This window comes from Cupressus sempervirens, chromosome 5, assembly GCF_028749045.1.
Source record: "Cupressus sempervirens isolate cs-2001-9-10 chromosome 5, ASM2874904v1, whole genome shotgun sequence".
In the NCBI taxonomy this organism is placed as follows: Eukaryota; Viridiplantae; Streptophyta; class Pinopsida; order Cupressales; family Cupressaceae; genus Cupressus; species Cupressus sempervirens.
In genome coordinates, this window is record NC_143122.1 from 315,357,033 (window position 1) to 315,501,211 (window position 144,179).

Sequence of the window (144,179 nt, forward strand, 5' to 3'; positions counted from 1 at the left end):
GATCATGCCTTGCATGCTCATTGTTCGCATTTTTCGCAGCAGAGTGCTTTGAGAATCTCAGCCGTATGCAATGCACTCATATTCCTCCAAATGCATATGTCTCCTCCTCCAATCAGAACTTATGCACAAAACAATTGCTCCTTGGCAGAAATGACTACTTTTTAGCTCGCCAAAATTTGAATACATGACTTGTTATCATAGATAACATGTCATGATTCTATGTACATATTCCATAGCATATGTAATTTGTATACACCTCTAACCTTGCTAGAAAAATGAATTCTACTGCTTTGTAAAATCATTGCTATAAATAGTAAACTGTTATATTTTGGACTAGTCTTTAACTATGTCATTTTTTAAATAAAAACCAATGATCATCAAATTTAATGCATATACATTAGATAGGAAATTATTATTTGATTAAGAATAGTATTGAAAATGCTCTTTAAATTCTGAACATTTGATGTCGATAAATTAATTGACATGTTTCTTGTGTGGTAAATGTTGTATCCATAGTTAGTAATATGTCTTTTTGTTTTCCATATTGCAAAGTGTGATTTTTTTTACGAAGACTTGTTGTACTGAAGTAGTTTGTACATTAAGTATTACATGTATTAGTAGAAATGGAGAAATTTGAACATAGATTGAAAATCATTACACCAATTAAACAATGGGTATGTAGCATGATAAATAATGCCTAATTGCCTCATAAATTATGTTTTCCTTTGCATATTGTCATACTTCATTGTAAAAAAATGTATTCTGATAAGGTGAAAAAAAATTATTTATGGATTATATGTCTTATATTGGTGACTTTTGAATTTTGTAGATTTCACAGATGTTTGAACTGTGCTAGGAGTTTTGGAATTTGTTCAGACAGTTGACATTGCTAGCTACAAGTAATCGGTATGTTTCAATTCACAGTTTTCAAACTAAAAGTCCAAATTTTATTTGTAATTGTAATCATCAAGTAGTTGTAATTATGACAATAATTTATAGAATACTAATATTTCATTAGTATTGATATTTTGGCAAATTTATCTACTTGGTTTTCCATATTCTCTTCTAAATTATTGATTGAGGGATGTTTGTATCAATTGTCACTTAGAGAAAAGAATTGATGTTTCAAATTCACATTGTTTAGATACCATGAAACATAGTTTGAACATATTTTCTATCATGTGTAGTCAAAAAAATTATGTATATAAATCCTACCCATAAAACAATGTTTATTTACTTAGATTTGATATATATTTAAGATACAAAATAGCTTCTAATAATTAATAAATGAACTGAAAACTAACTAAAACCCAAAAAAAATCATAGATTATAAACTGGTTAGAGATATTGAAATTTTAGATAAACAAATATTCAATTATTTGAAGAAATCAATTCATTATCATTTTGTACTATGTAATGAAGTTAAGCTATATCTTAGAATTCATTGACGCTTAGCAAAATCTAAGAATTATTGGCCATTGTTGACAGGTTTCCTATACTTCTATTGCATGAATATGAACACTCTAAATGCATCAAATACAATAAACTACCCAAGAGATCATGAAAATCCAGAATCTGAGGTCCTTGAAAGAATCCAACAACTTCCAAGTGAATGTCAAAGGAATATATTGGAAAAATATTTTTATGAAAACCATGATGCAATGTTTCAATACAATGGATGGGGAAACATTCAAACAATACCAGAGACCAATCAAATTCATGTCTTATCTCCATTCATGACAAATGGAGAATTGATTTACTTGAAATATCTTGTGCGAGTATATACTGAAGCTCATATCATAGTTCACTGTCAAGATATTCTAATCCATTTTCCTTATGAGAATCATAGTATAGAACAATTCATACATATTTTTAATCTAGCATGCAAAACACTATTCTGTCAACTATCACCATTTAAAACCCCTGTTGAAAGTGAGACAGTTGTATGCATAATAAACCTTCTCATATCATATCCAACTCTCTCGCTTGAATGGATTATAACATATGACAGTATACAACTTCTAGGAGAATGGTATGATGGTACTATAGGAGCTATAGCTACTAAAATCATAAAGCACCACTACTCATACCATTATTTGTTTGTATTTCCAAATAACGAGATGCCACCTGACATTCATCTTGTAGCAGATATTGGAAGATGGCGCATCCTCTATGGATGAATTAATTTTTACAACATGGTTGTTGCCAAAAGTAAATACTTATAATGTATAAGTATATGCTCCATTGTGCTATAGAAATAGATTATTCGATAATTTGTACAATGGCAACCAATGATAAAAGAATCAATTTCATGTAATATTTTGATTCCATGAGAACAAAGTTGTATTCACATTTCTTTGTTGTTGAAATTCCAAGTTTGCAAAGCACATCAAATTTGCATATGATTTGTTATGCTTGCTTTCAAGCATCATAGGATACTTCAACTATAATTACTACAATTTCTTCATGAAAAATTTATGGAAATTGAAAATTCATTACAGCAATTATAGCTTTTCGATTTGCGAAAGCATCAACAACATCTGTACGTAATACCTAATTTTTTACACTACAATGTCACTTCAATGTAATTTTTTACAATTTTCCACTAATAGCTATAGATGTAGTTGCATTGGAGGACGAACATAGCATAATGATAGAAGACCCAACCATCCATTAGTTAGTAGAAACAGTTAGTATTTATTATTTTAAGTTGTCATATTATTCAATATTTGGCATTACAACATTGACACAATTTTTTGAGAAAATGCTAGAATTAGCATTACATATTAAAAAGACATTAGAACTAAGGACATTCATGGGTCTCCACTAAGAAAAAACCAAATTTTGAATATTGCACTCCACATGAAACTGTGCGACAAATTTATGTGACTTTTAATCGGAGACAAAAAATAGCAATGTCAATCAATAGGCCTTTCAATTTATTAATTATAATACTATTTGAAGATAATGTTAAATGATTTATAATTACATGGTCTACTAGACAAATAGCAATAGGCATGTAACAAAAGGTTTCAATATTCATATGACAGGTAGACAAGCTTTGAAGACATAATTGTGGTATATAAAGTTCAAGGTTCCACATACAAACAAGTTCCCCAAAGCAAATTGTTGTGGTGATTCCTGAAGGCACCATGCCTTTACCCGAATTTTTCGCGGTACTTAACATATGCATTCTCTTAATGCTATATTTTACTGTCAAGGAAACACCTTTGTTCATATTTGTAATGATCCCATCTTTTGGCCTTCACATTCTCCAAAGTCTAAGTGGAGGATAAGAAGAAATTAAATTAATTTCTTATAAAGTCATTCAATTAAAATTAAAAGGTGGCTTTATATTTAATTAATTTAATTAATTATTGTATTACAAAGGAGATGCATCTAGAGTGTGTATTAATTATTGGAAAGGTGGAAGCCTCTAGAAGCACAATTAATTATTGCAAGAGAGGAGTTTCTAGAGAGTGCATTAATTATTGGAAGGGAGAAGCTTCTAGCACTTGCAATTAATTAATGTTTTAGTTCTTTCTACAAGGGTGAAGGAATAGGATAAATAGGGGTGAGAGTCTCATTGTTTAGCATGGGATTATTGTATCGGATGATTATGACTTGCATTTGATAAGAGCTTGGATGTGTGAATCACACTCTTTTTTGGCAATAGAGGACGTTCATTCTCTGTTGTAACATTCTAGACGCCATTCCCTTAGGGTTTGGCCTTTGGAATACATCTCTTTGTACTTGATTGCAACATTTTTAGAATTAATATAATTTCAGCAGTTGATTCAGCTTTTGGGCATTCTTGGGTGTCCATTACAGTGGTATCAGAGCTGTTAGTCCTGCCATCCTGTGGAGATCTTATAGATAGCCGGATATAGGGAAAAGTGTTTGACAAAATGTATATCAATCCAGATCAAGAAAATGTAATATTTAGATTACTGGGTACATTAGAGAAGGGGCGTCGTATGCAACAGGAGCAAAATAGGCGAATGGATATGATGTTGCAACTTATGGCAAAAAAGATGGGCATCAACATTGATGATTTGTATGTTGCTCCAAAGCAGAAGGTAGTTGATTCTTCAGATGGGATCGAGACACCACCGGGCTATGCTATTGGTGATAGTCAGGAGTCCACATATGAAGCTTTGTCAGGGGATGGCGATGCAACAATGATGGGATTAGGAGAATGCGAGGATACTGTCATATCAGCAGCCACTTCTGTGTCCGTTGAACCATCCAACAAGGAGTTTAGTAGTATGCATGCAGTTGTAGATATGTGCTTTGATGATCATTGTACACCTATTATTGCTAATGAGGTGAGTAATATAGTGACAGAGTCATATTATACTATTGATCAACAAAGTGTTGATGTTCACTTCTGCAATAGTACTATGTTCAACATGGATGCCACATTGTCTTATGATAATTTGATGTTTGCGGTCGATATTGATCACTCTCCTGAGTGGAGTTGGGCTTTGTTTTCACCATCTACAAAGATTCAGTTTTGTGTTGTAGCAGTTGGGAAGAAGAGATTTCATAGATCTTCTATGGAGCCGCCTTCTGGTGACATCCAAACTTATACTTCATCAGCACAAGTTTTGGGAGCTAACTTGCAGGACATGTGGTTGGTCCTAATGATGTTCATTTTTAGTTTGTTTAATGTCCATATGGATATCACATATTACTTCAATTGGGATCCAGGTGGAGGTTGGCGTTCATTATGTTACTTAATTGCTTGAGGACAAGCAATTTCAAGGAGGGCGGATTTGTAATGATCCCATCTTTTGGCCTTCACATTCTCCAAAGTCTAAGTGGAGGATAAGAAGAAATTAAATTAATTTCTTATAAAGTCATTCAATTAAAATTAAAAGGTGGCTTTATATTTAATTAATTATTGTATTACAAAGGAGATGCGTCTAGAGTGTGTATTAATTATTGGAAAGGTGGAAGCCTCTAGAAGCACAATTAATTATTGCAAGAGAGGAGTTTCTAGAGAGTGCATTAATTATTGGAAGGGGGAAGCTTCTAGCACTTGCAATTAATTAATGTTTTAGTTCTTTCTACAAGGGTGAAGGAATAGGATAAATAGGGGTGAGAGTCTCATTGTTTAGCATGGGATTATTGTATCGGATGATTATGACTTGCATTTGATAAGAGCTTGGATGTGTGAATCACACTCTTTTTTGGCAATAGAGGATGTTCATTCTCTGTTGTAACATTCTAGACGTCATTCCCTTAGGGTTTGGCCTTTGGAATACATCTCTTTGTACTTGATTGCAACATTTTTAGAATTAATATAATTTCAGCAGTTGATTCAGCTTTTGGGCATTCTTGGGTGTCCATTACAATATTCCTATTAGCATTTGACGTAATAGTTTTTTATGTCACTTTGTACATAATGGAGAAATATATGTAGTCTTTAGGAGCTCAAAGGACATAACATAGAGACAAGTATACATTTGGAGTGTCAATTTTTTATAATCATGTAATTTAATCAATGCGAACATATATCATTTAAAGGAAGTGTCTGGCTACAAAATACTTGTTGCACCAAGAACATAACATCAAGTCATGTTAGCTCTTTGTTTTCTTGGACCCACTTTTTGAATTCTTATGCAACTTTTATTTCATAATGGATCTGGACCCTTACATGATCTGCATTAATTTATCTAAAGAAGTGTTAGACCTTAAACATCATCTAGTCTTATTGATTCACAGGATCAACTCATGTTACCTGTTTCTTTTGTTGCATCCATTTTCTGAATTCTTATGTAAGTTTATTTTTATACTGGATCTAGACCCTTACATGATGTACATTAATCTGTCAAAAGAACTATTAGAATTTAAACATTGTCTACTCTTACTATTTGGTAAAATAATAATAAAGGATTGCAAATTGAAAAAATTAGATAATTAGATATCATTACTTGTAATGAGATCTAAATTACTATATTCAAAATAACAAAATCATGGTAAACATTTTGAATTTTTCTACATAGCATTTTAGTAAAAAGATACTATATCGATATCTTTGTTTCTTTCATCTATTCAATTGGTCTACTTTGTCTAAATTGTGCACCATCTTTACAGAACCAAGAATATAGATGACTTGTTTCAAGGCAAAAAGAATTATAGATTTGGAGAATGAAGACACGTCCACCTTTAAAGAAAGCAAAAACTTGTCTTCCAGGTCCAAAAAATGTCCAAAGCATAGGAAATACAAGGGTATCAGGAGACGTCCTTGGGGTCGATACGCTGCAGAGATAAGGGATCCAGAAACTAAGCGACGCCAATGGCTTGGAACATTTGAATCGCTAGAAGAAGCTGAAAATGCATATGATGAAGCAACACTTTCTATGAGAGGAGTGATAGACTGTGTAGACTGCTATAAGAAAAGTGCAATAGAAACCAATGATACATTAGTGCATATTAACCCATTAATAACAGAAAATTCGATCTACCAGACCACAACCCATCAAGAGGAAAACATAAAGCTTCACTGTGCACCATTGTCTAATATACATGATGGTACACTATCACAAAGACCATCCTTAGATGACATCCCATTTGATAGCACAGTAGTACCTGATGTCCATTGTGTAATGACACCTACAAATTACAATTTTGATCCAGTCCAACAAAGTAAAGATTGTCAATCATCAACAATTTTTCCTAATCAATATCAAACTAGTTATCTCCCACCATATACACATACATCATCGGGATTACTAGGAAACATAGTTGCCCATAATTGTGTTGGAAATGATAGCATCAACGATGCATACAAATTGGACAATACTTTGAACATGCATTCAAGCTTTCAAGGAAAACCATCGTCAACCTACGATTCCAATGTTGCAGGTTTAGATTTATTGCAAAATGCTATTGAAATTTTGAAATCTGAGCACTTTCAATATAAAGGAGTACAACAACAAAATGGTATTTCCTTTTATCGTTTTTGATGCATTTTCTAATTATAGTCAATGAAAAATATTAGATAGTGTAGCCAAGTAATTAGAATCATTTGCACAAATAAACATGAATCAAATACATTTGAACATGAAAGATATCTAATTATATTTTTTCAGAAATTTTAGGGTACGACAACATGAACAACCGCAAGCTTAAACCAATGCCCCCATGGAACACAAAAAGTGGACCTAAAGAACTAGATTCAAGCACATATGATATGAGTCTCTATAGTATGAATGAAACAGTGGACTACAAAAGCAATTTTGTGGATGCAGCAGAACATAATACAGGTTGCAGAGCATATGGAACTCTTCTCTTGACAAATAATGTCGATAAGAAAGTTTTGTCAATTAATGACAAGATAATTTTGGAGATTGGTATTCTAAAAAGCAAGTTATCTGAAATTGAGGGTGTGATAAATAATATGGAAAGCACACTCCTCAAACATATACCTGCATCTGTGCATCCACTATAAGATCTTTGTGAATATACAAAAGTTTTTGCACATAGAGATTAATGTTGAAGATGCTTGCACACATAAGAAAAAATCTTGAAACATTTCATTGAATTCTCTATAGTCAGTTTTTACAGCTATATTGTAATGCTTGCGCATATATATTTATATCTTGGTGATTATAAACAGTATAGTATCTATGATTTGTTCTAAGACAATCGTTCTTTTCTTGTATACTAGGATAGATTACGAATAGTACATATTCAAATGTGGCAAACATAAATTACTAAGTATTGTTAATTAGTAAGAAATATTTTCTTCCAAATTTGTCTAATGTCTCTTGCAACATGATCATGTACATATTCGTGTCTATATGTTGGAAGAGTCTAAACAAAATTATTCATCACAAAGTTGAAAAGTGTAATTAAACAAAACTAACAAAGTATCTGTCTTGCATGCGCAGGCTAAGACACGACAGCTAACAATTAACCAAGGAATCCAAAATTCATAGAGAAGTTGACTAGTTTCATACAGTGCATTCCACCCACTTCCTATGAAGATCATTATCATATGTTAGAAGTTACTATGTCTTAAATGCATTAAGTACAAGTGTGCATTGCCAACAAATACTCATCAATTGCAACTTTTGATCATCAAATATTCACATTGTCAAGATGACTAATAAAAATCAATCATGCAACATTGATATAGAGTTGGCAAACCAAGGACTTTGTAGACTACAAAAATTCAAATACAATGTTGGCGACTGCTTGTTTGACTCTATTGAATACTTACTTCAGTTTACAAAAACTGTCAAAGAGCTACGAAATGGTACAATAGACTATTTTTCAATGTGCCTTGCAAAAGCAGATCCATATGCATTACATGCATATAATCATGAGTTGCATCCTCTTCTCATCAAAGACCTCCATAATGTAAACGACCAGAACACTTACTTGCGACGAATGCGTCTATCTGCAAAATAAGTAAACAATAGTAATGAAACTGGTTTATGGGGAGACATATTTTGCATTCACTGGCTTTCCAAGTGGTTAAATATTCGTATTTGTGTCTTTTCACTGAAAACAGGAAAACAATACCTAGACTTCAATAAAACATTGAACACAGAACCATATCGTATACTATTTCATGATACGAATCCTCAAAGTGGCCATTTTGAACCTTTGGTGCAATTGCAACCAGTCCAACACATAAACCATACAATCAATTTTCATAAGTTTAAAGAATTGCCTGGTCAGAATATTGACATTTTAAAAAATCGCAATATTAGAGAACAAAAAATGCAAAAAGGTCCTAAAAACAATAAAGAGCAACAGAATATGCATTCTGCTAAGGAAATTATTTCGCAATCTCTCAAAAACACAAAAAAATTCATTAGATCTAAAATGATAAGCAATGAAAGTAGTCTACTCTGCAATAAACCTAGTTTGAATAGTCATAAACAACAATTCAATATTAATGTTGTACCTATATCACCAACAACTAATAGCTTAAAAAGAAAGCAAACAAGATCAAAGAAGACACCAGTAGAAATATATGAATTTGAAATACAAGACACTCTGAAATATACCTGCCCGATTTGTCAGACTTTGCATTTCAAAAAAAATATCAAACATGTAAGAGCAAAGGAAAAAGATATATACAAAATGTTGACCCAACGTAATTACCCAAATGATAATGCAAACATATGCAAAATATGTGACAAATCTCTTAAACAATCAAAGCTTCCAAAATTTGCAACACCAAAAAACATTGGAACAAATAATCCTTTACAACATGTAAAATGTCTGAGTCAACTAGAGGAAAGACTAGTGTCCTTGAGAATTGCTTTTGCTCAAATATGGGAACTAGGACATAGAAGATCACAAATTGGTCTAACCGGTTCTATCATAAATGTGCCTGTCAATTTGAACATTGTCCAAAACGCTTTGCCCCTATCATTCAATAACACATCAACTGTTGCAGTCTCTCTTAAGCAACGACTTGAATATAAAAGTGCCTTTCAAAAAGGAATGGTAAGGCCTAATCTTATTATGCAATCTCTTCATGAATTGGCAGACACAACATTATACAAATTAGAAAATGTTCAAATCAATGATGCATGGTTGCAATTACTAGAGGAAGAGAAACAAGAGAAAATATTACGTCAATCTATGTCATCTGAGTCTAATTCAGAAAGTAATAGTGACAATGCTAACCCATCAGAAACACTGATACATGGATTTACAGATTCAAGAAGCATACGAAACATGGATGACAAAATTATTGAAGTAGCACCTGCTGACGAATCTTATCCAATAGGAATATTCAAAGATAAACATGCAGAGGAAATGAATTTTCCTACACTATTTTTTGGAGAACCACGGAAAAATCATGTTTTAGAAAAATTAAGTTATCAAAAAGTAGCACAATGGAAAGTCTTAAACAGTCACCATAATTTTGCACTGCATACAACAAATCTTTTGTTCAAAGCAATCAAGATACTAATACATCAAGTATTGTCAACAATGTGGGTCAGAATAAGAAAAGGTCAACTTAAAGGAAGGAAACTCATTGCAAAAGACGTCAAAAACAAGCCAAACTTAGAGAAGATATTGAAATCAGACATTGGCTATGTTGACTTCAAAAGGATAGGAATATCTCCAGACTACTACCAACAACTCAAAAAAAATGCCTTTGCTATGATACGTCAATTGGGACCACCAACTTTTTTCCTTACTTTTACAAGTGCAGAACAAAATTGGGAACCATTAACAAAAACTTTACACTCTTTGCACAAAATAAATGAATCAAAACCAGAGAACAATGAAATAACTTGTGAAAGTAATACTGACATAAACACCCTCATTTGCAAAGACCCAGTTACATGTGCACGTTATTATCGACATCGAACAAAAGCTATCCAAAAATTAATAATGACTGATGTCTCCTTCGTTGGTAAAGTTTCTGACTTTTTCTCTGTAACAGAATTTCAAAATAGAGGTAATGAACATGACCATCTTCTGATTTGGGTACATAATGCCCCAATCTATGGGAGAGAAAGCAACATGGACATAGTTAATTTTGTCAATAACTACATAACTTGTAGTACAGAGCACTTACAACAATCTTTAGCAAAACTGCAAATACATAACCATACAAAACGATGTAAAAGATCACGAAGAAGAACATGCCGATACAACTTTCCCATCCCTCCTTTTCCAAAAACAATGATACTTGAACCTTTAGCAGAAAGCTCTAATACAACATCAACAAATGCAACAAACATATTCTCAACACTAGAAAAAGCAAACTATGATAGTTCATTCACATATGATATGTTTCTAGATGAACTGCAATTGACAGAGTACGACTATGTCAACTCAATCAGGTCAACATTAGATAGGCCTACTCTATTTCTCAAACGAAAACCTTGTCAAATATGGAATAACAGTTTCTCAAAGAAAATGCCATTGTTATGGAGAGCAAATACAGATGCACAATTTGTACTAAATGCATATGTCGCAGCTATGTATTGCAGCTCATATATGGCAAAAGTAGACAAATCAATGACAAATGCATTCAAACAGATTCGAAAAGACCACCAAAGAAATAATATAGATGCACTTCACATGATACAAAAACTAGGAAATTCTTTACTAAACTTGCAACAGATGTCAACACAACAAGTTGCACATTTAGTCCTCTCAATGCCACTCAATCAAAGTTCCCGAAGATGTATATTCATTGACACAAGACCTGATGATGACCATATTTTTGTTCTTAAATCTTCAAAAGAGTTGAGAGAAGAGCCAGATGAATCTAAGAATATAATGGCAAAATCTTCACTACATTACTATGTTAACCGTTCAGAAACTCTAAACCACATATGCTTTGCCAAATTTGTTTCAGAATATAATGGAACTAAACATTTTACTAGAAAGAAAGAAAAACTTGCTATAATATGTTTTATGAATTACAACATCCACATTGATCCAGAAAACTACTATAGAGAACAAGTCCTATTATATGTTCCATTTATAATAAGTATTCAAACAATCTTTGAAAATTTCAGCTCTTGGCAATTAGCATATGCATACCATGAAGAAACAATTATAAGAAATCATGCAAAATTTTGTTATAATATGAATAGCAAATGGGGAAACATTGAAGAAGAGGAAAATGAACTACAGCTCAAAGACTCCAGTAAACAAAACAAGGAAAAAGGAAAAAATGACATAATACATGAAGCTTATGACATATCAACAGACATTCCAACAAATTCATATAAAAACTTGTATACATCATCAAATGTTGGATTTGACATAGCCAAACACCCACAGATAATGAATATCATTGACTACTTCAACTTGCGTCGAACACTCAATATTGAGCAACAAATGATAGTTAAAGACATCATAACCAAGAAACAAAAAGATAGGGTCACACCAATACACCTTTTCCTGACAGGTGGTGCCGGCACTGGCAAAACATTTACAGCTAAAGCTATTTAACATGCACTGCTACATCTATATACTAATGACATCAATGACGACCCTGAAAAGCCAAAGGGATTGATAGTTGCATATACAGGAAAAGCTGCCTACAACATTGGCGGTGTTACAATACATTCTGCATTACACATACCATTCAATAAGTCCGAATTTATCCGTCTAAATAGTGATACACTTGACAAAATGTCTAAGCATTACTGCCAACTTCGAATCCTACTCATAGATGAGATATCCTTAGTGGGATCCTCTTTCTTGAGATACATTGACTTACGTTTGCGTGACATCATGCAAAAACCTACTATTTATTTTGGAGGATTAGACACAATCTTCTGTGGTGACCTATACCAGGCATTACCAGTTCTAGATTCAAATGTCTTTGAAAGCAAACCAACAGGCAAAGACTTGATGCCTTACGATTTCTGGAACGACAATATAAAGTGTTTCTCTTTGAGAAATACAATGCGTCAAAAAGACACCACATTTGTTCACATTCTAAATAGAATCCGTATAGGTGAACAAACAATAGAAGACATAGAATACCTTAATGACCACTGCATAAAACCCATACCAACTGACCCCACTCTTCCTTTCCTATACTTTAGGAGATCGAGTGTGGATAAACACAACAAGAATATGTTATCAAGTATGCCTGGAAATACAATTACACTAAGAGCAATTGATGATTTTGAGGAAAACTACAATGCATTACGACTTTATGCTCATACAACATGCCTTCCTACTGAAATAAATGTGAAGGAAGGAGTGCTCATAGAAATTTATTCAGGAAACTACAACACACAAGATGGTATTGTCAATGGCTTTGACGGAATTTTCAAATTATACACTAGAAATAACGAGCACGACATTGTATGGATGAAATTTAATGATGCAAACATAGGCCACTAACAAAAAACAAAGTATATTACATACTACAATGATGAAATTGAACAATATTGGGTACCAATTCTACGCATTGCAAGACCAATCCTTAAAACGACTGCAAATAAAAAAAAAACCATACAAAAACAATTTCCAATTCAACTCGCATGTGCTCGTACTATCCATCGATCTCAAGGACTAACAATGGACGCGCTTGCTTTTGACCCAACAGGAGTGAAAAATCACGGGCTCACATATACAGCACTTTCACGAACAAGAACAATTGATCACTTATACTTCGTGAAGCCTCTTACAACCAAAAATTTCAAAGTCAAGCAAAAAATAATTAGAGAAATGGAAAGGCTAAGTACAATCGCACAGTGGAAACTTCAAAATCATGACATATGCTTGGAATCATTACAACATTTGACCATTTTCTCACTAAACACTCATGGATACCATGCACATTTACTTGACCTCTCAACTGACTATGACATCGTCTCTTCTGACATCTTATGCCTATAGGAAGCCAATAGCAAAATTGATGCCTCGAAACTTTTTACTGACACATACAACTACTTTTCTATTCATGGTATCCATGGTTTACTAACTTTAACAAGAAAAGGATTATTAGCAACGAAGATCAGTGAACACATTACAGAAAATGTAGAAATACAAAGAATAATAATAACAAGCTTCAAGAATAAAATTAATATAATCAACTTATACGCAAGGCCAAACTCCGATATAGATGAGATACAAAGAGCTCTAAATTATGTACTAAACATTATAGAGCAAAATAACATATTGTACATATTAGGAGATTTCAATATAAATATGCAAACAACAAACAACCGAGCTAAAACTCTTAACAATTACATGAAACACCACAAACTTAAATTTCTCTTACAAGATATAGACAATATGAACACTCCACTTATTGATCATATTTGGTCCAACATAACTACAAATATATGCAATATTTACAAATCAGAAGCATACTGGACTGATCACCTATCAACAATATTAAAAATCCATCCGACAAATGACAACTTTTCCCAACATGACCAAAATTACTGAAAATTCACCCAACAACATCCTACATTTCTCCAAATACATTTATCACCAACAACTATCTACTCCACATAATTACATCAAACTCACATAACTAGACAACATAACAATTCCTTTTCTCATTTCTTGTTGCCAAAAAAACAATGTAGTACAACAAACAAAATATGCAATATTACAATGTTTAAAACGAAAACAAGTTAGAATATTCCATGGTAAACAATTTAAGACAAAGTAGTTTAGTAATTACTGTATTAACATGAAACTTTGAGATTCAATAACCACATTATACAAATTACAAAATATCTACATAGTAACAAAGAATTTGATGCACTAAACAAATTTTTTCTACCCACAATTTGTGCAGACAAATCAATGGATGCAAACAAAAGAGCAGGAAAGGCTACACAAATTAGACAAGAACAATCTACAAAAAGGTAACCTATATTTTCTTTTAACAATTTTTTAGTTTCATATTCAGACGAAAAATACACTAACATACGTACCAATGCAGGACAAAACTGAAAACAGCTGGCTACATTTCTATAGAAGACTTGAATGCAAGAAAAGGAGGCAACACATTCAAAGGAGATGTCTTAGTTGTCTACAAAGTCAACCTTGACAAAGTCAACAAAACATGAGAAGTGCTACGGGCAGACCTAACAGATCCTAAAGCAGAGATGACAATAACAGTGACTGTTACTGAAAACTTAATCCACCAATATGAGGACAAAATAATCCCGGGCATGGGTGTCTCTATAAGTGGATTTGAAATTCAATCAAAATCAGACTATGATAGAGGTGATTGTGATTGCATTCTTGTACTAAATGAAACAAGCATTGTTGAAACAATCAATCGCATATGCAATGACTACAATTTCATCCCCAACACTACAATAAGGAACCTGTTAAATAGCACAAGCAACTACCCTATTGGAACAGTAGGTGCATTGGTCGTTGCAGCACAAAAGCAAGGCAACCTCAACATTCTAGAAATAAAGGATGGTCATTCTGAGGAAGACAGAGCACATGTAACAATTAATACAAATTACTTCTCCAATTGTACTTTTTCAAATTAGCGCACTATTTATTATGGAAATATTCAATTCAATATTTTAAAGTCTATCTGTATATTCTACGCAGTTGGAAATCCATCCAAATTTTATTCAGCACTACATCTCAGCAGAAGAACATCTTGCTCGAAATGAAACACCAACATGGCTTTTTAGAAACATTGTAGGAAGGACAGACCGAAAACAAACACTTCGAACAGGCCTATCCACATTTATTTGCAAGCTAAATGACAAAATGACATTGCAAATGTTACATGACATAATGCAGAAAACTAGAGAGGTAAAAGAAAATCATTGTTGAAATGTAAACAATTGTTGCTATAAAATGTAATTGACACTTAGAAACTGTACTTTGAAACAGGTCAATGGGAAATTGAAGATTGCAAATCCATTCTCCAATCCATTTGGAGCATTTTGTCCACACTGCCAGCACAAATTTGAAGGATATGGAATCCTCGAAGAAGAAACTGCACACTGTATTGGATGCAAGCAAGATGTCAACTATGTGCACAAGTTACACCTCAAGACATTGCTTTTTAGTGAAAATAAACAACCAATCCAGTGCTTCATTGACAACATGATGGTTGACCAATTAATCCCAGCACTCCACAACATCAAGTATCATGAATATATGCAGCAAAAATCCAAAGTTGTATTCATGCTGATGACAACAAAAAAAAGTGTTAATTAGCATCCAATGAAAAAAAATGATAGCGGAGAATTGTTTGGGACCTACTCAATAAACCAGCCTGTGTGTTGTTGTTGCACCGACATATTAAGTCTAAACAAAACTGCATGCTTTCAAATCTATCCCCTTTGCTCATGTCACATGCATGAAAATGGCATTCACAAACATGCTCGGCAGAATTCGCATGGACAGCCTTTTCCTTAACTCTCCATTCAAACCGATGTTATTTTGTTTAATGAGTTGTTAATATAAACTCAACTATTGTCAAATAAAACTTAGCCTTTCATAACAGAAGCATTAATTCCAGATCAATATCAGATAAGGTGAAATTGCTTATGAATTGACATCCTTGGAGTACTTTTGGAACTAATTTATCTCCAGTAATTTTTGGAGTGTCATTTAGAAGTGGTAACCAAACATGAGTAAGCTAGTGCATCTACAGTTGCAATGCCTCTTCTTCTTGTTCGTAGATCTATCTCACCCTCTGACTTCACGCTAAATCCTCTGACATCGTGTCAGGAGGCATCATTCCTTTTAGGCGCTTGGCAGAGGGATTTTATTTTTACTTTGTCTAAACTTGACGGTTCAACCACTCTGCCAATGTGGAGACCAATGAATTAAAGGAGAACAAAAATTATCTCAGCCTAATTTAACTTGCAGATGCTTTTGGATGAAAAGATTTATGCCACCTTGCTACTTTACTAATAATAGTCTGACTAGCAATCAATATAGGTGGAGAAACTCTAGTACCCACTTTAAAAAGCTATTAAACCAAGACCCCCATCGAAGCAAGATTTGAAAAGATGCGTGCACCTTTGGGAAAAGAGCAAGAGGGCTAAAAATATTCACTGTTTTTTAGTCTTAACAGAATTCACTGTTTTTTAGTCTTAAATACCTTTTGTAAGTTTCCGCTTACTCACAATCGCGCTCAAACATAATTTCTTTGTATTCTACAAAGAGTCATCCAAGCGCATGAAGCAATATTCAAGCTTATTCTACCACCAGAATTTGTTAATTGTAAGTTGTCGTGTCTTAGCCTGCGCATGCAAGACAGATACTTTGTTAGTTTTGTTTAATTACACTTTTCAACTTTGTGATGAATAATTATGTTTAGACTCTTCCAACATATAGACACGAATATGTACATGATCATGTTGCAAGAGACATTAGACAAATTTGGAAGAAAATATTTCTTACCAATTAACAATACTTAGTAATTTATGTTTGCCACATTTGAATATGTACTATTCGTAATCTATCCTAGTATACAAGAAAAGAACGATTGTCTTAGAACAAATCATAGATACTATACTGTTTATAATCACTAAGATATAAATATATATGCGCAAGCATTACAATATAGCTGTAAAAACTGACTATAGAGAATTCAATGAAATGTTTCAAGATTTTTGCTTATGCGTGCAAGCATCTTCAACATTAATCTCTATGTGCAAAAACTTTTGTATATTCACAAAGATCTTATAGTGGATGCAAAGATGCAGGTATATGTTTGAGGAGTGTGCTTTCCATATTATTTATCACACCCTCAATTTCAGATAACTTGCTTTTTAGAATACCAATCTCCAAAATTATCTTGTCATTAATTGACAAAACTTTCTTATCGACATTATTTGTCAAGAGAAGAGTTCCATATGCTCTGCAACCTGTATTATGTTCTGCTGCATCCACAAAATTGCTTTTGTAGTCCACTGTTTCATTCATACTATAGAGACTCATATCATAGGTGCTTGAATCTAGTTCTTTAGGTCCACTTTTTGTGTTCCATGGGAGCATTGGTTTAAGCTTGTGGTTGTTCATGTTGTTGTACCCTACAATTTCTGAAAAAATATAATTAGATATCTTTCATGTTCAAATGTATTTGATTCACGTTTATTTGTGCAAATGATTCTAATTACTTGGCTACACTATCTAATATTTTTCATTGACTATGATTAGAAAATGCATCAAAAACGGTAAAAGGAAATACCATTTTGTTGTTGTAGTTCCTGCCGTCATGTATTTTGAATTTTAGCTTAGTGTTGAGTTGAGAGAACTTGCTAATTTTGGTAATTATTACTATTCGATTTTCTTGCATTTTTTTTTATTTGAGTAGGTAAATAAAGCACTAAGAAGGTAGAATTAAGTTGTTGTGCAATAGAATACAATTGTCGATTTTTTGTATATATTTTTTTCACCTAATTTGAAGATATGAATTCTTTGATTTTGTATTGGTTAGGGCAATTAAAAGAATCAATCTTCTAAACAATAGTTTTGAATTGAACATGTTAATTGTAGCTTAACCTTGGAGAAATTATTAAGAGATGTTTTAAATCATGATTCATTACTATTGTTTCTAGTATTTGAGTAGTGCTTGTTATCATAAAAATATCCAACAAAATGTAAATATGGCAAATCTTGTTTCCGTAGTTTAGATATGTAATCTTTTGTGCATTATCTGAAAATGAAACTGACCATTGATTCTGTTTCAAATTACATAATTTATATCGAAACAATCATAAAAGCATTGTGCAAAGTTAACAAAGAAGCATTTGCATGATATCCATTCACATGCATCATAACAGTAGAATTTCTATTGATATATCATATGCATGATGTATGCATGAGAATAGTAAAATTTATGCATATGTATCACATATGACAGTAACAAATAGTTGTTTCATTTTTTTATTTACTTCATGCCATCTAGACTAATTTTATAGATACAATGCTATAGAGGGTTACAAAGAAATGATCCCTGATTAACAATTTACAAATATGTCTGAGAATAAGATACATAGTTACAGTCATATTTGGTATAGTATTCAAGCTAAGCTATCAGTGGAATATTGTCTGTAAGCATATCTACAATATAACAATGTGGTTTATTATAGTTTGATGCACTTTGTAACAAAGCTTCTTCTAAAATAGTGTTCTGTAGTTTTTTTATTCTTCTTTGTCCTGCAATGTCAACAAAAAAATCAAGTTACATATTTGTTATTGGCATATGAAAAATTTGTGCAATAATTTATGTTTTTAGTGTTTTGCTTAAAGTATTTGTAGGCTTACCTTTTCAGTTGCTTGATTGGTCTGAAGCAGATTGACATGCATAATTGCATTGGCTTGGGTCAATGTGAAAGTTCCTTCAATGCAAAGCTCTCTTAGGATGAATACAACTCTGGATTTCTGCTGCATATATTCCTCATACTTGATGTTGCAGAGTGCTGGGATTAATTGTTCAACCATTGTGTTGTCAATGAAGCATTGGATTGGTTGTTTGTTTTGACTGAAAAGCAATGTCTTTAGCTGTAACTTGTGGACATAGTTGACATTTTGCTTGCATCAAATATAGTGTGCAGTTTCTTCTTCAAGGATTCCATATCCTTCAAATTTGTGTTGGCAGTGTGGGCAAAATGCTCCAAATGGATTGGAGAATGGATTTGCAATCTTTAATTTGCCATTGACCTATTTCAAAGTACAATCTCTAAGTGTCAATTACATTTAATAGCAGCAATTGTTTACAATTTAACAGTGGTTTTTGATTACCTCTCTAGTTTTCTACATTATGTCATGTAATATTTGCAATGTCATTTTGTCATTTAACTTGCAGATAAATGTCGACAGGCCTGTACGAAGTGTTTGTTTTCTGTCTTTCCTTGTTATAATATTTCTAAAAAGCAATGTTGGTGTTTCATTTTGAGCAAGATGTTCTTTTGTTGAGATGTAGTGTTGAATGAAATTTGGATGGATTTCCAACTGCATAAAATATGTAGAGTTTAAGATTTTGGATTCAGTATTTGTATAGTAAATGCTCCAATAATTTGAAAAAGTATGATTGAAGAGGTGATTGGTAGTAATTGTTACCTGTGCTCTATCTTCGTCAGAATGACCATCCTTTATTTCTAGAATGTTGATGTTGCCTTGTTTTTGAGCTGCAATGACCAATGCACCTACTGTTCCAATAGGGTAATTGCTTGTGCTATTTAATAGATTCCTTATTGTAGTGCTGGGGATGAAATTGTAGTCATTGCATATGTGATTGATTGTTTCGACAGTGCTTGTTTCCTTTAGTACAAGAATGCAATCATAATCACCTCTATCATAGTCTGATTTTGATTGAATTTCAAATCCACGTATGGAAACACCCATACCTGGGATTATTTTGTCCTCATATTGGGGAATTAAGTTTTCATTGACACTCACTGTTACTGTCATCTCTACTTTGATATCTGTCAAGTCTGCTCGTAGAACTTCTCGTGTTTTGTTGACTTTGTACACAACTAAGACATCTCCTTCAAATGTGTTGCCTTGTTTTCTTGCATTTATGTCTTCTATAGAAATGCAGTCAACAGCTTTGACTTTTTTCTTGCATTAGCATATATGTTAGTGCATTTTCGATGTGTATATGAAATTGAAATTTTTTTGAGAAGAAACAAAGATTACCCTTTTGTAGACAGTTCTTGCCTCATTTGTGTAGCCTTTCCTGCTCTTTTGTTTGCATCCATTGATTCCTGTACATAAATTGTGGGTAGGAGAAATTGTCTTAGTGCATTATATTTTTTGTTAGGATGCAAATATTTTGTAATTTGTCTAAAGCGGTTATTGAGTTTTAAAATTTGATGTTAATACAATAATTAGTACAATATTGTTAATACAATTGTTTGCCATGGACTATTCTAAATATTTTTATTTTGAACATTGTAATATTGGATATTTTGTTTGTTGTAGTATGTAATTTTGTCAGTGTCAAGAAATGGAAAAAGGAGTTGTTATCTGATTTGCTTATTTAAATTGGATGGATTGTTAGTAATTTTAGTAATGTTGGTTGAAATTATCATTTGTTGGATGGATTTTGAGCACTGTTGTTAGGTGATCAGACCAGTATGCTTCTGATTTGTAGATGTTGCATATGTTTGTAGTTGTATTGGACCAAATGTGGTCAATAAGTGAGGTATTAATATTGTCTATATGTTGTAATAGAAATTTGAGTTCGTGGTGTTGCATGTAATTGTTAAAAGTTTTAGCTCGAATGCTGCTTGTTTGCATATTTATATTGAAATCTCCCACTATGTACAATATGTTATTTTGGTCTGTGCTATTCAATATATAATTTAGAGCTATTTGTATTTCGGCTATAGTGGTGTTTGGCCTTGCATATAAGTTGGTAATATTAATTTGATTGTTGAAGCTTGTTATTCTAATTGTCAGTATTTCTACGTTTTCTGTAACGTGTTCTTTGACCTTGGTTGCCAATAATTCTTTTCTTGTTAAAGTTAGTAAACCATGAATACCATGAATAGAAAAGCCATTGTATTTGTCACTAAAAGATATGGAGTCATTAATTTTGTCATTGACTTCCTGTAGGCATAAGATGTCAGAAGAGATGATGTCATAGTCATTTGAGAGGTCAAGTAAATGTGCACAGTATCCGCAAGTGTTTAATGAGAAAATGGTCAAATGTTGTGATGATTTGAAGCATATGTCACCATGTTTAAGCTTCCATTGTGCAATTGTAGTTAGTCATTCCATCTCTTTAATTATTTTTTGCTTTACTTTGAAATTTTTCATTGTAAGTGGCTTGAGCAAGTATAATTGATTAATTGTTCTTGTTTGTGAAAGTGATGTATATGTGAGGCCGTGATTTTTGACTCCTGTTGGATCAAAAGCAAGTGCCCCCATTGTTAGTCTTTGAGATCGATGGATAGTACGAGCACATGCAAGTTGAATTGGAAATTGTTTTCGTATTGTTATTTTTTTATTTGAAGTCATTTTAAGGATTGGTCTTGCAATGCATAGAATTGGTACCCAATCTTGTTCAATTTTGTCATTGTAATATGTAATATACTTTGCTTTTTGTTGTTGGCCTATGTTTGTATCATTGAATTTGATCCATACAATATCATGGTTATTATTTCTAGTATATAATTTGAAAATTATGTCAGAGCCATTGACAATACCATCTTGCGTGTTATAGTTTCTTGAATAGATTTCTATGAGAACTCCTTCCTTTACATTTATTTTAGTAGGGAGGGATGTTGTATGAGCATAAAGTCGCAATGCATTGTAGTTTTCCTCAAAGTGATCAATTGCTCTTAATGTAATTGTGCTTCCAGGCATATTTGATAATGTCTTGTTGTTATGTTTATCTACATCTGATCTCCTGAAGAATAGGAAAGGAAGACTAGGGTCAGTTGGTATTGGTTTTATGCAATGCTCATTAAGGTATTCTATGTCTTCTATTGTTTGTTTATCTATACGGATTCTATTTAGAATGTCAACAAACACAGGGTCTTTTTGACGCGTTGTATCTTTTAAAGAGAAACATTTTATATTGTCACTCCAAAAATTGTAGGGCATCAATTCTTTACCTGTTGGTTTGCTTTCAAAAACATTTGAATCTAGAACTGGTAATGCTTGGTATAGGTCACTACAGAAGACTGTGTCTAATCCTCCAAAATAAGTTGTCAGTTTTTGCATGATGTCACACAAACGTAAGTTGATGTATCTCAAGAAAGAGGATCCCACTAAGGATATTTCGTCTATGAGTAGGATTTTAAGGTGGCAGTAGTGCTTACACATCTTGTCAAGTGTGTCACTATTTAAAGGGATGAATTCAAACTTATTGAATGGTATGTGTAATGCAGAATGTATGGTGACACCACCAATGTTATAGGCATCTTTTCCTGTATATGCAATTATCAATCCTTTTGGTTTGTCAGGATCATCATTAATGTCATTACTGTATAGACGTAGAAGTGCATGGTAAATAGCTTTAGTTGTAAATGTTTTTCCAGTGCCAGCACCACCTGTCAAGAAAAGGTGTATTGGTGTGGCTCTATCTTTTTGTTTCTTGATTATGATGTCTTTAACTATCATTTGTTGCTCGATATTCAATGTTCGACATAAGTTGAAATAGTCAGTATTATTCATTATTTGAGGGTGTTTGACAATCTCAAATCCAACATATGATGATGTACACATGTTTTTATATGAATTTATTGGAATATCTATTGATATGTCATAATTTTCATGTATTGTGTCATTTTTTTCCTGTTCATTTGAGTTTTGTCTGTTGGACTCTTTGAAATGTAGTTCATTATCCTCTTGTTCAATGTTTCCCCATTTGCTATTGATATTGTGGCAGAACTTTGTACGGTTACTTATAATAGTTGTTTCATGATGTGCATATGCTAGTTGCCAACAGCTGAAGTTGTTAAAGATTCTTTGAATACTTATTATAAATGGAACATATAGTAGGACCTGTTCTCTATAGTAGTTTTCTAGATCAATATGGATGTTGTAATTCATAAAATGTATAATAGCAGGTTTTAATTTTTTTCTAGTACAATGTTTACTTGTATAGTATTATGAAACAAATTCAACAAAGCATATGTGCTTTAGAGTTTCTGAATGATTAACATAGTAATGTAGTGTAGATTTTGCCATTATATTCTCAGATTCATCTGGCTCTTCTCTCAACTCTTTCGAAGATCTAAGGACAAAAATGTGGTCATCATCAGGTCTTGTGTCAATAGATATACACCTTCGAGAACTTTGATTGAGTGGCATTGAAAGGACTAAATGTGCAGCTTGTTGTGCTGACATTTGTTGCAAGTTAAGTAAGGCATTTCCTAGTTTTCTTATCATGTGAAGTGCATCTATATTATTTCTTTGGTGGTCTTTTCAAATGCGTTTGAATGCATTTGTCATTGATTTGTCTACTTTTTCCATATATGAGCTGCAATACATAGCTGCAGCATATGCATTCAACACAAATTGTGCATCTGTATTTGCTGTCCACAACATTGGCATTTTCTTTGAAAAATTGTTGTTCCATATTTCACAAGGTTTTCATTTCAAAAATAGAGTAGGCCTATCTAATGTTGACCTAATTGAGTTGACATAGTCGTAATTTGTCAATTGCAGCTCATTTAAAAACATATCATATGTGAATGAACTATCATACTTTGCTTTTTGTAATGTTGAGAATATGTTTATTGCATTTGTTGATATTGTATCAGAGCTTTCTGCTAAAGGTTCAAGTATCATTATTTGTGGAAAGGGAGGGATAGGAAAGTTGTATCAACATGTTCTTTTTGTTGATCTTTTGCATTGTTTTGTATGATGATGTATTTGCAAATTTGCTAGACATTGTTCTAAATGCTTTGTACTACAGCTTATGTACTTATTGACAAAATTAACTAGGTCCATATTGCTTTCTCTCCCATAGATTGGTGCACTATCTACCCAAATCAAAAGATGATCATGTTCATTACCTCTGTTCTAAAATTTTGTTACAGAGAAGAAATCAGAAACTCTACCAAAGAACGACATGTCACTCATTATTAATTTTTGCATAGCTTTTATTCGATGTCGATAATAACATGCACATGTTACTGGGTCTTTGCGAATGAGTGTATTTATGTCAATATTACTTTCACAAGTTCCTTCGTTGTTGTCTCTTTTCAATTTATCTATTTTGTGCAAAGAGTGTAGAGTTTTTGTTAATGGTTCCCAATTTTGTTCTGCACTTGTAAAGGTAAGGAAAAAAGTTGGTGGTCCCAATTGACATATCATAGCAAAGGCATTTTTCTTAAGATGTTGGCAATAGTCTAGAGATATTCGTATTCTTTTGAAGTCAACATATCCAATGTCTGATTTCAATATCTTTTCCAAATTTGGCTTGTTTTTAATGTCTCTTGCAATGAGTTTCCTTCCTTTAAGTTGACCTTTTCTAATTCTGATCCACATCGTTGACAATACTTGGTGTATTAGTATCTTCACTGCTTTGAAAAAAAGATTTGTTGTATGGAGTGCAAAATTATGATGATAGTTTAGGACTTCCCATTGTGCACATTTTTGATAACTTAATTTTTCTAAGAGATGACTATTGCATGGTTCTCCAAAAAATAATGTAGGAAAATTCATTTCCTCTGCATATTTGTCTTTGAATATTCCTATTGGGTAAGATTATTCAGCAAGTGCTATTTCAATAATTTTTTCGTCCATGTTTTGTATGCTTCTTGAATCTGTAAATCCATGTATTAATGTCTCTGATGGGTTAGCATTGTTGCTATCACTTTTTGAATCGGAATCAAATGACACAGATTGACTTAATGTTTTATCTTGTTGTTCTTCCTCCAATAATTGTAACCATGCATCATTGATTTCAACACTTTCTGATTTGTACAATGTTGTGTTTTCCAATTCATGAAGAGCTTGCATAATAATATTAGGTCTTACCATTCCTTTTTGAAAGGCACTTTTATATTCAAGTCATCGCTTGAGTGACACTGCAATAGTTGACGTATTATTCAGTGATAGGGGCAAAGCATTTTGTACAATGTTCAAATTGACAGGCACATTTATGATAGATCCGATTAGGCCCATTTGTGATCTTTTGTGTCCTAGTTCCCATATTTGAGCAAAAGCAATTCTTAAGGACACTAGTCTTTCTTCTAATTGACTTAGACATTTTACATGTGGTAAAGGATTATTTGTTCCAATGTTTTCTAGTGTTGCAAACTTTGGAAGCTTTGACTGTTTGAGAGATTTGTGACACATTTTGCATATGTTTGCATTTTCATCTGGGTAATTATGTTTGGTCAAAATTTTGTATATGTCTTTTTCCGTTGGTCTTATATGTTTGATATTTGTTTTAAAATGCAAAGTGTGACAAATTCCGCAAGTATATTTCGGAGTGTCTTGTATTTCAAGTTCATATATTTCTATTGTTGTTCTCTTTGATCTTCTTTGCTTTCTTTTCAAGTCATTAGCTACTAGTGATATAGGTGTTCATGATATAGGCAAAACATTGATATTGGATTGTTGTTGACAATTGTTCAAACTAGCTTTATTGAATATTGGACTACTTTTGTTGCTTAGCATTTTAGCTCTAATGAATTTTTTTGTGTTTCTGAGTGATTGTGGAATGATTTTATTGGCAAAATGTATATCTTGTTGCTTTGTACTATTTTTATGGCTTGCGTTCATTTCTTGTTCTGTAATATTATGTTTGTTCAAGGTGTCCATATTCTTACTAGGCAATTCTCTAAAGTTATGAAAATTGATCATATGGTTTATGCGTTGGACCGATTGTAGTTGTAGAAAAGGTTCAAACTGGCCATTTTTAGGATTTGTGTCATGAAATAGTATACAATAAGGTTCTGTGTTCAGCGTTTTATTAAAGTCTATGTATTGCTTTCCTGTTTTTAATGAAAAGATACAGATACGAATGTTTAACCACTTGGAAAGCCAGTGAATGCAAAATATGTCTCCCCATAAACTAGTTTCGTTACTATTGTTTACTTCTTTTGCAGACAAACACATTCGTCGCAAGTAAGTGTTCTTGTCATTTACGTTATGGAGGTCTTTGATGAGTAGAGGGTGCAACTCATGATTATATGCATGTAATGCTTTTGGATATGCTTTTGCAAGGCACATGGAAAAATAGTCTATTGTACCATTTCGTAGTTCTTTGGAGGTTTTTGTAAAGTCAAGTAAGTATTCAATAGAATCAAATAAGTAGTCACGGACATTGTATTTGAATTTTTGCAGTCTACAAAGTCCTTGGTTTCCCAATTCTATATCAATGTTCCATGATCGATTTTTATCAGTCATCTTGACAATGTGAACATTTGATCATCACAAGTTGCAGTTAACAAATATTTGTTGATAATGTGCACTTGTACTTAATGCATTTCAGACATAGTAACTTCTAACATATGATAATGCTCTTCATAAGAAGTTGAATAAATGCATTCTATGAAAGTAGTCACATTTGTTATGAATTTTTAACACCTCGGTTAATTTCTAGTTTCAATGTCTCACCCTGTACATCAGACACATATACTTTGTTAGTTTTGTTTAATTAGCCTTTGCAATTTTTTGACTAATAATTTTGTATACATTTTTGCAACATAGAGATAGGACTATGTAGATGTTCATATTTTAAGAGACATTAGAAAAATTTAGAAGCAAATATTTTCAACTAATTAACAATACTTGGTAACTTATGTTTGCCACATTTCAACATGTACTACTCATAATCTATCCTAGTACAATTGAAATCCTAGATTTTGACACCAAGGTTGTACATAGTTCGCAAAGGGAAATTGTTTGACAACAAATGATACACACTATACTTTTTGTAGTCAGTAACATATAAATATATCTATGTAACCATTACAATATAGCTATAGAAATTTAATATAGAGAATTCAATAGAATGCTTGAAGATTTTTGCTTATGTGTGCAAGTATCTTTAGCATTATTCTCTATGTGCAAAAACTTTTGTGTATTCACAAGCATCCTATGGTGGATGCACAGATCCAGCTATATCTTTGAGGAATGTGTCTTCCATATTATTTATCACATCCTCAATTTCAGATAACTTGGACTTTAGAATACCAATTTCCAAAATTATGTTCTCATTGATCGACAAATGTTTCTTATCAATATTATTTGTTGGGAGGAGAGTTCCATATGCTTTGCAACCTGTATTTTGTTCCCTTGCATCTACAAAATTGCTTTTATAGTTGACTATCTCATTTATACTACGGAAGCTCATATCATAGGTGCTTGAATCTAATTCCTTGAATCCACTTTTTGGGTTCCATGGGAGAATTGGTTTTAGATTTCCGCTATTCATGTTGTCAAACCCTACAATTTCTAAAAAAAATACAATTAGATATCTTTCATATTCAAATGTATTTGACCAAAGTTTATTTGTGCAAATGATTCTAATTACTTGACTAGACTATCTCATATTTTGCATTGACTATGATTAGAAAATGCACAAAAAATGGTAAAAGGAAATACCACTCTCTTGTTGTAGTCCTTTATATTGAAAGTGCTCATATTTCCAAATTCCAATAGCATTTTTCAATAAATCTGAACCTCCAACATTGGAATTGTACATTGAGGCTTGTTTCCCTTGAAAGCTTGAATGCACATTGGGAGTATTGTCCAGTTTGTATACATCATTGATGCCATCATTTCCAACAGAGTTATGGGCAACTATGTTTGGCACTAATCCTGATGTTGCATGTATATATGATGGTAGATAACTAGCTTGATGTTCATTAGGAAAAATTGTTGATGATTGACAATGTTTACTTTGTTCGGCTGAATCAAAATTATAATTTGTAGGTGTCATTAGACAATGCAGATTGGGTACTAGCATGCCATCAAATGGGATCTGATCTAAGGACGGTCTTTGTGATACTATGCCATCTTCTATCTTAGAAAATGTTGCATAATGAGGCTTTATGTTTTCCTCTTCATGGATTGGGGTTTGGTAGATTGGATTTTCCATTTTCAGTGGCTTAATATGCAATAATGCATCATTGGTTTCTATCGTTGTTTTCCTATAGCAATCTACACAGTCTGTTACTCCTCTCATAGAGAGTGCAGCTTTATCATATGCATCTGCAGCTTCTTCTAGTGATTCAAATGTTCCAAGCCAGTGGTGATGCTTAGTTTGTGGATCCCTTATCTCCGCAGCATATGTACCCCAAGGACGTCTCTTGACACCCTTGTATTTCCTATGCCTTGGACATTTTTTGCACCTGGTAGACAAGTTTTTTCTTTCTTTAAAAGTGGACGTGTCTTCATTCTCCAAATCTATAATTGTTTTTTCCTTGGAACAAGCCATCTATATTCTTGGTTCTGTAAAAAGAATTCACCATTTAGACAAAGGACATGAATTGAGTGGATGAAAGAAGCAAAGATAATAGAGTAGAATCTTCCTACTCTAATGCTATGTAGAAGAATACAAAATGTATAGCACAATTTGGTTATTTTGAATATAGTAGTATAGATTTTATTAAAAGTAATGAAATCTATTAATTACATCGGTAATATCCAAACCAACTACATTGGACAACGAATCAGAGCAATAAAAATAGTTTTTTGCAAATGAAAAGAAATTGCAAATGGCTGATTATCATTGCCCAATAGTTCAATTAGTAGAAGAAATCAAATCTAAATTAGGCAATGATATAGATTGATAAATGCAAAATAAGTTCTAGTATAGTAATTGCTTGATTAATCATGTGAAGCATCTAATTCTAAGGTGGATTAAATCATATCGCACATATTTCAGATAATGTATGTGCTTAGAATTCAAAATTTGAAACTGGCATTTCAAATGTATAGTTATTTGTATCTTGTCTCCTTTGAGCTTCTACATATTACATATATTTCTCCATTATGTACAAAGTGGCATAAAAAATTATTACGTCAAATGCCAATATGAATATGAACAAAGGTGTTTCCTTGACAGTAAAATATAACATTAAGAGAATGCATATGTTAAGTAGTGTGAGCAATTCAGGTAAAGACATGGTGCTCTCAGAAATCAATAGAACAATTTCCATTGGAGAAATTGTTTGTATATGTGACCTTGAACTTTATGTAGCTTGATTATGTTTGCAAAGCTTGTGCACCCTGCCATATAGAATAAAATAGATCACAACTATATAAAATAAAATGAAAAACTATGAGATCAAAACAGGTTGATGCTATATCAAGTTATTATATGGCACATGCTGCACCTTAGTCCAATTCCTAGCATTTCTTGCCAAGCTCAAATTAGTCCTATAATCAAAATCAGGTCTGCAACTTGAGCTAAATTGTGAATATCAAGCCAAATGATCAAGAAATGTCAAACACCCAATTAGTTGCATTCCCCTATCAAAATATCAAGTACCTGAGGGTATCCAATTGACATTTGGTTGAATCTAAGCATATAAATGTAGAGAAACATACCAATTCTCAAGATGGAATTTGACAATGATCATACAGAATTATTAAGGGTTCTAAGTTAGCTTGACTTAATTTAATTGCTTTTCACCGATTTAAACTATGGAGGAATGTAACCAGTTCAACAATCTATGTTAATGGGTTTTCTACAGTTGCTTGGAGCACCAAGTAGCCAGATTTGCAGGGGAGAATGATTAATATGCGCTGAAACCTAAATTTTCCTATCATGTGTTCAAGTGTTCTGTAGAGCTATTTTTTTAACACTGAGAAGAAAGGATTTTGAAATATAGAATAGGCAATTGGTATCTACCTGATGCATAAGCAATACAATCATGGTGCAATTCAGGGTCACAGGAGTCACCTGATGTGCTACAATAGGCATATTCTGTAGCGAACTTTGAACTTGGGCAATGCCTTAGTTGGTCTTAGCCACATACTTCATATAATCATGTTTATGATGTTTTCGTGCTACTTTTGCACATTTTCGAGCGCACTGCAATGCATGTTAGCAAAGTTATAAATAATATCAAACACAAGTATAGTATTCTTTTTTAACTAAAACAACTTTCAACACATCAAAATGATCTAATGGTTGAAATCAAATTTTAATTTAATAAAACCCATACCACTTTAATTGCTTAAGTTTTCGTATTAATACTAACAATCACAAGGTAAATTATGCCTTACAGGGATTCAAATCTTGCTAGAAAGGATGGAAATGAAGATATCAGCAACAAAAATTATATAAATAGCACACAAATAACAAATAGTTAGAGCGGATAAATTCTTGTCTTTCATTGGTTACAAAGAAAGTTATGAACGTTTGAAAAACAAATCCAAATGCAGTTGGCAAGAATAAAGCCACCATTTGCAACCATGCTTGCATTCAGTGTTCTTTCAACTTCAACCAAGGTTTGAAGATGGATAATGAGGAAAGCTTTTTCTTCAAAATGAATACACAGTATATGCCAAAGAAACCAAAAGAAATTGATAAGGAAAGTTTGAATGATGCTTACGTAAATAATACAGTGATGTCTACAGAAGCGCACTCATTGGACTAAACAATATAATTGTGTACTGTACTGAATTTTGTTTATATATTTGCAATTCATATACACTAAGCACAAAATGAATTTTTAAGAAGAACATAGTTTGAAAAGAGGAAGTGATGTATTCTTTGAATATTACATTTCAAAGGAGAAAACATAACATTCCATTTTGCAGAATATAAGGCAAGCATTTTGACTCTTGTTTCAAAATACTTCTTGCTTGCCAATGCAAGGGGTTCTAAAGTAGATATGTATGGAACGAGGTATCTGAGAATGACATCATACTCCCAATGGAGGGAGTTGAACGTGTGGTCAAGGCTTCAGAGCTCTTTAAGGAGTGCTCTGGTACATATAATGCATAAACTTTTCCTTTTACCAAATGAACTCTTTTGCTCTAAATTTATTGATAATTGTGTCTATGTCATCAGAAAAGAATCTATATTCCATAAAAAATGTGAGTGCAACAAGTACAACACAAGGATAGAACAATGTTTATAACAAAATCTGAGAGTGGGACACCAAAAAGAAAGAATGATTGTAAAGCAGAAAATCCAATGCACAATGAGTTACAATTTGCCAATATCAAAGTTGCTCATAAAGTGTGTGCATTATGCACCAGAGTTATGAATAGAAATGAAGACATGGGTAACATGAAAACAAGATCTAAGCCTACTCAGTATCACATCACAGCAAAAAACAAATCACCCAACTTAGTAATAAGTACCAACAGAAAGAAAATGGCTTTTAAGCCCAAGTTCATTGATTCCACAGTTCTTGGTGACTTTAAAAAAAAAAAAAAACAAAGAAGAAGAAAAAGAAAAATTGTCAAAAGAAAGCGAAGCTGCATAGAATTCTACAGAGTCTCATTGATGATGAACATTCCCTTGCTCAACAAAAGCACAAGATGACACGAGTCAGAGCAAACAAAGCAAAAAGACAGTGAGAGCAAAGGAGCCAAATATCAATGAATCCTTGAGCATGTTTAGTTTGTTGCACTTCATCTCTTATGGGCCTCTATCAGTAGAAAGTGATAATATTCTAAGCATTACATCTCTGAAAGATGGTCAATTTGCAGAGGCCAAGAAATAGTCTTTATTTACTAATTCAAAGAACAAAAGTCAATGTTGTAATAAGGTTGTTGATTGAACTCTTGGAGAGGAATTGGATTGTATTCTTGAGGATCTACACATCATGAATACACAAAGAGTAGAAAAGGAGTATTTCAGTGGGAATATTGTCGAAATAAAAGCTCATGCTGAAGAGATGGATCCTGTTCTCACTAGGTTGGCTTCCTTCGATGCACAAAGGTATGTTGTATGTCATAAGAAGGTTTTAAAAGTGAAGTTAGCAATCTTGTGAATAGTTCCCCATTATGTTAGAAGTTGGATTAGATTAAAAAGGAACCCAATTGGAATCATTTGAAGGTTTTCTTAAATTGGTGAGTGTTTTCTTTGCAAAGAGTCAAATGTAGACGTGGATGTTGTTATTGAGAAGGGCAATTGTGGCAGGGGTAATATGAACAATTGCGTTGGAAGATTGAAGCATTGAAGAAAGATGTCCATGAAAGCTGAAAGCTCACTGAAAATTGTAACTATGCAGCTGAGTTCGAAGAGTCACTATCAGTCAATTAACTAGTATTGAAAATATCAAAAAACATTCAAAACAACCCAGAAGAATAAATATTTATCCAATTAGAAGATAAAACTTGACAATACTCTTGTTTGCAACTATGGTCCCAGAACATCCCAAACAAAAAAATAGCCCTTGAACTGCATTTTGGCTCTTTAATACATTTAACTATGCAACTTAAATCGTAATTGATGTAGTTAATTGCCAGCATGAAACAATGACCCATGAACTCAATGTCAAGAGGTGTCATGGTTTTACAGTTCTTTTACCCCCAAATTAAACTACAATTGCTGAGGAGATAAGAATAAAATAACAAAGTAAGGATTCTTTTGCAACTTTTGCTGATGATTTCACAATATCACAGCTGTGAATCTATTGTACAATAGCAGGGTGGAAACACGAATGTTGTAGACATTGACTCTCTCTATTAACCAATGGATTACTTGGTTTTGTATCATGATCCTATATTCCTCTTCTGTTGTAGCTTAATCTCAAGCTATTAGTACACAAGTATAAAAGATTATGTTCAAGTTCCCTTATGGTCCAAAAGATCTAGCTATTGTGTACAATTGCCATTGAGGCTTTGAGACAGAGGAAAACTATAATTGCCCAAACCAATTTTCAATTTGCATGAATTTGTCATAAAGTAATTGGAATTATTATTGTTGAAGTATCGTATGATACTTGAAACCAATCATTATAGATCATATGCAAACTTGACATGCTTCGCAAACTAGGACAATAATTATGTCTAACAAAGACATTGTTCAAATTTGTATCACTTGCTCTAAAAGTTGGTTGACCTAGTCTATTGTGTACTATTTGGTATTTTTTACATATTGCAAATGGCAACATAAACTTATGGATATGGAAATCTTGTGGAGTGGAAATGAAAATCTCAGAGAGAAATAAACATTAATACAACTTTCATTGCATGGAATCAAAACACTACATGAAATTGGTTATTTGATCACTAGTTTTCATTGTACAAATTATAGAACAATGTATCTTTGTACCACAATGCAGCATACTCTTATACATCACATGTACATACTTTTTGCAATTATCATAATATAACAATCAATTTATCCATAGAGGATGTGCCATCTTCCAATATTTGGTACAAGATAAATGCCAGATGGGATGTCATTATTTGAAAATACAAACAAATAATGGTACGAGTAGTGGTGCTTTATGGTTTTAGTACATATGGCTCCTGTATCATTACTATACCATTCCCCTAAAAGTTGTATATTCTCATGTCTTATAATCCATTCAAGTGAAAGATTTGGGTATGATGTGAGAAGATTTATTATGCATACAAGTGTGTCGCTTTCAATAGGGGCTTTAAATGGTGATAGCTCACAAAACAATGGTTTGCATGCTGGAGTAAAAATAGCTGTTAATTCTTCTATGGTATGATTTCCACGAGGAAAATGGATTAGAATATCTTGACAGTGAACTATGAAATGAGCTTCCCTATATACTTGCACAAGATATTTCAAGTAAGCCAATTCTGCATTTGTCATGAATGGAGATAGAACACGAATTTGATTTGTCTCTGGTATTGTTTGAATGTTTGCCCATCCATTGTATTGAAACATTGTATCATGATTTTCATAAAAATATTTCTCCAATATATTCCTTTGACATTCACTTGGAAGTTGTTGGATTCTTTCAAGGAGTCCAGATTGTGGATTTTCATGATCTGTTGGGCAGTTTATTGTGCCAAATACATTCAAAGAATTCATGGGCATGCAATTGAAGTAGACAAAACCTGTAAAAAATGGCCAAGAATTCTTAGATTTTGGTAGATGTGAATGAATTCTAAGGTATACCTTAACTTCATTGTAGAGTACAAAGTACTAATCAATTTAATTTTTCAAATAATTATGTATCTATTTATCTTAAATTTTGACACCTCTAAGCAGGTATGATTTATGCTTCTTTTTTCCAATTAGTTTTCATTTGATTTATTAATCAACACAAGGTATTTAGTATCCTAAATACATATCAAAACTAAGTAAAATAGACATTGTTTTTTATGGATATGGACGTGCATATGATTTATATATATAATTTTATTCACACATGATGGAAAATATTTTGCAACTATGTTTCATGATGTCTAAAGAATGCAAATTTGACATAGGGATTCTTTTCTTTATTTGAGAATCAAAATAAATATTGCTCAATCAATAATTTAGAATAGAATAACCAAGACCAAATAGGGAAATTTGCAAAAAGATCCACAGTAATGAAATATCACTGCTTCATAAATTACTATAATAATTACCACTACTTGATGATTACAATTTGAATTAAAATCTAGAGTTCTAGTTTCAAAAACCAAGATCAAAACATACCGATTCCTCGCAATTAGCAATGTCAATTGTATCCACAAATCTCAAAGCTCTTACCACAGTTCAAGCACTTGTGAAATTTAGGCCAAAAAAATCAGTAGTATAGAACATAGAACTTGTAAATAATTCATTTTCACCTTATGAGAATGCATCTTCTTGAACAAAGTATGACAATATACAACAAAAGTGTGATTTATCGTGCACTTAGACATCATTTATAAAGTCAATGAAAACATTGCATGTTCTTTTGGTTTCTATGAGAATAGTTTATTGTACTTGAAGTTCTTTAACCACTATTCATGAATATTACTAACTACGCACATAACATTTATCACACAAGAAACATGTGAATTAATTTATCTATTTCAAATGTTCATAATTTAAAATGCATTGTCTATACTATTCTTAATCAAATAATAAATCCCTATGTAACGTATATGCACTTAATTTAATGATCATTGATTTTTACTTAAAACATGACATAGTTAAACATCAGTGCAAACATAACAGTTCACTATATATAGCAAGGTTTTTACAAAGTTGTAGAATTCATTCATCTAACAATGTTACAAAATTGCATACAAATTATTCGATACAAATTACATATGCTATGGACTATGTACATAGAGTCATGACAACTGATCTATGATAACCAGTAATGTATTGAGATTTTAGTAGACTAAGAAGTACTCATTCATGCCAAGGGGTAATTGTTTTGTGCATAAGTTGTCATTGGAGGAGGAGACATGCATCTGGAAGAATATGATTGCATTGCATACAACTGAAATTCTCAGAGCACTCTAGTCCAAAAATTGTGAACAATGCGCATGCAAGGCATGATCTATAATCGCTTTGTATTTACTACGAATTGCAATTTTTGCAAAATTATTCACACAGGTTGTGATAGCACATGAACTTAAAGATTCTAGGGAGAACAATCCACCTATAAGGTCATTACTCATCTCTATAACATATGCATCAATGTATCGATCATAGTCTTCTTCAGGCTTGAAGTAATCCTTCACATATGCATTTGCTAATTGCTTCACAATTTGTATATCTTCTACAAGGTCCATGCAATTGGTCAAGAATTTAGAAACAATGTCTGCATAGTATGTTGAACCAGATTTATTCTGCAAGAATTCTTCACTGAGAACTATGCGCAAAGATCTGTCAACATTTGGGCATTCAATAACAAACACATTCTCCAAATGTGTTGAGTCAATTGGACCAACAATTGGAGAATTCCACCGAGGACTTGGGCATGGAATAAAAATTCGATCACACATTCTGAAACTCCAAATCTGTGACAAATGACTACAAAATTAGATAAAAAATTTAGTTATAGACAATAATAAATATATTTGTAGACATGGAATAATGTATTCTTACTTGATCTAGTTTGAATCCTAATCATAATGTAATTTTTTTTTAACTCTTTGCCTTGTTAGAATGCATTGTAGTAGTTACTCGTTAAAAATGGCTGGCTATAGCAAATGCAAGTAGGTTGTTGGCTCCGTATGTATCCTATGTATATGGTCTTTAGTGATCAGCAACATGACTAAAGTTTTTGCATTAAATAATGTTTATATACCATGCTAGGAAGATAAACCCAAGACTTGCTATAATCTGCTTCTTTGGAAACAAAGTTATTGGTGTCCTAGGCATAAAATTTGGGAGATTGTCCATCATACAAATAAAAATGAAAATAGTTTCCATGTGTTACTAAAATTGTCCCTAAGTTTAGTGATGGGCAACATAACAAATTAGTGGCTAAAGTGGGAGTAACATTTACTTTATTCGCAAAAACGGCAAATAGAAAATTTGGATACTACATGCTAGACCCAATCATAAGTCATATTTGACTCCAATATACATTACAAAATCAAATTTAAAAATAATTAATTTCAACATATGTTACAAAATCAAATTTCAAAATAATTAATTTCAATATATGTTACAAAATCAAATTGGAAAACAATTTCTAGAATTCTCTGAAAATTAAAATATTTATAATATTATTTAAATTCAAATACAAATCAAATAATATAATTATGTTATAATAACTAAAACTTCAATAATCTAAAATAATAAATTGAAATAATTTTAATGAGTTCCTCTATTATTTATCAGACTAATTTTCTTCAATAATTTCTATGAAAAACGAGATAAAGATTAACAACTTCTAGAGAACCAATCTAGTTAAGCATTGCATGTAACAATGAATAATAAATAAACATACGTGGAATGGAAATTTGCAAAAACCTAAAAATCTTTCTTAAGGTTTTGATATACTGTGATGTCTAATGTAGCCATTTGAAAAATATAACACAATTATAAACTCAAGTGTCTTTAAAATGTTATTTTCTGCAAATTCAATACAAGAACCTAAGCTTTTCAAAGCTCCCTAATCAAGAGTGAATATCTGATATAAACTTTGAACAATAGAAACAATGACCAACAATCAATTCTTAAAGCTAAAAACCAGTAGAGTTTATGTTAATAGCAGGAGAAAGAGAGCAGTAGCCTCATATGACTTAATAAAAATCACCCTGATTAATTAGGACTCAATTTCGCAAGCACAAATTCCCAATGTTTAGGCATTGATCATTCCATATTTCAAACAAGCAACTCAAGTCGGTATTCTAAATCACATTTTTCTAGAAGTTTGCATGATATATATGGAGGGCAGACAAGGCTACAAATCTATATAAGCTCTGGCATATCCTATTATTCACACAAATATAATTAGAAGAAAGTCACGAGACAAGATGCATTAGAAATAAAGGTCTCTACACTGTGACCTCCTCTTCTCAAAATCGAAGCAAGTCAGGGGATGTATTTTTACTTATAGAAATTGCAAATCCCAATCCCTAGAAATTTTTTAGCACCACTAAGGCAGCCACTAGACATCAAAATATGATTTCTAAGATTTGACCCATTATTGGCATACTAAAGAACATGCCTGGCATCTCAATATAGCTCATTAATTAAAAATTTAAAACAAGAAATCACATTTAGATTTGATCCTTCATTGTAAGAGGTAAAATGGATAAATACAAATGGGATAGCATATACAAGTCAATAACTCAATTGTACAGTTTGACATGTGATTTTTTTTATTTAAATGAAACAATTGTGGCTCAAATGCAATTATTGCTCACTCTTTCTGAATCTTCCTACCCACCTTGGGTACCCTCCAGACCAAATTCTCTGTGTATGCTTCATTACTGATGTGTTCTTAGTGACAACCATTCTTGTGAATTTCGTTCACATTTCAGTACTTAAACAACTAAAAATAGTACACAGAAAGGCTGTTTTCATTATGTAATTTGCATATAAACATCAAGCAATTTTATGGGAGCAAGTTCTCTAGTTTTGTGTTTGAGTAATGAAATATCTATTCTAATTAATCATCAAAGCTGAAAAAACACTTATTTAGTCACCTTTGCCAAATTACCCTAGCAATATATTCATATGGTATTGCAAATACAAATGTAGATCCCATCTAAAATAGGGATTTAGAACCCAACTAAAAGTTAATGCATCATTCACTTGTCATCACAAGTTCAACTACCTCCATGCGTAGACAGAAGATAAATGGGGAAATTTAGATATATGCATCAATTTGGTAACTTGCAAACAATGTATGTAAATTATGGATATTTAATATTTATTATTAACCCACAAAATTATTTTGTTTTTGTTATAGGGAAAACACAAGTTCTGGATTGCATGCTGCTTTACAACTTTATAACATTGTTCTTGTAAGGAGAGGAAAGAAGCTTTTACACTCCATGATAGAAAGCAAGCTTTTGGGTCTATATACACTCCTTGCAGAAGGCATGCCAAATTACATCAGGGGTATATTCATATGACATTGCAAATGCAAACGTATGTTGTATTTCATACATAACTATCTATAATTCCTTTGGAGTTGAAACAAATTACAGCCTACACTTTAATCTCTCGCTATAGCCCCTTAGGGTAATAGTCGGTGTTGTGTAGGGAGAGGCAGAGTAAAACCATACAAGGTAGGTAAATCCCAAAGATGGAATAGGGATGGGATCCTGAAGCCTTGAGCGAACCTGATCATAGATCTGGTGTCAATTGCCTACGACAAGTAAATCCACAACCTTGCAGGATTGAGTTTAGGAGAGAAGTAAGGAAATGGGGCTTAAATATGCTAACTACTGATGTATTACGAACTATTCATTGTTCTCTGGAATTGAATTGATTTAGATGAATAGTAGTGTATGCTAATAATTGGAAATTGATAGCCACCTAGTAGGGCACATTACAGCCACAAGTCATGATAGATGTACAAACATCCATGAAAAATAGACAATAAATACAATATAGTAGAATACGCTACTTTTTATACAATAATGAAAAGAGAAGTTTTGAACAAAAGGGCAGATAAATGCTAATGAGTTATGAGACAAATGTTAGGGTAGGCATGCTAAACACCTTGTAATCCTATGATGGATTTAATATTTATTTTTTAGTTGTGTAATTTTTTTTTGGAAAAAGGTGTTCCATACTGTTTTAACATTATTTACTGTGTATTAAATTGTATGATCTAAGATACTGTAAGAGTATTTAATATTTTTTGATACCTTATTACATTGTATGATGTGCCAGAAATCAAATGATGATTTTATGACATGTAAGTGCATGTAAGGAGGGACTTATGTTTGTTATATTGACCAATTTATGACCATAAGAGTAAAGGCACTACTCTGTTAAGGAAGAATATCACACATTGGTACATGGAATTTTTGCTACAAGCGTTAACAGATTTATTGCAAGAATGGCGTAAGATCTGAATCAATGCAATATTTTATTTTATTTAGCTGTATCTGAATATTGGACTATACATGTACTGCGCAAAGATACTATACTATACTCCCACTAAAATTTAGAGCATATGCATTTGAACAAATTGGATTGCCAGTGGCATGTAAAGTCTCCCCCATATTAATCAATTGAGATTTTGACTAGATACATAGAACTAGGCCTCTAAGGTTTTCACAAGAATAGATTACAGTGATATTTTCTAATTATTGCTAGAGATTTTTTCAGTATATTTCAAAATATATGATTTGTGAACATTGACTTATCAACATCTGCACCTCATTTTCCACTGTATGACAAATTGAATCAAAATTGAACAAAATCTCACATAACATTTAGGTTAATTCTACACCAATATTTCTAGAAAGACAAAGCCAGGCGCTTTAATAAAGCTTAAAGAAGTCTTCTTTGTGAATATTCTTGTGACATAACTTTTAATGGCTTTACCAAACAGATACCAACTTCTTAAAATGGCCAATTCAAAACCGACAAAAGAATCTACTCTCCAAATGAGATCTTTTGAGTGGAAACAAAATTCTTCCTTTTCTATTTTCTCCCAAGGAAGGTTTGTTGCATATCAAGAGTATTGCCAATTAGTTTTGAGAATTGAATTGTAGCAATGCCAATAAACCAAAAAAGTTGTATTCATCAAAGCACAAATTTAGCCAAAAAGAAGCAGAAGACTCCGCCACTTCAAATGACCGTTTTGTTTTCTGTTTCTTTAGAGAACTCTCGAACAAAAAGAGTCTTGTCAAAATCCACACTCCTCAGAACTCAGAGAGCCGAAAGACAAACCATTTCAGATTGGTAATTACTCAGAATAAAGGATTCTATAATTATGACTCGCTCAGAATCTCACAACTATGATACAAGAAAAAACATAAATTCAAAAATCCTTAATTATAGTGGAAAGAAGCAAAGTTGCTTAACTCAAAAACAAGCCTCATCCGTTATGGTGAGGCACACCAATAACAATCAAATGCATAATCTACCATTAGAAGCAGAAACTTAAATGAAATCAGAAAAATAATATAAGAAAAACACATGCTGTGATGAACAAATAGAAGTGAACAATTCTAAGAATGTAAACCAAGTATCAAAAACAAGGAAAGGCCTACTTTGCAGATAGCTTTAATTGAAAACATGCCTCAACCACAAAAAAACAAGTGAAGTTTAGCAAAACGAACACACCGGCTTACCCTTCTTGCAAAGACCTTGTGAAAAGTTTTATTGTTTTGGCAACCAATCCTATCAGGTAAAAACTATTTGACTCAACTATCCATCTCATCAGTTTCTACGTCCAGCAGAAACTAAGCAGAGGCTACTACATGGTATTTACTGCCAGCCTAGGTGCATAAAATGAAGAAGATCAAAATATTTGCTGAACCATCGCCTACACCTCTATACCAGCAATCATAAATTTGTAAGTATTGCACAACCTACTACGAAAGGTTCCAAAGTCTGAGAAAACTATCTAAAAGCTATCAGCTAAGGGACTGATTTATTTGTGGCTCTGCTAAAGAGAAAGGGATACCAATCCTTGTATTAAAACACTTCAAGAAACACAAAAAATTCTTTATTTATATTTGGTCCTTCATTTTTATCTGAAGATAGAATGCCCAAACACAAAAACAACCAAATCAACTAACTTAGATAGCATAGTATCCATCAATCGAAATCTAAGTCTCAAAAGCAAAACATGCTTACTTGAGAAGAAAGAAACCCTGTATAACGTCTCGTCTTTGGTTTGCATAACCATAAAATCTGCTCAACCCTGTATTTGTAACCTGTGGGCACCGACATCCACAAAGAACAATGAAAAATCACCCGTCGATTAAGGGATTTGCAGATTCAGAAATTTATTCATTAAACTGTTTACTTAGAACAATGAAGTCAGATGTACGCAACTCCATCAACTCAACTAAAGACTCGCCTAAAAAATTGTCATCCATTAATTGTTTTGGGTTTTCTATGAACTATGCCCATGACTTCTAGGCGCTCTCAAGTAGACCAGGCTAGCTAATCAAAACATTAAATATCGTAGCAGCTATTTTGTCGTACATTATAGTTAATTAGGATTAAAAAGTTGTATCAAATGATGGAAAACATCTTATAATAGTAAACAATACTGCTAAAAGACTTAAGGCTTTGTCTGGAACTGCGAATGGAAAAGCAATACGAATGCAAGGAAGATGCTCTATGCATGTAGAAAGAGTTGAATGGGGCTCAGTCATACAGTTTGGTTTATACAATTTAAAAAACAGAAAAATATACCATACAAGAAGTGAACACAAATTTATGAACAGATTTTCTAAAATTCTGAAAGCTATGCCCGTAATTTCATCTTCATTGCTAATAAGGAAAATAAAAGCATGTTAAATATTTTACAGGCAATAATAAGGTTGCTTGCTGGAAGTTCATAATGTATTTGCTCTCTTTACTCGAAAAGGGAGCCCGAGATTTTTATACGGACTATTTTTTACTCCGATACGTAATGGAAAAGCAGTACAAGAAAATGACATAAATGACATGGTTCAATGGGAGAGGCTGCCATTGACGATTGAAAACTGTGCTATCCGTCATATGACTTTTTAATGGGGGACTATCTTACATTTTCTGCTGTGAAAGACTTCATCTTGATCTACTCATGATCTGCTCATGTATGGTGCCTAGAATACAACAACTCCATTTGTCAAAGTATTTTTTGATCGTACCAATATGATCAGCACGGGTGACTTGAATTATGTGTTGAAATTAATGTTGAAGTCCTTTCATGCTTTTTAGTCACAATCCATAGAGTTACCTACTTTCTAAAACTTAAAGCAACAACTTTTGATTTTTTTAAAAAAACTATAAAAAATTGGTGGAAAATCCCATAACACTAACTGTTCAATGTACAATCATATGTCAAAAATGCTTTACAAATTTTTAAAAAAGTCAGAAAATGAAACAGCAATATAAAAACATTTTTGAAAAAGCAATTGCCAAAAAATCAAATGACTTCATTGGCCACCAACAAAAGCCAAAAAGAACATGCACTGGATGCTATAGTATCCTGCCTACGGCAGGAACTAACAAATAAAAAAATCAATAGCTTATGTTGTCTAATACTAAAAGAAAATAGAGTAATTATTGCCGCCTTGTTGTCAATGACTACATATAGCACAACGCAATCATTTGACAAATGTTTTCAACAACTTGAGTTTACACAACTGGTCAACGGATATTTTTTATGGTACACTAAATGTATATGTTAATAGAATATTTTTTATGGTACACTAAATGTGTATGTTAATAGATGGCTCCTCTCATATCAACTGCTCCACCATTAATAAATTTGTACAATGCCAAACATAAATGGTGAAGGAACGGGACAACTAGGAGTGTGAATGACAAGTATTAAATATGACAATGTCAACTCATTTTTTTTCCCATTTTTTGAAGTGGAAAAACAACATAAATCCTAGCAAAATTGCAAAACAACAATAAATGAATATAAATTAATTTAAACATAAAAAGTTTAATAAACTTTTCGAATTTGATTTTTTAGATATTGCACAAATTAATTGTAAAAATGTACTCAAAATATTAGTTCCCTACTTATAAATAGGGAGTAACAAAAACATACATTAAATTAGCTTACTCTCTACAGAAATAATCAAAATCGGTCACATAAAAAAATATTAAAAAGTCAAAACTGAGCTCTTAAATTAATAATAAAACATTACCGTCAAGATAATCTTATTTTCCTCCAATATATTTGAGAAGACTCTGAAATATTTTTTTTTTTTGGAAAAAATGATAGGATAGCCTCGAAAGCTTGCGTAGGACCCTCATGACCGCGCTGACGCTTTTTCACTTTACATCTAATGCACATTAACTGTGTGGCGGAGAGGATTTATCCTCAAAACAATTAAAATGTATATTAAAAATATTGCTTTCCTGGCTTATACGATTCCACATTTTCGTAGATGGAATCAATGGGTGGCAAGTTGGTGACCATTAATCATCGGTGATTTCCAGAATTTTTGTTTGCAGGCATATAAAAATGTTAATCCGTACAGACTTACTTGGGCGATTTATAACATTTTTACAATGAGTCTTGTCTGTGAACTTCCTCGCCCTTCTGTTAGTTTAGGCAATAAGATTCTTGTACGGGGCTTCGCTAGCACGAGGATTCGAAAGCAAGGAAGGAAATTTAATGCAGGCTTTTCGGGAGGCCATGTTAAATTTTGGAGTCCTCTTGTGATCAAAGCAGCTGCTTCTACAGTTGATGTGCCGGTATTGTTTCTCTTTGTTCGATCTCTTATATTGGAAAAAAATATATGTGTTCATTATAACAAAAAAGAGTAATGAATGTATGTTTGACACGGAATCTTGTAAACAATTTATTAGAAAACCGGGTTTGGAATACATTTTCCTCGTTGGGGTTGAAAAGGAGTTCTTCCCTTTAGTAAATTGGATTCGAAAATAATTCCATTAATTCCATTTTGGGAATTGGTTCTAAGGCCCGGTTTGGTTGCTGGAAGATGAGGGCCAAAACCGGGTTATCAGGGGCAAAACCAGGTTTTGCAAAAAAACTTTGGTGTTTGGTTGGTTAAAATTATAACCCGGTTTTCAATTTCATCTTCCAATTTTGGTCAAAAATTGGAAGAAGTTTCTTTAAATAAAAAGGTGGAATTCGAAATTAAAACTAGGTTTTGAATTTTATGACAGTTTTTTTAATAATATTGTGGGTCCACAGTATATTCATCTTCCGTGTCAACCAAACGGACCACTGGCTTTCCAAACCACAAAACCAGGTTTTCGAAAACCTGGTTATAAAATAACCTGGTTATGTCAAAAATTCATCTTCCCCAACCAAACGGGGCCTAAAGGAATGTCCTTTTAAGTAAGTTAGGCTTGTGACAATACGGTCAATAAGTGCAGAAACTTATGATTTAAAGCTAAAACGAGCAATAGTTATATTTCTGTTTAGTATGGGTGGTCTTGTTGAAAGAAAAGTGGGAGAATTTTCATGTTTGTTTTGAAAGCTGGGGTAAAATATAGTAGAATTTAAGGGCTTTGGATTTTTGTTGGCATTAATGTCGGTCTAGGTTATGAGTTGTATTTAACATTGGTATTGGATAAGCTTGGACTGGGTCACATCTAAACTCTTAAAATGTCCATTGAAAAGTTATGCGCCACCATTTTTGTATGGAGGGAATTTTGAACAGACTTATGCAACTTAGTAGTTTGCTCCATTATTATTACACCACTATCCACTGATAGTTTCTATTTGTACATAATGTTGCGTCTGGTTTAAATTGTGTGCAAATTTTCAAAATAATGATTCAGATCACACTCCATGTCTTGAAGAGACCTAACAGAACAATAGATAAGTTGTAGCCCAAGACTAGAAAGATCATATGGACTGAGTGTCGGAAAAGGACACATGCAGTTCACAAGATGAATATAGAAAAGACTAGCCAGTCAAATAAGTAACTAAGAAGCAACCATATGAGAAAACCAAAAATTCTTAACCATCTCTTTTTTCTAGTCTTAGCTGCAACTTAAAAGCTCTTGTTTCATTTGGCTCTTTATCATCCTACTGATGGATATGTAGTGTGATAATGTTGATTCAAAAATTTGAACACACTATAAACCAGAAGCAACATTATCTACAATGTAGATTGTGGAAATCTCTTTTCATTAGTTTTCTATTTGTTCTAGAAATTGGTGCCAAGTAATTTAGAAAGAGTTTTTGAATCTTAAATTTGCCATTTTGTGTTATTCAACTTTGAGAATCTAGTTCTTACAGAACAGGGACAGAAAAATGTTTCTTTTTCATTTTCCTGGGAGGCAGAGGGATGGAACTTTTGGCCGGAATGGTTCAACAGACATTCTTATTGTTAATTCTATAACTTCAAAATCATCCTGCTCTGATGATGTAGATCATTCGGATCTGATTGTGCTTAGTCTTCAGTCAAGATCGACGACTCACTTAGGAAATTTGTTTAAGTTTGATCTTGAACAAGTTTAGTTAGTTAATCACTAACTAAATCTTTTCCTATACTAGGTGCCAATTTTTGAAGACAATCAAGGGCCGACCTAGATAGGGTCATGTCCCTTTGGTTCTCTATCCTCATAACCCTAAAGTTTTTGTTTACAGACTTAAGAAAGCTCTATATGGGCTTAAACAGGCTCCAAGGGCTTGGTATGAAAGAATTGATAAGTATTTCACCAACTTAGGATTCTCCAAGAATGAAGCCGATCCAAATCTATATTATAATCGTGATAAAGATGATATGGTAATTTTGATACTATATGTCGATGATTTACTAATAACAGGTGATGATCATCTTATAGGTCAATGCAAGAAAGATCTAATAAGAGAATTCGAATGAAAGATTTAGGACTCCTTCATTACTTCCTAGGACTTGAAGTATGGCAGAATTCTGACAGCATCATACTTAATCAAGGAAAGGTAACCAAAGGTCATGTCCCTCTAGGTCAGCCCTTGATTGTCTTCAAAAATTGGCGTCTAGTATAGGAACAGATTTAATTAGTGATTAACTAACTAAACTTGTTCAAGATCAAACTTTAAACAAATTTCCTAAGCGAGTCGTCGATCTTGACTGAAGACTAAGCACAATCAAATCCGAATGATCTGTATCATCAGACCAGGATGATTTCGAAGTTATAGAATTAACACTCCCTCTTAACTTGATAATCAGACCGAGAGATAATATATCTAGCACTATCAATGGAAGATGAATAAACATAGATTGATACTCTATATCTATCTGAATCTTTTAAGTATGTGGTATCATTAGAACATATGATACTATATCATATTACTATACCTGTGATATGAATTATCACTGATACTAGAGATAACAGTATTGCAAAGAATACAATATACAGGATAAAATCCAGAGAATACTTAAATTCTTCATTTATCCAGGTTGTGACTCATAGGTACTGGCATTCCTATATCACAACGTTATCCTGAGTTAAGGTCTACCAGAACACAAGATAAACTGCGGAGAATAATAAAATTCTTCCTTTATCCAAGTTGTGACTCATAGGCATAGAAATGTATACATCACAAATGATCTTGTACTCATCTAGATTTGACAGTAGTTCTCTACTGTTCAACACATTATCTAAGAGATCATCATCTCTCATAATGTCTTTTATACAAGTGTTCATTATCTTAGAGATCGTCAGCTCTTAAATAATGAATAGAAATGGTGAAGTCCATAATAGTCAATAGCCTGACAATTAAAATTATTAATAATAGTTTAAAGAATACAAAATGTTTCATAATTCAACCATACCAAGTCTTTTCCTGAAGTGATCTATCTTCACACGAGAGAGGTTTGGTAAGAATATTTGTTGTCTAATTTATAGTACAAATGTATTCTAATTTTACAGTATTCCTGTCTACTGTATCTCTAACATAATGGTAAGGAATTTCAATATGCTTGGACCTGTCATGAAAAACTGGATTCACAGAAAGCTTGATGGTACTTTGATTATCACAATGAGTAATCGTAGGACTCATGGCTTGACCAAATAATCCCACAAGTAACTTTCTAAGCCAAATTTCTTCACGAGAGACCATTGCTGCTGCAATGTATTTGGCTTCTGTGGAACTTTGTGCTACTGATGACTGCTTTCTGCATATCCTCATAACCCTAAAGTTTTTGTTCGCAGGCTTAAGAAAGCTCTATACAGGCTTAAACAGGCTTCAAGGGTTTGGTATGAAAGAATTGATAAGTATCTCACCAACTTAGGATTCTCCAAGAATAAAGGCGATCCAAATCTATATTATAAATGTGATAAAGATGATATGGTAATTTTGATACTGTATGTTGATGATTTACTAATAACAGGTGATGATCACCTTATAGATCAATGCAAGAAAGATCTAATAAGAGAATTCGAAATGAAAGATTTAGGACTCCTTCATTACTTCTTAGGACTGGAAGTATTGCAGAATTTTGACAACATCATACTTAATCAAGGAAAGTATACATTAGATATCTTGAATAGATTTGGAACGTGGAACTGCAGGTCTATGTCTTCTCCAGTGGAGACTAATCTACATAAACTTAAGGAAGTAGTAGTAGAATCACCTTCTGTAGATTCTACTCTCTACAGATAGATGATTGGGTCCCTTATGTACTTGGTAAATACAAGACTTAATATTTGTTATGTTGTGAATTCCTTAAGTCAGTTTATGTATGAGCCAAAGGAGATTCACCTAGTTGTAGTCAAATACATTATGAGATATTTACAAGGCACTCTTAACCTTGGGCTTAAATATGAGAAAGTTGACTTGGATTTACATGGATTCTCAGACTCAGATTGGGGTGGAAGTGTTAAGGATAGAAAAAGTACTTCAAGATGTTGTTTCAGTTTAGGATCAGCGATGATATCATAGATATGTAGAAAGCAGTCATCAGTAGCACAAAGTTCCACAGAAGCCAAATACATTGCAACAACAATGACCTCTTGGGAAGCAGTTTGGCTTAGAAAGTTACTTGTGGGATTATTTGGTCAAGCCATGAGTCTTACGATTATTCATTGTGATAATCAGAGTTCCATCAAGCTTTATGTGAATCCAATTTTTCATGACAGGTCCAAGCATATTGAAATTCCTTACCATTATGTTAGAGATATAGTAGATGGGAATACTATAAAATTAGAATACATTTGTACTATAGATTAGACAACAAATATTCTTACCAAACCTCTCTCTTGTGCGAAGATAGATCACTTCAGGAAAAGACTTGGTATGGTTGAATTATGAAACATTTTGTATTCTTTAAATTATTATTAATAATTTTAATTGTCAGGCTATTGACTGTTATGGGCTTCACCATTTCTATCCATTATTTAAGAGGTGATGATCTCTAAGATAATGAACACTTGTATAAAAGATATTATGAGAGATGACGATCTCTTAGATAATGTGTTGAACAATAGAGAACTACTCTTAGATCTAGATGAGTTGAAGATCATTTGTGATGTATACATTTCTATGCCTATGAGTCACAACTTGGATAAATGAAGAATTTAATCATTCTCCGGAGTTTATCCTGTGTTCTGGTAGATCTTAACTTAAGATCATGTTGTGATATAGGAATGCCAGTACCTTTGAGTCACAACCTAGATAAATGAAGAATTTAAGTATTATTTGGATTTTATCCTGGACATTGTATTCTTTGCAATACCTGTTATCTCTAGTATCAGTGATAAGTCATATCACAAGTATAGTAATATGACATAGTATCATGTGTCCTAATGATACCACATACTTAAAAGATTCAGATAGATATAGAGTATCAATCTATGCTTATTCATCTTCCATTGATGGTGCTAGATATGTTATCTCTCAATCTGATTATCAAGTTAAGAGGGAGTGTTAATTCTATAACTTCGAAATCATCCTGGTCTGATTATACAGATCATTCGGATCTGATTGTGCGTAGTCTTCAGTCAAGATTGACGACTCGCTTAGGAAATTTGTTTAAAGTTTGATCTTGAACAAGTTTAGTTAGTTAATCACTAACTAAATCTTTTCCTATACTAGGCGCCAATATTTGAAGACAATCAAGGGCCGACCTAGATAGGGTCATGTCCCTTGAAGGGACATGCCCTTTGGTTACCTTATAAATATAAGACAAGTGTGAAGATAGAGAACACGCAAAAATTGATAAGTCTACTTCTCTATAACACTGCCTTATGCGAGTTGCTTGGACATACAGAAATTCAGAATATAATAATATTTATTATTATCAATATATTAAGATTCATCTTCAGCATTACTACAAGAAGTAATTGTCTGATTTTTACAGAATCTGCAGAAACTTTACGCTTATATACAAATTTATATGGAGAAGTGAATGAATATCTGTCATTGTGCGTAGGGAATGGGGAGTTCTTGGATGTGGAACGTTATCTGATGAGAAGTTTTTCAATACCCCACTTCTAATCTATTTTTTTGTTATCATGGGGGTAAGCATCTAAAACTAGGTTGAAAGCTCTTTGTCTCTTACATTAAAAAAGCTGATTATATCAATCCTGACTATGAGAATAAAATCATTCTGTAAAAAGCACTATGCGTAACAAAGTTATCCATTGGTCAAAGTCACAAGGAAATCATTATTACATATATAATAACTATAGGCTCATGGATATGTGCTTATGGTGGCAATTTAGAATCTGAAGAGGATTCTACAAATATAGAAAAGGATTTGAAAATCTAAGGCCAACAAAGACTCCCTCAAGGTAGAACCTTGGGATTTTCATCCGTGTCTTTTCTAGGCCTTGATTACCAGTCTCAATTCCATTATCTATGATAAATTCATTGCCATCTTTTCTAAGCCTTGATTGCCATTTTTAATTCCATTTTATATAACTCACTCATCACCATCTCTTGCAGGTCTCATTACCTGTCTTAATTCCATGTGTTTTATCCCACTTTTGAATTTTTCTTGTCAATGTGAACCACATTCTTGATCATGTTGATTATGTCACTATATGGACCCTCAAAAGCCTATATCATATTTCATATCAATAATAGGATTTGCAAGTGCAACCAAAAATTAAATTCTTCCCCACCAGTTTTCATCAATAACAAATTAATGAACTTTGCCACCTTAATTTGATAGAGATTGTGCCCAAGGTTCATCTAAAATACAGTTCATTGATTTTTTGTAACCAGGTTACCAGGAGCCCAGCTAATGTTTAAGCTGCATTATAATGCTATATTTGGAGGTGAATTTTGTTTCAACTACATTGTACAATTCAAACCTTGTGAATTTTTGCAAAATGGGAGGAAACTGTGAAGGATAACTTGACATCTTTATAAGACCTCTATGATTTCCTCCATCTATTGAATTTCATTGGTTTTGATCCTTTAGAAAGCAAGTTTAATACCAGGACATAACGTGGAGGGAAAAAGATGTTTCTTGTTAGACTTCTCAGTTTCAAACCTCCATAGTGCCAGATGCAGCTCTTAGATTGGGTAATATTCTTATTGGTGATAACAAAAAAAATTGACAATGATAGGACTCACTAGGATTTTGAAAATGAAAGCCATCATCCAGTCTTTACAATTAATCCTTGGGATTTGGCTTTGAAAGACACATGACAAGTTTTTAATGGATCAATGATAAGAACCAAGCTTACATCTCAATTTAGGCCTCCTTATAGAGATAATGTAAATATTTTTACAAATACACATGGCATTAATTCTAGATTATTCTAAGCATATGATATGGGATCCAAGTGCTTAGCATTTGGTATTATTTCTTTGAAAAGTAGAGTGGTTCAATTCTTCTCATAACCAAGCATTGTATAATTCCCCAAAACAGATCAATTTTGTGTGGAAGTGAAACCAAACATTAACTGACATTCGACATTGATATGGGTAGTTCTCCAAATAACTTACTTCAATGTCTTCTCCGTCAATTAATTTCTCCAAAGAGATGCCTTTTTCTTTTATTTTTCTTGTCTGCAGATCTTGATTCTGTGGTACTTTATGAAGGAGTAGTAACCTTCTACTTTTCGCCCTTTCCTTAATGCTATCACTTACTCCCTCTCATAGGGCATATGATCTTTTATTTTGATTTTTGTTGTATACATCTCCATTTAACAAATAATCCAGAAAATATCCAATTTCTCACTGAATGATGGAACCATACCAAAACTTATCATATTTATTGCAGCTCTTCTATTGAGAATATCCATTTCTCGAGGGGAAAACTTTCTGATGTGCTTTAAAATTGGTAGTTCCTGTCCACACCAATAATGTTTTTGCAGATGAAATTTCTTAAATGCTGCGACACTTAATGCAGAATGAAGCAAAAGAATGGAGGAAATATTGTTTGACTGTTTGAGATTTGCTCTCAAACAATATATTGTACCTTAAAGCTATAACATTTTCTCACATAAAGAAAACATCACACACTGTTCAAGGAAGAAATATATATTTTACAAAGAATACGATCCATCTGTGATGTTACAGAATCTGGTTTTAATATTTAGTATTTATGGTCTCATTAATATGAAGAAGGGTATATGAGCATCAACAACTTGTAATTTTTTTGTGTTATTACTGTGTACACACATTTGCTCTCAAACAATTTACTATACCATAAAGCTATAACTTGTTCTCACATAAAGAAAACATCACACACTGTTCAAGGAAGAAATATATATTATACAAAGAATCCATCTGTGATGTTACAGAATCTGGTTTTAATATTTAGTAATTATGGTCTCATCAATATGAAGAGGGGTGTTTTATATGAGCATCAAGAAATTTTAAATATTTTGTGTTATTACTGTGTACATGATTTCAATTTGACAGTTATTCACATGTCAAATAGTTAGTGTTTAATATCAAACGTGATATAATTGATGTTATTTAGTAAAATGTAGCAAATTATTCAACATAAATCAAAATAAGTTTCGCATGGAATCACAAAATTGGTATCATCGGACCTTTTTAATTGTGCACTATAACATTGCACGTGTTTTCATTTTTTAGGTTACAAGATTAATGTTTTTCTTTTATATTAGACTGTGATCTAAATTTGAAACTCCTGATGTATTCTGTAAATAATTTTGCAATTCATTTTCAGGAAGTAAAGGTAGACAGTGGTGAGGACACGTCAGTAGACTTGCTTGCATGTCCTATTTGTTATAAGCCTTTGATCAGGAAAGGTCCTCTGGGTCTAAATTTGTAAGTCAGGAGTGACAGGTTTCTCAAGATAATTTCTACTCTAAGGACTCTTGGCACTGTGTGGAAATCGAAGTAGTGATTAACAATTGCTTTTATTTTCCTGTCCAATATTGGCCTTGATGATTGACATCACAGCACCTAGAGTACTGAATATTTTTAAATTTCAGCTCTGCATTAAGAATAGTCTATTCGGATCTAAATATCTTTTTGGTTTTTAGGTCAGCTATATCAGGCTCTGGATTTCAGTGCAAAGAGTGCAAGAAAGCATACTCAAGTAGAGATGTTTATATAGACCTCACTGTAACAGGCAGTTCGAGTGAGTATGATGAATACAGGCCAATTAGTACAGAAATGTTCAGGTATGGTTATGGCTAATTCTTGTTTGTCCTAGAACATTTCTTTCATTAAAACTGTCTGTAATATTGTTATTTAGTAATTTAGTCTTTTTATAGTAAATCCAATATCATAACAGATATTAATCATGTCACGAACTTAGGACAGTTGACTGCAGTACTCATATACACTTAACTGCTCAGATGTACACAATGCCCGTTGATAATTCCACATGTATTTTCTTTTCAACATTACTTACACAAGGAGCATCATTTGCCTCTGCATCTGCATCTCCCCTAGCTTACTCTGGATAGTGTTGTTATACAGTTGACCATAAAGTAATAGTTTAATTCCAATCTTCTTGTGTTCCATTCTCATTAAGCACTTTAATCCTGTCTCATATATAGTTTTAAACTTCTACCACCTGGAATTGGGGTTCATAAAGTGGATGATGACAATGTGATGAGTAGTGTCCTTTTATCACCTTGAATTGGGGATTATGAAGTGGACATGGATAATTTAATGAGTAGTGTCTGAAAAATATAGCCATTGTCTTTTTGGTTCAAGGAGAGTTGAACAGCTAAGGCCAAAGGCACACCCAACTACCCAACCACTTGGCTGAGTAAACAGAAACAAAATACAACGAACAACACCAAGGAGAGAGAGAAAACAACACTTTATTGATTCATCAAGTTATCAACATACATGCCCAGCTGTAAGGCCTTTTGGGTTACGACTAGATACAAAATATAACTTCAAATTCGCAACAGCTGCTCTGGACTCTATAAGTCCCTCCTCCTAAATTCCCTCGTTCATTCTCTACTCTAGACTAAACCAAATACCTCTACTTATACTTGCCAAAACGGCTTACTGGAGATTCTAGAACATTACATAAAAAAAGGTCGACCTCAAAACAGTCAACACTCATCCCTAGACAACATCCTATCATTAAATTCACGATCTAAATTAAATACAAGAGTCGGCTCCAACCAAGAACCAAAACACAGACAACTTGGTCAAAGAAGGACACGAGCATCAGCAACATAGGTTCACTCGGTGAACGAAGAAATGCTTGGTCAGCATAGGGAGAGCTTGGATCCGACTGAAGGAACTCAGTTGACACTGAAGAGCTCAGTTCACACTGAACCACTCGGTCAACACTGCAACTTGGCATGGTTTGAAGAATTCAGTCAGAACTGCAACTTGACAAGGTTTGAAAGAACTTGGTTAGAACCGCAACTTGGCAAGTACATATGAACTCGGTTAAACTGCCAGAATGAACAAAAGTGCAGGACTACCAAGCAACCTAGGATGCTCCTGCATCAGACAACCAGGGTTGAAAGAAATGATTCTCCTGAATCATGCAAGTGTCACAACCTGAGCTGAATCCAACTCAGATTGAGAAATCCATGTAGCATCCTCAACTGGTTTATTCTTCCACTTCACCAATACTCATAGTAATCTTTTCCTCTTGTGCTCTTACTAACTCTCTAATCCAATACATGTTCAACGTCTTCAATCTGCTTCTTAGGATAATCATCTGATACAACAACTTCATCATCTGACTCATGATACTTATACAAATCAACAACATTGAATATAGGAGATATATCCATTTCATTAGGTAACTCAACTTCATAAGCATTTCCACTGTCAAACTTTCTCAAGATCTTACAAGGTCCAAACTTCATCATCTTCAGCTTGCTATATGTTCCAATAGTAGATCTACTTTTCTTCAAATGAACCATCATCTAATCACCGACTTCAAAAACATGATGTCTTCTAGACTTATCAACATTCTCCTTATACTTCTGATTACTTTGTTCCAACAACAACTTCACTTCCTCATGTAAAGACTTCATAAAACGAACAAATTCTTCCCCTGGAACACTTCTCTTCTCTTCACCAGCAACATCCCTCAAATCTGATATTCCTCTAGGCTACATTCCAGTAATAATCTCAAAAGGTATTTTTCCTGTACTATTTACATAATTATTATATGCAAATTCAGCTTGTGCCAATACCAACTCCCAATTACTTGGTTTATCTTCAACCAAACCTCTCAACAAATTACCCAAGCTTCTATTCACAACCTCTTTCTGTCCATCTGTCTGTGGATGGAATGTAGAACTTAATCTCAACTCAGTACCCATCTTCTTCCACAAAGTCCTTCAAAAATAACCAACCAAATTACTGTCTCTGTCAGAAATAATACTTCTTGGTAATTTATGCAATCTAACAATCTCTTTAAAGAAAATCTCAGCAACATGCTCAGCATTTGATGTCTTCTTACATGGTATTAAATGTGCCATCTTAGAAAATCTATCCACAACAACAAATATAGAATCATACCCCATTATTGTCCTAGGTAATCCAAGAATAAAATCCATATTGATGTCACTCTAAGGTTTCTCAGGAACACAAATAGGTGTATACAATCCAGTATTTTGACTTACTTTTTTTGCAACTTGACAAACTCTATAAATCCTTACAAACTTCTGAACATCCTTATACATTTGTGGCCAATATTACTTATCCTTCAACAAACTCAATGTCTTATCAATTCCAAAATGTCTAGCCAATCCACCACAATGCTTTTCCTTAATCAACTTAACTCTCATAGCACTTCTTGGTATACACAACTGAATTCCTTTGAACAACATACCTTCTTGAATGAAATACTCATCATACTTACTCATGTTGATCTTATAGATTTCGTGCTTTGCACTCTCTCTACGCCTCAGAAAAATCAAGGTCAATATCATACAACACTTCCATTTCATCAAAATCAAGAACTTCAACCTTCATCTTGGTCAACAAAGAACGTCTTTTGCTCAATGCATCAATAACTCGGTTAGTAATTCCACTCTTATACTTAATCAGAAATGTAAAACTTTGCAAGTACTCAACCCACTTCATATGTTTCTGATTCAATTTATGTTGACTTCCCAAGTACTGTAAAACTTTATGATCAGTATACAACACAAACTCCTTAGGAATCAAATAATGTCTCCACTTCTTCAAGGCTTGAACAATAGCATAAAACTCTTGATCATATACATAATACTTCCTTTTAGCATCATTCAACTTCTCACTAAAGAAAGCAACATGTTTACCTTCTTGACTCAATAGAACTCCTATTGCATTGCCACTTGCATCACGTTCAACTTGAAATACCTTATTGAAATTAGGCAAAGCCAATATAGGTAACTCATCAACCTTTTGTTTCAAAGTCTCAAAACTCTTATCAGCTTCATGTGTCTACTTAAAATCCTTTTTATCTCCTCTCATACTCAAATAGAACTGAAATTCTTGATAAATTTTCTTTAAAAACTAGCCAAACCATGAAATGATCTTACCTCATCCACATTCTTAGGTGCAGGCCATTCCAAAATTGCTTTAACCTTCTCAGGGTCCATTCTCGAACCATCAGCTGAAATCACAAATCCCAAATACACAATCTCCTCTTGCATAAAGGAACACTTTTTCAGGTTACTCATCAACTTCTCCTCTTTCAATCTCTGCAATACTTGTCTAACATGCTCAAGATGTTCTTTCTTAGTCTTACTGAATATCAAAATATCATCCAAGTAAACAATCACAAATTTACCCAAAAATCTCTTGAGAACTTCATTCATCAACCTCATGAAAGTACTAGGTGCATTAGTCAAACCAAAAGACATTACCAACCATTCATACAAACCATCTTTTGTCTTGAAAATAGTCTTCCATTCATCACCTTTTCTGATTCCTGATCTGATTGTAACCACTCTTCAAATCAATCTTGGTAAAATACTTTGCCCCACTCAAACAATCCATTATGTCATCCATCCTTGGCATAGTACACCTATATTTTATTGTGATCTTGTTAATAGCTCTGGAATCAATACACATTCTCCATTCTCCATTCTTTTTAGCGGCTAATACAACAGGTACATCACATGGACTCAAACTCTGTCTAATCAAACCACTCATGCACTTGTCTATTAAGTTAATTATTCTCTGTAGGTGTCAATCTATATGGTTCTTTATTTGGAAAACTAGCTCTAGGAATCGGGTCCATACAGTGACATACTTCTTGTTGGTGGTAAACCATTAGGTATATCTTCTGCAACAATGCCTTTATATTCCTTCAACAAACTTGCAATTTCCATTGGCATTCGGTCAATACTACCAGTTTTTGCTGTCACTCGGTCGTCACTAACTTCTGTCACTCGGTCACTACTAATTAGCACTCGGTTATTACTTCCTAGCACTCAGTTATCATTGTTTTCTGTCACTTGGTTATAACTAGCATAACTCGGTCTCCTAAGAAGTATGCTAAAACAGATTTGATTCTCCTTTATTTCCTTTTCAAATTGCATAGCATTTCTGTTACCTTGTTCATTTTTAGATGATCTACACTCAAAGGATCTATGCCCTTCTTTGCCACATCTAATACAATTACCACGAAAACCACCTCTAGAATAAGAATTACTTCTTCCTCGGTAAGAACTAGTATCTCCTCGGTAAGAATTACCACCTTTCCACTCGGTCTTGCTTTTGTCATCATTTTGCCATTCAGATTTGCCCTTATCTTGCACAATATTGTCAAATCTGCCACCTTCTCCTTAAGATCTACCTCTACTTCTCCAGAATCTACCACCTCTACCTCTTTGTCATTGTTCATGCTTCTTTGTCAAGATCTCCTCAGCGTTCAAGGCATATTGATATGCTTCCTCTACATTTTCCAATTTCACAAAGCTTATTTCATCTTGAATTCCTAATCTCAATACATTTAGGTACCTGATAACTTTCTCAACATCATCACCCACATGTCTAGATCTATTGTCCAATCTATAAAATTCCTCAGTTTACTCCTTCACAGTCATGTCCCTTTGTCTCAGATTTTGCATTTTCCTCAACAAGCTAACTTGGTAATCAACAGGAAGGAACTTCTTCTTCACCTTATTCACCGTTTTCAGCCAATCTTGATCTTCTCCTTTCCTCTCCTTTGTTCATCAGTTTGCAGATGCTCTCACCACAGTGAGGCATGACCTTTCAACCTAGTGACTGCAATTTTCACCTTCCTATTATCAAGAGTGTTTTCAAACTCAAAGAATTTCTCTATATCAAAAATCCAATCCAACACAACATTGGTGTCCAATTTTCCATCATAAGGAACAACTTCTACAATAGGCTTTTAATGTGCCTTAGACAATACTCTCAACAATCTTTCCTTATTTTGATCTTCGTCAAGTTCTGGATTAGGGTTTGGTGCTAAGGCTTCATCATCACTAACATCATCAAGATGTGCTCCTTCCTTCTGGACTCTCTTCACAGCATCTAATCTGGTTGCAATCTGTCTCACTACATGGCATTATCAACATTTCCTCTGCCTCAAACCATCTTTATAATTAGGCTCTTGCAAGATCGTAACCCTCTGCAAGTTATAGGTCAAATTCTCAGATCTGCCACCCTACAACCGAATTCACTTAGGGTTCTACACGATCCAATCTCCACGACGATGAACCTCAAGCTCTGATACCACCTGGTGCAAGGAGAGTTGAACAGCTAGCGCCAAAGGCACACCCAACTATCCAACCACCTCGTTGAGTAAACACAACAGAAGCAAAACATAATGAACAACACCAAGGAGAGAGAGAAAACAACACTTTATTGATTCATCAAGTTATCAGCATACATGCTCAGCTGTAAGGTCTTTTGGGCTACGACTAGATACAAAATATAACTTCAAATTCGCAACAGCTGCTTTGGACTCTCTAAGTCCCTCCTGAATTCCCTCTTTCATTCTCTACTCTAGACTAAACCAAATATCTCTATTTATACTAGCCAAAACGACTTAAGAAGATTCTAAAACATTATATAAAGAAGGGCCGACCTCAAAATGGTCAACACTCATCCCTAGGCAAGATCCTATCATTAAATTCATGATCTAAATGAAATACAAGAGAGAACCAAAACACAGACAACTCAGTCAAAGAAGGACCCGAGCATTAGCAACACAGGTTCACTTGGTGAACGAAGAAATGCTTGGTCAACACAGGGAGAGCTTGGTTCAGACTGAAGGAACTTGGTTGACACTAAAGAGCTCGGTTCACACTGAACCATTCGGTCAACACTACAACTCCGCAAGGTCGGAAGAACTCAGTCAGAACTGCAACTCAGCAAGGTCTGAAAGAACTTGGTTAGAACCGCAACTCGGTAAGCACATACGAACTTGATTAAATTGCCAGAATGAACAAAAGCGCAGGATTACTAGGCAATCCAGGATGCTCCTGCATCACTATTAATTATTTATGAATAATTTATAATGAACTACTTTTTAATCCATATGCATGTCCAGTATTCTGGTTGAGGAGAATTCTGAGTAAGTAGAAATTTCATTAGGAGGCTGCAACAATCCTTTGTCACAGTAAACATGTTGTAAAACTAGCAAATAGTCCTATCATTTATACTAGAAGTAAGGACAGTGAAGTGCTTTGCATTACTGAGGATCAAGCGGTAGCTCAATTATCTAAAGTACTGAGAAAACGATGTGTCAATATCTCCTAGAGCCGAGTCACATTCAGTTAGAAGATTATGTGCACTGCAGAATTAGTTTCACTTAAGGAGATAAAACCTGTGAGACAGTTAGCCTGATTGTAGGAAAATGATTTGTCTTCACGTTTAAGGTTTTCCATCTTTTTTTAGTCAGTGATATAATGTTTGAGCTTTTCAGCTGATAATGTTTTTTAAATACGAGTTTAGATGAAGTTTTAATTGTGAATGCTTTTTTCTTCCAAAATTACAGTTGTGCTGAGCCCTAAGAGTATGTCAGATTCTAATTTTAGGATCAACAACTGACTTTGGCCAACAAACGAGATTAATAAAAAATGATCAAATTCCCCTGCACTTCTGGCTTTGCTAGACCATGGCAGGTATACCTTCTAATGATGGAGATTAGAATTTATTGCAACTTATCTTTATTCTCTATTTCGGAATGGCATGTACTTCAAAAATAGATTAATGTACAAGATTGCATGCTGCTTCTATCCCTAGTCCTATTTTTCCTACTATTAAATCCTTTTACTTTTATCGTCACTTCTAACTCTTCTACTTCTACCCTTACTCCTAAGTCTTTGTTTGATAAATTTGAATATCGTTGCAGATTGGTGCCTTCTCTTCCTTTGAGTAACAGAGTCACTTGTTTTTGAGATCCTAATGTATAACTCTGCTGGACAATCTTTTAATCTATAACTTGTATAGATCTGTCAACTATCTAATTCTTCATATAAGATAATAACATAAACACCACCACAACTTATCCACTTGAATTTATTTCCTACTTGAGAAGACCAATCAGACTGTTAAGTTTTGCCCAGAAATTAGAATAAACATCAATAAAGAGAAGAGCAAAATGGGTACAAATGAAACAAGAAATTATCCTACAAAAACCCTTCCACTTGAAGGGAAAAACCCAGCCACACCAGCAAAATATCACTTTTATGGATGAAGAAATGTTCAAGTACAAAGATTTCACTTGATTATTACAAAACACCAAGGAATCATGTAAATAGATTGCATTTGGACTCTTCATCTTACACACGAAGGTCTCTTTAAATCCCAAATGCAAGACCTTTCGTATTTCCAAATATTCAACACTTACATATTTCCATACGCATGCCTCTTCGCATGACGTATGGCATGTCTTTTAATATAATTTTATCTTAAATATTATCACAAATATTTCTTTCAGCTGAAGATGACCATAACTATCATAACAAACATATTTCTTTTTCATAAAATCAGAGATAAAGATCTCTATTGCAACTACGATCTTCAACACTCCCTCTTAGCAAGAGAGAGATCTTTAGCGAGGTAGGCATACATAGCTGCAACCAAAGATTATAAATTCACATCACAAAACACATGTTATCTCAGCATAACATAATTCACCATTATTAGCACATAAAATAACAGTTATGGAGTCACACATGACTTTCACCATGCTTACTCGTAGAGGGTGATCCACCATACCTCTTGCAGAGGGTGGAATGAGGGCTTTCAACTCAATTTTTCCCCAGAGAAGAATGCATTCCATCATGCCTACTTGTAGAGGGTGGTCCATTATGCTTACTCGTATAGGGTGGAACGAGAGCTTTCACCTTAGAATTCTCCTCGAGAAGATTGCATTCTACCAAGCCCACTCGTAGAGGGTGGTCTACTATACCTACTTGCAGAGGGTGGAACAGGGGCTTTCATCTCAGACTTCTCGCAGAGAATAATGCATTATAGGAACATGTATAGGGAGGACTCCCTCTCAACAGTGACAACTTTGATCACCAAAATAAGATAGTTGATTCCAATTGCTTTACTTTCACATAAGCTAGCAAAGGATTAGCCATCTTCCTCTGTCATGTAACCTTCCTCAGTGTTAATTTTGTAACTTGTTAAAGCATACTGATCTGAGAACAAATAAATTCGATCTAAGCTGGCATGATAAATATAGGACTAAGTTGTTTGCATTGTTTCCTTTATAAGATCGGCACCTATCCTTAGGATGTTTGTTTAAGACTAAACTAAACTTAATTGTGTATGTTTGTGATTAAACTTAATCATCCTTAGAAAGTCGCCGACTTCTAGAGGATTAGGCAAATAATTTTGGAAGAGGCATGTCTTTTCTAAGGACATGTCCCTTGACTCCTATACTTGTAGAGGGTAAGGATGAAGTCTAAGGACACACAAGATCAATACAAGTTTTCTCCTTGGTCATTACTGCCTTCATACGAATTGTAGAAGTAAAACACATAATTCTGATTTACATTTCTAATCCAGTTAAATGCAATAATCGGAAATTACTCACAGCAAGTTATAAGAAGATAGAGAGGGCAGAATTTAATCTATATTCAGTCCAAGGAATTTGCAAAAACTCTACATGGTATCAGAGTTAGGTTGTCAAACCTAGGCTCTGCAAAACTCAGTAATCAGACTTTATATATATCTAGCAACTATCTCCTATCTTCAATGGCATACGCAATCAGACCCAAGGACAAGTTTGATGGGAAAGAACATTTTGATGCCTATAAATTCAGAATTATGATGACTCTTGAAGAGAATGATATAAAACAATTTGTTGATAAAACATCCAAACAATCGCCAGTTGAACCTCATAAATCCATCTGGAGCAAAAGAAATAGGAAAGCAATTCAAATCATATTGGATGGAGTAAAAAATGATATATACCCATGCTTACAAAACATCAAACATCTTGTGATATGATGAATGCATTACTAAATGCATATGAGGTCAATAATGCAGCTAGGGTTCTCGCACTAAAAAGGAAACTAAATCACATTCAAATAAAGAAAGGAGAATCGATGAATTCTTACTTCCTAAGGGTTGCAGGCATTAGAGATGAACTATCAAATATAGGAACCACTATTAGTGACACAAAACTAACATTAATGGCAATAGATGGATTACTAGATGCATGGGAAACTTTTGCACAAGGAATAAGTGCCAGAGATAAACTTCTTGACTTCAACAGAATTAAGGGCAATTGTCTTCAACAAGAATCCAGAAAATTAAAGAAAGGGGAGAAACTGAAAACAGAAAATGAAGAACTTCATGTTCTTAATACAAACTCTTATAAGGGCAAGAAGAAACATTTCAAGAAGAAAAGAGGAAATCAAAAGAATGGAAAACCCAAGAAAGATCTATCCAAAATAAAGTGTTTCAAATGTGAAAAATTTGGACACTACAAATCTAATTGTCTTAAAAATTCTAAACAACAAGCAAACTGTACAAATGTTAGTAGGGAAGAAGATAACTATGATCCTGAGAATCATGTATTGTACTCCTCACTATCAAATGAAATTTCAAGTAAAGCATGGGTAATTGATAGTGGATCTTCTAGACATATAACGGGAGACAAAGAAACACTAGACTCTTTATTAGAAAAGGTTAATGGTGAAGTTACCATTGGAGATAATTCAGCACATTCCGTTGAAGGAATTGGAAATTGCACCTTGAAACTGAAATCAAGAAATTCTCTTCTTCTTAGAGATGTAATCTACGTACCAAGAATTAAAAGAAATCTAATCTCAATTACAGTGCTCGAAGATGATGGGCATAATGTTGCATTTGTGGATGGCAAAGTATTAACTTGGGCAAAGAACTCCTCAATCAAGAAAGTGAAGTTGATTGGTCAGAGAAAAGGATATTTGTGTGAATTGAATACAGAATCTAGTCGACCTATTCAGGCCTTAATTCATGAAGCTGCAAACATAAATAAAATATGACACAGAAGATTAGGGCATCTAAATTTCAAAACCTTATCAACTATGGAGAAGATGGTTACTGGATTACCTAAACTAAATAAAGACCACTCAAGCATATGCAAAGGGTGCGCTCTGGGTAAGAACACCAGAAGTCCATTTCATGAAAGCACTAGAAAAACAAATAATGTTTTGGAATTAATTCATTCAGATTTATATGGACCTGTGTTTGTTCTTTCTCTTGGAGGATTCTAGTATTATATTTTGTTCGTAGATGACTTCTCTAGGAAAACATTGATTTACTTCTTAAAAATGCAAAGAATCAGAAGAAATCCAAAAGAGATTTAAAGAATTTAAAATATTAACTGAAAACTTTTTAGGACATAAAATTAAAACCTTTAGAATTGATAACGGAGGGGAATATACCTTAGACTTGTTTAAAAGGTTTTGTAAAGAATCAGGGATTAAGAGGGAGTACACCGTTCCTTATAATCCAGAGCAAAATGGGGTAGCAGAAAGAAAGAATAGAACAATTATAGAAGCTACTAGAGCTATGATTTTGATCAAAATCTAGAATATTACCTTTGGGCAGAAGCCTTTTGTATTGTTGTTTATATTCAAAACAAAAGCCCACATTCTTACCTTAGAGATAAAACTCCTGAAGAAGTCTTTACCAAGGTCAAACCTAATATAACTCATCTTAGAATTTTTAATTGCCCAGTATATATCCATGTTCCAAAAGAAAAGAGAACCAAGTTAGAACCCTCTGGGAGGAAAGGTATTTTTGTATGGTATACTGAAACATCTAAGGCATATAGGATTTTCATACCTGAAGCAAAAAGTATTGAATTTAGTAGGGATGTAATTTTTGAAGAAGATCTAGCATTCAAGAGAGCCCTAAGTTCTGAAGAACCTTCTCCTTTACCTAGTTTTGAAAGAAATAATGAATCTGGGTCCCAGAGGGAGAACCTAGAAGAAATTGAAGATGAAATTCAAAATCTAAACCTTGGAGAAACTCAAAATTCAAAGGAAAGACCACTTTGGGCCATTAAAAAAGTCGAGGCAGCTCCAGACTTTGCTGCACCTTCCAGAACAGTCAGGGAAAGTAAAAGACCTAAAAGATTCTCTAGTTATATAACAAACATAAGTGATTTATCCAAAACAAAACCAACCAATCCTTCTGATGCTATTAAACATACAGGTTGGAAAGAAGCTATGATAGAAGAATGCCAATCTATTATGAAGAATGATGTTTGGGAAATTGTTCCAAGACCTAAAGGAATATTTGTTGTTTTTTCCAAGTGGATATTTAAAATAAAGCATGTTGTTGACGGTAGCATTGAGAAGTATAAAGCTAGATTTGTAGCCAGAGGATTTTCTCAGAAAGAAGGGATTGATTATGAAGAAACCTTTGCTCCTATTGCTAGATATACCTTAGTAAGAGCAGTCTTAGCAATTGCCGTATCAAAGGGATGGAAAGTACACTAGATGGATGTAAAAACAACATTTCTAAATAGAAAGATTACAGAAGAAGTATATCTGGAGCAACCTGAAGGATTTGAAACCCATGATCCTAATATTTTTGTGTGCAGGCTCAAGAAAGCTCTCTATGGGCTTAATCAGGTTCCAAGGGCTTGGTATGAAAGAATTGATAAGTATCTCATCGGCTTAAGATTCTCCAAGAATGAAGCCGATCCAAGTTTATATTATAAAAGAGATAAAGATGATATGGTAATTTTGATACTGTATGTTGATGATTTATTAATAATAGGTGATGATCATCTTATAGATCAGTGCAAGAAAGATCTAGTTAGAGAATTCAAGATGAAAGACTTGAGACTTCTTCATTACTTCCTAGGGTTGGAAGTACGGCAAAATTATGACAGTATCATACTTACTCAATGGAAGTATACTCAGACATTTTGAAGAGATTTGGAATGTGGAATTGCAAATCTACGTCTTCTACAATGGAGACTAATCTACACAAACTTAAAGAAGTAGCTGCAGAATCACCTTCCATAGATTCTACTCTCTACAGATGGATGATTGGGTCCTTTATGTACTTAGTAAATACAAGGCTTGATATTTGCTATGCTGTTAATGCCTTAAGCTAGTTTATGTGCGAGCCAAAGGAGATATAGCTAGTTGCAGTTAAACACATGAGATACTTACAAGGCACTCTTAATTTTGGACTCAAATACGAGAAGGTTGGCTTAGATTTACATGGATTTGCTTGACTCAGATTGGGGTGGAAGTGTTAAAGACAGGAAAAGTACTTCAAGATGTTGTTTCAGTTTAGGATCAGCAATGATATCTTGGATATGCAGAAAACAATCTTCAGTAGCTCAAAGCTCCACAAAAGCCGAATGCATTGCAGCAGCATTGGCCTCTCGAGAAGCAGTTTGGCTAAGGAAGTTACTTGTGGGATTATTTGGGCAAGCCATGAATCCTACGATTATTCATTGTGATAATCAGAGTTCCATCAAGCTTTCAGTGAATCCAGTGTTTCATGACAGGTCCAAACATATTGGAATTTCTTATCATTATGTAAGAGATATGGTAGACAGGAATTCTGTAAAATTAGAATATATTTGCACTGCAGATCAGATAGCAAACATACTCACCAAACCTCTATCTAGAGTAAAGATAGACCACTTCAGGAGAAGACTTGGTATAGTTGAATTGTGATCCATTTGTATTCTTTAAATTATTAATAAAATAATTTTATTTGTCAGGCTATTGACTATTATGGGCTCCATCATTTGTATTCATTATTTAAGAGGTGACGATCTCTGAGATAATGAACACTTGCATATAAGACATTATGAGAGATGACAATCTCTTAGATAATGTGCTAAACAGTAGAGTTCTATTGTACGATGTAGATGAGTTCAAGATCATATTGTGATATTGACATTGCTATGTCAATGAGTCATAATTTGGATAAAGGAAGAATGTTATTATTCTTCAGGTTTATCCTATATTCTGGTAGGTCTTAAACTTAGAATCATGTTGTGACATAGAAATACTAGTATCTATGAGTCACAATTTGGATAAATGAAGAAATTAAAATACTCTTCAGATTTATCCTGTACATTGTATTCTTTGCAATACTGTTATCACTAGTATCAGTGATTTGTCATACTACAGGCTTAGTAATATGACATTGTATCATGTGTTCTATGATACCACATGCTAAGGAGATTCAGATAGATATAGAGTATCAAATCTTGCTTGTTCATCTTTATTGATGTTGCTAGATATGATATCTCTGAGTATGATTATCAAGTTAAGAGGGAGTGTTAATTCTGTAACTTGTTAAAGCATACTGATCTGAGAACAGATCAATTCTATCTAAGATGGCATGATAAATATAGGACTAAGTTGTTTGCATTGTTTCCTTTATAAGATCGGCGCCTATCCTTAGGATGGTTGTTTAAGACTAAACTAAACTTAATTGTGTATGTTTGTGATTAAACTTAATCATCCTTAGAAAGTCGCTGACTTCTAGAGGATTAGGCAAATAATTTTGGAAGACATGTCTTTTCTAAAGACATGTCCCTTGACTCCTATACTTATAGAGGGTAAGGATGAAGTCTAAGGACACACAAGATCAATATAAGTCTGCTCCTTAGTCATTACTGCCTTCATACGAATTGCAGAAGTAAAACACAGAATTCTGATTTACATTTCTAATCCAGGTAAAGGCAATAATCTGAAATTACTCACAACAAGTTAGAAGAAAATAGAGAGGGCATAATTTAATCTATATTCAGTCCAAGGAATTTGCAGAAACTTTACACTCTGAAGCTGAAGATACTTCCTCTGAGTTTTCTATATCGTCAATTCAGTCCCATGATTGTAAGCAAAATTCTCATGATCATGAATCTCTTATCATTTCATTGATGCATCCGGCAATGAAGAGAGATCAATATCAATTTATCACTAAGAGATATATAGAGCCTAATGCACAAAGAAAATATTATTCCTAGTGATGTAATTACTTATCTCTTTGAAATCTAATCTCAGCATGCACGCAAAAAATTGATCTTCAATCTTGAATAATTAGCACAAACCAATATCCTCTGCATGTTTCTTCATCTGGCTCACCAATAGCACAGAATAACAACTCTACTTCAAAACACATTCCAAAAATTTTCTCTCAAATTGACGATGACTTTCTTCAGTTGAAGAGGCGTTCAAGATTGATTGGTGTTGACAGTTACAAAACATGGTTTATATATGCACAAAAATTACACTAATGAAATCATAACTGATGGCTACTTCAAGAGTCTCAACAGAATAAAAATATAGGTTGCTAGGAATTCACAGTTATGGTGCTATGTCACCATAATGTTGTAGATTGATAAGGAAGATTAAAGTAACAAGGAAATTATGAAGATTTTCAGAAGAACAATACTCCATCTCAGTCTGTTGAGGTTCAGATTCCTTTCTATATAACTATGAAACCGACACATTTCATGCAATGCTATAACCTAAGTCCTCTCCAGTAAGTAATTAAAAAGAATTTGATTAATGGCTTTTTGCCTAAACTGAAATTTGCAGGTGTTACTATCTTAAACTAACATGATACTAAAAGTATGAAACTCCATTCACAACTACAAGAAGAAGAGAGTACTCCTAATGATCATGCATACATGAGAACTTTAAGTTTCACTTCATTTACCCCTTAAACAATAATTGTTATCTAAAAACTATAATGAGAAGAAATGGAATTTTTTTTTTACTGATGCTATTGCCCAATGTCACAGCCACCGTTAGAGCAATTGTTATTTTTTGGCACAAACTTCTATACCTCATTCATTGTTCCGACCTCAGCTTTCGGTGTCACAAGAGCAGACCCATTAAGAAATGCCTTGAACAGAGGTGACAACAAAACTTGCAAAGCAACTACCATTGTCTTGCCCAAAATTCCACTCTCACGTACATAATTAGTACTACAAGTTGTCGAACCAAAGAAATCAATGACAAATGTCAAATGTGTAGGACTATAGTTTACAATGGAGCAATTAGATTCATCCAAGACACTTGTGCAAGAAAATGAGACAACACTTGATTGTAAAATTTGTTCCTTGAAATTTTTGTGATGTTGTTGTCGGTAAAGTTATAAAATAGCCGACAAGTAGATTAGCATGTAGTCGGTAATTATTATGTAGCCGACGAGTAGAATTAATTATATCTGAATGGGCGTGATGGTTGAGTCACCCCTTTGGGAAGGTATATGTACACCATCCGAAATGCTTGTAATCATCATTGGAAGCACTATGTAATCTCTTCGACATATATGCGAATAATAAGAGGAGTACTGCTGTGTTACATGTTCTTGTCTATTGTCTGTATGCATTAAACTAGTTACCCCCTACGGTAAACATTTGGCGACGTTGCCCAATGGACCTGGAACAAAGGCAGAGGAATGAAGACTAATGCCAAATCATCTTAACAAAGATAGAAATAAGATAAAGGAAAAAGATGGAATATGCACCGTACAAGAAATTTTAATTTTGGCACAACAAGCCGAGTGCAAACGGAGGTTTCAGCAGATTGCCGACGGACACCGAAGCACAAAGGAATTGTTAGAAGAGACTCGACAGTGGTTGGATTTGGTGGAAGAAACAAGGGAGGAATTTCTTAAGCTGTATACGCCAAGGGAAGAGAATCTAGACGAAAGGGAGTTAACTTGCATAGCTTGGAGTGCCGAGGGAGCAAGAGCGTGGAGTGAACTCTTCGTCCGCAATACACTTTCAGAACGGACAACTTTGCTTGAGGAAAACCCTTTTTCACCAAGTAACGCAACTGTTGAAAATAAGATGACTGTCCGAAACAGCGCGGGTGTTTAGAACAGCGTGGGTGTGCAGAACAATGCAGGTGTGCAAAACAACGCAGGCACACAACAAGTACCTCTAACTCGAATAGTAATGGCTGGACCAAAGGAAAAATTGCCAAAGTTTGATGGTGATGGAACGGCCGATCCAATCAGACACTATAAGACATGCGAAACAATTTGGACGACAAATGGTGTAACCGACACAAATGAATGGGTCTGACAGTTTCCAAGAACTCTAAGGGGTGTAGCAATTGATTGGTTTGCCGATGCCGATTCCCAAAAATTCACTTCTTGGGCAGCAGTTAAAAAGGAGTTTATTGCTGAGTTTCAATTGCTGCGAGATGACAATGAGATCATAGCAGAAATCTACACCACAAAGTAAGAGAAAAATGAAACAGTCCGTGTATATGCCAAAAAACTAAAAGAATTAATAAATAAAATGGAAAGTAAGCCGACAGATGGGTTGAAAAAGAGATGGTTCATTAAAGGACTACGCTTGGAGTTAAGGAAGAAAATGAAGATTGTGTTGCCATCATCATACACCGAAGCATACAATTGGGCGATGGACTTAGAAAGTGAATAGAAAATGAAAAAGAAGAAAAGTAGCTCATCCGACTCAGATGACGCATCTTCGGAAGGAGATAGCAGTGGTGACGAAAATGACAGTAAGAAGGTTCGAGCTCTCCAGAAGGATATGATTAGAATGATGAAGGAATTCAAGAATATGCAGAAAGAGAAAGGGAAACGAGCTATCGTGTACAGAATGCAATACAGAAAGTCACACGAAGGGGTCTTGTCCGGAAAACCAATTTTGTGATATCTGTCAGATTATGAGACATTCCACAAAAGAATGTCCCTTCAATGTGAAAACAAGAGGGCATCAACAAGTGCTCTTGACACAGGAGGCTTCCGCGTCAGGAGGGAGCGGAAACACTAGCAATGACGGTGCTACTTCGGGCGGCTACAGAAATAATAGAAGAGGGCAAAACAACAATACCAACAATAATAATGGGGGCCGCAGCCGAATTCAGTACGATGTGAACGGCCGCCCGATGGTTCAATGTCGAGCATGCAATTTGTGGAGCCACTTTGCACAGAATTGTATATCAACGAATGCACTAAAGTTGTTATGCAGATGGTGTGGTCCTGGAGACCATGAAGATGCCAAGTGCTTGAAATCAGGAGTGAATTTGATTAGCATCGGCACAGACAAAGAAGTCTTGGCAATCACCCGTAAACAAGCAAAACTGTACCCTGACCCGACGGAAGAAAAGAAGAGATTGGAAGAAGCGCGGGTGGAAATTGAGAAAGCAACACAGGCAAAGAAATCACAATTGAAGGACACCACCGGTACCTCAACGAGGAACTGCGCAGAACAAAACATCATAAGACAGATATTACAAACTGAAATACCAGTCAAGTTAAATGATTTGATCCTCACAATGCCTCAAGTTTGATCGACACTCATGAACATCGCTCTGACTGCTAAAATACTAGGAGAACATGGAAGGGAAAGGGAAAGCGGAGAAAGTGCAGCAGACCTAATGCTGTTAGCCCTCACATCTAGACGACATCCGACGGTTGTCGAGATGGGTATATTAGGAACGGTCCTTTCAGACACAATTGTGGACGGAGGTTCAGGGGTAAACGTCCTACCAGAAGATACCTGGAAGAAGTTGGGACAGTCGATGTTGTGGCCACCTATGTTCCAATTACTAATGGCGGACCAACACGGCATTAAACCTCTTAGGGTCCTGATGGCACAACCACTGACTATTGGAACACAATCGTTCCTACTCGATTTTGTCGTCATCCCGCTGAAGAGGAGAGGATATGACGCCATTTTGGGCCGAGGATGGCTCATGCAAGCAAGGGTTAAGCATGCTGGAAGAAGAATACCCTATCAATGGAGCAAGGAGGCAGAAGATTCATAATTGACATGTACACACAAATGGTAGGTGAGGAGGCAGCGTCGTCGGATTCCGAAGGCGAAGGTGGAGGGGATGACGAGGGGAAGAAGAGAATGAAACCTAATGAAGAGGGAGTATTGAGACTGGAAGGAGGGTCGAATGAGGATTACCTAGACTTATTGAATGGCCTTTTCCATTGGCAGATAGAGGATTACGAGCTCTTTCCAAGCTGTAATATGTTAAGGGTCGATGAAGGTGAGAAAGAAGAGGGAAATGAATGTTCGAAGGAATACAGAGAAGCAGAAGAAGGATTGGCGGTTAGGATTGAAGTTGAAGGGAAGAACATATAGTACGAACCCAGAAAAAAGAAATATTCCATTGTACGGTACACAATAAACAGACCACGTAGAAATAAAATGTTACGTCGAACCATGAAATTAATAGAAAGGTGCCGACAGCAAGGAAAACACATTGTACGGTTTGCATATGAGACAAAGAGGAAGTCTTGATAAAAACTTCAGTAGTATAGAGTGAAGGTTTTAAAATCAAGAATACAATTATTGATGGCAAGGAGTGGCAGCCGACGGAATTCATGGTACCGAGTTTCAGGAACAAATTGGGCGATATGGAAAACCTAATGGGAGAGATCATGTAACTTAAATAAACTTAATGAGCAGCGATTGCAGGCACAATGGGCCATGAAGGTGACACAGAACAGGCGCAAAACATGGCATGATAAACACCTAAAATTAAATAAGTTTCAACTGGGCCAATTAGTGTTGAAGGATAACGGGTGGAATGAAATCAAACCTAGAAAGTTCAGAGTCAAAGGGGTAGGACCATACAAGATACGAGAAGTTGGTGATAACGAGGTGATGAAGTTATGGATGCTCAACGGAAAGGAAGTATCGGATACGGTAAATGGGTCAAAGTTAAAAATCTATCATAAAGGGAATAGTCCCCCATTGACGAACAATTGATTTTTTTTTAAAAAAAAAAGAAAAAAATTGAAAAAGAAAAAAGAAAAAGAAGTTATTAAGTGACCGTATGACATCATGGGCATGTTATACGCTACCAATGCCTCCATCGTACGGCAATGTAAGATCATCTGATAGACACCGTACGACATCAAGCCAATGACCACCATATGGCCTTTTAAGTGCTCCCATCGTAACCGTACAGTAAACATAATCAGAGGAGGAGTTTTACCGTACGATCTTCTTATTGCCCCACTGTATGGCAATTTCACAAGCGAATAGTCTATAAACACCGTACGCACCCTTGCACAATGACGACACTGTACGACTTGATTATGCATTATGGAGATTAGTTTGAAGTGGATGAAGGAGATCGTACATTGTACGAAAATCGAAGGCAATAGGGACACACCGTACGGGTGAGTGCAAAATCACACAAGAAGCTCAAAATAAAACCATACGGACATTAGGAACCTCTGTACGGTACAAGATAAGGAGTTTATAACATTGGAACCATATGGATAGCAAATGAATCACGCAAGTCTCTGGCATCCATATCGTACGGACGATTGATATTAGGAGATCTTCAATCATAAAAATCTCTTCACAGACATTGCCGCTGTACAGTCATGCAAGACAGGAGATGAAAGGCACTACCACTATACGAGCATGCACAAGCCGAGGTCATCGTCTTGGGAGAGCTATTGTGGTTTGGGTTTTGGAGACATCTTCCGAGTGATCGAAGAGGAGGGAGTAGGCACCCACAAGTATTATCTGTGTGGCCTCTGCAAATAATACCATCACAGATCAGCAGAAGGAAGCAGTCATAAGAGAAGGAGCAAAAAAAGAAAAAAAGAAAAAAAGAAAAAAAGACGACAACAAATAAAAAATATTCAAAATGAATAACGCATGATGCCCAAGGGAAGACATAAACAGGTAGTAAAACATAAGCAGTTGCCAGAAAGAGTGTGGGATCAGAAGAAAATCACAAAAATGGTGTATTCCATGGAATCTTGTGTGGCTTTGAGAGTGCTAATTTGGTCTTGGCGGTGGGCGCGTTGCCCCTTGACCCTGCCCTATATTGCGACAGGGAGCGCACTTTAGGGTGCTGCCCCAGGACCCCACAGGGGCACTGCTCCTCCAGTCACTTCAGTTATCAGTCGTGGGAAGTATGACCAGTTGATGAGACGTAGAGCTGCTACAGGCATGGAGTGTCTGTGTACCAGAGGTGGAGAGAACGACAGAGCAAGCCTTTCGAGAGGGGTGATATGCTTTGAGGCATTTGGAGTAGGTGGTGGACGTGAAGCTGTCTTGGTGGATGCATAGAGAGCTCGGGAAGAGCTGATCATCCAGTTGAAGGCAGTACAACGACACTTTTCTCAGTGTACCTAGGAGTTGGAAGTAGAGAAAGTGGCACGGATGGATATTTTGTAATTGTCGTCTGAAGACGACTTTTCTTTTTGGGGGGGATGATGTTGTTGGTAAAGTTATAAAATAGCCTATGGGTAGATTAGCATGTAGTCGGCAATTATTATGTAGCGGATGAGTAGAATTAATTATATCCGAATGGGCGCGACGGTTCAGTCACCCCTTCGGGAAGGTATATGTACACCGTTCGAAATGGTTGTAATCATCATTGGAAGCACTATGTAATCTCTTTAGCATATATGCGAATAATAAAAGGAGTACTGTTGTTTCTTTAGAGGGAGGATATTATCACACTCTTATTGTTATGATCATATATATGTATTTTTCCTTGATGAAGCTAAGTCCTTAGGAGTTTTCCGACAAATTTCACTTGGAGGCTTTTCAGGATACGATGGGATGTTGCCTCAAAGGAATATGTTTTAACTTCAGAGGGAGGCTTTCATTTGCTATCTTGATTGAGAGGGAGTCATTATGGAATCCCCACTATTCTTATATATGTTGTTAAGTTTTGTTCATATGGTTGAATTTTTGACTCTTGTTGAAACGAGTCTTAGCTGTGATTTCTTGTTGATTATGGATTCTTGTTTATGTGAAATAATTAAGATTGTAAGGACAACCAAATAACTCTTTCACTTATGAGAGATTCATGAGTGAGCATCATGTAGAGAGAGTCCAAGATGTCATCATGTTGAGAGAATTCGTGATGGGAGTTGGAAGTCATGTTGAGAGAGTCCACAATTGTATCATGTTGAGTGAGTCCGTGATAAAATGTTAGTTGTAAACCTTACTAACTTGTCATGTTGAGAGATTCCATGATAGTATTACGTTGAGTGAGTCCGTGATGAAAGTTGGATGTGATTTTTTAAGGTTTTTTTTTTATGTTGAGTGATTCCATGATTATTAGTTATGAATAAATATTTCCAACTATCATGTTGAGTGATTCCATGATTATGAGTAATTGTTACATGTCTATCATGTTGAGTGATTCCATGATTATTAACAATGTATAAATTGTTCTCTTAGTGTCATGTTGAGAGATTCCATTACAAAATCACGTTGAGTGAGTTTGTGATGAAAGCAGGTTATGGTTCTTGCACGGTTTTCATGTTGAGTGATTCTATGAATTATGTTTTGGATCTATGTTTCATCACTGACATCTTTTGTTGCAGCCTTGTGTAACTTCTTAGCTAAAGATATCTCTTTGGCTAAGAGGGAGTGTTGGAAATTGTAGCTGCGATAGAGATCTTCTAGAAATATGGGTGTTATTATCTTTATGGCCACCTTCGGTTGAAGAGGATATTTATTATAAAATTGTAATATTGAATATAAAGGCATGTGTCATTCGATATGCATTAAGGCATGGAAATATGAAGAGTTGTATTTGAAAATAAAGAGTTATGAGACCTTCGGTTGGAATGTGAAGAGTCTCCCTTTATGTTATATATATCACATCAAGCGAAAGACATTGTGCACTTGAACATTTATTATCAATAAAAGTGATATTTTGGGTTGTGCGGCTGGGTTTTTCCCTTCATCTTGAAGGGTTTTCCCAAGATAATTTTGTGCGTCTCTTGTATCTGATTTGGTTTTCCTTATTGCTGTTTATCTTTGTTTTTGGGCAAAACCTAACAAAAGTACCAAACTATATTTATGATCATCTCTTCTTTTGGTGGCAATCTCATGCTCTCTTTTCATTGTAGAAGCCTTAGTCGTGCCTTGGTGAAAAGCGTTTACATATGTCAGGGCTCATATGGTATCAATAATCTGTATCGGCTGAACAGTTGAAAGTCCCTTCGATAATCCTCTCATTGATGTAACATCTTGTTTTGTTGAAACTCACCTTACCTCCTTAGATCACAATGTTTCATCGATTAGTATCATTTTCAATAAAACAGTGCCAAGCCTTATTGACACTCTCATTTCGATTTATCTTTCAATTTGTTGGAACCCTTTACATGGCTGAATGAAACACATGTTCCCTCAAATACCCTTTTTTGATGAAACAATGGATAGGTTTCTTCGATATCAACCCTTTCAATATAACTTTACCACTCAATCAAATGTCGCTTCCCTTTTTTTAAGTATCCAATGCTATATTGATATCAACGTATTTTAAAGAGATTCACCTACATGTATCCTTGACATCTTGCCTTTCAGTGTGAAATTAGCTTTTGATGAGACCCTTGCTTACCTTATTAGGTCTATGATGTTATATCTATTATTAACATTAACACACTCACCCATCTTTCAAAGAGATGCCCACACACTTCCTCGATATATGATTTTTAATGTAGCTAACCTTTTGTTGAGACAACCTTTGACATTGTTACATCATCAATGCTATGCGGATATCAATACTTTCATCTGCATCTCAAAGAAGTTACTTTCTGTGTAACCTTGATATCCATCTTTTTGGTGGAAGGTTGGTTTTCAATGTAGCTACTTCCATTTTTTTAAGATGTTGAATGCTACAACAATGTTATTAGAATATTTTTAGTTCCTAGGTTCTTACTATATTTAGCTCGTTCTTCTACAACCTCTTAATCAGTTCTAGTTTTAGATGTCTTTATTTAAACAACGTTTCTTTTTTACTTAATGCTTTTTATAGCTTTTGTAAACTCTATTTAAGAGTGTATTGTTTATACAAATAATTCTGCTTTTTAAAGTCTCAAATGTTCACATTGGTTAATGCTTTTTCTGTATAAATTTATCCTTTATATAGCTATCTCTGCCTTCCAACAACCATATGAGCTTCATTTATATGATCTTTTTAGTATAGTAAAGGTAGAGGCTTTAGAGATTGACTGCCAACTATGAGATATCACCTTTTAACGGTTATGTGAACATTGGCTTCTATGAAACACAAGAATGAATTGTTAGATATATCAGAGGGGACTATTTTATATTGAATTTCCTGCCATTTCAATATTTGTGTATTTTTAATATTTTTTAGGGATTTCTAAGTGCTTGAACAGACGGACTAGGAGATGACTAGCATGGAAGGTAAATTGTTTTATTATGGGTAAATTAATAAAACTCTTAATGGACTATAGAAGGGGAATTTGTAGAGTCATGAAAACACATTTTCAAAAATTTAGGGTTCCAACGGACTGAATAACTGCTTGGTTTCATTAATGTTTTAAACTATTTTTTAAAAACTTTTAACAAATACTGGATGAAACACATCACAATACAAATGCTGGAAATGAGATAGATAAAGTAATCTCATGGCTGCATTGCTATCTAGAGTTGAACAAATCTGTTCTAAGTGGCGGGGGACATCCAGTTTATACAACAATTATTTATTGTTTTGGTGGCATAGCCTTCCAAACATCAGCTCTAAACTCTATCCTTTTTAGCAGGGACCATCCGGTTTATACAAAAAATATTTATTGTTTTGGTGGCATAGCCTTCCAAACATCAGCTCTAAATTCTGTCCTTCTAGCAGTGAATGACACTTAAGATTACAAATATATATAAACTAGAATTGCTGGAAATGATTATAAACTAAAATAAAATTGCAACAGATACAATGAGTACTATTTTCTTTAATAACTAGATCAGAAACAACAACCAAGAACTCACTAAAATATATCAAAATGCAGCTGATCTGGACTCAGATATTACCCCAACAAATGTGGCACAACAATCCTAAATTTCTTGATTACATAGTCCAAAGGAGTGTGTGTGTTAGAGTTTGCATATATTAATAATCCTTATGGTTCTCCAATAGGGTAATGTTTTACTTTCTGACAGGTGCAGCTAGGTTTGGAATATATGCATCTGAAATTGGTGTCAAACCTATTCACAAATGAACACAACAATTAAAAACCTTGGTGCCTGACTCTAGGATGCTGAATCAATTAATAATGATCAGATTTCTTGATGAATTCTCAACAAATATCCCCAAGACTGGTATCGCAGGGTTGTAACAGTTAACACAGTCCAAAACACTTAAAACAATAGACATGCATAACATAACTAACAACAACAATGAGAGAAAACATGCACTTGCATATTTGATATATTTCTTTAGAACAAAAAAAATACATGAATATTCTTGATATTAGATTTCCACAATCTATATTGTTTACTTAAATTATTTCTGTATTTGATTGTGTGATAGTTTTTACATCAACATTTTGGATCACATTCTATGATCCATTGCGAGGATGAAAGAGTGCATAAGGAGAAGAATATGGTTAGTTGCAGGCCTAGACTAACTAAAAAAAGAGTGGAGGAAGGGGGAGAGCAGAGAGGTTGCATGCAGAACCCAAAGTAGGAGGAGAAAAAAAGAAAAAATATAAAATCTAATTGTAAATAAAAATAATAATTTTTTTAAAACTAAACATAAAAAGGGGGGCTAAAAGATTTGTGTAGAGCTTATCAAAGTATTTAAAAACAAACAGATTATCTAAAATTCTATACTAATGAAGAAGCTAAGTACATATGTTTATAAGTATAATAAAATAAACTGTATATATATCTAACAAACATTAATTATACTTAATAGTTATGCTAATATATATAAATATATAAATTGCAACTATAAGATAGGTATAGCCAATTTTTATTATGTATAAACATATATGAAATTGTCTATATATAAATATTAGATTGATTAGATATATGAACAAGTTTAATTATATTTACATATGTTTATAAATGTAATATTCTTATTAAAAAAACTATGTTTATAAATGTAATATTCTTATTAAAAAAACTAAGTACTCGAATATTTATAAATTAGAATACATCAATGATTAATAAAATTAAGTTTGATATATCATTTAAGTGTTTGAGAATACTAGATAAAGTAAATAATGAAATTTTAGCTTGTAGGTATGTATTATAATATAGTATGTATACCTATAGATTTGAATAAGGAATGAGTAGTTTGATGTCACGAATGAGTTCAGATGGATAAATGGAGATGAATGACACTTTCTAGAGTGATTTCAAGCAACTTGTCTGTACGTCCTATTTATAGTAAGTGTCAGATTAGGACATTTGATTAGGCCAGTTGGTAGGACAACTATTCCTAGGTGGTTGGTGACTGCATAAATTAATAATATCATGTCGGCTGAAGGCGTTTAAGGATGCTATTTCAAACAACGTTAAAATATCAAAGCTAAACTCTAATAAAATGATTTATAAAGTAACTTAATATTGGTGCCTAGGGAGTTATAGGATGTTGATTTAAAATACGAATAAAGTGACTTTGTTTTGGGCACCCAAGGAGACATAAGGTTAATTCAAAGTCAAATTAAAAAATGCAAATACTAATAATTTAAAGGGCACTTTTGGAGCATATTTGGATATGCTGACTATTATTTTCTGATATTTCTCTCCGATGAGAAGAAAACCTTCTTAATGATGAACTTCCTCTTGGAGAACACTAGTTTTGCTGGTGAAAGATCTACCCTAGCTGGTATATGTTGGAGATACCTTAGAGTTATCACAGTTTTTTCACTCCTTGGTTCAATAAATTTTGAAAGTATCTTTCATAGACAAATTTGTAGGAGGCTTGATTATATTACATAATATGTGGATTTTGGATGCTTAAGCAGGCATTGTCATTCTTGATATTTGAAAGATTAATATTGAGAGAAAACATAGATATTCTTCACATTTTGGCTGCTACATTTTGTTACTTTGCACTGATATATTTGTCATCTTCATGCATAAGCTCTCTATAGCCTTGGTTGTGTCATTTATTTCTTGGCATGAAGCTTCTTTGATCTTGGAGTAAGTATTTAATTGGAAGAAAATACTTTCATTGACGTAGGAGATCTTACGTTGGTGCAATCCCTATTCATGATGCAAGCTGTTGTTACTTGTTTAGCATGACTAGTTCATACATTTGCAAGTTTTGGTGGACAAAATGACAAGGAACGAATAAGGACAAAATGTAAGGGAAATCACACCTTAAAAAAGACAAGCTGCGCGATCATTTTAGGAAGTAAGGTGTTAATGTTCGCTAGGTGCCATTCCATATGGTGCTTTTCCATTTGGAATACTAAGCGTGGGTCCCTTTTTGCTTAACAATTTTTGAAAAGTGACTCGTTAAGAATGTTAGCTTCTTAGTGAATTTGAAACATCTAAATGGTATCTATTTATCTATCTATATATATAACCTATCTTAAACTTATACCGGTTTCTCATGAATTATCATTCTCATATAATATAAGGTATTCGTATCTTATGTGTTTGTATTAATTCGTCAAACCTTTGTTATCTCACACCGATTTAGCATCGCGTGTTGTTACCTTGACTCACACTGATTGAGTATCGGGTGTCCCTGCATTAGTTCATAGACCGATTAAGTAATCATTTATTATGTCGTGTTACTCACTGATTAATATTGGTTATCTTGCGGTTAGTTTTGATACAGTGCAATTATGTATATATTGAGGCATGATCACGTAGGGTCATGCCCCTACGTGATTATGTTTCAACATATATATACTTGCCCATTTCAATCTGCAGATCATATCAATTAAAAGTGGTAATATCTATCCCAGATTTACATCAGAATACAACTACTCATACATCAAAGATATATTAGATTCATATATTCAGGAAATATTCTCATAGACATTGATAGTAATTATGTTCAGATTCACACAAAAGGAAGAAATCAAGGATTCGAATAGAAACTCAAGTTTTCTCCAAGATCAAAGTAATCTCAAGCAGAAATTATATTTGTTTAGTCTCCTCCAATCAAGATCTAACAAACTTTACATGGTATTAGAGCCAGATTGGTAGAGAGACTTTCAAATTTAATCTTGAAACAAAAGCAACAATATGTCAAATCATGTTAGAGTAGAGGACAAGATTGAAGGAACAAAAAATTTCTTCTCTTCGAAAATTCGAATTATTACAATTCTTGAAGAACTGGAACTAGAATCCTTCATTGAATCTGATATTTCGATACCTGAAGATGAGCCAGAAAAAGCCAATTGGGAAAGATGAAATAACAAAGCCAGAAAAATCATTGTTGATCCAGTGAAAGATCATATTCTTCCATCCATCTCAAATCTCAAAAAGGCATTCGAAGTATTCAAAACAATTAAGGATACATTTGAAATCAACAACTCAAGTAGATTGATTACATTAAAAAATCAACTGATGAATACAAAAATGAACAAAGGAGAAACAATCTCTTCCTACTTTGGAAAAATTTCCGAAATAAAAAATCATCTATCTTCTATTGGAAGCAAAGTAGAAGACCAAGAACTATCCATAATAGCACTTAGAGGATTACTGATATCTTGGGAAGCATTTATTCAGGTCGTCAGCAGACTTTCAATACCAGCTTTTGATCAATTGAAAAATGATTGCACGTCAGAAGAATCTAGACTAATTTCTAGAGGGATCATTTCAAATCAAGAGGGAGAAAATCAAGCTCTTTTCCCAGTCTCTAACAACAAAGGGAAAAAGAGAAAATTCAAAGGAAAGAAATACGACAAAAAGAAAGGGAATAGTAATTACAAAAGAAATGACTTCTCCAAAGTTAAATGTTATAAGTGTGAGAAATTCGGACATACCTTCAGAAATTGCTTGAAAGGGATAAAATCCTAGCTTCTTTAGCCGAAACGAAAAATGGATGAAAATCTGTTATTCTACTCAGCCCTATCAAGTGAGATGAAATCAAATGAAAATGTATGGATAATAGATAGTGGTGCTTCCCGACGTATAACAGGATTCAGAAATAAGTTTGAAATCTTTGGAAATTATCTCACTGAAGGAGTCACCATTGGAGACAACTCAACCTATCCAGTAAAAGGAATTGGGGCCTGTTCTATACAACTAAGGACTGGGGTTACACTAAAATTGAAAGATGTTCTTTTTGTATCGGGCATAAAAAGAAATCTAGTATCAATCTCTGGACTTGCTGATGAAGGGTTTCAAGTCACCTTCAATGAAGACAAGGTTTTGTACTGGCCTAAAAATACCAATCTAAAAAATGCTATCACCATAGGGACTAGAGATGGGACCCTATATAAACTGTGCAAGATTCAAAAGCAAGCCCTCAGCCATGAAGTCACAAATTCTAATGAAGTATGGCATAGAAGGCTCAAACATATTGGATTCAACTCACTTCCAAATGTAGAGAAAATCACCATTGGAACACCTAGTCTACATTCAAAACATATAGGCACCTGTAAAATAGGTTATATTACGTCTGTATAACCATATAGTTAATGTTCCTTAATCAGTGAAATCATCCAAGGCAGCTAACATTAATTTTTACCAGAAAAAAAATTCTCAAGATTAGAAAATGTTTTTGATGCAGACCTTTTGTTATTCAGATTTCTTTTGATATGAAGGTCATCATTTTAAAATGTTAATTGGCTGTGCTACCTTTCATTGGAAGAGACATGCACTGAGGGGCTGTGTTTTCACTTGCAAGCTGCAGGTTGTGGCATGGACATGTTTTTTGTCAATGTATGAATATTCCTTTGCATTGGACCAAGGGAGCTATGAAACCCGAGTTGATATTGAATTTTTTTTCTGATGGTTTTGCTCATATTTTAAATATTTTTGTGTCTGTAAGCCCTCTTGAGTTTGATCCTGGATATTTTGTATTGTGGTGCCCCAAAACATGCTAATTCATACTGTGTAACAACTGGTTTTCTCGGGTCAAATTTTAACTTCTATGATAAGCATAGAATACAGTTTTAACTTCGACTTCATAAGAAGGTAGTTACATCATTCATGTTCATGTGAAGAAGATTACCGTTAAAGTCAGTTAAACAAAATTTCTTAACTAAATACTTGAAATACCTTTAAATGAAATTACTTCAGAAATTGAAATCACATACTTCGGAAAAAACTGAAACTGAAATTCATCTAAGTATGCTTCTACAACCACCGGGTTAGTCCACAAATATACTATAACAATTTCTCAAATTGACTGCTAACTCAAAAATCGTTTGATGAATACCACTAAATATCAATATAACTTAAATTAGGGCATCACATATCATCTTACCAATTAGGGCATCAATTACCATCGATTTATTTAGGGCTTCTGGTACTACTTTACCACTTAGGGCTTTCGTGACCACGGATTCAATTTAGGGCTTCCGCAACCACGGATTCAATTTAGGGCTTCCGCAACCACGGATTCAAGTAGGGTTTTCGATACCACGGATTCAATTAGGGCTTCTAGTACCACCATATCAATTAAGGTTCCAGCTGTCACGCAATCAATTAGGGCTTCGGATTTCTTTTCCTTCCGATTGCTTATCTATGACAATTTCTCAAGATTAGATAATTACTTATATTCAATATTCATTTATATGAAGTAAAATGATGATAACAATAAAATACCTCAATTTAATCTTACCTTCTCATAAACAAAAATGATAATACCTGTTTCCGATAAACAATTGATTTCATGGCTTATCTTTGTTTGACGCATATCTTGAGAGAGGTGAAACATTGCCAGGGGCTTTACCACCCAACCTTGGACCACAATATCCCCACATGATCTCTAATGAGAAAGGCCCTCCCTACCCGGAATTGACAGGGATCATTTTACCATCCACTGGGCATCATGATATATATAACATGCCATGGAACTTGGCAGCAGGAGATCACCATAACAGGAAACTTGCATGAGCTATTATTTAATTCATAGTAAAGGATAAATATTGAAATGTCATAACTGATACTGGTTCATATTATTGATGATTCCTTCTCACACCTTATCACCCATCTTCTTGGCTACACAGCCGAGTGAGTTCCAGATAATCGGAATTTTTGGAGCACACGACTCTATCAAGTATTCAAGATGATTACAACATCCATCATCTCACATTCTGTGTTTACATAACTATGTTCTTTAAGATCCCAAATCGGAATGTTTAGAGTAATTAAATTAGTCATAACTGATTACTCTTAAAAGAAAATATCATATCAAGATCTCCTCTCTTTTAAAAAGGTTCAGTTGAATCTCGTAGAAAGATTTGCTTCAATCTACTTGAAGCTTTTAAAAGATACTTCATTTACCTAAATGACCTCTTTATTTTATATTTATTTTATTTTAATGAAAAAATGAGATATGGATGGTTGAAAGAACGGTTTACATATTAAATACTCCATGTATTTAATCGAGATAAATCACATTGAACAACGGAGAAAGCATATTCATAAACTGATGAAAACCAACCCAAACAATGTGAATCCAATTTGTCAATGACGAAGCCCTTTCAAAACGCAATAAGATCTATGATCTCATTCAATCAAGAAAACCTCAATTAATAACACAATCCGTAGAGCATTTTAATTGAACTAGTAACTTGCTCTTTGAAAAAAGAGAGAAAATTCTTGATAATATATATTCAACGGTGGAAACCCCATATAAAATGAATAACACAATTTCATGCATCGCACAACAAATCTGTACGCGGTGAAGCCCGATTTAAAAAAAATCCATATAAACACTGACATCACTCAAACAAGGTAAAGTCCAACTAAACAAAATCCAACCCGAGTCATTTATACTAATCCAGTAGATGAAAATGCAAACATACCTTTGCTTTGGTTTCAACACGGCCTTCAGGGATTGAAAGCAAGTAGACAAGTGACGGCAAGCCATTCTCCCACACCCGGGATTCACTAAATTGCAGGCCTGGCTCTGCGAGGTGATTTCTATATATGATATGAAAGCCCTGCACTTGAATAAGTCTTGTTTTTCTGAATTATTACCCACGGCAAATATAATAGGGAGGTTTGGCTAACATGAATTCAATCTCTTGAGCTCCCCCCTCTTGGTTCCGGCGGTAATCGTTTTTAAAGATTGAAGAAAAAGATCTCATCTATTGAAAACGTCTATGGGAGTCTAATAAATTAATTATAAAGTGCCCAACTCTAAGGCTTCTCACCATTGCAAGAAACTATATGAATTCCACTCAAATCAAAAACTTTTAAAAGGAAAATAAACTTTGAAAAATAATTACACAATTCAAATTATCAAATGATTAAATCCATCTCCCCGCCAAGTATTACCATTAAAAAGCAAGGAATATGAAAAGCAAAGAGTTGGAAAGTTATAATTCGGAAATTATAATAATTGAAATGTTATTTAAATTCGAACATCATAAAAGTCTTCTAGGCAACATTACTTTATTAATTTTTAAATTATAATAGTGCCAAATCATTTTATATTTAAAAGCACGTAATTAAATATTTATTAAAAAAAATAATATAACGAAGGATAAATTAAAATCCTTTAAGATACGTTTTATATTTAAACTCAATTATTTTAATTAAATTATTAAATAACTCCTGCGAATCCTGCAGATGTAATTCTCTTTCAGATCGCTAGATCTTTTATCCGTCTGCCTAGTGATGGTGATGCCCTGCCAAATTCTTTTCTGACAATGCTTCCACCCCTTCAACATGCTCCCTACAAGGAATTCCTACGTAATTAGATTATAAATTATTTAATCTTAAATAACCATAGCAATTAACCTTTCATCTTAATTCCATGAATTTACAATCAACGATCAACTAACATGTCCTCTTCACTTGAAATCATAACAACCATCTTACCATTTCGCCAGATTATATCAAATAAAACTGCCAACTGACATCATACAAACCTCAACGGCTATATTTCAAGCTAGGTCAAAAATTGGGATGTAACATACTGACACCTTTTCATTTTCTTCATAAAGTTTTGATATTTCAGCTAAAATCTTTAGATGTTTATTGATCTGCACTAGCTTATGTGTTTATAATGTTTTTATATGCAGGAGTCCAATTGTATCATTTGTGTATGAGAGAGGCTGGCGTCAGCGATTTGCAACTAGTGGCTTTCCAGGTCCAGATGAAGAGGTACAATTACCACCTGTTGATTGTTTGATTTTTTATTTTTTTTATAAAGAATCTTGGTACCTCATTCTCCTTCTACCATCTGATTGAATATTCTTTTTCTTTTTGGTGCAGTTCAAAATGGCACAAAAGTATTTTGAACCGGCTGCTGGTGGCTTACTTGTGGATGCGAGTTGTGGAAGTGGCCTATTTTCTAGGCGATTTGCTAAGTGTGGGATTTACTCGGGGGTAGTTGCCCTAGACTTTTCAGAAAATATGCTGCGTCAGTGTTATGAGTTTATTAAAGGAGATAAAGATCTGGTCAAAGGGTATGCCATTTTAAAACTAATTCTTGTGCTCATTCTAGCTATGTTTGCCTTCTTACAGCTCGGAAAATGAAGACTATTGCATTATTTTCAGAATTGATTTGTTCCCTCAGGAACCTTGCCCTTGTTAGGGCAGACATTTCAAGGCTTCCTTTCACAACAGCTTCTGTTGATGCTGTGCATGCGGGTGCTGCAATACACTGTTGGCCATCTCCTTCGTCTGCTGTAAGAACTGCAATCTTTGCACTCAAAATCTGCCAAAAGAAGAATACTTGCCTGGAATTTTAATCTGTTTATTTTTAAATCTTTTTTTGTTTCGTTGTTTTCACATTTTATGGTTTGGCATTGATATCTAGATGTATTTGCTCACATCTGTAGACACATCAAAACTTTTTTTTCCTTAAGCGGTGTCTTAAAATAAGGTTTGCCACTAAAAGTTGGTTTCAATTCTTTTACACAAAGTTACCAGTGTTTTTAGGATATTCAAATGGTTCATATTCCATGTGATTCAAAAGTGTTTTTATAGAAAGAATAGAAAACAATGAATTTGGGATTGGGAAAGTACAACTAGCTTAAGGGAAGGTTGAAAAATATGACCATTTCAATTGGAGAGGTTTTGCGGGAAAATAGGTGGAAACGCAAACCATCTATTATTTGATAGAGAAATGTATTATAGTAGGAGAAAAAAGATTACAAGTTCCATTTCAGAGTGTATAGTCTAAACACGAATGATACATAAGAGTGCTTTTAAAGACCACTAACTATAAAATTTATCAGCAATTTCTAAACAGAGGTAAAGAGAAGTACAATAGTATTAGAAGGGCACAAGAAAAAGAGCAGAGCAGATCTTGCTTTTAGTATCCGAGTCTCTGATTGCTGTGGTGTTGATCTTTCCCAATATTAGATTGGGGGCTTGCATGATCCTCTGCATTCAAAGGCCAGCTGATAGCTTCTTCCATTGTGCCCCCTCCTTGATCCAGCCAGGCATCAGATTGACTGATGCCTTCATAAATTTGATCATTTTTCATGGCATCGGCTTTACCATTCCTGAAATTGTGCAGAATTGAATGAGGTCTGGCAGCATTGTCTTTTCAAATCTTCTAAGTATTGAGTGACTCTCAATGAAATCCATTTTGAATTTTAAATGGGCCTGATAGAAAAACCTAAGCATGGAACGACTCTCATTTACTGTGTGACATAGTTGGAGATGTGTGTCTGGTTATCTTTTAGGGCTTAAAGGTTCCCTATAAGCAAGCTGAAGTGATGATGGGTATTAATTTTGTGGGGTTATTTAAACTCATGGACTTTGAGCAAATCACTCAGAGTATCCTTGATGGTAGCAAGAGCAATATGGCTGGACTAATCCTAAAAGTTAGAATGTTGAAGTTGGTGCAGCGTGGCTAGTATTAGGTTGAAATTCATAGTTTTTCATTCAATCTCGGAATTCAGCAGGTTTATAAATTTTAGAGCGAGTATATTGGTCAAGGGGCAGAAATAAATTATATTAATGTCCAGAGATGACAAAATGTAGGCCAATGGGACTGTAGGATACATCATTTGACAATAGAACATTCTAGGAAGAATGAACCAAGTAAATAATAAAAGTACTAAGATAAAATTAAACACTTTTCCACTAACAAATAGCAATGGAGGGCAAATAAGAGGTCCAAAAGCGTGTCCTAATGAAGATTGGAAGATCATCAAATATATTTGCCTGTGTCTCGAATGGAGGAATCATTTGAGTGATTATTGCTCACTGTGAAAGATATGATAATGCTTGATGGGGATCCAAGATCAGGGAGGTGAGGCTAGGACATCCTAGGTGGAAGTAAAGGACTTCCTCTAGGAACTCCCCTAACATCCAAGGTCAGGTGTTGGACAGAGGAATTCTGTTCAATTTTGGAAGGATTGATATCTGCCGATGGATTAGAGGGGAAGGAGAGGCATAGCAAAGCATTGAACACCCTGTTGGAGGTGTTAATTTAACTGGATTGGTGAATGGGAGACAAAGCAGATGGGGATGGTCCATATTATTATACTAGTGTTATTAATCTCAGAAGAACCAATCAGATCATTAAGAGCATCTATTTTACAGTTTACACACAGTTAAGTCACTACATTGAGACTTCTTATCAGATATTATTGTGACAGCACCTGGTTGCACCTTCTGGGTTCCACCTGTTTCTGTTTTATGCTTTTAAAGGCCTGTGCCTGAGCTCTATACATTTGCAGATGAAATATTGAAGCTGTGTTTTGCTTAACTATTTCAATTTTTTCTTATAACCCTTTTCAAATGAATGCCATCTTTGATATGAGCTCTTCAAAGCTGGATGTCTAGTCCGAAACTTCGTTGGAAGTAATGGAATTCAGAGCACTATACATTGTTGAATCATGAAGGGAACAAGGGATATCACCTAATCACAATTCATCTTGGAGATCCTACTGAATAAATCATACATCATTGCAGCATCGTTAATAAATTCTGTAAGGACATTTGAGGTAAGCAAAAGGAGATATAAGGGAAGTAGAAGTCGATACAAATAGAATTCAGTCTCTGAAGATGCAATCTGCCCAATGTATTTAGATGATGCTGCTCATGATCAACCATTGTATTAAATAAGCCTTATTGAGTTTTATGAGCAGAAGAAATCCAATACATGGCACTGATAAAATCCATTTTTATCATGCCAATAGCAAGAAACGATTCTGGTGGTTGATGCTGTGCAGCTAGCGATAAACATCTCATTTAGCCCCAACTGATAATACTGTAGATAAGGGAGACACTAAATGTAAAGGAGTCATATCAGTTGTTATGTTGTCTTTGATGGCAAGCCTAAGTAGGTAAGACATTATGCTAATTCATTAAGGTGCCAAATCATTTGACGGATGTAGTGTCGATTGATGAAGAGGATTTGTAAAGATGGAATGGAAGAAAGTATTGATAAATATGAGGATTTCAATGGGCATTTGATGAGTTAGACTTTGATAGTATAATGTTGATTTGATTGTTTTACATGATTTGTTAAGTGTTGAGATCATGTATAAGCAAGATATGATGGTTGACAAAGAAGGAAAGAAGTCATGAAGTGGAAAGACAAAGAAACAGTAAGTTGCACTGTGCTAGTCAGTGAGGTCAGTAAATGAAGGTCTAATGGTCACCGAGCTATCACAGTAGTCACCGAGCATATGGAAAGTGAGTTAAGAATGATTAGTATTAACTAAGCAATAACAGTGTTAACCGAGCTTAGTATTGACCGAGCGAGTGTAGTATTAATTGAGCAAGGAAAAAAATGAACAATTTTGAGAAGATTGAATTGAAGGCCGATGTTTGATAAAAATATGGATTGTTTGAGAAATTTCTAAGGAAAGGATGAAATTTGTTATGAGATCTACGGTTGGAGAAATTCAAAGAAGATCGTATGATGGAGATTTATTGATTAGATAATGAAGCTCAAAGTTCAAGGTGAAAGCGTGATACCCAAGCCTCTAGACTCAATGTATCCGAGCTGGATGATAATCGGATGTTTGTAATTAAGCGGCAAAATGTTGGAGAATTTGGTGAAACGACAATAAGTTGTCTATTTAAGGGATGAACAAGATGTTCATTGTTGCTGATTAAGTCATTTGTTAAGAAGTTAGAAGGTGACACCGAGCAGAGCAATGTTGTGAAATCTAGCAAGTGAAGTGCGAAGTTGATGTGTATGTGAGTGGACCAGCCAGAAGGAAGAAAGAGGAAGAAAAGAAGAGAAAGAATTTGCGAACTGGAGATCTAAAACAACAAAGGTAGTTGCATTACTTATCAGATCACTTCATTATTACTCTCTAACAATTGTAGCAGAAAATATCTTAACCGAGTGGATTTAACATTCTTATTTGTAAATCCTTTTAAGGTGACATTCCTTTGAATGTTTGTAAGCCCTTTAGAGCAGACCACTCAAATTGAGGAATGATAAGGTCTAGATGATCTTTGGTGCAAATCCCCTAACATGGTCACATTAACAATGTGTATGTAACCTTTAACCAGGTTGGTTCCTAGGCGGTTTTTCACTTTACAAGGTTTCCACGTTAAAATACTTGTGTCAAAATGTGTGGATGTCGATTGTGTTGCATGTTTATTTCATGCTGCAACTCGGTATATGAAGTTAATGAGGTTTACAACTAACTCTGATACTTAGTATATAAGCTAACAGTTTACTGGCAAAGATTGAATAAGTTACAAGTGTGAAGTTTTGATCTGTTACCGAGCTTGTTATTGAAAGGTGAAATTGTTAAGTTGTTGAAAAGTGTATTAAGGACTTGAGGATAACTGATTCACTCCCCTTCTCAGTTATCTAACAAGTAGAAGTGGAGACGAATATAATTCAGTCTCTAAAGATGCAATCTGACCAATATGTTTAGATGGTGCTACTCATGATCAACCATTGTATTAAATAAGCCTTATTGAATTTTATGAGCAGAAGAAATCCAATACATGGCACGAATAAAATGGATTTTTATTATGCCAATAGCAAGAAGCGATTCTGGTGGTTGATGTTGTGTAGCTAGTGATAAACATCTCATTTGGAATAAATTTCAGATTGCTTATGTTAAGACCCTAATAGTGCTGGAAGAGCTGTTCTGCATCAGGCTAAGAAAACCATTTTTTAGGCAGTGCAAAAGGGAGAACAAAACTCTTTTATGCTGAACTTTACTTGACTTGGATTTAACAGAAGGAATTCTTTGTCATGTAGCAAAAAGGAGGATGAATTTGGTGGCATTTAGGAGTGAATACTGAGTTGACTTTCACACAGGAACTGAAATCTAAACAAAAATCTTGACTCTGCAACTAGGAATGAGCAGTGTAAAGAAGTTGACATGGCAGCTCCATGTCACTCCCTCTTGATTGTGTGAAAGTGTTTACTTTGCATTGAGTAAGGGAGAATGTCTCATTTGCCTATTGGGCTTGTACATGTTGCCACCATAGTGGTTTAACAGGTTTGCATAGCTGACATGGTGAGGTAGACTAGATCAATGCAAGCCTTAGCTAGTACACACATGATCTAGTTGGTGTTGGGTATGATTTGCTAAGAATTCATGAGGCTGGATTTATGGAGCTATTTAGTATAGAAGTCTTGAGAAAGGGGATCGCATGACAAGAGTGGGGGGTGGTAGATGGGCAAATTGAAATTACCTTGGATCATCTTGTATTCTCATTAGAAATATTTGTTCGGCAGATAATTTGAAGGATACCTATGAGACGAGGTCAAGGAGTTGCATGTGGAGGATCATTTAGGTTGAGTGGAGGTAAATATGTTTTTCATAGGAGGTTGGATATTAGTTATTAATATAATTATATGCCTTCTTATATGTCATCCTAGCATCAAGAATTTTTGTGAGATAAAGAGAGGTAGAGAGAGGGGATAGAGGAAGAGTGATAGGGAGAGAGATAGTTCTAGAGTTCAAGGCAGACAAAGAGTCAAATAGACAACAAAGTAATCCTGATAGGAGCCTGCTGATTACTGAAACTTGACTGTACAAAAAGTTATAAGATCTTCTAAACCCTAGAATTTGCATTTTAACTCCTAGAGATCTGAAATCACACTCAAACATCCTAACAATATATATATGAAATGTAACTTAAAAAGTATAAGAAGGGAAAAAATATATTGAAATGTGACTTAAATCTTATTTCATGTATATATTCTACTGAACTAAAGAGAATGAGATTGACTTGAAGGCAAAGATGGGGAGCTAAGTGTTACATTTCATATATATTTTGGAATCACAAGCCCAAAAAGCAATAAGTTTTTTGGGACTTAAGCAAGGAAAAAAAATAATTTTAACCGAGTTTGAGCTTCCAAACATAGACGCAGCAAGTTCGGCGAGTCTTTGAGACTTGATGAGTCTCACCCAAGACTTGACCAAGTTAGAGTCCATGCCTCTCAAATTCGATGAGGATCACCCTGCTCAAGAACTCATTGAGTCTCAGCACGTTTGGGAACTATGCTTTTAATGGGAAGCATCTGGAGAGAATTGTGCATGATAAGAACCATATCAATGTTTAGGATCCTTTTGAGATCCATAGTTAGAATGAAAATGATGAAAGATTATGGCTACAAAACTCATTATACAAGTAGTACTGCTATGAAGTCCAGGTAGGAAGCCCATGATATGATTAAAACCTAATTATTTCCATTGTCCAATTATATTCCGCAATAGGTGAAAATATTTAATGAGTGAAACAAGAAAATAAAAATAAATTATAATTATGATATTATAACTCAATCAAATTTTAAATGACTGAATAATAAGACACAGTGCAAAGTTGTGCCTGGTCCCATCCTGTCTTTGATCAATGCCACTGTTCAAGTTGATGGGATGTGTTCCAATCTCTGTTACTTTGGTTAGAGGTACCTCATGAAGTGGTTTTCCTTAGACAAAACATTTTTGTATGAAATGAATTTTTACTTTTGTGGATGTAGAATGATATGTTGATGCTAATTTAATCATTTTGATTCAAATATATGCGGAATGCTCAGTTAATCTAGGGTTAATATATCTCTTTTTTTTATGTAGTTGACCATAGGAAGCCATGGAACTTGCAAAGGGATGGGGGTCTATGCTTAGGGACAGCTTGAAAACCTATTGTTCAAAAACTTGAGAATGGAATGAGCAAGAGTTCATCGTGTATAATGATTGAATAATAATATCATAATTGTAATTAATGGATTCTCTCTTGCACGTCCTTTTTGATTGTTTTTGATATAAAAAGCAGCCAAAAACAAGGGGTTGACCCATTACAAAAACAAGGCCCCGAAGAGCACACGATTATACTGGGGGGGGGTTGATCAGTATAATAATGATATTGCCAATTTAAAACTTTTATCCACATAAGTAACTTCAAATAACTATAAATGCTGAAATCAATAAATATGCACATGAACACAATGACACAAAGATTTATGTGAAAACCCAATGCGGGAGAAAACCATGGAAAATAAATGCTTTCTTATATAATATTTTTTTTTACAAAGTTTTGTAGGCTACGACCTACTAGAGGCTCCAACCCCTATATGAACATTGACTCGCTGGAAGCTCCAACTCCCACACTTCGCAAGCACCAACCTACTAGAAGCACCAACCCCTACTACTTATCTTCGTGAGCACCAACCCACTGCACACAAACCCCCTTTTCCACCCTGACAATGTTTCTCACTCAACTGATCATGGATACTTTTATTTCACAACTATCTTCAATATGATATTAACTTATCTTCAAATTAATTTTATGTATGCTATAAACATACATTCACATCTAATGATATGTTCCTCTTATAAAAACGAGCAGCAATCTCCCTTGTTTTCTTTGATTATTCTAATAAGCCACCTTTTTATTCTCGTTACTCCACGTAATCTTGTTAGCTCTGACATATATATCATATATATATATGTAAATCAGATTATCTGATTTTATAAATTTCTCTTATTCCTTCTTATCTACTCCATCTCAATTTTCACATCTGTATAAAAATATAAATTCAGAGTAAATCTGAATGTATATTATATTTCTTAGACGATTAGTCTACCCCACCCTTTCTTTATTTCAAATATTTCTGCTTTAATATTCTCTTTTTCTTGTACACATACTTCACTTTATCTTGCTAAATGATACATCTCTCTTTATTTATACTTTAATGATAAAGGAATGTGATTTTTCAAATCCAAAAGTTACTTCTTTTTACAAATATATTACACTTCTTTTATTTATAATTAATATACACATACTTCACTTCATCTTGCTAAATGATACATCTCCCTTTATTTATACTTTAATGATAAAGAAATGTAACTTTTCAAATCCAAAAGTTACGTCTTTTCACAAATAAATCAGACATCTTCTATTTATAATTAATATTAGTTTAATTATAATTTTTAGATATCCAATCCCTTAACTTCTTTATTTGCACTTTCAATTTGAACTTGTATTACTTGCAAAGGTTACCATTCTTGGTGATTATATCTTTTCATGCAATTCTATTTGCCACTTCTCATCATTCCTTGTCATTACTCATTGCCTGACACTCCTGTTAAATGCAACATTAACGTCTTTGCCATATTAATGCTGTCTGGAACCTTATGATTTGTTTGATTACTCTGGATGTTGATGCCGTTATCTTCCATCCTATATTTGTCCATGTAAATTTGATAAGCATAGCCACTTGTTGTCAGTCTATACTTTCAAATAGATTCATTCTACGTTTGCTCTGTTAATAAACTTCACACGTTATTATTTACACTTTATGACCTGTGTGTTCACAGCCTTCATAAGTGACTCTTCCTCCTGTTAATTTATTGCCGAGTTTTGAATTTATGTGCCTGTAAAGTAATGCCATCGATAGTCTTTAATTTTATCGGGCTTTCAAGAATGTTATTGATAATTTCACAAACTTGTCGCTATCATCAATTCTTTTCAAAGAATAATTGTCTTTTATTTACTGGATACTCTTGGTTGATTAATTCATATCATTATGGCTACTGTGCATTGCTTGTTTTACGTGGCTGCTGGTATTCATCGGTACCTTTGTCTTCTATCTCTGCTTTCAAACATATCAATAACCTTCATTGTTGAGCTGCATACATATATCGGTTAATTCACTCTTTTTCACCATGACGTCTTTTATATCGTTGCTTCCTCTATATGCTCAATGTTGTGCATGGATTTATTTGTAGCTTTTATAAACGGTGAAAGATACCTGTTCGATGACTTCAATATTTGTTTGTTTATTGACTACTTTTGACAGCATGGACGAATCGACTCATTATATATATCACTGACAAAGATTTATTATCTCCAATAGTGTTGTTTATCTTCATTGTTACCTTGTCGCCTAAGTTGCGGATTTGGGTTAATGGATGCGGGCAAAAAAATTAAAATTCCCATTTGGGTTCATGGGTGGGTTTGTGAGTATATATATATGCATTATCTATACAAAAAAAAAAGAGAAACATGCATAATTGCAGAACGAAGTCATTTTACGCTATGAATATATGTTGCTTGATCACTGATCAATGCCAAATGTCAACGATAAGTATTAAATATTCACTCATTAATCTATCTTCATGATTGTAAAGAAAATAATACATTGAATTACTAAATGGTGAAATGAAATTGTAAAACATGGACTAGTTCATCAAATAATAAAGATTGAAACGTAATGATAAATGACAAGTGTTTAGTAGTTTATCAATGATCGTAGTATCAAATTCCCTTCAAGGGTCAAAAGGGTCATTAAAAAATGAGGGATTAATGGCTTCATCCCGCCTTCAACTATATCTAGATTCTCATCATTGGAACACAAACTGGTTCCACTAGTCCCAGATGCTGCTATATCATCCTCCTCTTCCTTGACATGAGAGATTAGATGAGTGAAATATTTTTTATTAGGGTTCCTTTTAGGGTTATGTAAAAGAAATATAAAAAAAACACTCTTTGAAGTTGTTTTGTTTCACATTTTGGACCATACTGTCCCGGGTCCTCTTGGGTTCGCTGTGGATTCGCTTGGGTTCGTTCCAGCACAAACTCAGGCGAACCCATAGTCTGAAATAAGGACCCTGCCTGGACCCGGACATGAATGCAGACCCGCGCGGACCAAGACCTGAATCCGGGCAGCAGGGGACAAATCCGGTAATGGAGTTTGTTGCAGCTTTGTGTGTTCGTTTCAAAAGAAGTGTTTTGTCACATACCCTTGGGCAACTGTCAAGATACACTTTCTATGTGCTTTTTATCCTTTACTTATTCCCCCTGCAGATTTGCTCATGACGTTTGGCTCATATTCGACTAATCGTTTTACTCTGCAAATTCATTGCCTTATTGGCTTCCAGTTATGGTGGATTTTACCATCTTTGACTTCATCCTATCATTTTAATATTGAGCTGACAGTGCATATGTTTGCTGCAAACATCACCGCTGCCTTTGACTCTCATCAAATCATCATTGTCTTGTTCATACTTTCATTGATATGATAGCATCATTTGATATTTCATCGTCCTCATTTTAAAACTCTTAATGAATATCTATGTGTTTTGTTATTTCTCTGACTGCATTTGTTGTCATGAATTATATCGCTGTTTCAACAATGAACTATATTTGCATTATTCCTTTAGGCATTCATAATTGCTGCCTCAGATACCCTTTCCATCATTACAGTTGTAGCACAGTAAATATGTGCAGAGTTCCCTGACTCTGTGAAAGGCTCTGCTTCATTCACTACTGCATTAGTATCCACCAATTGTTCTTCCATATCAATTCTTCCTTATTACACTCGACTTATTGTCACATAGTAACTTTCAATGTACATGGCTTTCATGATATATTCATTATATGCCATAGAGATTCATCTTTAGATATATAGTTTTGTCTCTTTCACCTTTTTTAAAAAATCTCTGTACTCGAATGGTATTCAATTTACATTTCTTTTAGTTATATTGTATTGAACTATAATGTAATGATATTATTGACAATTTCAACTGAGCATCCTTGACATCAATGACAATACTTCATCAATCTCCTAAATGTCTTTGACATCAATGACAATAATTCCATCAGGCCTAACAACATATAATCTGGCCATCAACAACACATAGGCAACACGACAGGTGCTAACTAGACTTAAAAATAAATTTGTCAATACAAAGCACAAAGACTTTTGCCCAAACAGAGTGGGCCAAACTCACACTGCAAGAGAAGAAAGGCTAGAGTTCTTTCTACGCTGTCCAATCATAGTCCAGGCGATACTATCCTTAGGCTCCCTGTTGATTGATAGCTTCAGTCGGATAACTGATTACTATACAATTCATAATTAGATACATAAAATATCTTCATATATAGAGAATTGGATAATTGTATTCTTTGTTGGAGAAGTTAATATGCATTTATAATAAATGAGATTGTCTAAATATATAAATATAAATATAAAATGTGTATACACACACACACACACACACACACACAAACTATTGTTATAAATCATATTAAATTGAGTCGGTTATGAAAACCGACCAACTGAACGGTGTAATGGTTTTCGGAGGCCATTAATAAAATGTTTTGAAAGGTTGTCGACTGAAGGACGTGACTTCATGGAGAGTCATGTCTCCCCATGGGCATGTTCCCACAAACACATTATTATAATCACTGCAGACTGGGAGATATAGAGACGACAAACACAAATGCATACAAGTCTTCAAGCGTTTTACATTTATCTTCTGCAACTAAAATGGATATATTGTACAAAACATAGTGCAATCAGACTTAATCTCTGATATTATTATTTCTATATATTATATATTGATAAATAATAACAATAATATATAAACAGAAATAAATATACTTTGCTAAATCTGATTATTGATTATTATTTAACCTGGTATCAGAGCAGGTGTAATAAAAGATCAGATCAAATTTCTATATTAAGAAAATTGACATAAATTTTTTGATATAAATATATTTTGGAAAATATTACACCTTTCATGATGGTGAATGGAATTAGACTTGAAGACAGACTTGTAGGTGCTTAAAATTTTGAAGCCTGGAAACTGCAAATGATGCTAATACTAAAAGAGCATGAGTTAAAACAATTGTGGAAAATTCTTCTAAATATAATGAGAATGATGAAAAGAGTCGATGGGAAAAGGACAACACTCGAGCAGTGAAATTATTGGTGGATGGAGTGAAAGATCACTAATTACAAGTGCGACTCTGTATATGATATGTTTAGAGCCCTAGAAGACATGTTTTGAGATCAATAACACTAGCAGATTTCTTGCTCTAAAAAATCAACTCTCTCATATAATGATGAATCAAGGAGAGACTACCACCTTATACTTTATGAGGATAACTGAATTAAGAAACCAACTCTCAACAATTGGTCACATCTATGATAGTAAGGAGTTAACTATGATAACCCTGAATGGACTTTCTATCTCATGGGAAAAATTTATACAAGGAATAAGTGCTCATTCCAAGTTCCCCAAATTAGATTGACCAAAGGCTAACTCCATTCAAGAATAGTGTAGACTAATATCTTGAGGAACTGGAATACATTCTACAAAAGATGATATTTAGGATCTCATGACTCAAGTCAACAAAAGAGGGAAGAAGACAAATCCAAAAAGAAAACGAGGCAAGGATTCAAATGGGAAACAATCATTCGAGAAAAGGAGGGATCTATCTAAAATGCAATGTTTTAGATGTGACAAATATGGTCATCTTGCAACAAAGTGTCCCGATAGGCTCAAAACTCAAGTCTCCTTCGCCGAAGTTAATGAAACAAACATGGATTCAAAGAAACTTGTATTCTATTCTGCCTTGTCCAATCAAGTCTCTAATAGACTTAACACTTGGGTGATAGATAGTGGATCTTCTCGACATACAACAGGCTTCAAAGAACATCTAGATTTTATAAAAGAAGACTATGATGATGAAATAACAATTGGAGATGATACAAGCTATCAATTAAGGGGAATTGGGATGTGCACTATCGACCTAAAATCTGGCATTGCACTTGAACTCACAGGACTACTATATGTACCTGGAATCAAAAGAATTTAGTATCAATTTCAGCACTTGAGGACAAGGGATACATAACTTTCATGGATGGAAAAGTTCTAGCTTGACCTAAGAACTTAAATTTGAAAAATGCTCATACTATTGGGATACGGCACGGATGCCTCTACAAACTATGTACTTCCCCATCTTCAACATTAATTCACGAGTCTACTAAAGAAAATGAAATCTGGCAGAGGAGACTAGGACATTTTCATTTTCGAGGATTACCTTCTTTAGAGAAGATGGTAACAAGATTACCTAAACTCAAACTTGAACATTGAGGAACATGTAGAGGTTGTGCATTAGGGAAGAATACTAAAAACATCTTTCACAATAGTGAAAGTAAATTTAAAAATGTACTTGAAACTATTCATGCTGATGTATGGGGACCTATGTCTATTCCCTCCTTTGGAGGATTTTTGTATTACATTATCTTTGTTGATGACTACTCTAGGAAGACATGGATATATTTTTTAAAATCTAAGGAATCTGAAGTAATTATTCTAAGGTTCAAAGATTATAAAGCACTAGTAGAAAACACATTAAAAAAGAAAATCAAAACCCTAAGAATAGATAATGAGAAGGAATACACATCAGAAATTTTTCAAACTTTTTGTAAAAATGCTGGGATTAAGAGGGAGTTATCTATTTCTTACAACCCCCAACAAAATGGAGTTGCAGAAAGAAAGAACAAAACCATTGTTGAAGCGACTAAAGCAATGATGCATGATCAAAACTTAGAAACCCACCTTTGAAAACCACCTTTGCGCTGAGGCTTATAGTGCTGTTGTATACATTTAGAATAGATGCCCTCACTCTCATCTTGAAAACAAAACTCCGAAAGAAGCATTCTTTGGAAAGAAACCCAATGTTAGTCACTTGAGAATATTTGGGTGTCTTGTTTACATTCATATCCCTAAAGAGAAAGAGCAAAACTAGAGCCTTTTGGGAAAAGAGGAATTCTTGTTGGTAGTGAAACTTCTAAAGAATCGAATATACATTCCTAGACAAAGACACATTGAACTAAGTAAATATGTAATATTTGTTGAAGATACTGCATTTAAAAGATCCAAGAATGAAAATGAATTAAAGGACCCCTAGTCCTTGCCTTGGCACTTCTCTTCTCTTCTTCTTGTTTGCTTTTCTCGGACTTTTCTTAGACACCGTTTGGTGCTTTGCTTCTGTTAGCTATCTTGTTGTAAGCTCTCACTCCCATAGACCCTTTTGTGGTCTTTTAATGGACATTATTATTATTATTATCTTATCTAATCTTATCAAAGGGATTTCTCTTCTGAGATTCAAAGGGAGAATCAAGATATAATAGATGACAATGATTTTATTGAGCCTAGGATACACTAGATGAACCTAGAGAAAATAGGAAAAGATCTTTATGGGCCAGTAAGCTGATTGAAGAATAAGAAAAATATGCAGCCCCTCTAGGAACTGCTAGAGAAAGAAAAAAACCAAACAAATTCTCTAGTTATACTGCCCTCATGAGTGAACTTTCAAATTCAAAACCCTCAAATGTAGAGGAATCTCTTCAATATCAAACTTGGAAGGACGCTATGACAGAAGAATATAAATCCATTCTCAAGAATGATGTATGGTTATTTAAAATCAAACATGCAGCAGTTGGAAGCATAGAAAAACACAAGGCTAGATTTGTTGCAAGAGGTTTCTCTTGAAAGGAAGGTATTGACTATGAATAAACGTTTGCTCCAATTGCTAGATATACCTCTATCGGAACATTAATTGCCATTGCTGCATCAAAGGGATGGAAGATTCACCAGATGGATGTAAAGATTGCTTTAGTAAATGGGATCGAAGAAGTGTACTTAGAGAAACCTGAAGGATTTGTAGTGTATGAAAAGCAGTCTCATGTATGCAGATTGAAGAAAGCTCTGTATGGTCTCAAACAAGCTCCCCAAGCTTGGTATGAAAGGATAGATCATTATCTATCAAAATTTGGTTTCTCCAAAAATGACACAATTCTAAACTTATACTTCAAAATACAAAATGGAGTCGTGTTGATTTTGGCGCTTTATGTTGACAATTTTTTTGATTATACAAGATCACCTTATAGCCATGTGTAAACAAGATCTTGCATCCGATTTGATATGAAAGATTTGGGAATCCTTCACTACTTCCTAGGTTTAGAAGTATGGCAACATACAAATGAAATTATTCTAAATCAAGGGAAGTATAATATTGACATCCTAAAAAGATTTGGGATGATGGATAGCAAGCCTATGTCAACTCCTATAAACAAATCTACACAAGTTAAAAGAAGCAACTGTAGACTCAGAGAGTGCTGACCAACCCGCTACCGAAAAATTATTGGCTCCCTAATGCACTTAATCAACACTAAACCTGATATTTGCTATGCAACGAATGCACTTAATCATTTTTATGTGTGAACCTAAGCAAGTACACTTAACAGTTTCTAAACACATCTTAAGAAATTTCTGTGGCACAATTGGATATGGTTTAAGATATAAAGATGAAGATCTTAACTTGCATGGGTATACTGATTCAGATTGGGCCGGAAATTCTATAGATTGGAAAAGCTCCTTGAGATGTTGCTTCAGCCTAGGATCAACTATGATATCTTGGTTGAGTAGAAATAAATCATCAGTAGCTCAGAGCTCCACCAAAGCAGAGTACATTGGAACATCTATGGGAGCACGAGAGGCATTATGGTTGAGAAAACTTCTCGTTGGATTATTTGGGAAAACACTACAACTGACTATTATTTATTGTGACAACCGAAGTTGTATAATGCTCTCCTTGAATACATTGTTTCATAACAGATCAAAACACATTGATATACCATATCACTACATCTGAGATATGGTGGAGAAGAATGTAATCAAGCAAGAACAAAGGTAGAACACTTTAGAGGTAAACTTGGCATGGTTGTAATTACTGAGAATGAGTCTCAACACTTTTGATTGTTGTAGTAATAAATAATTCTATTTTATTATGAGTGTTATTTCACAATTCCTTGGGTCCTATGTACATCATGAAGAAGTAATGACTTTTAAATGATTATCACTTGTATTCTTACAAGTTATTGCAATGTGACGATCTTACAATAACTTAATCTCCTATCATGATGGATATCATATGATTGATATCTAAGCAGATCATGATAGACTATATCTTGTAAATCAATATTAATTAAGATATCACCTAATAGATATCTATGAGTTGTATTGTATAGATATATAATGGGGGATTCAATATTAGTGGACAACCCATGATTTTAATATCCATATGGTAAGTATCATATGAGTGCTACGTGTGCACATACTATTAGGATTTTAAAGAGACAAAAATAACAATCACATGCAAATATAACCAATATCAAAAAATAATAAAGCACACAGAAGAGAACACGACAAAGATTTAACGCGGTTCACCAAATCCCTAGGCTACGTCCACTAAATGAGTCCAATTTTCTTATTATCCAGTAATTACAACTTGATTACAATCTGTAATCCCTTAGAGCTCAATACCACCGCAAGAGGCTACTATCGCATTACACATAATGAAATCCCTCACCCTAAGCCATTTTATACAAGCTTTTGCCGCTTACAAAATTAGGGCTGGATAATTTTGACAAGTTAACCTAAAAAACCCGTCACGAGTCAACCTTGGGAAATAGTTAATGAGTCAACTCAAAAAACCTTGACGAGTCAACTAAATTGTTTTTTCCTGCCCTATGCCCTGAACCCCAAATTTTTAATCAAAAGTGTACAATACTTCCTTGATTAGTCACCACATATCAACACATACCTTATGGACATATTGAATACTTGGTGAATATCATGAGATCTGATATTCATAGGCCATTACTCTTAATATCATGAGATGATATAATAGTGGATGTCTTGTTGTAAGATATCCGTGGACATGCCATACAGTCTGATGATATTATTATGGTGGATATCTCTTAGTAAGATATCCGTGGACATGCCATACAATCTGATATTACATTGAGGTAATATATCTTTATGTTTGATGTACTCATTACCCTCCCTAGATAAGAGGGAATGTTGATTGATAGCTTTAGTCAGATAATGGATTACTATAGAATTCACAATTAGATACATAAAGTATCTTTGTATATAGAGAATTGGATAATTTTTATTTTGCTTAACAAGTTAATATGCATTTATAATAAATGAGATTGTCTATATATATAATTATAAATCATATTAAATTGAGTTGTTTATGAAAACTGACCAACTGCAAATTATACTAAAATGTATTTGACTGGCGTAATGGTTTCAGGGGCCATTAATAAAATGTTTCGTGGAGCCATACCCACAGGGAGACATGATTCCATGTGAAGTCATGTCCAGGAAGGACGCGACTTCACGGGGAGTCATGTCTTCCCGTGGGCATGTCCCCACAAACATATATTTATAATCACCGCAGACCGGGAGGTAAAGACACAACGAACACAGATACATACAAGTCTTCAAGTGTTTTATCTTCTGCAACTAAAATGGATATATTTTACAAAACATTCTGCAATCAGACTTAATTTCTGATATTATTAATTCTATATATTATGTATTGATAAATAAGTATAATATCAATAATATTTAAACAGAAATAAAATATACTTTGCTAAATCTGATTATCGATTATTAACACTTCCCAGCGAAGGAGACTCCACTAGGACAGCTGTCAGCACAATGGTTAGTGTGCTGTGGAAGCTGAGCAACGTTAGCAGAAGCATGTCCCCCTGGCCAGAGGACAAAACACAAACAGGGTTTGGGACGACAACAAGGTTTGTAGCAGGGTCAAGACATGGAACAACTACGGAGGCCTGGCCATGATCTGCAGCAGGGGGGGGTTCATCTTCATTAGCAGCCTGTGAATCCTCAAAGGACGACTCAGAAAGAGAGTCGGCAGCATGGACTGTCAAGTGATCATTACTTGCAACCTTCCACTAGGTAGCAACACTTTTGTAGTGCTAAAGAGCAGAATCAGTGGCCATGTGACTAGTGGAAAAGCAACACTGATAATGGAAGGGAAGGCCCTCATAATCCAATGCTTGAGTCCATGGCCTATCCTCAACCATGAGCATGTCTCTAGGAAGCGGCAGAGAAACATCGATATCAACCTAAATACGGGAGAGTAGAATGGCCCAAAGTCTCCATGGCTCCATCCCCCCCAAAAGAAAAAGTCATCTCCGGACAACAATTACAAAATATCTTCGTCCTGTGCCTGTAGCCTCTGCTAACACAATACTGCCTCCTTAATCAAGCTGACCTTGATAGCCACCTATGCTGCTTTCTCTGTTTTCAACTTCTCGGTAGCCTGAGCCAAGTGTCGCTGCACTGCCTCCAACCGGATGATCAGCTCCTCTCGAGCTCTCTATGCATCCACCAAGACAGCTTCTCGGCCAACACCTACTTCGAGTTCCTCTGGTACACAGACACTCCATGCTTGCAGCAGCTTCAAGTCTTCTCCACTGGTCAGACTCCCACGACTGATATTCGTAACGACTGGGGGTCCAGGGGGCAATGCCCCCGGCGGGGTCAAGGGGCAGCGCCCCTCGCCGCCAAGACCAAATTAACACTCCAAACCCCACACAAAAATGCACGGAACAGACTATTTCTGACATTTTCTGCTGATTCTACACTCTTTCTGGCAACCCCTGATACTTCCCCTTCCCGTTGGCATCCTCCGTTACTCATTCTGAACTACTTCAATCTGTCGTCGTTTTTTTTTTTTTTAAAAATAAAAAAAACCCTCACACCCATCTTCTACACAAACTCAAACAAATGAGAAACAGAACTCCAACAAACTTCCGGTGAAACGTCACCTCCAACAATGAAAACCAATACACAGACAAGCCTTTCTCCACCGAAAATATCATACCGAATTGCTCATCAAAATCCATCCTCAAACGCTTTCGGGTTGCCACTTCAATCTTGATCAATGTGGTAGTTCCTGGGGCTGGCCTCGAAGCCTGGAGTGAGCTGTTACTTCCTTGCATTTGACGGAACAGTAACGGTAGGGCTCTTGCAGAACCTTGTCACATGTTACGCAGGAATTCCCCTATCCCTTTGATAATCGTGACTGCGGTCTCTGGTTCAAGAACCCAACCCTTGCGCTATTCGTGATATATGTTTGCACTAGAAAGCAGTCGTCTGAAGAAGAAGATGCAAGCAATTCATGTGAACCTAACGGTGAACTCGGCGGAAGCAATTCAAAGAACACCAAGCGGTGGAGATCTGAGTCTGCTGTCACCTCGTATCCATCATGCCAAGTAGACCATTGCACAATGGATGTCACTGCTGCTAAGGATTATCACCGAAGGCACAAAGTATGCAAGGAAACCCTGTTGTACGCTCAAAGAAAAGAGTTATATGCTTGCGGAAGAGAGTTCGCAATGGACAGAGGACAAACCCGCGGAAAAGACATGCGAAGGAGAAAAAAGTCTCCGCGGAAAGAAGTCCGCAGGGACATCCATCGATGAGATACACTGCGGACGGAGAACAAACCCGCAGAGGAGAAAAGGGTCTCTGTGGAAAGAAGTCCGTAGGGACAATGCCCGTGGGACAGGTGTCCGCGGGACATCCTGCCCCCGGAGCACAGTCCGCAGACAGTCCTCTACTTGCTTTTTTTTTTTTTTAAAATTTTTATTTAAATTTTAATTTTTTCGAAATTTTTTATTTATTTTTTAATCAAATTTTTTAAAATTTTTTTTTTGGTTTTGTTTTTTTTTTTTTTTTGATGAATGATAGTATAGTGGTGAGTATTCCCGCCTGTCACGTGGGTGACCTGGGTTCGATCCCCGACAACGGCGCCAAATGTTTACCGTACAGGTAAAATAAATGAACGCATACAGACAATGGAACATGAACAGCAGAATTCCTTAGATTATTCGCATATGCCAGAACATTATATTATGCTTCATAAGATGAATGATAGAAGATGAATGATTAATGATAGAAGATGCTTTACAATGATCCCAGACGGGATATAAATACTATTCGCTGAACCTTCCCGAAGGAGTCCGTCGGCCACAAACATTATGTCCGCTACAAACTATTTACCCGTCAGCTACAGAATACAGAAACACCGATGACAATCACCCTGTCGGCTAGAGAAACACCGACGACAATCATCTCGTCGGTTACAAAAACACCAACGACAATCACTCCGTCGGCTATAGAAACACCAACGACAATCCAGTCAGCTAACAGATATCAACCTAAATACGGGAGAGAGTAGAATGGCCCAAAGTCTCCATCGCTTCATCCACCTTCAGGAAAGGACCAAGGGAGTTCCCAATAGCCTCAATGAAAGACATCTCCCAAAAATGGAGTGGGATATTTGGAAGACGAATCCACACTGACGCAGTCATTACACCACAAATATAGTGGCTTCCTTTCAGAAATGTTTCAGAATTTGTAGTCTTTATTGAATATGTGGATTAAAATGCAGCACAACATTCTCAACATAGTAGTGCTATTTTTTTGTGTAAAGATAGGTCTATGCATGGGGAACGATGGAGATATTTTTTTCACTGGTATCTATAATGTGTACTTTTGGAAATGCCATTAATAGTCATCCTTTTTAAGATCTACATTTTTCTTGTGGTTACCTGTTCATAATATCATGAAAATGTGGTTGAGGGTGGTTTTATGTCCGATGCCTCGTTACTAGAGGCGGTTGCCTCAATGCCTGATAAAAAGTTACAAACTTCTTGTTATGAAATAGCGTCGTTCAGAGACTGCAGATTATACATGTATGTGTGTATGTCTTACATACACTCACATACATATATAATCCCAGTCTGATAATGCATCTGAAATCTGATCGAGCACTTCATATCAAACTAAGATAAAATCTGTACATGTATATTTGCATTCAATTCCTTACATAATGCTCTTGTGATCGATCCAATATATATCTCTTTTGTTTAACATATACAGTCACAAATTAGTTAGTACTAACTAACTAATCTGATCCTGTAGAAGATCAGATTAGTTAGTTAATACTAACTAATCAATTTGAAATCCCGTGACTTTTGATATTGAAGGATCGTGACCTTTCTTGGATAGCATCCATTGGAATCAATATATATGTTCACCAATGCTTGAAGTATTGACATCGAAATAAATAAATGCTCAGTACCTTCAGCGGCAGATCAACTTACATCATATTGCTCATTATCGTTTGTATCCAATCTGACATTATCATATCTATATAGCATTTGCAATACACAGTAACTATCATATTGCAGATCGAGTCACAAGCATAATTATATTGCAGATTGAGTTTTAAGGTTGCAGATCGACACATAGAGATCCTCGGTATTGCAGACTGGGCTCTCACATACAAAGCAAATCATTAATCTGAAGGTATTATATATTGAAATATCACTCAGCATTAAAGAAGGTACATTTGCTCTTTCTTACCTGCAAGTAAAAGTACAAACTGGTTGATACACTGTGATTAAATTAAAAGATACATACAGTCTGATAGAAGCTTAATTCATTTACACTTCTTTTATATGGATTATCGATCTTATATCCACACTATGCTTGTGTTATTTGAACTGTCATTTGCATCTAATATATATATATTGAGGGCCCACTTTATATTTATTTAAGCAAGAAAATTTCATAGATTTAGGCAACCAGCATGCTGCCAAGAAAGAATTAGAATATAATGCTATTCTGAACAAATTTTTGAGGTTGTAGCAGTAAAGCAAATTTTGTATTTATTATTGACCGTTGAATGTTTGATCTGGATAAAGTAGATACCAGCTATAAAATTCAAGCGTTCTACACAAGCCCATTCTCGTTTTCTGTAAGATTTCAGGATGATCTGAACTATCATTTATGATTTTTTTTGTAGGTAGCAGAAATTTGTCGTGTTCTGAGACCTGGTGGTGTGTTCGTGGCAACGACTTTTGTGTTGCCTGAGATTGCAGACTGGGATATCGTGAGGCCATTAAGACGAGTACTCTCTCAACCTTTTTCATCTTATTAAAACAGAATATGGATCATATATATCTATTTTTGTGCTGTTTAAAATGCCTATTCAACAAACAACAATCAATGTAGAAAACAAACTTTACTATCTTTTTTTCTCTCATATTTGGACTCTGTAGAAAATGGTAATCACAAAAGTGAGTCACACAACACTATTGACACATGCATTATATGAGCCGCAATGGTTGGCTGATTAGATAGGCTATATTAATAATCTGAAGCAATATATCTGTTTTGATAGGCCGTGAAGCAAGCAGTAAACATGTCTTCTGGTTATTTGACTGAAAGAGAGATACAAGAACTCATCAAGACTTGTGCTTTTGTTGATTATTCGGTCCTTAGGAGACAGGGATTCATTATGATATCTGCCCGGAAACCAGAGTAACCAGGCATGATATGGGATGCTTGTCAGAAGGGCATTGCCTTATTTGTAATTCTGGACATGTATCAGTATTGAGAATTCAGAGTCAATGCATCTTAAAGCACAGGGTAATCATTAAATGCTACACTCAAAAAAGCTGCTCCATGGTGTTTTTCAGTCTCTGGTTGATGGGACATATGCTTTTCCTTCAAGGAATGTCATCCAAATTTACACAACAAATTAGATTCCAAAGCCACTTGGGCATATTTTAGAGAACAGAAAAAAGCCCGATGTAGTTTGATTCTCTTGGCATCATTAGCAGCAGAAAATCTTATTGAACAACCTTGATATTGCTTTGAATAAAAACCATAGGAGATATGATGAAATTGCCCCTTAAATCATAGATTCACATCCAAGTTGTTAAATCATATAACAAATGATAAAGAAATGTGACAAAATTGCCCATTAAATCATATCCAAATCTCTCGCATTTTTATAGACATAAGGAAAACATGGGAAAAATTGAAACTGCAGGCAAAACTCTGGTTAAAGGTGTTTTTCACAATTTTTTTCTATCAAACCATGCATTTTCTCTTTCAACATGTCTAACATCAATCTAATACATTTTGTGATTCAATTTCGCAAGGAAAAAATGTTCTTGAAAACATTTTATTTTTTCAGTATTTTCTAAGTTCCGGAGTTTCTGCTGAGTTTCCATTGAGTATTTGCTGAGTTCAAAATTTTGGGTTTGCTGAGCACTCTCTAAGTCTGAGTCTTGGACTATGTCATATCCAATTCAGCACTCTGCCCTGCCCTGCCAATTCCCCAATAAGGAGTTCCCCACTTGCTTTGGTCCTTGTGAAAGTATTGCTTGGACTGTTGTTTGTTGGAGGAAATGGCATTCTTCCTTATCTGCCCAAACTCTTCTCCAAGTTGTGGGTGACCTTTCTATTCACTCTTGATGTGGGTTACTAGCTGTTCAGCTAATGTGCTGCGAGTGTTCTATTCTTGTTGTATCTGGCCTATTCTGGACCAATTTTATGTAGCCTTTTTGGCTTGTCTTGTAAGGGCTTGTTTTGCTGCTTTTATTATAAAAAATGTTGTTCTATGTGTTGTTGCAAACTTTTAAGCAATGTGAGTATAACTGCTATACTTGTGAATTGACATTCATATCTATCTAGAATCTAGGTGAACGATAGAAATCTAGTTAGTTTTATTTAAATAAATAATAATAATTTATTTATAATATGTACATATTATAATATCATGTTAGTTGGAAGTTGATTATTGGTGAAGTAACTTGATTTATAGAGTTGGTGAAGTAAAATAAATTTAATGAAATAACTATATTGTTCTTTAACATTAAATTGAAAGTTTTCAATGAGATAATAAAGGTTTAAATGTAATAGATTTTATATTGTTCAATAATAAGTACTGATGACAAAAACATTGATTTTCAATTGAACTTATTTTTTATAGTGAAACTAAAAAATTGTTTAAAAAATTAACCTTAAATTCAAAGCAGGGAGATCAATTATTCAGTCTTCAGTATCAAAACTGTCCATTTTACAATAAAAAATAATTTTTAAATATATATATATTTTGTATACATCAATATTAAACATGTGAATGGGTGAATTAGTTACGTTGTGTTTGAGTGTAGCTTTTTTGATTGAGAATGCTTCAATATTTTATATTAATAATAAATTTTGAAAGAGTATATTTGAAGAAAAGCAATTAGTAGCTACAAATGACCAAAGAGTTAAATAGCTACTTAAAGTCAAAAGGTTCAAACAAATAATCATCAAACCATAAGGTGCTGCAATAGGAAGGGGAAGGGAGATCATCCCAAGGATGTAGGTTAGTCCTTGTAGAGGCTCATATACAAGATGAATCAAAGTTGTTCAACATGTTTGAATAATTTTATGATACAAAAGAAATGGCCATTCCTCACATAAGAAATCAAGGTAAAATAATTTTAGAATCTCTATCATTATGGGCGAAAAAAGTCCCCTTGGAAAGCTTAAGAATGATATTTCTAAAATGATGTAATCCAAACCCTTTGCTGAGAGGGATAAGTAGATAAATGATTGTGATAGTGTAAATGACTCCTTTATCATTGTCCTAGGAGTGGTGAGTCTTGGGGTAGACAAATTCTACTTGTGGTGTTGTGAGTGCTCCTTAGTGATTTAGATCCTAGAGGTGTTGTAATTCCAAAACCACATTTTAAGGCTATGCTTAAATATAACAACAATTACAAGCACACAAACTTTCTTGTTAATAGAGAGTCAATTAGAGATCCCTTTCTTTCTAAAGATGATGAAATTTCTATTCTTCAAAACCAAAAGATAATAATGGCTCGTAGAATTTCAAGACGCTAGCAATATAAGTTGGCCACAAGTCTATATGTAGAAATAGAAGAGGTCTCTAGGAGAAAAATCTAGAATGAAAGGGCAAGAAGAGTATGTGAATCTAGTTCCAAACACTTTGGGCTCATGAGTAAATGGAGAAAGTGTATTTGAAGGTTTTAAGAGTACTACATATGGAACATTTCAAGCAAGGGATTTTCATTTGGAGAAGACTAGACTTAAAGGAAATTACTAAAGAGTGTATCACAATTCTATGAATACTTCAATTACTAGGCAAATGATAGTTGCAATTCAAACTTATGTTGCACAAGAAAAAATCGAAGGAAAAACAAAACTTATTAACTTGTTCTTTCTTTGAAGGACGAGTTGAGGAGTGTGGTCTCTAAGGTGACCTCAAATCACACACGTGACTTTTTTTACAATAACCAATCTTGAAAGGCTCAAACAAAGGAATGATGAGACTTGATGGGGAAATATTTGATGCTATGGATACAAATTCCCAACTCATTGTTGGGCTACTTGAAGAATGTCTTGATCATCTCAAAGGATTTTTAGATTATATAGGAACTAAAATAATTCACTTTAATTGTGTTTGACGAGTGTTAGCCCCTTGTACACCTTGTCGTACTTTTCTGTTTTATAAAATCTCCTAGTGTCTGAAATTGATGTCCATAATGATAACGTGTTCTCTTTTAAGTGTTCCGTCAAATTCAATGTGGTTCAATATAGTTCATCATAGTTCGTCGCTCTAAGTTTGAGTCCTCCATGGTCTATATAGCCAATAAAGTTCATGGTCGCCAACTCCCCACTTAGTATTTGTTCCTTTAAATTTTTTATTGAGCCTATAGTAAAATCCGAGTTAACCACTTTGAATTGTTGAACTACTCTAAACCACAATGAATTGCTTTCAAACAAGTTCAAACAAGTTCATAAGGGTTTGATGGGGTTCAAAGAGGTTTGAGGTTCACACCTTGCTAGTCCCACTAACTAGTCATATCAACTCACACAAGTATAAAATTTGTGATTTCAAAACTCAATGAGTTAAAGGGGAACATGAACCCTAGTGAACCACTTTTTCCAAGGGTTCAAGTAGGTTCACAATAGTGCACATTGGTTCAAGATGTTGCATAAAGGTAATCTTTCTTAGAATTTCACTAAGGCTTTGGTTTTCCCAAGGCATCCTCTGTACATCTTAGAGTAATAAAAAATAGAAATTAGGTGAGTTGGTAGGCCAAAGTAATCATGAATGAACAAGGTGATGGCATGATATGATGAACATTAAGTCTCATGTCAGAAAAACATTACATCGTAGTCATTTGACACAGTTTAGGGGTATGACAATTAATGTCAAGATTTTCTTTGCTATGAGTACTTAGGGTGGCAAAACGTTGAAAATCATTAATAGTTACTAATTTCAAGTGGAGCGACAAAGGTAAAGGTGATTGTGTGCAGGGATTTTCAAATGCTCCTAGCAAAAAGGTGAGTTTCAGAAGCCTTCACATGTTCATAATTTACAGTTTTTTGGTATTGTAGAGAAATGTTGCCCATGGTTAAAGTGAACTTTTTGACATTATGAAGTCACCTTTGACTTGTTTGGTAATGCTACTAGTTTGGTTTGTGAAGGCCATGTGATAGGAGATACAAACCTTATGGAGTATGATTTGGAGGAATTTAAAGAGAAACTAGTAACATAGGCAAATGAGCCCTCATGACAATATTGTAGAACGCTGCTTGGTTGAAGCTCCATTTCACGCGCCATCATATGCCTATACCTTATTAGGGAATGTATTAGTATGTATGATGTAAGGCACCATTGTATTAAAAAAAATGATGGATGATTCTGCTATTGGTCGACATAGAAACTGTTGCTTCCATATTTAAAAATACCTGTGGAGGCCTTGTCAGAATTTATCCCATCTTTGTCTATTGCAAGGTTCAACGAAAATGCTGATAAACACCAAAGTGTCATAGCCAAAAATTGGTTACTTAAATTTTAGAAAGGTAGGTTTCGATTACAAAAATCCCTCACAAAGGAACATATGAAACCCTATGTGAGAGATTTGATTGTGTTGTTACATAGAGTCAAGGGAGTTCGCAAGCCCATCTCTTTTCTTAATGCTGTATTTCTTTGTGCAAATCATATTGGAAGGAAACCAATATCTAGACTGGGGTGAGGTGATAACCAAAGCCATGAAGGATCAATAAAAAATGGCTGATTTGAGTGGTAGAGATTTTTTTGTGGTCTATTACCTCACTTACTACTTGGCTTGCACCAAAGAATGGGTAGGAGTTTCACATGAACCATGGTTGATAATATTAAAATTTATGAATATTACCTTATCTTGCAAGGAGAAAGGGCATTATAAGATTACAAGAGGGTACATGATGTATTTACCAAGAGACTATGCTTTGAGATAACAAGTACATTAACTAAGAGAATAACAGATGGGGCACGACAATTGTTCAATACCTATGGCAATTATTATACCCAATATCCCCACTTCACCTACATTCAAGTAGGGGGATATGAGGGTGAAACAATAAAGCTTCCTAGGTATGCCCTAGATTGCTTCATTTTGGTTGAGTTATGCACATAATTAGCCCATGTGATCAAGAAAATATTAACCAGAAGAAGAAGGGAAAACATCTTTCCCTTGGAGCTAGGTCCTTGTTCCTACAAAACCCTTTGTGATGTAATAAGCATTGCTTACGATTTGAGGAGATTTGACTTCAAGTACTATAAGGCTAGATAGGATTTTGACAATAAAGGGCTTGCTAGTCAACTTTTGAAGTTAGAGGGCTAGTTTTTACCCCTACTTCATTTGGAGGACTTCTGGGAAGACTGTCTGGATGAGGCCGAAGTAAGGAGGAGACAATAGAGTAGACTTCGACTGTCACATATTGTGACCTATGACTTGAGATGAATATCAAAGGGGTACAACAAGATGGTTCATATATAACAAATCCAAAATTCAAAGAACTGAAAGACCAACCCCTGCCTGAGGTCAATTGGCTTGAAATAGAAAAATACAACATTTAGATGAGAACACTTGGTGTGCTATAGAGAGAAATGGACGAGAGGAAACACATAAGTAGACCTTTAAGATTTACATGTCAAAATATTCGAGGATTCCCCTTCTCAAATCCTTAGTTTTGATGATGATATTCCAATTTCTAATGTAGGTAACAAGTCCAAGTCTAAGATGTCTACCCCTTGTAGATCGTCCATGACATCCACGATAGTCTATCCTACAATACGAGTGACTAGATCCAGGAAAAATGCCAAAAAGAAAAAGGAATTGGTTAGTGATAAAGTAGTGGATGTGGAGTTGGAAAAAGAGGTAGAACAAGGGAAGAAAGAACAAAGCCTCAACCTGTCAACGATGGACCCTAAGTAGTTAAAGGATAACATTCTGGACATAGAACATTCAACTTTTGTGGTTACATCTATTCCTAACAAGTCCACCAATGTCAATGCCATATTGAATGCTACTCCCCAGTGGTTAACAACCTCGTGAATAAGAAACGTAGTATAGTACTTCTTTATGTCCCCATAGGGGATATGATCAACAAATAAACGATCAAAACTCCTAAACCCAAGAAGTTAAAGACTATTACTAGGTTAGACATGGACTCGAAGACCCACAAATGGATAGTTGAGGTCGCAATACCAAATACTAAAGAGGAAATTTAGATCCCCATTGCTAAGGACTATAGCATGGAAAAGGTGGATATGGGAGTTGTTGACATATAAGTTGATAATCATCATTTTGAGGCATTGGCAAAATGTATGCAAACTCAATTTTGGAAAGAGGGATAAGTTGGAGCTAAAGTAGATTATAAAAGCTATGGCAAAATACATTGATGCCTTTAGTAACTTAGGCCCTCAACCTCTCCCCCAGTCTCTACAAACATTCAATCCCACCTCCCTTGTAAGCTAAATGTTGCTAGGTCAAATTTAAAGGGGAAAGCATTGGCATAGGCCTTTGATGAATGGGCTACTCAAAGAAGGCAATAAATTTATTCGTGATTCTAGAAGGATGTATATGATACTGCAACACTAATATGCAAAATAAAGATACAATCACAAGTGTAGGAGTCAAAGGAATAAAAAAGGATAGTAATCCCTTTATAGATTTATGAGGTCTAGAAATATAGGGTCTCCAAGTTCTTAGTAGAAAAGCCCCTAAAGTTGGTAGATGAATGCCTATTGTTTGCATTGAAGAAAACATACATAGGAAGAATTCCATGTTTAGAGAAGCCCTGGCTGAGTCTGAGAAAATGGAGAAGGAATTGCAAGACTTAAGCCAAATCCTAACCAATGGCACACGGTGCATTAATGCCACCTGTCTATGGCCACTAGAAAGGTGGAACATGATATGGATGTAGTTGTGAGATCTTTTGAAAATGAAGTAGGACATGTAAAAAGTGGAGAGGACCTGACCCGTGCAAATTTCACTAAGGTAGAATCCATGTTGTAACTTTGTGTAGACTAGTTGCTAAGACATGCGGATAGGGTGGCGAAACTGAAATAGGAAAATGAGGCCTTGCAACTACAAATTCTGCACACAAAGAACCCTAACATCTCGATGATCCAAGAGTTCGGTAATGCATACAAGGACTAGAAGACTGCATGCGGTGACCCTTGAGAGTATGGCCAACCCATAGAGCAAGGACCAGTTCCTTCTTTGTAATAATTAATTCAGTTTTCCTTTGATCTTTGCCAAAAAGATTGGGGATATCTATCCCAATCTATGTTAGTTGTTAAAACTATTATAAACTTTATCCAGAGATCATTTGAACCTCATTGGTTATGGTTAGTTTAGATTAGACTATGTGTGTGTGTGTGCGCACGTGCATGCATATATGTGTATATATGTATATGCGTGCGCGCGTGTGTTCAAAATTTTGGTTGAAGAACATTACTAAAGTGTGTTCAAAATTTTGGTTGAAGAACATTACTATACTTTTGTTGAGAATGCTTTCTTGAAATTATAAGCTTGAAAGACTCTAGTTGTGAACATAAGCTTTTTGAAATCTATTAAAGCGGTTCAAATCCATGTGTTTAAACTTGTGAAGTGGTTATTTTTGTATGAATATTTTCTTTGCATTATAGATTCATTCAATATATATATGCTAAGATAGAACATATACAGGTTCAAAATTTTTGTTGAAGAACATTGCTATATTTTTGTTGAGATATATTTTCTTGAAATTATAAGCTTGAAAGACTCTAGCTGTGAACAATTTTTTTTTGAAATCTATTAAAGCAGTTTAAATCTGTGTGTTTAAACTTCTGAAGTGGTTATTTTTGTTTGAATATTTTGCTTTGCATTATTGATTCATTTAATGCCAAGTTTATTTGGAATGATACATATTGGCATGCAAGTTGTTATGATCAACTAAATTTTCTAATAGTTGTTATTATATCAATTTTGATTTTCATATGCGATACTCGTCTAAGAATGAATGTGAGCAAACTTACTTACTTTTTGGTTAAAAATATATATATTTAAGTAGTGTAGGGGTTACTCACTGAATAATTGAAAAGGGAGTTGTATCTTAATAAAATTCAGAGGGAAGAAAATATTATATGCTTACCCAATTGTTGTCTGGAGATTTGTTCTTAGAAAGGGTGCTAGTGTCAGTAAAACAACTGTATTGCATCAAAGGACAAATTTGTTAGCCAACAACTAGATAAGGAGAGTAAAAACTAACTACTTATTGTTGACCTACTTGAAGAATGACTTGACCATCTCAAGGGATTTTTAGATGATATAGGAACTAAAATAGTTAACTTGGGTTTGAGGGATAAGGAGAGTAAAAGATATCTTGTGATTTGAATATCAGGATTTAACTGTGTGATTTTTGAGTCAAACTCGATGACTCATGTTTCATGAGTAGTGATTCAACATGAATCCATCTCTCATGAGAATAAATAGAACACTTAGCACTCATTGGATCTAGGTGATGCTCACAAGGGTGAAGCACCGGGACTTCCCGGGAGGTCACCCATCCCAGTACTACTCTAGCCTGAGCACGCTTAACTACGAAGTTTCCTCCACAGTTAAACCCAAAGCTTGCAACCCCATTTGCAAAACCTTCACCAAGTGTTGTGCCTTATGAACCATTCATTAGAAAGCCCCTTAAGCTCATTAATTGATAAGTAGGAGATGATTTCCACAACTAGTCAAATTGTGATTTGAATATCAGGATTTAACTGTGTGATTTTTGAGTCAAACTCGATGACTCATGTTTCATGAGTAGTGATTCAACATGAATCCATCTCTCATGAGAATAAATAGAACACTTAGCACTCATTGGATCTAGGTGATGCTCACAGGGGTGAAGCACCGGGACTTCCCGGGAGGTCACCCATCCTAGTACTACTCCAGCCTGAGCGTGCTTAACTATGGAGTTTCCTCCATAGTTAAACCCAAAGCTTGCAACCCCATTTGCAATACCTTCACCAAGTGTTGTGCCTTATGAACCATTCATTAGAAAGCCCCTTAAGCTCATTAATTGATAAGTAGGAGATGATTTCCACAGCTAGTCAAATTGTGATTTGAATATTAGGATTTAACTATGTGATTTTTGAGTCAAACTCGATGACTCATGTTTCATGAGTAGTGATTCAACATGAATCCATCTCTCATGAGAATAAATAGAACACTTAGCACTCATTGGATCTAGGTGACGCTCACAGGGGTGAAGCACCGGGACTTTCCGGGAGGTCACCCATCCCAGTACTACTCCAGCCTGAGCGCGCTTAACTACGGAGTTTCCTCCACAGTTAAACCCAAAGCTTGCAACCCCATTTGCAAAACCTTCACCAAGTGTTGTGCCTTATGAACCATTCATTAGAAAGCCCCTTAAGCTCATTAATTGATAAGTAGGAGATGATTTCCATAGCTAGTCAAATTGTGATTTGAATATCAGGATTTAACTGTGTGACTTTTGAGTCAAACTCGATGACTCATGTTTCATGAGTAGTGATTCAACATGAATCCATCTCTCATGAGAATAAATAGAACTAAGTCCCGGTGCTTCACCCTTGTGAGCATCACCTAGATCCAATGAGTGCTAAGTGTTCTATTTATTCTCATGAGAGATGGATTCATGTTGAATCACTACTCATGAAACATGAGTCATTGAGTTTGACTCAAAAATCACATAGTTAAATTCTGATATTCAAATCACAATTTGACTAGCTGTAGAAATCATCTCCTACTTATCAATTAATGAGCTTAAGGGGCTTTCTAATGAATGGTTCATAAGGCACAACACTTGGTGAAAGTTTTGCAAATGGGGTTGCAAGTTTTGGGTTTAACTGTGGAGAAAACTCCGTAGTTAATTGCGCTCAGGCTGGAGTAGTACTGGGATGGGTGACCTCCCGGGAAGTCCCGGTGCTTCACCCTTGTGAGCATCACCTAGATCCAATGAGTGCTAAGTGTTCTATTTATTCTCATGAGAGATGGATTCATGTTGAATCACTACTCATGAAACATGAGTCATCGAGTTTGACTCAAAAATCACACAGTTAAATCTTGATATTCAAATCACAATTTGACTAGCTGTGGAAATCATCTCCTACTTATCAATTAATGAGCTTAAGGGGCTTTCTAATGAATGGTTCATAAGGCACAACACAAGCTTTGGGTTTAACTGTGGAGAAAACTCCGTAGTTAAGCGCGCTCAGGCTGGACTAGTACTGGGATGGGTGACCTCCCAGGAAGTCCCGGTGCTTCACCCTTGTGAGCATCACCTAGATCCAATGAGTGCTAAGTGTTCTATTTATTCTCATGAGAGATGGATTCATGTTGAATCACTACTCATGAAACATGAGTCATCGAGTTTGACTAAAAAATCACACAGTTAAATCCTGATATTCAAATCACAATTTGACTAGCTGTGGAAATCATCTCCTATTTATCAATTCATGAGCTTAAGGCGCTTTCTAATGAATGGTTCATAAGGCACAACACTTGGTGAAGGTTTTGCAAATGGGGTTGCAAGCTTTGGGTTTAACTGTGGAGGAAACTCCGTAGTTAAGCGCGCTCAGGCTGGAGTAGTACTGGAATGGGTGACCTCCCGGGAAGTCCCGGTGCTTCACCCCTGTGAGCATCACCTAGATCCAATGAGTGCTAAGTGTTCTATTTATGCTCATGAGAGATGGATTCATGTTGAATCACTACTCATGAAACATGAGTCATCGAGTTTGACTCAAAAATCACACAGTTAAATCCTGATATTCAAATCACAATTTGACTCGCTGTGGAAATCATCTCCTACTTATCAATTAATGAGCTTAAGGGGCTTTCTAATGAATGGTTCATAAGGCACAACACTTGGTGAAGGTTTTGCAAATGGGGTTGCAAGCTTTGGGTTTAACTGTGGAGGAAACTCCATAGTTAAGCGTGCTCAGGTTGGAGTAGTACTGGGATGGGTGACCTCCCGGGAAGTCCCGGTGCTTCACCCCTGTGAGCATCACCTAGATCCAATGAGTGCTAAGTGATCTATTTATTCTCATGAGAGATGGATTCATGTTGAATCACTACTCATGAAACATGAGTCATCGAGTTTGACTCAAAAATCACATAGTTAAATCCTGATATTCAAATTACAATTTGACTAGCTGTGGAAATCATCTCCTACTTATCAAAAGCTATCTTCTTTATATGTTCTATTACCATAAGGCATATCAATTGACAAGCAATGCTAGAGGATAATGGTTAATCTTTGAAGCCTTCAATGACACATACAAGCCACTTGTCACAAGGTGCAATGGTTTTACTATAGACATCATGACACCCATTCTCCCATTCACTCTGTTGGCGACATATATCTTGATTGATTTTGTGAAAGTTCAAACTTGTTAAACATTAGCCTATTGAAAATCTCACAATAATTTAACAAGCTTTTAACAAATCACAATGATTAAACTCACCATAAGTAATATTAGACACAAATTATAGTTCGAATACTTCAACTCAAATCTAGAACTTATTAGTCAAGGATAGAAATCTACAAATCTTGTGCCATTTTCTTTTATAGTGAATTTGTTACATAATAGATTAAAAAAAATAAATAAAAATTAATTGTAAAATTTAAATATTAAACTGTTTGAAATAAAATCTATCTTTTTTTTAATAGAATTTAACAAACAATCACATATTTATATAGATAAAATCACTTTTGTTTAAAAAAAATCATTTGACAAATTTAGGATAATTTAGTTATTCATTAAAAAAGTTAATGTAAGGGAATCACATTTTGATACCATATGAATCACATTAAGCTCAAGAAGAAAAGTCAGTGAGCAATCATACAAAGTAAATAATATAAGCATTATCAATTTATTGACCCTTAAAATTGTTGAACTTGCCAAATAACTAAGACAAGGGTGAATCAGTTATTTCCAAACACTTATAATATTTTTTGATCTGTTGTTATATACTTAACAATCAACAACCTCCACTATATATTTGTCATTTATAACACATTAAATCAACAATGTAAAGATAAACATGAAAACACAAAAACACCAAAACAATCAACACTAGTATTTATGTGGAAAACCTAAATTGGTAAAACCTACAAAGAAGCCAAATCTCATGATTTAAAAAAAATATCAATTAAGATAACACTAGCTACGGTGATTGGTACAAAAAGGCTAACTGCTTGAAATATTCAGTGCAATATAAAAGGGTTCTACGGCTAGGCTTCACTACCAGAATGACCACACCCTTAAATGCAATAAGGCTCACACCTCATTGAATAAGGGTCATTGTCAATGTGATGAAAGTAGAATCGACGGAGTGTAATTGTTGAGACTTTGCAAATATAATCTACTGGTATCTACACCTCGAATCAACTATCTGAGTAAGTTTCGACTTGCATCACATGCACACACTTTATAATCAACACATATGTTGCCTTCCTTGCAACAACAACAATTACACATATACACCACTTCTCACACCATGCCTCATAGACAGAAAATTCTCCTGGTGGGGTCAAGTGCTTTGGTTGGGTTAGAGGTTCTGGTGGGGTCACTTGTCTTATTCGAGACCACCTTTTCAGTAAAATTTCCTTGGTTCACTCCGATAGCTATGCCAGATTCATGTGGATTCACATTGATCGAGGAACCTTGCTCTATAGAGATACCTATATCACCGTCTACTACTCCTTGCCAACATCTTCATACTATGCAGTTCATAGCATTGAGGGTGGGGATCCCTATGAGGACCTTCTTGAGCACATTACCAGATTCTCTACCATTAGGGACATCATTATTTTGGGAGACTTTAATATGCAGACCAAAGACCTACAACCTCCTCTCCATGATCGCAGATCTGATCCCATGTGTACGACTGCTTCTTATCCTAGTTCTGTAGGTTTGCTTCAGCTCTCTGAGGATTCTTAGGGGCCCTTCACCAAGTATGGTCGTAATTTGTTACAGCTTTGTGAGTCTTTTGACTTAGTGATCTTGAATGGCCTCTCTTGCTTTCCTGGATCCGAACTCTTCACTTGTTGGTCACATGGTGGCGGTGCTAACATTTTAGACTAGTTCTCTCTACTACCTCCTTCATCCCTCTCATTTGCTACTTTATCATCACTCGCCTTCCTCTGGCTAACCATGCCCTTGTTAGCATCACCCTTCAGGGACCCCTGCCACCTTGTTCCCCTTGCTTATCTGCTTCTTCTTGATCCCCTCTTCCCTCCACCCATGCTTGCACTTCTTTTGGCTTCTTTGATTGTGACGCATAGCTCTTCATCCATCACCTCAGACGGCTTCTCCCCTAGGACCCCTTCCCCGACTTCAGGGACGTCACCTCCATGTTCCACTCATTGCGTCCGCCTTGTGGGAGTCTGTCCTTCTCTCCACTCCCCATTGCACCTCCTCGCTTACCCCTCGCCCCACTCGCAGGTCTTTTCCCATGAACCAATGGTTTGATGAGGACTGCAAATCCTTTCATTGCATGCTTTGCTTTGCTCCACCCACTACTTCTTCCTTCTCTTCCTCTTAGTTGAGACTCAACTACCGCCGCTTTCTTCGCCATAAGAAACAGAAGTTCACTTTGTTGTAGTGTAGGTTTCTTTGTGCCATGTTCTCCTAGTCCCCAAAAATCTTTTGGCGCACCATGTTTTCTCCCCCCCCCCCCCCCCACTCTGGACCTTCACTCCCTTGTCTCCCACATCTCCACCCTCTATGATATTACTGGCCAACCCCCTCTCTATCTCATCCTCCTCCCCACCCGTTGTCACCTCTTCTCCTTTTCCCACATTAGTGAGGCAGTTAGAGTTATGAACAGTAACAAAACTTTAGATGAGGAAGGATTTCAAGTTGAATTCTTCAAGGTATCTCTGTCTTGGGTCCCTTTTTGACAGTGCTCTTTAATCGAGTGGTTTGTGTCGGCTTCCCCGACTCTTGGTCACAACATATTATCTATTCGATCCATAAATCTGGGCTAGCCTTTGACCCTAAAAAACTACAAGACCATCATGGTTGGGCATACCTTCGCCAAACACTATGCGACTGTGCTGGATGGTATCCTGTCCATAGAGCTCAATCAACGACATTGTCGGGCTAGAGGTCAGGCTAGGTGTCATACATATTTTCAGACCACTGATCACATTTTGACTTTACGGGCCATCATTGAGGCTCGCCACCGCTCGACAAAAGTTTATTGTTGTTTTGTTGACTTTCGCAAAGCCTTCAACTCTGTTCCTCGGGAAGCTCTTTTTCAACATCTTAGGGACATCGGGATCTCGGAGATTCTTCTTATAGCTATTATGAGGTTACATGAGCACATTGTGGGTAGATTCAGGACTCCACAGGGCTTCTCTGATCTTATCTAGAGCACTATTAGGGTGAAACATGGCTGTCCTCTCTCCCCACTCTCTTTGGCATCTACATCGACGAGCTTGAGGGATTTCTCCATGTTTGCTCGCTCCCTAGCGATGGTTGTTAGTTACATCAGGTATTGATCTCTATTCTCCTATTTGCCGATGATGTGATTCTCCTAGCATCTTCTCTCGATGGTGTTCAATGGCTCCTTGATGACTTTGCCTATTTTTGCGACTCACGTGAGCTAGTTGTAAATCTAGGCAAGACTCGGGTTATGGTCTTCAATTGTTTGAGGACATCACATCTCCATTTTTACTACCAGAGTACTGAGATCGAGATTGCATCTTCATATACTTATTTGGGGGTTAAGTTTTTTGGACCTCAATTCAGCCTGAGACCAGCGATGCAACCCAAATTCAACAAGGGGCTCGACTCCCTCGCTATTCTTGAGCGATAGTGCTTTCGACACCACTTTGAGGACACCACAACTAAGATGTCTCTTCTTGACTCCTTGGTCAAACCGACTATCCTCTATGGCTCTACTATTTGGGGTCCCTCCTTCTTAGAGTTTGACTGGGCTTCTATTGAGAGAGTCCAAACTCTTTTCCTTCGACGCATTATCAATGTCACCGGTTCACACCAGACAACATCATTTTGGCTGAGTTTGGTGCTCACCCTTTCAGATTGGGGACCATCTTTGATTTAGTTTGGCTTCTTCACTAGCTCTAGAGCTTTGCTGATTCCTCCAACGATCGTCACATATATTCCTACTTGGCTTACTGTTCCTCTATGGAGGTTGCGGGTTCAGACTCTGGTCATAGGTCTCATTGTTGGTAAACCTAGGTCTCTGCTCTCTTGGGCTCAATTGGTATTAGTTTTGATCGTCTTCCCCCTTTCCAGTTTTTTCTAGATGCTGTAGCCCATCTTCTTCCACCTCAGCGGGATTTGAATGAGCATGTTAGACTTGACATCTATGGATAGTATGTTATCACAACCTAGAAGAATCCCCCAGGTGGGCTTCATCCACGCATGGCCTTCTATGCTGAGCACTTTCTTGGTATCTAGGATGAGATCATCTTACATCCCTGGTACCTCACTCATCATTGGACTCACACTCTTTGCATCTCCTTGGAATCTTTTAGGGTGGGATCTCACTAGCTATGTATTTAGATTGATCACCAGATTGGTAGGAAGGACAGGATTTGTTGGCTTTGTCACCTCAGGGAGGTTGAGACCGAGTCTCACTTTATTTTTCGTTGTCCTATTTACTATAAGATCTGAGGGAGATTCTACTATTTGTTCAGAGAGTGTCAGTCTCTTCCCTCATTCTTCAGATATATTGACCAACACTGTCTTGCACTCTACCTTTAGGAGACCATGCGACTTTGCGAGCACACTATACAACTCCAACTTTGCTCGACATCGACTCCTACGCAACTCATCACCTCTTTCTTTAGTCCTACAGTTCCTTCCCAAGGATCAAAGCAACCTCTGCACTATCTTGGTTCACACCATATCTGTGATACCTCGTAGAGGTTACACTCAGCAATGTCCCTCTAGTAGACCTCAGAGGCGACCTTCCAGAGAACCTAATTGCCCTAATGTCCACCTTTCCATTCTGGACTACTTCTCGCCTGTGAGGAGTTCTTAGCTGTTGTTATTCATATTTCTTGGTTCTTTTATTGTTTTGCTTTCACGTTCTTTCTGTGGACACTGTTTGGTGCTCCCCCTGCTAGCATTTTCCCCTTTGTATTGTTTCCAGTCCCTTAGACCCTCAATGGTCTCTTGTTGGACATTAATAAATTTATCTTATCTTATCTCCTTTATTTTTTATCGGTATCCAAGCATACACATGTTAGATTCATAGCAAAACGTTTAATAACACCAATGCACTTAGCTAAAGTATTACATTTAATTCCAAGCATCTAAACTAAATTTAGATAACATATTATCATGGTGTTACACTATGGATATGGGTTACACATACAATATTGCAATGTTTATCACAACTATCAAACAGTCAAAATGCCATAACCAAGACCAAAATGAGGAAATCAAAAGATCTCCACACCAATCAATGTAACTAAAAACCCTCATATGTTGTGGCCAAAGGACCAAATAAAATAATGTTGATCAGTACAAGCTCTCACATATGAGAAGATATCAGAGTAATCATATTGTAGCCACAACAATCACTAGCAACACCAAGTGTATCGGTGGAATTGGGTAAACAAACAAGAAAACTAGGACGTGAGAGGTATCTACATTTGTAACATCCCTGTACATACCTAAAATAATTGCCATGCTTTCATTACAGTCAATAAACACTAGAATATACCAACAATAAAAAAAACTTGTCACCAAACAATCAATACTGCTAAAGTGTCAACATGGATGTTTTGACATCAATGATAATCAATTTTAGTCTGAATCCAAGACTAACAATCTCCCACTTTGACATTGATGAAAAAACACGATAAGGATCTGAAAACAATAGACACTCCCATTGAATAGATGAACGACCTTTACATTTTGACACAAAACTTCTCCCCTTTTGTCCATAATGGAAAAAGACCCAAAACTTATGAAAGAAATATTTTTATAGTAGGAGAACAATTCTTATTGCAAAAATATTTTTGTACCTATCGTACAAAATTAGAAGCTCAATCTTCCATTCTACAACTGGTGCTTCCATGTGAGTGGAAAAGTTGTTACACTGCACTAACATATCAAATGAACTGGTGCAACTAAAACCAAGGAATTCTTGTACAAAGGTTTTGACATTAGAAATCATGCTAACAACATTCTCCATTTATTCTTTAATCATGTCCTTTACAAGCCAGAAGGTCTTGATGAGGTCTTATCTTTTCCTCTGTTGAGTAAACAACTCAACTTGGAGCTCTCCCTCTCTACGTCGATTTCTGTCTCTATCAGTGAATATGTTATATAATTTTCCAAATTCATTGAACTCAACCTTGAAAATTTCATACTACTTCCTGAACTTGTCCACTTCAATAGGCAATCGAAGACAATATCATTGTTGGTTCCCAAATTAATAGATGGAAATCCTACAAGTTTGCCTACTCAATGATCTAATTTTCAATTAGAATTGTAAAACTAAAGGGAACAATCAACGATCAAATTCCCCTGCACTTTTAGTGCTGCAAGACCAAGGTGGGTAAACCTATTCCTTCAACCTAAATATGTTGGTTGGAGTTGTTTTATAGGAGACAATGGTTTATTATTATCAATAGTGCCTACTCTCTCCAAGATGCCAAATTACTTTCTTGGTGAACAAGTTCGATTGCACATTTCTTGTAAATTTTATTTGCTCATTGAATACTATGTAAATTATGTGTTGAATAAATAACATAAAGTAATCCAACGCCTTTATTGAGAAAGTTATCTAATTTTCCTCAAACTAGACCTGATCAATTCCCAATAGACAAACTTTCCTTACATACATGGTACAATTGCACAAATTTATGAGAAATACTTTATGTATAACTTAGTGAAAAATACTTATAGCATCAACAAAAGGCTCTTTGTGTGTTTGAAGATTTGAACAATTTACAATTAGTCTTATTGAATTTAATTTACATGAAGTCCAATAAGATAGAGAAATATGATAACCACACTTTTAATCTGTTAATCAAATCACAAATTAATCAAATGAAGTCCACATAAGACAATACATTTGGTATTTACTTCTTAGAATAAATATCACCAAGAACAACATTTACTCACAAATCTGCATTACAAATTGTTGTAAAATAAAATCAATCGATTTGAATTGAGAATGAAAAGATATTGTTCAGTGACAATGACACAAATTGTGGGACTTTTAATGTAGCATCACTAATAACTTAATCTCCTAAAGATTGATTGACTTCTATATTATTTTTTCACTTGTTTCTAAAACATCAAAATGATCCTAATTTGTAAAAGAGGATTGAATTATTGGTGAAAGGACACATCCTTTCGCTAGGAGTTATACAATTGATCTAACTACTTAACACATTGACACAATTACATAAAAATATTTTGACATAAGTTTTGAAAAATATTATGACACAAGGACTAGTTTCCCAACAATTCACCACATCTCTTAACATATTCAAGGTAATTCTTGGAATTAAATGTGTCAACATCATGTATTGTATCCCTCAACACAATCTTCAATTCGATGAAGCTTTCCATATAGGTTGTAGCACCTTCAAGCTTTGTCCCATTAGTATGTGCAATATCCAGTGCTTTTGCAAGAATCCTTTGACACCCGTTAAAACATTTTTCTTTATCATTCAATTCCCTATGTTTGCCTGTCAGGCTAGGCATACATACTATCTCGGTTCACACAAGATTTGTGAGAGCCCGCAGAGATCACACTTGGCAACATCCCTCTAGTAGACCTCAGAGATGACCTTCCAGAGAACTTGATTTCTCTAATGCCCACCTTTCCATTATGGACTACTTCTCACCTGTGAGGAGTTCTTAGTTGTTGTTATTCCTTTTCTTGGTTCTTTTGTTGTTTTGCTTTTACGTTCTTTTTGTGGACACCATTTGGTGCTCCCCTTGTTGGCGTTTGCCCTTTGTACTGTTTCCAGTCCCTTAGACCCTCATTGGTCTCCTTTTGGACATTAATAAATTTATCTTATCTTATCTTATCTTCCTCTTTTACTATAAATTCATCATGGCCTGATTTAAAATTTTGAAGGAACTTCTCAACTTTGCCAGTGACCTTCTGAATTACCTCGACCACTTAACTATTTTCATGTTGTAGGCTCTTGTAATGAATTAATACATCCAATCTATTTTTTTCCCTCTTACTTAATGTCATATTTTGAATATTCTTTCTGTAAGACTCCTAGAATTGATCAAATAAAATGTACATATTTTCAAATTTTCTTGTCGACATATAGGAAGAGGTTACAATCCTGATCTTTTGCATTTATTTTATAAGATTATGGTTCTGCTTGTATAATTCATCATGCTTCCTTTTCCATTGCGTGTTATCTCCATAAGGTAATACTAGAATTGGTTGTCCAATTTTCCTAAATCCTTCTTCATATAGGGCCTTGTATTGTTCTTTTTCTTTCTTCAACTGCGAGAATTTATCTTTGTTAAATATAGAGAAATTGACTCCCATATCTGCAGTAATCATTGGGTTAATCTCTCTTACTTTTAATTTCATCATGTGGCCAAAAGCTTCATTCATATTTATGATCTTTGGATTTTTTGTTGGTGGATACAAGGCTTAGAGCATTAAAGCTTCCTCACTTCAATCATAACTGGAGCCAATGAAAACATCACAGACTCCCTCATAATCTAATTTATATTTATATTTTCTACAATGAGGAAATTGTCAAAGATGCGTGAAGCACTCAAGTACCAACTTGGAATTAATATCACAGAAACCACCATTAATAACTATCTTCCTTTCTAAGAGTCGTGTTTTCAGTTTCCACACCGATATTTTCCTTAAGCTTTCTCAATGCATTTGCCTCATTATTTGCAGTAGTATATGGGATGCTTTCTCTTAACTTTTTCCCTTTGTGACTAAAAAGAAAAGATTTGAAATCTTTAGATTTCACAAAAAAATCATCTACAAAAAAGGAATAGTTAACCTGTTATCTTCATTAATATGCAACCGAGCAACAATTTGATCATTGGTGTCTGTTTCTTCTTATGGGAATCATCTTGGAAATAACTTCCTGTTCATCAAGAGCATCATCCTCTATCTCCCCAGAAGTCACATCCCTTAGTTGTTGCCTCTGCTCTATCGATTTCTCATTGTATTGATCAATAACATTTTGAGCTTCTTCCTACTCTAAATTTCCGAATATGTCTTAAAAGTTTCTAAGGGATAATGGATTTAATCACCCAAACTTTTCTTATTCTTGTAGGAATGAATATATTCTTCAGGGTCATAATTAATCCTTTCCACATGCTCAGGAAAATGGTATGCCTCCTGTAACTTCTTCTGAATCATTTCATAAGCTCTTGTAGAAACAATAGCGAAATCCCCAAATGTGAGGGTTCTAGGAAAAAAATATTTTTCTGATGCCAAAATGCAATTGGTTAGAAGTGCTCAATTGCCTCATAATCTCCAAGTAAGCCATTCTATTAGGAACACTTTGTGGGAGCACGCAAGGGTCTTCTTCAAAACCACATATTTTGAATTATGTCAAACCGCAATAAACATACCATTCTCCCCAATTGTGGCTCACAATCTTCCTCTCATTAAACTGCTTAGACCTAAAAAAATTCTTAATTTCCATACTAATCGAAGGGGCACATGGGACATCATCATAGATTTGAAAAATAGGTTTCACAAACCACTCCTCAAGTTTCAGATAATTTGATCTTGCATACTTGGAAGTCCCACACTGATGTCCACAATGACACAAGCTGTTGGTTTCCATCTTAATCCTCAATACTCAATTAAAATTGAGGTATCTCCTTGAATAACCATATAACAAAGAAAAATGCATGAACAAAGAGTAATATTAACATGAACCTAGGGTTTCCATCCTATAGTATAGATATGAAACCTTCATGTAAATTTTCTACAATATATGCAACATAATAAAATGACATAGGCTTGTACATTTGTATATCATTTTCTAATACCATCAAACCAACATCCATTAGGTGTGATGCTTCTCTATTTGTTATTTTCCCACATTAGAGATAAGTATGTTGCAAATAAGGTTGGAATAAGCTCATGTTGAAAGGAAGGCCTTCCTCATTCAAAAATTGGTTACTTCGACCCTCAATTTTATCCCCATGCAAAGGAAGTTTCCAACCCCTGTATGTGGTGCACATTTGGTAGTATTATTCTGCTAATTGCTATAGTGATAAGTGTTAGCTCCATCTAATAATGTAGTTGATAGCAGGAATTTTTAGTCGATGATGCTATGAATGTATGCAAGAGAGTCATTGATGTCAAAGTCTTAGTTGGCTAGACATTATGTTAACTTAGTAGAGTACCATATCATTTGATTGATGAAGATGTTTTGAAGAAAGTGTGATGAAGACAAAAGTGATATGCAAGGTATTCAATGTGTACTTAAATGAGCTGGACAATGGTAATGTAATATTGGTTTGATTGTTTTACAATTATGTATTGTTGCAATGAATTGAAGAATACAAGCTTAACCAAGCAACAAGGTTAATAAAGGGAGACTGTATTCACCGAGTGAAGTATTGCCCGAGCGATTGGAAAAGCAAAATGAGAAACACAATGTTGCTCGAGCAAGTCAATATTAACTGAGTTCTATATTGCTTGAGTAAATGTTATGTTTACTAAGTAACAACTAGATGAACAAGTTTCAAGAATTGGAATTTGAGGCCAACTTTTGATGTAAACTTGGAAAGTTCAAGATGGTCTAAGGCACAAGTCAAAGTTTTTTACAAGATCAACGATTGGAAAAATTCAAGAAGGATCTAATGATGGAGATTGAAGATGGATAAGGACGTGCACAAAGATTTGTACAAGTTATATTTCCTAAGTGTACATTCATTGTATGAAGTTTTTAAATTTGAAAATTTTGCATGAACCTAAGATCGATGACTATGACTAAGCGAAAAAAGATGAAAGGATCTAGAAGCTTGAAGATGACTATTTAAAGAGGAGATTGAGACAATTTTAGGTTGTTGGTTGATGTTGTCATTGATTTGAAAGTTGATCATATTGATGGAATGTTAAGTTGTTGTAATGCGAAATTGAAGAAAGTAAGAGAAGATAGTTGAGCGAGGTGAACCGAGTAGTGGAAGGAGAAAGAGAAGGTGTTAATCAACCAAGTCAAAATTATAGAGTGAAAGGAGATCCAAGAGAGAGATCTAATAGAGACAAGAGCAAGGAACATAGTTTTGAACAAGAAAAGGTAGTTGCTATTCTTAATAGATCATTTTTTATTGTTACTATTTAAGCATTGTAGCAAAAAATCTCAAAATTACTGAGTGAACCTAACAAGTTTGTGAAATCATATATGGTAAAATCGATTAGTGGTGTTTTAAGTCCTTTAAATTATGCCACTCTTTAGTGTGACACAAGGAGTGCTAAGGTCTAGATGATTTTTTGGTGAAATCTTCTAACAAGGTCACATTAACAATGTGTATGTAACCTTTAACAAGGTTGGCTCTTAATAGAGCTCACTTCAAAAGAGTAAATTTTTTTGGGTTGCTGGTCCCTGGTGGTTTTTCCCTTTACATGGTTTCCATGTTAAGATCATTGTATCAAAATTGTGAATGTTATTGATGTTGCAAGTTGTTTTACACATTTCACAGTTTGCTGCAACTAGGTAATAACTAAGTAATCACCAGGTAATAATTGAAAAGTTTATTGATACTCAGTAATGCAAAGAACAATGAGTTAAAGGTTTGGATTAAAGTGATTGATAGAGTTGATTAAAATTTACATCGAGTGGTTGTTGTTGAAGTTAATGATGCTTTATTGGTATTGAAATAGTTTGAAAGGACTCTATGATAACTAGTGATAACCGATTCACCTCCACCTCCCCCCCTCTCAGTTATCTAACAATTTGGTATAAGAGCAAAGTGCTTTGAGAAAGAAGTTTAAAGGAACTTGAGCTAAAGTTTGAAGATGTATAAGAGAGAGGTACCAAGATTGAACAATGAGAACTTTTAATCATGGCAAGACCAAATGAAGTTGCATCTTTCTGGCATTGGAGATAATGTCACACATTGGTTGGAGCATGAATATAATACCCCTGTTGGTTCCCTAACTTTGGAAAAAATGAATGAGAAAAGAAATCATAATAGCCTGATGATTGAGATTGCATCTGCTCTCAATGATGTCGAGTTTGATGATATCAAGAACTGTTCCAATGCTAAACAAATATTGGATAAACTAAAACTAGTACATGGTGGAGATGATAATGTTAGAAGAGCCAAAGATGAAAGCCTCAGAGGTAAGTATGATGATATGAGAATGAAAGAAGGTGAGAATACTGCACAATATGTGAATTGAATAAATGATATTTTAAGTGAAATTAGAGCTCCTAGATGAACTATCTTGAATTTTGAAATTGTAAGGTTCTTAGAACTCTTCTATCTGTTTATGCTATTAAAGTTTCTGCAATCCAAGAAGTAATAACTATGACTAGAAATGATCTCACACTTGATAGTTTAATTGGTCAGTTGAATGCATTTGGGTCGAGCAATTATGACAATAGTATGTTTACAATGGGAAATACATTTAACTCTTCACTAACCATCAACAATTAAAAGAAAGAGAAGAAAAGTAAAGAAGAAAGTGAGTCTTAGAATAAAGATGATATGGATGAACTTGAATCATTTCTTGCAAGATGGTTGTCAAGAGATAAAGGTAAATACAAAGGTAAACTACCCTTCATTTATTTCAAATGTAACGAGGTTGGCCACTTTATTGTTAAATGTCCTAATAGAAGTAAGAATGATGGAAATGTTGGAAATGACAAGATATATTTCAAGTATATTAAGAACAGGGATTACAAAGACAAAGGAAATAAGTCATGTTACATTTTTGAAGAAGAACATACCGAATCTAGTTCTGATGATGACAAGGAAGTAGTCGAAATGGTTAATGTTGCAATAAAGGAAGATCCAAATGGTGAAGGTATGAGAATGGAACTGCCCTAATTTCACATGTTACTAAGAATGACTCATGGATTATTGATAGTGGTTGTTCACATCACATGACTAGTGATCTAAGTAAGTTTGATAAATTTGAAGAAATTGATGATGGTGGAACTATTAAGTTTTTGTAATGATGTTCCATACTCAGTGATAGGTAAAGGATCACTAATGTTGAATGATAAGATTAGATATGATGATGCATATTGGGTTCAAGGACTCAAATATAATCTCTTGAGTGTTGCATAGTTGAATAACTCATGTCACAAGCTTTAATTTGAGAAAAAGAAGGTCAAGATCTTTGATGATGAAGGAAACCTGATTGGAATATGAATGCAAATAAAAGGTAACTTATTCTATCTTGATCCTACAATTGAGATATGCTTATTTTCTATAATTGAGGATGTGTGGTTATGCCATAAAAGGTTGTGTTATGTAAACTTCGAGAATATGGTGAAAATAAGTAGAAAGAAAAGAGTTAGAGGCTTACCGAATCTGCAAAAACTAGAGAATGCTATGTGCAAATAATGTGAGCTTGATAAGATGACAAAGTCTAGTTTTTCTAGCAAGACACACACTTCAAATGATATCTTAGAATTAGTACATACAGATTTATGTGGTCCAATTAGTGTTGACAGTTATTATGGTGATAAATATTTCATATTATTTGTTGATGATTATTTAAGGATGATGAATTTAATGTTCATGAAGGTGAAATCACATTTTATATATATGTTCAAATGGTATAAAGATAGAGTTGAAAAGGAAACCGGTAAATCTTTGAAATGTTTAAGATCTAATAGAGGTGGTGGGTTTATGTCTATTGAATTCACTAACTTTTGTGTTGAGAATGGTATTAAAAGACAATTATATGTACCTATGACACCACATCAGAATGGTATTGTTGAAAGGATAAATAGATCTATTATGGATTGTGGAAGAACATTGATGATTGAGAAGGAGGCTTCTCAGATATTCTGGAGAGAAGCAATTAATTGTTGTTTACACACTCAACCGAGTTCAATTGAAGAAAGGAACAAACAATACTCCCTATGAATTGTGATATGGTCATACACAGAATATAAGCTATTTCAAAATCTTTGGAAGTAGATGTTATATTCACAAGGACAAAAGGAATGGTAAACTTGATGTTAAAGGAGATGAAGATATATTCCTTGGTTATTCATCTAAGAGTAAAGCTTGTAAATGTTTGAACAAAGCTACTAACAAGATGATTGAAAGTACAAATGTGAAATTTGATGAGTTTGCAAAGAGGAATGATGTGGAAATCAAGAAGGAACCTGAAGAATACAACAAGTTTATATATGTCTATGAAGAGGCACCTGATACACTACTCGAGTTACATTATAGAGCTACTAAGAATTAGATAAGGATACTCGAGTTACAAAATGCTATACCCGATTACTAGACAATATGACTTGAGTAGGAAGTTGAACCTCTAGCGAGTGAAGGAAATCATGAAAATCAAAGAACTGAACTTGTATTGACCAAATATGTGAGGAAGAACCATTCAAAAGATACTTGAAGATAGAAGTGCTGGAGTACAAACAAGAAGCAAGTTAAGAGAAAGTACATATTTAATAGTTGATTTTGAACCAAGAACACTAAAAGCTGCATTTGTATGATGGATGTTGGGTTGATCCTATGAATGAGGAGATTGATCAGATTGAGAAGAACAATACCTGGATACTAGTATCAAAACTTGTTGACAAAAAATGTGATTGGAACAAAATAGATTTTTAGAAACAAGTTGAATGAGAATGGAGAAGTGGTAAGAAACAAGGCAATAATAGTTTTCAAAAGATATGCACAAGAACAAGGAATAGATTGTGGTGAAACCTTTGCACCCATAGAAAGATTGGAAGGAGTAAGAACACAATTGGCTTATGCTACATAGAAGAAGTTCAAGGTATATCAAATCGATACAAAATTTGCATAACAACTTGAAGGATTCATTGAACTTGAAAAGAACATGGTTTGCAAGTTGACAAAGCATTGTATGGACTAGAATGAGCCCCAAGAACGTGGTATGAAAGACTATTCTCTTATTTGATTAAGATTGGATTTTCTAGAACAAGTGAAAAGAATAATCTATATTTGAAATGTGATTACGAAGATATGGTGTTGATTACTAAAATATTTGTTGATGACATAATATTTCGAGAAAATTACATGTTGAGTAAGAAAATTGCTGAATAAATGAGTACTGAATTTGAAATGTCAACGTTTTCTTGAGACATAATTTTTTTTATTGGATTACAAGTCTATCAAACAAAGAAACGTATCTATGAACATTACTCAATCCAAGTATGTGAAAGAAATCTTGAAAACATTTGGGATGGATGAGTCAAAACTAGTCGTACACCTATGGTGACTAGAGTAAAATTATCAAAAGAAGACACTACTGGTGAGGTAAATGAAACACTGCATAGATTTATGATTGGAAAGCTACAATATGTTGTACATAGTAGACTAGATATTGCACAGTCTCTTATAATTGTTCCAATATTTTTGTCTAATCCAAAGGAGAAGCATATGACTACTGTGAGGAACCTGAAGAATACAACAAGTTTGTATATGTCTATGAAGAGTCACCTGATACACTACCCAAGTTACATCACAAAGCTACTAAGAATCAGATAAGAACACTCGAGTTACAAAATGCTATACCCAATCACTAGGCAATACAACCTGAGTAGGAAGCTGAACCTCTAGCAAGTGAAGGAAATCATGAAATCAAAGAACCGAATTTGTATTGACCAAATATGTGAGGAAGAACCATTCAAAAGATACTTGGAGATAGAAGTGCTAGAGTACATACAAGAAGCAATTTAAGAGAAACCAAGAACACTAAAGGCTACATTGTATGATGGATGTTGGGTTGATACTATGAATGAGGAGATTGATCAGATTGAGAAGAACAATACCTGGATACTAGTATTGAAACCTACTGACAAAAAATGTGATTGGAACAAAATGAATTTTTAGAAACAAGTTGAATGAGAATGGAGAAGTTGTAAGAAACAAGGAAATGCTAGTTTGCAAAAGATATGCACAAGAACAAGGAATAGATTGTGGTGAACCCTTTGCACCTGTGGAAATATTGGAAAGAGTAAGAACACTATTGGTTTATGCTACATACAAGAAGTTCAAGGTATATCAAATGGATGTAAAATTTGCATTTTTGAATGGAATATTTGAAGAGGAAGTCTATATTGAACAACCTGAAGGATTCATTGAACCTGAAAAGAACATGGTTTGCAAGTTGACAAAGCATTGTATGGACTGAAATAAGCCCCAAGAGCATGGTATGAAAGACTACACTGTTATTTATATTTGAAATGTGATTATGAAGATATGGCATTGATTACTAAAATATTTGTTGATGACATAATATTTTGAGCAAATGACATGTTGAGTAAGAATATTATTGAATAAATGAGTACTGAATTTGAAATGTCAATGTTTTCATGAGACATAATTTTTCATTGGATTACAAGTCTATCAAACAAAGAAAGGTATCTATTAACATTACTCAGTCCAAGTATGTGAAAGAAATCTTGAAAACATTTGGGATGGATGAGTCAAAACCAGTTGGTACACCTATGGTGACTAGAGTAAAATTATCAAAAGAAGACACTACTGGTGAGGTAAATGAAACACTGCACATATCTATGATTGGAAAGCTAAAATAGGTTTTACATAGTAGACTAGATATTGCACAGTCTCTTATAATTGTTGCAATATTTTCGTCTAATCCAAAGGAGACTCATGTGATTACTATGAAAATAATATTCAAATATCTTAAAGGAGTTGAAGGTTATGGCCTATGGTACAAACAAGAGGATGACTTTAATCTTAAAGTCTATATAGATGCTGATTACGGTGGTAATGTTGATGACAAAAAAAACACAAGTGGCCAAACTTTCTTTTTAGAAGAAAGGTTGATTACATGGATAAGCAAGAAACATAGTTGTATTTCACAATCTACCGCCAAAGCTGAATATGTTGCTACTACAATCAATTCTTCAAATATCGAATGGATTAAAAAAATGTTGGAAGGAATGCAAGAAGAGGTAACCAAGCCTATTACTATTTACTATGATACTACTAGCACCATTGACATTTTAAGGAATTTTATGATGCATGCAAAAAAAAAAGCACATATCAATCAAATATCAGAACAAGTTCAAGAGAAACAAGCAAGGCTTGAATATGTGAAGTATAAGGAACAAATTGTTGATATATTTACTAAAACATTACCTAAGGATACTTTTGAGTATCTTAGAGGTAAACTTAGGGTCTTGCCCCTATCCACAATTCACTAGGTGAAGAGGCATACTGCATCAATTCATGGATGAATTCAAATATCTTTATGGAGTTGATGCATAAGTGTTCACACTTTAGGAGCATTTATGAAGTTGTGAAATTATCTACGATGAAACCAAAGTAATTAGTACATGCAAGGTACAAGGATAACTAGAAGGTTTTATAAGTTTCATGATGAAATTTATAATGACCTTTAACATTGGTGTCAAAGGGGGAGAGAGTAATCAAAGGGGAGAGAAGCATTGAAAAAGAAGGAGAGAGTAGCTGAATAGGAGAAGATAATCAAAAGAAGAATGAAGAAAGATAAACAATAAAGATAATGAAGATCATAACCTAAGGGAGAGATATGCTGTTGAAGATTGTTGTTGCCAAAGATACACACCAAGTTTTTACAATTAAAGGAAAAGAGCTAAAAAGTTGTATTGTTGTCAGTGCGTACATTTAATTATCTTATGTGATGTAAGATCATATGTTATGTGTTGTCATCAATGCCAAAGGGGGATATTGTTTGCCCCAAATGATAATGTAACTTATATTGGGAGATTGTTAATTGATGACACTATGCATGTATGTAAGAGAGTCATATCAATTTTTATATTGTCATTGACGTCAAAGTCTTAGTTGGCTAGACATTATGTTAACTCAGTAGAACACCATATCATTTGATTGATGAAGAGGATTTGAAGAAATTATGATGAAGAAAAAAGTGATATGTAAGGTATTCAATGGGTATTTGAATGAGTTGGACAATGATAATTTAATATTGGTTTGATTGGTTTACAATCATGTACTGTTGCAATGAATTGAAGAATACAAGCTTAACCGAGTGACAAGGTTAACAAAGGGATGCTATATTCACCGCATGACTGCAATATTGCCTAGGTGATTGGCAAAGCAAAAGGAGAAACACAATATTGTTGGAGAAAGTCAATACTAATTGAGTTCTATGTTACTCGGGCAAAAGTTATGTTTATCAAGTAACAATTGGATGGACAAGTTTGGAGAATTGGAATTTGAGGCTGACTTTTGACAAAAATTTGGAAAGTTTGAGATGGTCTAAGACATGAGTCAAAGTTTGTTACAAGATCAATGATTGGGAAAATTCAAGAAGTATCTAATGATGGAGATTGAAGAAGGATAATGATGTGCACATAGTTCTATACAAGTTATATTTTATGGGTGTCTAGATTCATTGTATGAAGTTTTTTAATCTAAAAATTTCACATGAACATAAGATTGACAACTTTGATTAAGAGGAAAAAGATGAACGGATCTAGAAGCTTGTAGATTACTATTTAAGGAGGAGATTGAGATAATTTTAGGTTGGTAGCCGATGTTGTTGATTTGAAAGATGATCATATTCTAGAGTGTTAAGTTGCTGTGAATGTAAAATTAAAGAAAGTAAAAGGGGATAGTTTAGCTAGGTGAACTGAGCGGTAAAAGGAGAAAGAGAAGGTATTAATTGGCCAAGTCAAAAGTATAGAGTGAAAGGAGATCCAAGAGAGAGATCTGAAAATGACAAGAATATGAAATAGATATCTAAACATGCAAAGGTAATTGCTATTCTTAACATATCACTTTATATTGTTACTATTTAACCATTGTAGCAGAAAATCTTGAAAGTACTGAGTAGACCTAACAAGTATGTGAAATCCTATATAGTAACATCAAGTGGATCTAACAAGTTTGTGAAATACTATATGGTAATATTGATTAGTGGTGTTTGTAAGTCTTTTAAATAAGACCACTCTTTAGTCTAGCACAAGGAGTGATAAGGTCTAGATGATATTTTGGTGAAATCCTCTAACAAGGTCACATTAACAATGTGCATGTAACCTTTAACAAGGTTGGCTCTTAGCAGACCTGACTTCAGAAGAGTGAAATTTTTTGGGTTGCTAGTCCGAGGTGGTTTTCCCTTCACAGGATTTTCACATTAAACTCATGGTGTCAAAATTGTGAATGTTATTGGTGTTGCAAGCTGCTTTGTATGTTTTAAAGTTTACTACAACTAGGTAATAACTAAATAATCACTAGGTAATAACTAGAAAGTTTACTAGCAGTCAATAATGCAAAGAACAATGAGTTAAAAGTTTTGATTAAGTGATTGTTGGAGTTGATTAATGTTTACAATGAATGAATGTTGTTGAAGTTAATGATGTTTTATTGGTACTGAAATAGTTTGAAGGGACTGTAGGATAACTGGTGATAATTGATTCACCCCCTTCTTTGTTATCTAACAATTAGGACATATTAGAAGTTGTATCAAAGCTAAAAACTAAATCAAGTGTATTTTTAGAAATGACAATAAAGGATTTACGTGTTCTCCTTAAATACATCTATTTTCCTTATCATAATGGGAAACCAATAGCTTGAGCAATTCTACATTGACAAACACATTCAACATGACCAGTTTCCCCAAATTAATTGTCTAGGGATTATTGAGAGGACCAAGTTTATCTCTTCTCAAATAATAAAACAAAAACAATTTGTAGCTCCTTTCATTGGTCCACATGTCACCTACAAACTTGTACTTATCCTCCGATTTGTCTCTCTTTGGAAAGTGTTGCTTGGACTTGTGTGACCTTGGACTAGGTGAATGTATTTGATCAATCATATCCTGATTTGATTTTCTATTATGTCCGTTTTCTACGTCTTTCACCTTTTTTACTTTCAACTCGACTCTCCTAAGTGGCCTCTTCCTGTTGCTTTTGCTTGAGGATTTCATAAGTCAAATGAAATGCTGTTAATTGTTTATCACCTTCCCGTCCTCTGTAAATTGTTTATCACCTTACTTCTCACCTTATTTAATTATCATTAGTCTGATAGTTCAAACAATATATCAATTGAAATAACGACCTTTGACATAATGTGACTATTTACCTCTCCTTTGTTTGAGCATTACTGTTTGACTGATGTATTCATTTATTATGAAATTTCTTTAGATTTAGTTGATATGCCAATGACCCTATGTTGACATATGATTGTCTAATAAACCTTTTGTCTTTTGGCATCATCAATATAGTATTTTTGAAACTCCTTTTGGTGCATTTTTAGCATAGGAAAACTCGATCACATCATCAGGTGTCATATCCTTTTAATTCCTATCCTGCTAGTGTATGTTATTTTGATGCTCACACATTTCCATAATTAATACCGATCATAAAATTATTTCATTAGCATATATTTTCTAATGGTTGTTTATATCTTCTCTCAATATCCTTTATCAATATTACATAAATTGACTCTCATCTAATTCTTCCTTTGGCATAGCTTACCCCAATGCCTTCATCAGATCTTTGAAGTAAGTCTATTTTTGCTAACCTGATAATTTTTTTTATTTGATGATTGCTAAGACTCAATCTGGGGTTTTTGTTTCTTGAATGACCTATTCATTGCCTATATTATCCTGATGTCTTCATTTGGTATCAGAAATAATTTAATTTTTTTTACCTGACTTTGTTAGCTATTCTGACAAATTTCATCAGGGGAACTTCCTTTGATGACCTTTCTTTTGATTCTAAGACTTTTATTGATATAAGTTATTTCATTCTTCTTCATCAAGTGTTTGATATGACAAAGTTTTACTCCTCAGATAGTGCAAGTTACTCTGATGAGGATTATTGGGTTATGCTATTTCCTTATTAGTTCTTTACTCATTTACTTCTACAATCAATATATGTTGTATCAATATTTTGTATTTACTTCCTTAGTAACTTTTTGGTGAATGTTAACTTGATTTTTTTCCACATTATTTTTTGATCTGCATTTCATCGAGATAGGTTATTTCAATATCTACAACTTGGTTAGTGTAGCAATGAGTTACTCTTCATGGTCTAAGTAAAAGACCAAAGTTATTGTTTCAAGTGCCCAAGTTTCTTACCAATGCCTAGGAGTCATTTCGATGTGATGAACTTGCAAGGCTTCACAATGTTCATTTGTTTGGAATATCCTATTCTTGTACAAGGACAAAACTAAAAGAACTATCCCTATGAAAAAGGAGAAAATGTCAAGCATATTTTTAGTCTAAATGAAGATATTTTTCATGAATCAATTATTTTTAAAATGAAAAACATAAATGTAGATATAGACAAAAAAAAAAGGTTTTAGCAATGTCTCTTTCTAGGGATGTACTATCCTTGTAAGCATAGTGAGATTCTATTCAATCTTTGGAGAGTAGACCAAAAACATTAGAAAATAAAAAGTGAAAAAAAAAACAACAAGGATATTTATCTAACTATTTTATACAAAAGAAATACTCCTTGGGTTTCCTCAAGAAAAGAAATGTATCAAGTATTGTCTCAGTACTAGAATTTCATGTGTGTTTACATCAGCATCTTCTAGGAAGTAAGAATTTTCACCAAACACTTCCATAGTAATATATGGTCCTAGTCCAAGTGCCTCAAACTTTCTATGTTTTCCCATATCTTGATCCTTATCATTCCATTTTAATACCCACTCTCCTTCTTTGAAAGATTTTCTTTTTTATTTCTTGTTATGTAGGATATTGGCTTGTTGCTATATTTTAAAGTTCAGTCTCTGAGCTTCTCTTATGTTTCATCTAGTTCAACCAACTATTCAAATCTATCTTTCATGAAATCTATGTCCCCAAGTTTCTCCTTTGTGAAAAATTGATATGCATGTAATGGATTGTAAAGGGCGATTTTGCTTTCTTTCCATAGACAAGCTCATAAGGTGCAAACCCAATGGATTTCTTGGTTTTAATCATATCAACCTATACTACCATATTTAACTTTGAGTCCCAAGCTATTTTATTATTATCAAGCATCCTTCTAATTATATTCAATATATTCTTATCGCTGGATTTAGCCTAACCATCCCCATGTGGGTGATATGGTGAGGAGTAAGATAAATAAATACCATGAGATTTGTAGAAATAAATATTTTTTTTTTGACCTAAAGCACATCCCATTGTCCATAATTATTTTATGTGGTACTCCAGATCTAGTTAGATTTTTTTTCATAAGGAATTTCATTACCACTTTGTTGGTGGCTTTCCTTGTGGGTACTTCTTCTACCCATTTTGTGAAATACTTCGTGGCTATAAGAATCCATTTATGTCCTCCACTAGACTTCGCATATATTTCTCGTATAAAATCAATACCCTACATTTGAAATGGTTTCTTAGAATAGAGAATTCTAAGGGGAAAATCTCCATTATATTTTAACTTTGCAGGGAACTTTTGATAAGCCTCATACTTCCTAACATATATGCATGTTAGTCTTTGAAAAAAAAAGGCCATAAACATCCCACATGTAAGATCTTATGGGCTGTTATTTTTGCTAAAAAAATGCCCCCTTCACACTTTCTCCATGCATATATAACAGTCCATATATAACTCTTTCTTTCATTTCACGTGTCTCAATTAATAAACCACACTTGAATATCGAATGCAATGTTCAATGCTAATCTCTATTTTTTTATAAGTCTACTTGATGTACCTAGGAAGCTTCAAGATTTGAATTATCCATGAGTTTTTCCATGCGCTAACCTCTTAGGAACTTAGATATCTAAATGTCTATATTGAACTCTTGAATATTTTTGTCCATCTACATCTTTTTCTAGTAGTCTCTCATTGTCTGGAAATGTCCTTGATATCAACATTAGGTATATATGAAATTATGCTTGCTCTTATAAGGTATGGTTGAGAGGATTTGACTACTATCACTGATGCATTCACTTTCTTCTCATTTATATCATAGTTTAATTTTGATGCTTGTCAACTCTTGCTGAAAAAGGCTATAGGCTATTCATATCCCTCTTTATTCTTCTATAACATTATTGTTGCAATGGTATGATATGAAGTAAAGAATTTTTTTTTGAAAGGTTTTGTGAAATTAGGAGATTTAAGAACAAGGGCTTCTTTAATGGCCTTTTTGATGTTGGCAAATATTTTTAGGACTTTGTTGGTTGACCTAACATCTGCTTCCTTTTTGAGCATTTTAAAATGGGTTTAATAATTAATGACAAGTTTGAAACAAACCTTCTTACAAAGTTAATCCGTCCAAAGGTAGATTGGATGAATTTGACTATCTTGGGGATCTAAATTTTGTCTTTGGTAGATATCCTTTATGGATATATCCTTACTCCCTCCTTGGATGCTATATTCCCAAGTAATTTACCCTTAGTGACAACAAAACATCATTTTTTGGGATTCAAAGATATCCCATACTCCAAAGCCCTCAAAAAGATCTTCTATAAATGGTTACAAAGATCTTCTCTTTTTGAATACGTAGTTAGATCATCTTGGTACACAACCAAATAACATCAATTAGTCCCTCAAAAGCCACATCCATAGCTATTTGAAAATTTTCTCCTGCACTTGTAAGTTTGAAAGGAATCCTTGCATACATGTATTCCCCCCAAGATGTAGTGAAGGTTGTCTTATATTACTCTAATTATTTCACTTTCACCTGTTTATATCCTAAAAACCTATCCATCATTGACAATAAGTTATTCCTAGTAACTTATACAATAATGCTTCTAAGGTAATGCATAGTTGTCTTTTAATGATGATATGTTCAAATTTCTAAAATCTACACACAACCTTATGTCACCATTATTTTTTCTTACTAGGACTAAATTAGACATCCACGTTGAATGCCTAATGAGCTTAATAATCCTCGCATCCCTCAATTTAACAAACTCCTCTTTCATGTTTGGAGGTAACATTGGATTGATTGGATGCTGCCTTTGGTTGAAAGAATTTGCATCATGCTTTGAAATTGCATGGTGAAATAACTCCTCTCTATAAGCCTTAAGGTTATCACATGACCATGAAAAAACATGTCTATATTTTCTTGGCAAGGATATAATATCAAATCTAATTTTAGGGGTGAACTTCTTTCCTATGAAGACCTCTTTTGGTATATTTTCATTGCCAAAATTTAATTTTTCAACTTCACTAGGATTTGCAAGGGCAACCTTAGTTTCCATCTTGTCATGTTTGTCAAATACTCTTTCCAATGTATTTTTATTCATTTTCAGTTGGACCACTTCCTTTCCAAAAATGATCTATTTTTCTTTCTCTTTCTATATACAAGCATTCCAGTCTATATGTTGGTCCTCAAAATGATCCTCACAAGAAATAAATTTTAATAAATACTCATCATCTTCAAAGACCTGCTAGTTCTGAATGTTATCTAGTACACTTGGTTAGATTTTGATTTTAAACTACACAATTTCATCCAAAGGAATTTTTTTTCTTAACAACTAAATTAGCATGAAATTTGTTAATAAATTCTGTGAACTATCAATCCATTTAATAGAAAATGCATAAAAAGATTCGAGGAGATCTCAAACTAGATCTATAACTTTTAAGCCTTGTATTTTTTGTGACAAATTTATTTCTTACTTGAGATACTATTAAATATGATTCACCACATACGTAAAGCACCTTGATTTCATGCTTGCTTGCAATATTTATGCCTAATATGATTTCTTCATAGTCAACAATATTTCTAGTCCATTCAAAGGTTAGTAGAAAAGAACACTTGAAAGATTTACTGTATGGAGAAACAATAATAACCCCAACACCATCACCTTCTTTATTGCGTGCCCCATCAAAATACATCTTCCATAACATTTGAGGATCTTCAATTACATGTATTTCAATTGGATCAATACTTCTAAGAGTGGGTTTGGTAATATTTACTTGAAAGTTCTCCATATCTGATTGACATAAGTTAATTATTTGATCAAGATTAATATTAGCTTCAATGATGTACGTGAATCTTGGTTCACTGTCTATTTTTACCTCCCTTCTATTTGTGGGGATTATTTCATAAGGAAGATCCAATTGTACATTTCCTTTTACTAAGTTTTCCATTGCCTTGAAAAGAGGATTCCATAGTTAGTAGACACCTCTATAACTATTATGCCACTCCTATATGATGCATTAGGGCATGCTGGTAAATTGAATTCTATATTCTTCATTATCTAAACCACAAGAATTGACATATTTTCCATTGCATAACATTTCTCGTAGGTTATTTCAATATTTTATCCAAGTTCTTTCATAACATCAATAGGCATGATATTCATTGCAACACCTGAATCAATCATACAATTCTTGATAACTTTGTGATTTGTCAATAATTTTGAATAAAATGGATTGATTTGGGACAGATTCTTGGTAACAAATGTTCCAAGATATACAATTAGTGCGTCTTCAACAACACCTTTATTCTTAGCATTTTATCTAGTCACTTCTCCCACATTAGACAATATTTTTAATGTCTCATTTATATTGTTAGAAATTTTCATGATTTAAAATAAAGGAACAAAAATCTTTACCTGAGACAAAGCATGAGACACAAAGAATTAGAGCTTACAACTTGCTTATGAGCTGGCTACTTGTTAGTGGGTTTTGTCAACTTCGGGGGACCAATGTGATCAACCTATTTGGTTACCCATGGAATACTTACCTTAGGCACATTCTCCTTGTTCTTCTTGTTGATTTTAGGCTTTGATATATTAGCAAAAACTCCCATAGGATTTCCCATGTCTACATTTACCATTTTGTTCCTTAGATGATAGTTGCTTTAGGCTTGTTTCATAGCTGCTATAGTACATGCTTTTATTTCTTCATCAACCAATCTACTTACTACAGGGGCTTTTTCCTCATCTGAAAATGCATGTTGTACACTTCTTTATTGATTCATTCCTATATCATAAACACTAGGAGTATACTCATCCTCAAAAGAACTATCCTCATTCATTCCTCAAAATGGCTCTGATGGCATGACGTTCATTATAGCTTGCTCATCATCTTGTTGAGTTTCTTCCTCTAGTATACTTTGTGGAACTACATATCACTCTAGTGAATGGGGTAATCTACATACTTCACACCATGGGGAATCTTTACCCAAAATATTAGAGGATCATAAGCCTCATCATTTTTCTTTACATTCATTGGATTTCCATCCTTCTAGGTAGTATTGTACCACATGTCTTGCAACCAAAATCTCTCATTCCTATTGAAAAAGGGCTTTCATTCTTATTAGGTTGAAAGTTA

General features: G+C 34.4%; 2 protein-coding genes and 1 pseudogene across 2 annotated transcripts; all 3 read left to right on the plus strand.

Moving 5' to 3' along the window:
- The first annotated feature begins 14,582 nt into the window (after positions 1 to 14,582).
- On the plus strand, positions 14,583 to 32,021 carry LOC149555910 (uncharacterized; annotated as a pseudogene).
- Positions 32,022 to 43,394: 11,373 nt separating this feature from the next.
- Positions 43,395 to 107,336, plus strand: LOC149555911 (putative methyltransferase At2g41040, chloroplastic). The gene is made up of 8 exons (XM_089830008.1): positions 43,395 to 43,603; positions 51,964 to 52,064; positions 52,283 to 52,423; positions 84,585 to 84,666; positions 84,778 to 84,971; positions 85,082 to 85,193; positions 106,441 to 106,545; positions 106,819 to 107,336. The coding sequence occupies exons 1-8, from the start codon at positions 43,418 to 43,420 to the stop codon at positions 106,960 to 106,962; spliced, it is 1,065 nt and encodes a 354-aa protein (XP_089686134.1). The 5' UTR covers positions 43,395 to 43,417; the 3' UTR covers positions 106,963 to 107,336.
- A 13,476-nt stretch (positions 107,337 to 120,812) lies between these two features.
- On the plus strand, positions 120,813 to 121,169 carry LOC149555912 (uncharacterized). The gene has a single exon (XM_089829625.1). The coding sequence runs from the start codon at positions 120,813 to 120,815 to the stop codon at positions 121,167 to 121,169; it is 357 nt and encodes a 118-aa protein (XP_089685751.1).
- The last annotated feature ends 23,010 nt before the right edge of the window (positions 121,170 to 144,179 follow it).

Coding starts and splice junctions, on each gene's coding strand:
- LOC149555911 (XM_089830008.1), top strand. CDS start 43,418: ATGAGTCTTGTCTGTGAACTTCCTCGCCCTTCTGTTAGTTTAGGCAAT. Junction 52,424..84,584: donor ATTAGTACAGAAATGTTCAG/GTATGGTTATGG, acceptor TTTTATATGCAG/GAGTCCAATTGTATCATTTG. Junction 106,546..106,818: donor TCGTGAGGCCATTAAGACGA/GTACTCTCTCAA, acceptor CTGTTTTGATAG/GCCGTGAAGCAAGCAGTAAA.
- LOC149555912 (XM_089829625.1), top strand. CDS start 120,813: ATGGTTGGGCATACCTTCGCCAAACACTATGCGACTGTGCTGGATGGT.